General features: G+C 33.1%; 6 protein-coding genes, 2 long non-coding RNA genes and 1 pseudogene across 19 annotated transcripts in view; 6 read left to right on the top strand and 3 right to left on the bottom strand.

Annotated features, from left to right (window-relative positions):
- Positions 1–8,126: 8,126 nt before the first annotated feature.
- LOC131178481 (uncharacterized) lies at positions 8,127–9,413 on the top strand. Its single transcript, XR_009147419.1, has 3 exons — positions 8,127–8,213; positions 8,653–8,710; positions 9,272–9,413. It is a non-coding gene; the product is annotated as an uncharacterized LOC131178481 (long non-coding RNA).
- Positions 9,414–16,805: 7,392 nt separating this feature from the next.
- On the bottom strand, positions 16,806–21,096 carry LOC131178575 (uncharacterized). The gene is made up of 3 exons (XR_009147477.1): positions 20,701–21,096; positions 17,097–19,107; positions 16,806–17,012 (listed from the first exon to the last, which is right to left on the bottom strand). It is a non-coding gene; the product is annotated as an uncharacterized LOC131178575 (long non-coding RNA).
- A 3,367-nt stretch (positions 21,097–24,463) lies between these two features.
- LOC110655017 (protein REVEILLE 8) lies at positions 24,464–29,733 on the top strand. The gene is made up of 9 exons (XM_021811177.2): positions 24,464–24,802; positions 26,135–26,192; positions 26,266–26,389; positions 26,482–26,640; positions 26,749–26,874; positions 26,956–27,065; positions 28,101–28,160; positions 29,073–29,184; positions 29,271–29,733. Exons 1-8 carry the CDS (start codon positions 24,558–24,560, stop codon positions 29,154–29,156), a joined length of 966 nt encoding a protein of 321 aa, XP_021666869.2. The 5' UTR covers positions 24,464–24,557; the 3' UTR covers positions 29,157–29,184; positions 29,271–29,733.
- Positions 29,734–30,385: 652 nt separating this feature from the next.
- On the bottom strand, positions 30,386–59,199 carry LOC131178794 (dynamin-related protein 4C-like; annotated as a pseudogene).
- Positions 59,200–62,404: 3,205 nt separating this feature from the next.
- On the top strand, positions 62,405–63,929 carry LOC110655018 (mediator of RNA polymerase II transcription subunit 4). Its single transcript, XM_021811178.2, has one exon. It carries the CDS (start codon positions 62,482–62,484, stop codon positions 63,730–63,732), a length of 1,251 nt encoding a protein of 416 aa, XP_021666870.2. The 5' UTR covers positions 62,405–62,481; the 3' UTR covers positions 63,733–63,929.
- A 4,069-nt stretch (positions 63,930–67,998) lies between these two features.
- LOC110655019 (60S ribosomal protein L4) lies at positions 67,999–70,311 on the top strand. Its single transcript, XM_021811180.2, has 2 exons — positions 67,999–69,180; positions 69,990–70,311. The coding sequence occupies exons 1-2, from the start codon at positions 68,065–68,067 to the stop codon at positions 70,101–70,103; spliced, it is 1,230 nt and encodes a 409-aa protein (XP_021666872.1). The 5' UTR covers positions 67,999–68,064; the 3' UTR covers positions 70,104–70,311.
- Positions 70,312–73,103: 2,792 nt separating this feature from the next.
- On the top strand, positions 73,104–76,870 carry LOC110655021 (APETALA2-like protein 3). 8 transcript variants are annotated; one of them, XR_009147480.1, is made up of 12 exons: positions 73,108–73,712; positions 73,809–73,834; positions 73,961–73,991; positions 74,080–74,167; positions 74,252–74,397; positions 74,582–74,626; positions 74,744–74,847; positions 74,935–75,074; positions 75,183–75,299; positions 75,719–75,862; positions 75,958–76,048; positions 76,609–76,870. XR_009147480.1 is itself a non-coding variant. In XM_058143548.1 (11 exons), exons 1-11 carry the CDS (start codon positions 73,288–73,290, stop codon positions 75,970–75,972), a joined length of 1,281 nt encoding a protein of 426 aa, XP_057999531.1. In that variant the 5' UTR covers positions 73,108–73,287; the 3' UTR covers positions 75,973–76,172. The 8 variants fall into 8 exon arrangements, 5 of the variants coding, with proteins under 5 accessions (XP_057999533.1, XP_057999532.1, XP_057999531.1 ...); XR_009147479.1 differs by lacking the exon at positions 76,609–76,870 and adding an exon at positions 76,483–76,497; XM_058143548.1 differs by lacking the exon at positions 76,609–76,870 and having other exon boundaries at positions 75,958–76,172.
- Positions 76,871–79,314: 2,444 nt separating this feature from the next.
- On the bottom strand, positions 79,315–89,661 carry LOC110655022 (uncharacterized). Of its 4 annotated transcripts, none has more exons than XM_021811182.2 (16): positions 89,501–89,660; positions 89,065–89,391; positions 88,481–88,579; positions 85,165–85,292; positions 84,923–85,076; positions 84,693–84,802; positions 84,509–84,592; positions 84,382–84,430; positions 83,562–83,653; positions 82,815–82,953; positions 82,474–82,556; positions 81,124–82,379; positions 80,766–80,861; positions 79,996–80,694; positions 79,788–79,913; positions 79,315–79,618 (listed from the first exon to the last, which is right to left on the bottom strand). In XM_021811182.2, exons 3-14 carry the CDS (start codon positions 88,571–88,573, stop codon positions 80,144–80,146), a joined length of 2,835 nt encoding a protein of 944 aa, XP_021666874.2. In that variant the 5' UTR covers positions 88,574–88,579; positions 89,065–89,391; positions 89,501–89,660; the 3' UTR covers positions 79,315–79,618; positions 79,788–79,913; positions 79,996–80,143. The 4 variants fall into 4 exon arrangements, with proteins under 4 accessions (XP_021666874.2, XP_021666876.2, XP_021666877.2 ...); XM_021811184.2 differs by having other exon boundaries at positions 89,065–89,377; positions 89,501–89,656; XM_021811185.2 differs by lacking the exon at positions 89,065–89,391 and having other exon boundaries at positions 82,474–82,553; positions 89,501–89,661.
- Positions 89,662–139,153: 49,492 nt separating this feature from the next.
- LOC110655023 (probable LRR receptor-like serine/threonine-protein kinase At1g67720) overlaps positions 139,154–144,179 on the top strand; it is an 8,180-nt gene continuing 3,154 nt past the window's right edge. Inside the window, exons 1-9 of one of the 2 annotated variants that reach the window (XM_021811186.2) lie at positions 139,154–139,552; positions 140,507–141,038; positions 141,376–141,881; positions 142,083–142,215; positions 142,346–142,417; positions 142,519–142,587; positions 142,723–142,794; positions 143,098–143,166; positions 143,984–144,135. In XM_021811186.2, coding sequence (XP_021666878.2) covers positions 139,480–139,552; positions 140,507–141,038; positions 141,376–141,881; positions 142,083–142,215; positions 142,346–142,417; positions 142,519–142,587; positions 142,723–142,794; positions 143,098–143,166; positions 143,984–144,135 — 1,678 coding nt within the window. In that variant the 5' untranslated portion in view covers positions 139,154–139,479. The remainder of the gene's footprint in view (positions 139,553–140,506; positions 141,039–141,375; positions 141,882–142,082; positions 142,216–142,345; positions 142,418–142,518; positions 142,588–142,722; positions 142,795–143,097; positions 143,167–143,983; positions 144,136–144,179) is intronic. The other variant, XM_058143551.1, reaches the window with a different exon arrangement.

The following is a 144,179-nucleotide window of genomic DNA, read 5'->3' on the forward strand; positions in this document are numbered from 1 at the left end:
TAATTTTGATGCAATTTAGATTTTGATCTAAATATGCCGTGCCTATCTTCTAATCCGTTATTTGATTTATTTTTATTATACCATTGTAATAAAATGTTAATTTTTATTTGACATGTATTTTTTTATTATACCATTATAAATTTTAATAAAATTGAAAAATTCGTAAATTTTATACAATTGAATGAATGTAGAATTTCAGATGTGATTAGCCGCATAAGAATATTGTGAAGAAGCACTAAAGAGACAAGTTAACATTATGAGATTAATATTGTGAAGAAGCACTAATGGAACCAAGGGACAAGTTGTACTGTACAAGGTATTGTGAACTAATTTTTGTGTCAAGAAAACAATGATTGATATCGTTTTGATTGCTTGGCAATTGAGTGCTTTCTTTCTTCTTTCTTCTTCTTTTTTTTTTTTTTTAAACATTCAGACTAGACTAAAAGACTAAAAATCTAGCATATTTAAAATTTTAAATAAATTATTTTCTAATACAGTTATATGCACTTAGCTCTATACAACTTTAGGAAGAAAAATAAATTAGATTTATGATCAGTGAGTCACTTAAAAATATGCAAGGGAACGTTGATAGAATCGAGGTTGAACGTGGACTGACTGAGGTTGCTGATGAAGTCTGAAGTGAGGTGGAGTATACAAAAACTTTGTTGATCTATTGGTAGGCCAAATCAAACTTCTGAAGTCATATATAAACTAGTGATCTTAGTCATTTTGATGTTGAAGATTCACTAGCCATTATGAAGGTAATTTGAAAGTCACGTAGATCGATTCAAAATGCTGCAAGATATAGCATTATTTCTCTTTTTAACCATAAACACCTCACTAGGGAGGCTAGAGCGGAACTGACAAAAGAAAGCAAAATGATCCTCCTGAAATTGGTAAAATTTTATATGAAACTTAAAAGAAGCAAAAAGATGAAAGAAAATGAAGAAAGAGAGAGGAGGAAGAAGAGGAAGGATACCATTAAAAAAAAAAAGAGAGAGAGAGAGAAACATCGAAAGATCAATCGTTCCCAAAACTGTATATGTTTTGGGAGAGATTTTAAAGAGAGAAAAAGTGTAGAGAGATTTTAATACATTCATATGTATATCTATAGTTACTAAAATTTATTTATTATTCGTTATGTGCATTGTGAATCTATTATTATTATTATTATTATTATTATTATTATTAAGAGCTAGTTATTATCTATTATTATTTTTATTTGTCATTATTAAAGGTTAAAAATATTTTTTATTTTTACTTAAAAAGTCATTTGACATTTTAATTTTTAGTGATATCTCATTTAATACATGAAATTTATAAAAATATAATCATTTAATTCTTGTTATTAGTGACATACAAAAGTAACTTACACACGCTTTGATATTTCGTAATACTTTAATTAAATTATTAAAGAGTTTAATAATTACTCTTTCATAAGTTTAAAAAATAAATGCAATTAACGGCATGATTGCGAAGTGACCTTTTCAGGAATCAAATGTATTTAGCCTCTTTTTTAAAGTCTTGAGGGAGGTATAATTTAGATGATAATTGAAGATGTTCCCAGATTTCATCATCATATGAGCAAGTACATGTTATAATGTTCGCACGACCACATCTCAAACAACCCAAAAGGAAAAAAAATATATATATATATCTTGTCAAGGTATTTAGGGGGCAGCTTTTCAACCAACGCGGTGGTCGTAGACATATTTGAGCACTGGGCCACCACCGTACACGGCACTTTCATGGTGCAACATATTCACCTTGAATTAGAGGAAAATTTTACCTATCTATCATTACTAATCACTTCATTGGCAATCTTTCATTTGCTAATTGTGGTTAATAGAAGACAAAAACCAAGATTTCAGGATCACACTTACTTATTTAATAGAAGACAAAAACCAAGATTTCAGGATCATACTTATTTATTTTTTATGCAAGTCCTTGTCCAATTTTAATCTATGGTGGCAAACCCTGTTTAAACTTATAATTCCTACTGCAAGTTTTTCCTAACAGGTAGAAAATTAATCTGTAAGTCTCATAAAGATTTTGTAATTCTAATTTTATTAGAATTTGAAATCTTAATTTTTTAAGAGATATATTAGATGATAAGAACTTGGTATTTGGTGATGGAGACCTCATATCTTGTTATCAAGAATCAAACTATAAATTATTTTCCTGTTTACTTGTAAATTTTAACTCTATAATATTAAACTTTATTAACATAATTGTAAGGTATTAATATGATTTGTTTGAGATGAAACTTATTGTAATTTAATTTAATATATATTTCACTTATTACTTTTTTTTTATTATACTTTTAATTTTATCAAGCAATAATTTAATGTAAATTTAAAATGATACTAATAACTAATTATATTTTCATTTGGAAATTTTTTTTCTTTTGTACAAAATATTCATATTAAAATACAAACTCGCAATTTGTCTCAAAAATTTATTTGAAAATTTTATCAAGCAATAATTTAATGTAAATTTAAAATGATACTAATAACTAATTATATTTTCATTTGGAAATTTTTTTTCTTTTGTACAAAATATTCATATTAAAATACAAACTCGCAATTTGTCTCAAAAATTTATTTGAGACACTGATGTAGTGACGTGTCATATGGCGTCGCTAATAATGTTTTGAGATTTTTTTTTACACATTTTATGAGGTTTTTATTATGTCACTAATGTTGATTTTTCTTGTAGCGATCAGGCCTTACATTTCTTGTTGAAAACATTCTCTAAACTGTCAAACAGAAACAAGGACAGGCAGAGAGGTGGAAACTGCATCACTAATTTACTAGTAATTAACAGCATAAACAACAATAATGTAAAAGGCAATTTTTGTAAGAGAGAGAGAGAGAGAGAGAGAATAAAAAAAAAAGAAGCCCACCAAGTTACTGTTATCCATTGACAGTGCATGGAAATGCAATAAACAAGATGAAACTAGAAAAGTTCTAATTAAATGTTAGAAAAATAGCAATGGGGTTCAGCTGAATTAGATTTCCAGGTGCATGGGGCCATTTGTTTGGTGAGGCTGATGCTTATCCTTTCGCTCCTTTCTAGCTAGTGCTCTTCCTACTTCTTGAGCTCCTGTGGCTATCATTTTGAACAAGTTAAAGATTATCTTCATTTTGATTTGGCCTCTCTTTGGATGAATCCTAACTCTCTTCTTCTTCTGCAGTTCAGTAATGGCCATGGAATTGGAGAGAGAAAGGAAGAATCAAAGAAAGAAAGAAAGAAAGCAGCCAATGAAAGAACTTGGGATTTGTCTATAAAAGAATAAAGATGAAGAAGGAAGATAAGTGTGAATGCAGAAGATTGGCTGATAGAGGCATATATATAGTATGCATGTGGTTGGGGGACCATTTCACAAAGGCTTGGGTGTGTTTCATGGGTCACAACCTTTGACATTTAGGTGAACAGAGAAGTGCACGAAAATTTCTTGAAATTATGGTTCTCATTCGTGGAACTTCCAACAATTTTGATATATGTTCAGGTCATGATTAGTGACGATGCTTGAACGTAATACTTAGAGAAGCCAAAGAAAATTATTATTTATTAATTGACACATAAATTGGGTACTGTTATTGAAAATATAGAAGCTTGAGTACTTTGAAAGCATCTACGATTACTTCTGAGTGCTTTTATGAGGAGCACTATTGCTTTTGTATATTGTAATTTGAGGTAAGATAAACTTCGACCACTTACGGGCATTAAACCTAACCAATTCTCTAACCGGTTAGTAAGAGTGGATAACCAAAGTGACATTTCACTTTGGTAGCCAGATGAGAGAAGGATAAGGGATAGAATAAAAAGTATATCAGTTGGTTATCTGGAATGTTTGGCACCTATTTATACAATAAGAGAGCTAAAAACAAATATACATGTGTAACACCCCTATGTTCATTAGGTCAGTACATTCCACTGTTCCGGTGATCAGTGTTTGCCAGGACAATTGGGATGTGTAAAATCATATTTAAATCACTTAGACACGCCATGAATAAAAATTAATAACAATTACATGAAGGTAAAGTAGAAATCAAGAAAACAAAGCATAATGGGTTAATGGGTGACCGAAATGGGAAGTGATTGCGAGGCAGTCGCTGCCCTAATTTCGAGTGGGACCTTATAATACCTCAGACCTAAGAATTATTGCAAAACTAATGGTAATGTGAAAACCTCAGAAAAGAATAAAAAACTAATTCGAAAAATTGAACCAGAGTTCCGAAAGTAATTAAATGTTACTGAAAAAATGGATCAGACCGATAAGGGGCAAAATGGTCAATTCACCATTAGAGGTAACTTTTGACCTAAATGTCCATTAAAATGTAGGAAACTAAAATTATTAAAAAAATAAATTAGAAATGAAGAGATATAGAGAAAGAAAAGGAAATTCTAAATCTTAATAGATTTATGACATCATGGTGAAGTAAGCATGATATAATTAAAAGTTAAAGTCTAATTATGCTTTTTATGGATAATTATAAGTATAAAAGAAGAGAAAAATTAATTAAAAAGAAGTGTAGAGAAAAAAATAAAAAAAATGAAAAATGAATTGATAAAAAAATTCCAAAATATAATTGAAATATGACCTCATGAATGACATAATTAAACTTTTAAATTTTAATTAACTATTTTATGAGATAATTACAAATTATAAAAGAAAAACTTTGGGTCTTCTTCAACCTTGTGTGCCGTCCACTCTCTCACCTCTCTCTCTCTTTCATTTTTTTCTCTTTCACCATGAAAGCTTATTTCAAGCTTTCACAACCCTAAAAATTTCCATCAATTTCACAACTTCCTTAAGAAAAACTTATTCTTGAGGCTTGATTGGAAGATTGAAAGTAAAAAAAACAAAAAAAAAAAAAGGAAACTTGAAGGAATTGAGGAGATAGAAAAGCTTCACCTAAGGTTAGTGAAAAATTCCTCTATTTCTTTCTTTAAATGTGTAAATGGACATTTAAATTGAGTAGAACTTGTGGAAAATAAAACAAAATGATAAGTTAGGGAACTCCATGAAATTTGGCAGCCATGGTGGTTGAGGGAATGATGTGTTTTGGTTTAATAAATCATGTACACAAGTTCAATTGACTGTGTAGATATGAATTGTGCACTTTGATTTCATGAATGGAAGCAAGTGGTGAATTAGGGTTCTTGACCCTTAGGGTTTTAGGGAAAAATTTGGGGAATTTGAGTAATTGATACCAATTGACCAAATTGATGTCAAAGTGGTCAATTGATGTGTTTGGGAGTGCATGTGAATGCATGGGATGGACTTAGGGTTGAATGTGATGCTGCCCCCAATCTGGACGGCCTGACCATGGTCCACTCAAATGGCCATAATTGCAATTCTATTACTCTAATTGGTGTGATGCCAATTGGAGATGAAAATTAAGATCCAAAGCAACAATTTTCATGTAGAAACCTATTCCTAAAACTGAATTTAAGTTGATGAAAAATTAGGTTGAATTCGGATTGGTACCCTGCCCCTGTATAGAATTGACCATATGAACAGTACTTGTTTAAATGGTCATAACTTGGTGTAAAAAGGTCCAAATGATCTGATTTTTATATCAATGAAAAGCTTAGACATAGAATAACAACTTTCATGAAAAAACTAAACTCAAATTTTGACCATAATCAAATCAAATTTCCAACCAAAATTGGGTCACCAAATCTACCAGAACCTAAAATTTGCCCAGAAATATGGACTTTAGTCAATCCGGCCAGTTATGATTAGATGGCCATAACTTGAGTTACAAAACTCCAAATGGAGTGATTCAAAAAGAGAATTGAAGCTAAGACTGTGACACCTCTCACCCGTCTACAGTATAGCCGAGTAAGGTATGTCACACTCAGTGCCGGAGCACCCTAACTTATCTTACTTTATTTCTTTAAAAATTTTGAACTCATTATATTTTAAAATAATTCATATTCTATGGAGAAACTAACGGAGTTTTCCCTATTTTATTATAATTTGACGTGATTTACTATTCACGTGCTTGAAAATTTTTAATAATGTTTTAAGCAAATTAATACAAAATCTCATCATCATTATCACACATTCAATTCTTGCAATTTATTTGCATACATATCCATTCATACTCAAAATATGCATCAAAATTCTCAAATTTCATAGTTTACATGATTTACAAACTAATTGCATAAATTTACAATTTACATAACATACAAATTAATTACAATCCCATAATTTACATTTCAACATAATAACTAATTATAAATACATAAAATAACTTTTGTAAGCCCTATTTACATGCATTGCTGAGGAGGTGACAACTTAAACACTTCTGACACTTCTGCAGATCCAGACTCCAAAAATCTCAGTCTAATGTCTACTGGATTTTAACTTCAGTACCTGCGCAACGAAACAAATCCATCGCGCTAAGCATTGCTGCTTAATGGTGCGATAATATAACAAAGAAAATAATATATAAAATACATATGGAAATAAAACATAGTTCATTGTAATATTTATTTAAATTATAATTCTATTACTAATCCTTTGTATCATTTAATTCAACACTTTTTAGGTTATCTTTGATTATTTCATAATAACTAAGGCTCTCAGAGTCATTTCATAGTAGATAAATTTTTAACATCAGTCCATTTAATTTCAATTCTTTCTGCTAAATAACTAATCTAATTTGTTTTAGGTCTTCTTATTCATTTATTTAATTTTTAATATTTTTAACTTATTTCAATAAATTTCACTGCCCAAGTAACCTATGACAGGCTGACTAAACTGGATAACGGGTCGTTGGCATTGGATACCGCAGTGCCTTGGGCCGTCATACCATGTAACGCAAAATGTTAACCACGTATGCAATCAGTATGGCTAAAAAGCCATGATAACATATCAATATGGCTAAAAGCCATGATAATAAATAATCGGGCATAAAGCCATGAGTGTGGGCATAAAGCCTTACGCAGTACTGCTAAAATAATACCTTATTGGCATGCCAATCTATCCAATCTGATACACGTATCTAGGCAATATATGGGCACATAGTACCATTAAATGTTAATATATTGTATTTTATGACTTCATTATTTCATGACAAATTCCAATTATAATTTATAACATTTCAATTCTATTCCTAACAGAAGTATAAATTTTTAAAGTACATTTCTACATAAATGTAACACCCCAAAATTTTAAATTTTATGAGCATTTTTGGTATTTTAATTTTATTTAAATTTTAGGAATTTTTTTAGATTTTTCGGATTTTAAAAATCGGGTTCGATTTTCCGAAAATATAAACTTTGATGATTTTTAAAAATTAATTTAAAGACCACGTGGCAAAACTAAAAATATATTTGGAGTCTACGTATTTTTGAGTTTTAAAATTTTTGAATTTTGGACCTCGTTTTGGTCAGCGAGTAAAAATTTAGAATTTTGTATTTCGAATCGAACCGGTCGAATCGAACCGGACCGGATCGGATCGGTCGAATCGGACCGGTCTTCTTCTCTTTTTCTCCTCCCTCCCGCGCGACGACCCTCTCCCCTTCTCTCTCTCTTTTCTCTCTCCTCCCTCCTCCCCTGCGTCCCCACCTCGCCGGCGCCCCACCTCGGCCCTTCCCCACGGTCGGGCCTTGCTGGAGCCGAGCGGCCTTGGAAGGGCCAGCGCGCGATGCGCGTCGCGCCGTTCGGCTTCTCCGGCCAAATCCGGCCGATCCGGCCACCAATTGGACCGGGTCTTATTTCTAAAATCATCTACTCGGCGAGAGCTTTCCATAGACACCAAGAACGCCGAAATCCATCGAGCAGTTTGTCCGATTTTTGCTCGGGAAGATTTTAGCCCATTTCGATTTTTGGGCTAGATTTCTCGGCCGTGAATCCCACGAAAACCGAGGCTACCAGACGCTCCACTCGTCGAGAGCTTATAGCGACATAAATTTGAATTTTTCCGACAGTTTTTGGTGGGTCCCACGGAACTTCGCAGTGTTTTTCCGAACATTTAATGAGCTTAGAAAATTCTGAAAAATTTATGTACTAACTCCCGTGTTATGGGCTTCGTGTAGGTATCCTCGATTCACGGAAATTCGACGATTGGCCAAGAGTGCGCAAATTTGGGCGAACGGACTGTTCTGGAAAAGTCTCCGAATTGGGCCGAGGTTTTGGCTAGCCCCCATTGTCAGACGCTTCGAGCGCGTTCCCGAAGTCGGAATCGGCAAAGGTAAACCCGAACCTTGTTTTTACGTAATTTTCTAGTGCTTAAATAGGATTAAAAATTCCGTAAGATATTCGTGGTAGCTTGGAAAATTACGATTCTTTTTGCAATAGCTTAGTAATATTGCTAAGGACCATGAGGCAAAATTTTAGAATTTTAGAGTGATTTGGGCGATTTTGCAAAAATGGTCAATTATAGGGACTAAATTAAAATTTTACATATTGTGATGGATGATTGATTTGATGGGCGGGAGGGGCTGTGTGATGTGATTGAGTTGTGGATATATGGATTGTGAGTATAGAAGTGTGTTTTGAACCCTTTTGCGAGTTGGGTAGGTCCTAGGTATAGGGAGACTGCGGATTTTGTACGACTTAGGACGTAATTGGTCTTTTTCTTTGTTTGTATTGAGTCAGATTGTATTAAATAATTGTAATATAATTGTCAGGTGAGCCGGGACAGCCTTCTTCCTCCGCCCAGCCGCCACAGTGATTGTCGTCAAGTCTGTGAGTAAAATATTAATTTTAATTGTAATTTCGATATTATTATATGTTCAACATGCCCATGCATCACTTATATGCATATATTTATGTAGTTAAACTCTAGGCACGATTTATGATGCATTGATAAATGTTAAAGTGCCATGATGTTGTTGTGGTAATTTGGAGCAGTGTGCGTGCGTTGGCGTGCGTGTGATGTGGTGTGGACTATGGATGGGACGGGTAGTCACGGCTTGAGTTCTTGGGACTCGATCCTTCGAGGGGTAGTCACGGCTTGAGTTCTTCTGGGACCCTCGATTTGGCTTATTAGCGAAAGTCGAAGCAGTTCTTCACGCACCGAGTTGGATTTAAGAGAGTGTATAGGATCGGCTCACATGTTATGATTGATGCTACAAGGTGCGTGAGTGCTCCAAATTACCTTTTTGATGTTATGATGTGAAAATGATGTGGATGTTGCATTTCACTCTACAGGGTGCATTAGTTTTAGATAATTATAGAGATTATGGTTAAAATTGATATTTTACTCTCTGAGTCGAACGCTCACTCTTGTTCAATATTTTTTTTCAGGCTACAGGAGGATTTTATTTTGGTTAACCTGCTTTTCTCCTTCGCAGGTTGTTTATCAATATTTGTGTAATTTTATTTACTCCTAGAATTTCCGCATGTGTTAGAAGTATTTATTTGATTATGGTCTGTAATATTATTATCATGTTGGACCTGTAAACGTATAATGATATGCATGTTTGATGGATTGGATGAGGGAGCTGAGCTCCCATTTATTATTATATTGATGAGTATGTGGAGGGTGAGCTGAGCTCCCCAATTGACTATATATTGTGTTTACAGGTCGGGTGATTCGAAAACTCCCCGTTGGTAAGTCCATTTTATGGCCGGACTCTGTCCGTTTGTTTTCTTGAAATTGGGCCCAAATGGGCCTTAGAGTTGGGTAAATGAATAGTTAAGGCTTACTACGGGCCTCGGGGGCTTTAGGCTGGCCCAGGTCCTAGTGCCGGTCCGGCCCATAGGTTGGGTCGTGACAATAAATTTTGCCTTCATTATAATTCATATATTTATTCATTATATCATTTGTGTTTATCACAATTCACAACAATGGTTCTCATATACCATTGTACTCAAAGTACTTTTTCTTTCTACAATAATGAGAACTAATGTCTCATTCATACATTAATATGATCCATTTATTCATTACACTATTTATATAAATTATCATTCATATTTCAAGTAATCCATGAACATTTCATGAATTTCAAATTTAACTAAATTTTCCTTAAATCCTATAGTCACTCAACTTCAAGAATTTAAATTCATTAATCACGTTAGTACCATTAAAGGTTCATAAGTATCATTGAGTGTTATTAGGTTTTATTATTTCATTATAATTTATACATTCATTTGATCATTCATATAATCGCAATTCATATCGATCAAGTTTCATGTACTATTTGTACATCGAAATATTTTTCTCTCTCATAATAAGGACTAATGCCCCCTTCATACATCCATATGATTTTCTTATTCATTACAATAGTTATATTATTATTTCTTATATCTTTGGAATTACTATTCACACATTACTATTCACTTAAATTCTTAACTTTTTCATACATAATATGTACACAAATATTTGATACATATTTATACCACATTTTGGGTTCTAAGTTTGTTGGTATTGATTGCCAATTGCAATTTTAAGCTTCCTAAAAGTATTTTCAAAAATTCAGTTTTTGTGTCTTATGTTTACTATTCCATTGGTCTAAGGTAGTGTGAGAATTTGACAAACTTTTCTTCATCAAAGTTGTCCCTTTATGTGTCTTCTTTAATTTTCTTTTTGAATCACTCAATTTGGAGTTTTGTAGCTCAAGTTATAGCCATTTTATCATAACTGGCCGGATTGACCTATACCCAGAATTCTAGGCAGAATTGTTTCTGTTAGATTTGGTATCCTTATTTTGGTAGTCAATTCCATTAGGTTAAATCCAAAATTTGAGTTTGTATTCTACATGAAGGTTGTTCTAAATTGTCTAAACTTTCCATTGATATAAAATTCAAGTCAATTAGATATTTCTACACTGAGTTATGGCCAAATGAACAAACATTTTTCATTTGGTCAAATTTCTAGGGCAGTATGTGTGTTACCCGAATTAGCTCAATTTTTAAAGCAACTTAGGTTGGTTTTCTGGGCATGGTTTCTTCATAGAAAATGTGACTTAAGGTCTTAAATTTCATCTCCAATTGGCCTCACAACAATTGGAGCTGTCTAGCTCTACTTATGTTCATTTAAACACACTGGACTCATAGGTCCAGAATTCCCTACACAAAAACAACATTCCCAATACCACCTTCCCACACTACTATTATCCACAATTCACATTCCATGCACTGCAATTAGTCCATACTTGATCTCAACATCAACAATTTATCAACATATCATTAAATTCCTAATTTTTATATCAAACCCTAGCTCCAATTCAAGATTTACACAACATATATCACATTAGGCATACTAATCAATTTCTAATTGATGTCAGCACATCAAACACCATTTCTAAGCTATTCAAATCCATCAAAACCATCAAACCCTACATCCTATCATGGCTACCAAAATCTAGGTCTTTCTTTTCATGCGTAGATTTTAATTTTTCCCATGTAGTTTACTAATACTTAACCTTGATTTAAACATTAGAAAGGAAAAGTAGAGAGAAGCTAGCACTAACCTCTTTGGTGATTTTCTAAGCTTATTCACACCTCACTTTCTCTTCTTCTAATTGCTGCCCAAGTCTTGCTCTAGTGGTAAGGATTAATTTTAGTGAAGCTAGAAAGGGGTTTTATGGTGTGTGAGCAAGAAGAATCTAGTGAGAAGGAAGAGCACAAATGAAGGTGGTAGAGAGAGAGGTGAGATTCGGCTGAATGAAGAAGAAAATGGGCAGAATGTATTTTAATTTTCTCACAATTAATTGATATCTATCCCCTTTTTACTTCCTTGGCAATTTCCCATTGGTTAGAAATTTTAGTTTATTCATTTATGACCTCACACTTATGTCATAAATCTAATTTAATTTTTATTTCTTTTCTCATTTCTTTCCTACTCATTTTTAATTTAATTTTTATCAATATTTATTCATATTTTATGTTATATAATTTATTTACTTAATTGCACAAGTTGATCAAAAATCGTCTCTGAATGTGAAATGACTAAAATGCCCTTCATTTAGCTTAATGAGCTAAAATTGTTTGTACCGATTGATTTAATTCTTCTTGTGTTTTCTTAGCAATCTATTGTCATCGAAACCTCAACAATCCTTCCATGGAGTCCAAAAAATTATTTCACAAGGTTTCCCCACAGTTATAGGATTGACAACTGCCTTTACAGTCGCTTCCCGTTAGGTCACCCATCGCCGGGTCACTGGCTCATTTAACTTTGTTGTATTTCATTTCTAAAATTTTTCTTTAATTTTTCTCACGCTTATTTGAATTATTTATGACCCCTCACTCTAGTCTAAATATAATTTCGGACATTCTAGCTGTCCAGACAGATATTGGTCACCGAAACAATCGAATGCACGGACTAGCTAAAGTGAGGGTGTTACAAAGACAATAAGAAACAACTTTAATGAAGGAAAGTTGGCCAAATTTCCACAGTAGAAGGTTCAATGGAACAGTAGAAATAAGAGATCAAAAACTATAATTTTAGAATTTCACTTAGGAAGTTTAGAAATTTAATTGGCAATCAATGCCAATACAATTATAACGCAAAATATGATATGTGAGTGTAATTAGAATTAACATACCTATTAAGTATGAAAAAGTCAATATTTTGACATAAATAGTGAAATGAATAGTACCCTCAATATGCAAAATACAAAGAACTCTATTTTAAGAGAATTTAAAAAGTATAATCAAGTATGCATGAATTTACTTGTTGGATTAATTAGGGGACATGGTATTGAAATACTATAAATTATGTGTTTCAGTAGAAAAGAGACAGGAAATGAGGGAAAGAAAAACGTGAGTCAAAGCGAAGAGGGGACTCACTAGAGGTTTGTACACAACTAAATTGATTTAATTTTTTTTAATTTTGTAAATTGTTTTGAATAAATGGTAATAGTTTGTAATTATGATTTCCCCATTACAATTATGAATTGTGTGTTGCCAATATCTTATGGATTTGAAAATGAATCGAATGTGATTATTGAATTTGAAATGTAATTATGTGATTAGAAAATCTTGTAAATTATTTTTAAACCACAGTTAGCATGACAGTCCCGTTCGGAACTCCCCAATAGTAACGGCTATTCGGGGTTGGATAATTGACATTAATTATGTCTCCTATTAATAACGGTTAGTAGGATGACAATGTATGAGTACTCATTAGCTAGCTAGCCCTTCCCTCATTAATAACGGTTAGTGAGGTGATTTGCTTTGTCGTGGTGTACAACACGGCATTGATCGTGAAATTTTGTGTCATGGTCTAGACTGTGTGTTCTTGGCAACACTTTTATTTTATGAATTGTGAATCTTAAATGAAATGTGAATTTACATAAATGATTATTATTAATTTGAACTAAACGATTCTTGGTGATTCTGGAAATCTGAATCTACTTCATAAATTATAAAATTTTTGTTTGTTGTGAATTGTTGATTTATATTATAATTGATTTAAATTTAAAGTTAGTTGTATACCACTGAGTATTATTACTCAGCGATAGCATGTTTTGCTATCGCAGATAAGAAAAATGACAAGGCAGCAGAGTAAGCTGCTTGAAGTTAAAACTGAAGTATTAGTTGGACTTTTTTCCGAGTATATTAATTATACCCTATGTAAACTTTTCCTTTTGATGTAAATTAATTTTATGTATCCATATGTACACAATGAGCAGTTGTCTGAAAGTTGTACTGTCATTTTAATTAATGTAAACTTTTGAAATACAAACTTGTTTATTCTATATATGTAAATGCAATATTTAAAGTTCTTTTAGAATTCTATAAACTTGTGAGTTACTTGAACTTGTGAAATTATGGTGATTTGAGATTGAATTGGATTGTGAATATGGAGTTTGGGATTTAAATATATATTGGAAGTGTTTTTTACAGGTTTTTGAAAAACTATTTTCTCAAATTATAGCAGGCCCTCTATCGAATTTTCTGTAAAATTTGTGAAAAAACCCAAATTAAGTAATATTTACGTTAGAGCCTAAATTTCAATTAAAGGTTTTTTATAATACTTCAGCATTACCCACCATCCTAAAATAAATAAAAATTATTTTAAAATCTCTTATAGTATATTTAATGGGTTATCAATAGGTGAAGTTCGGTAATTCATTAAGTATACTACGGGATCATATTATGCCTTATGGAGGGGTAAAGTGTGATAACACATGTAAAAATACAATAGGTAGACTATCCTAATTGTAGAAATCTGCACGTGAGATCTAATCATATTATTTTAAGGCAATAATGACTTTGGCATTTCTAAATGAGAGAGACAAGTGGTGTCAAGGTGGATTTATAGAATGATTAATCTACTCGACCTATTTATCAGGGGGTAACAGACGAACCAGCCTTTTCATCCAGAATAACCATTAAAAAATAAATCGAAAAAGAGTATAAACTACTTCAAAAAGAGATAATATCTGTTAATTATATTCTATTAGGTCATACAACTGAAAATAATGAAATACAATCATCTTAATAAAGGAAATTTGGCATCAAATTAATTAATGTAATTAACTATAATTAATACAAAGTATCTCGTATTGAACGCATTTACATGATAAGGGTACGCATACAAACTAAATGAGATTAGTACTTAAGTCTTAATAAGGGTACTTAAATGGTAGTCAATAAAGTCATAATGGAGTAAAATTGTTATTCTTTATTAGAGGTCAAAATCGGGTATACAACTTCTCTTTCCTTTAGTAAACTCCTTTCATATAAGGACACGTGTTACTTATCTAAGAAATCGACTAAATTATATTGTGTCAATGAATCAAAATATTTATTAAATAAATTAATATGATATAATAAATAATATTTAATTATGATTTATATTTATTAATTAGATTTATAATTATTAATAAATATTTATTTTTAAATATAATTTAAATAACTTTTAATTAAAATATTTAAGTTGGGGATTGGGGGACAATGGCCCTCTAGTCCCCATACATAGCTCTGCCCTGACCACACGCTGGACTAACACTTGTGTGTTGCTGTTGGTGGTTTCTTATTTTTATTCTTTTAGAAGAAAAACAAAAGGATTAATCTGCAATAAATGAAATTACTTATCTTTGATTTAACTAGTGAAAGATACAAAATTGACAGTTTGTTGTAGGCTTTGACGGTAATGACTTTTCACATCCATTCACACCTCTTCAAATTTGATTATATTCTAATTCATTTGATTAAATTGGGATTACGAAGACAAATGATTATTCATATCTTACAGTTTAAACAGAGCTGCTTTTGTCTGATAGCTTCTGGAAATAGGTGTTCAATGAGGATGAAAGTATTCTGATGGCTTTCTGAGCAAAAATCAAAGCTTAGGTCTATAGACCCATACGAGCCAACAAGCTTACCACGCCAACCAAGGTTAAAGACTCAAATTTCTGTTTTCATTGGCATTTCAAATTTAATTGTCCCCCACGAAAATGACTGCCCAAACAAGAGCCGACAAGCTTTAACAGGTGTCATCTGGCAGTGAAGGGAACACCAAAGGTGGATGTAGAGTAGGACTAAACCAAACTTTGAGGAACATAATAATACATTTGAGGAACAAGTTTTTGCTGGGTTTCTATTGACTACAATATGAACGTTGATTTTGCACTCCCACCAACAAAAAGTCCTCAGACAAGAACATTGGCAAACAAGGTTTTTCATGCCAACCATCTGGTTAACATACAAAGAAATATGGAATAAGGCTAATTCTCACCACATCATGCCGCAATCTCCAGCTTCCAGCAGCATTTGCTTGTCAACTTCAGTGCTGTGGCTGCTCGCCGCTGTAGCTGCACCTGAAATGAGCTCAGTACATGTTGAACTCTCAAGAAAATGAAGTAAAATATAATGATTATGGATATAGGATCATGTGAAGGAGGAATGTCATGTGATAAAACAGTCAAGAGTAGAGGATTCTCATTCAGAAGGTCGGGCCTAATTTGCCAAAAATGTCCAACTTGTTCTCTTCGAAAGAAATCTTTCAGCAATAATGGCTTAGTTGAGAAAATCTCCCACGTAATATAAACATACAAATTTTGAAGGAACTGTGTTAGTTGAGTTGAGAGTGAGTGGTTAGTAGTTAGCTGAGCTGGGTATTGTAACCAATTATAGAGAATAGGGAGTGATTGTATAAAGCCTTTGCATTGTAATCGAAACATTTCATACATTTCATTTAATGATACAGAAATATCTTTCTTTTCTCTCGCTCTCTCTTTTCCTCTTTCCTTCTCTTCTTGAATCTCCTTCTTCTCTGCCTCTGTTCCTTCCTTCTGTCCCTCTTCGTTTCCTTTCTTCTTCAATTCTGGTGCGCTGGAACAATTCAGACTCTTGGCCTTCATAACACAATCATTCCATATACCTCAGAGCTCAGAACGAGGCACATTTATAGTATTCTGAAATATTTGATACTAGGAATAAATATAAACATCCAAAATAGCTACAAGAGAAGAAAAATACAGGAACCTTTCAGGGGTCACACTTTCGAACAAAAATTCTCTTTTCCACATCAACTGCTTTAACAACCCAACCCCCCAACCCTCTGTTTTCTACTACCACAGTCACTCTTCTCTGCAATGTAATTTGGTGGCCGTTTATCATTTCCCTCTTTCCATTAATAATTGGAAATAACATCGAGCCACAAATGAAAGTTTTACACCTCAATGAAGAACAAGAATATTTGGAACAGACAGGGAAAAGTCTTAAGGAAAAACTACAGTTAGTAGTTGCATTTACTTATAACTCACCTCCTATGCCCATTCCCTTATATACTTCATCATACTTTTACAGCCTTGGGTCTGCATTCTTGGATGGTAACAGAAATTAGTTGAACCAAAAGAAATGTGACTATTACAATGGCAACTACTAGAATAAACCTTGGACTGTTCCATAACATGGGTTTGACATCTCTCTCCTCTTGATGGGAGCAACCTCTTCAGATGGTGGGTAGTTCAAGCACCAAGGATTCCAACTCACATACTTGTTTGGAGAGAACTGAGACAAGAGGGTTTTCTTCCCCTGTTTCCTGAAGTTAGACCAGGCTCTATCCCAGTCTGTTTGAGGAAGATTTTCTTGACTGCTCCAATTTGCTTTCAAATTAGCAATAATACACTGCTGTAAATTACGAGAGAAAAAACAATAATGTTTACCTTAAACTTACCTTGATTAGAATCAATTTGAACAAATCTACAACCCCTTCTTCTTGGTTAGGGATTAAAAGCAGGCATCCAGCTTTCTATTAGGTCTCCCTAAACTACCTTGCTTAAAGTCTGACAAAGATAAAGTCCTCTCTTTATATGGGGTAGTTATGAAACCACCAACTCTTAAACTACCCCAATTAAAATCTATTCCAACATATATATATAACTTACTGTAATTTAAGTTTCGTAGCAATGAAACTGGCACCTAGCCTTGTAATTTTCTTTTTGGGGTTGGTTTATTGATGAGTTGGAAATGATGTGATCAGTTTGTCTTCAAACACAAGTGACAAGGTGCTAATTCTACGATTCATCATATAGTAGCAACCTTCACAAGGTCCAATTTTAAGGCTTTTGAAGTCGAGGGATCTTCCACTGGTCCGCATTATAGTAAACAACAAAAGCTCAAAGGATGGGATCCTCCCCTTACGGTGCTTCGAAAAGACCATCTAAGAGAGCAGCTTCTGGAGAGATTTTGCATGATCACCATGCGGATTGGTGGATGGATTTATTCGCCATATTGGAATAGCTACTTTATGAGGACTGAACTAAATATTGGGCATTTACCGGGTTCTCAATATGATGTAGAGAAGAATAAGGAAGCTTCAAGGAGGAATAAGCAAGAAGAAATTATGGCAGGAACAGCTGTAGAAGGTTAAAAGGGGCTGTTAGTCTATTAATTAGTTAAAGCTCAGCTAGAGTTAGTTCACTTTAAGATATAGTGATGTGATTCAGGATGTTAATCAGTTGTGAATATGATGAGACTCGCTCTCTTGTCTTTTCCAGATACTTCTCTCTCTGAATTCTCCTTCTTTTCTCATTATCCTTTATTTTCTCAAGAAACCAAAACTAGTTGCAGAATTTCATTGCAACACAATACTAAGAAGAAATCAGTCTTGGAAGTTTCTCTTACTGCTGCTCTACTGATAACTCAGAATAATTCAATACAAACCCACTTAATCTAAAACTTGAACCTTGTACATTACTTGCAATTGGATGTTAATCAATACAGAAATTTGATGAAACTCACCCTCTTATCTTCCCTTCTCTAGATACTTCTTCTCTCTCTGAATTATCCTTCGTTTCTCATTTTCCTTTATTTTTCTCAAGAAACAAACACTAGTTGCAGAATTTCACAGCAACAAAATACTAAGAAGTCAGTCTTGGAAATTGATTAATTCTCTTAATGCTGCTCAATTGATAATTGAGATAAATTCATTGCAAACCCACTTAATCTAAAAATTCAAAATTGTAAGGACCACATAGTTAAAAGTATTCAACTCCATGGACAAGGCTTCGACTTCTAGCTACCATTCTCCCATCACAGAATCACAAAATAGAAAAAAAAAGGAACCCCGCAAATTCTAAATAGCTGATGAAGTTGTGAAGAGGGTTAGTAATTGAAGGCCTAAAAATGACGTCGCCGTCTTGGTTGGGGTTCTGAGAATTCCCTCGGGAGCAGAAAGGTCTAAGAAGATAGTATTTATTAAAGGAAGAAATGAAAAATTGGTTAATCTTGACGTCTAGAGGGTATAAGCGAAGGGAGACGAGCTTGAAGATCCATTTGCATCCAAAGAAAGATTCCAGCGCAGAAAGGCCCACTTGTTTTGATCTCTCGCAGGAATACTCAGGGCTCCACAGCCAATGGATATCGGCAACTCTCTTTTCACAATTTTAGGCAGAGATGCATTAAAAGCCTTTAACAGGCCAAGATTACAACCTAGCAAACGGCCGAGGGCCCAAAAATTGAACACTAGCTACAAGTCCAACCCAGCTTACTCAATATCAGCCCATTACATAGACCCAAACCCATATTTTTTCTTAAAACTCTAACCCAACCTGATAGAGAACTCGAAATGTAGGACCCGTCTTCTTCAAGTACCAGCACTGCTGCCTTGAAATTGTCCTCACCAGGGCATGGAGCCTTTCTCCTTCCGGTGGCAACACAAACCACTTTAAGGTCAAAGGAACCACCTGCAACAAAAGCACACCAAGAACAACAAGGTAGCAAAGAGTTTAAGCGAAAACCAGAAGAGAACAAGCCACGGAGGTGAAGAACCATCCAGACTCGGATCAACACCCACAAATGGAAAAAGAATCAGAGACTTAGGAGAAGGGAGAGCCCAGAAACGGCCTCTCATTCTCTTACAGCCAAAGGGCGGCCGACTCATTCAGCCAGCACTTTCAAACAAGTAAACTAAACGACTGTTTGGCATTGCTGTTGCATTTGATGGTTGCTGTTTTAAAATTGCTGTTTATAAAATTACTATTTTTAAAAAAAAGTAATTTGCCTGTTTAATAATATAATAAAAAATTACTGTTAAACAAATAAGCTGTTTGATATGCGTATGGCTAAAATTACTTTTTAAAATGCTGGTACATGCAAAATGACCAAAATGGATAATAACTATAAGTATACTTTTTCAATTTTATTAACAATCAACCATTTATTTATTCCTATTATTTTTTATAATAATATTTAATTTATATAATAAAATGTATTTAATTTAATTTTTTTGGTAAAATATTAACAAACATCAATAAAATCATTCACTAATATTTACAAAATAATTATAAACTAATACTTTATATATTTGATTGTAATACAATTATTTTCTACATGAATATTTTTTTTAAAGATTCTACATGAATATTTTTAATAACTAAATAATTTTAAATTGATGAAGTATTAATAAACATCTATAACAATTATCAAATATATTTACAAGTTATAATAATTGGCGATTAACAAAATATTTCTCCATCAAGGGTTTTTTTTTTAACAACTGGCTTTTTTTTTTTTTTACAAGATCTACATATAATTAAATTGATCCAATAAAACAGCACAGAAATTATGCTTTTCACAAGTTACCCACAAGATGCATCATTTTTATTCATTCAAAAATTTGATATACTACTACAACAAAAGTTGTTAAATCTGAAAAGATAGATAATGGTGCTAATTAGAACAGCTAATAACCAGATTAATGATGCTATAAATGCAAAGACTTGCTAGAACTTCATTTCAACACAAATTCTCTTTGATGAAACAACTAATACATGGTTATAGTGGTTAAAACCTCTAGAACTTTGTGCATTCATCAATTTACAGTGGACAACAGCAATTTAGGGAAGGAGTAGTTTAGAATTATACTCCATAATGATTATTAAAAAACCACTCATGTTTCACTTTCTCCATCAGACTCTAGAAAGAATGAGACTCAAATCTTCAATAGTTACCACATTTCTCATAATGCAAGATGCCATAAGTTTAAAAAATTCATTCTAAAAAAGCCTAATAGAATCTAAATAATGAAAAGCATAACAATCACAAGAGAAACCATCTTGATGTCAAAAACAGAGCAAACCAAACTATTTAGGAGTCATTTTCAGTTGATTTGAACTAGGGCAAGTAGGAATTTATAAGGACAACTACAGTTTGTGAACAAGAAACAATAGAAAAACAATAGTAACTTAGTACTTGCGATTGCTACTAAAATTAGGAACTAAACATTAAAACATATTCTGCAGATCCTACTAAAAAGTATTATACCGTAAGAGACTCACCTGAGATGGAAGACTTGTAGTTATCGATTAGGTTTCTGCAAGAGAAGGAAAGATTAAAGCCTAGAGAATGAAGTTGCAAATAAAACCTCCCAAAATTTCAATTCTCAAAAACCCTAGAGCTTCTAAACGATTCAGTGTAGAAGAGAAATGGAAGCGATTAAAATGAACGGTGAAGACATGGTTTGCAGAAGAAGCAAAGTAAATCTGGATTCAATTCGGTTTAGGGTTAGTAAATGTGAGTAAATATAGAAACATCTAAACTGAAAATGGTTTTAAATTTCCAGTGTAGAAGAAGAAAATTTAATGTTAGATTCAATTCAGTTTATGAATTGAGAGAGTGGATGTGAGAGAGACGACGGAGAGGAGAAAGCGAAAGGGCATGTTCAGAAAAATGGAATGCTTTTATACGGGCATGATGGTAAATATAATAACATCTAAGGGTTATTTTTGTCTATAAAAAAATTAAAATCTGCTGCCCGCTTTTTTTCATACCTGCTTTTCTAGAAAAGCACCATATTTGCTGCTTTTCCAAAACCAGAGTTTAAAATGATTCCTATTATTTCCTTAAAAGGCACATCAAATAAAATTTATGTATAATTGTGTGAATATTTTTTAAAATTTTTTTATTATAAATAATTTTTTTAAATTAATAAAATAAAGAAAAATAATTAAAAAAAATTCCTTCGGTTGATGTTCCCCGCTCCTTTTGGCGTGGTCTCAAGGAAGTGGTCGAGCTCATTGTCCTTGGTAAGGGCGGGTTTTGCGTTTTATGCTTGTTTATTGTTTACAGTGATCCACATTCAGATGCAATGGCGAATAACTTTAGCTGCTAACAGTGGAGTTGATAACCATGAGTTAGTAGAGACAAACATGGTATAGTAATATTATTTAATTTCGATTCTGAATATTTGAATAAGACTAATATTATTAATTAAAATTTATTATTGATTTCTGTTCATATTTTATATGACACTTGATCGAAGGATTCATCCGGACCGGTTTTTGGATCAAAATTAGTGGTTTAGGAAATCGAAATTAGACAACAAGATCTCTTTATTTTACATTGAAGTTAATAGAAGTTAATAGAAGATAAAATTTTTAATTGCATAAAATAAGAAAATGATAGTTTAACTGTTTCACTATTAAAATTATTGTGGTTGTAATAAAAAGAAAAATAAACATTTCCAAATTCATAAATTTTTAGTTTTATTTATTGATTAATGCAATTTTAAAATTTTTTTATTTTTTCCATATTTTTCTATTAAGGCATGGATGTCAAAATATGTAATATAATTAACTATATTACCATTATTAAATAAAAGATAGGACTATTATATATTTAATTTATATAAAAATTAATTTAATAACCTTTTAATCAAATATTTATATTTAGATTCATATATTTATTATATATTTTTTAATTAATTTTATATAAATTTTGATATAAATATTTAATTTTATTAAATTTACTTTATATAAAATTAATTTAATATGAAATATATTTTTAAATAAAATTAATGTTTATCCATACAAAATAGGATAATTAATTAGATATTGAGAAAATAACAAATGATTATAATGATTAAATAGATTGATTAACAAAAAAAAAGAAGAAAATGAAAGGAGAAATAAGATAAGAATCACACATGATTATTCAATTTTATAAATATTTTTATAAAAATTATTAAATTTTAATTTTTTATAAAATTTATTGAAATTTAATTTAATTTCATAAAAGTTACTATAAATAAAAATTAAAAGTTTTTTTGTTATCTTGCTGATTTATTAATTATTTTATAAATAAAATTAAAATTTAAATAGATAATTTAATTTATAAAATAATTAATAAATTAATTTAAAAATTTTAATTTTTTATTATTATAATTTTTATAAAATTAAATTAAAATGTTATAAATTTTATAAAAAATTAGGGTTGAATAACTTTTACAAAACACATCACGTATGATAATTATATGAAGAAATGCATGCCTTTTCTTGGATTTTTTTTTTGTTAGAAAGATGATAAATATATGTACACTAGATTTAATGATAAGAATAGATCATTATCAAAATTATAATAATTTTAATAAAATTTTTATTCTTATATAAACTCAATATACATGCACTTTCATAAATAATGTGTGACATCAAAACATCAATTTATAAAGTCAATAAAATACTCATACATATTGTCCTCATACTATATATATATATTATTAAAGAGAAAAAATATATACACACTAAATTTAATAAAGAGGATAAATTATTATTAAAATTATAATAATTTTGATAAATTTTTTATTTTCACAAAAATTTAATATATAAATTTTTATAAATGATGTGAAACACCGAAGGGGCCTTTCTTATATTGACTTTATGCTCATGCAGTTTGTGCATATTGCTAGTAGCTCGAAGCCTGTGATTTGACACAACCTACCCAAACCTGTTCTGCTGTGCACAAATTTTCCTACGTCGACATCCGTGTTTCATCATGGTCGGTTAGCAGGCAGGCCTCATCCCTCTTTTTCCCAGTGGAGATCAGCGCACCACATGTCAATTGATCTCTCTAAATTTGGTAAAAGTTTTAGTCCTCTACTCGCCACGGGATACGATTGATCAACATTCAGCCGTTGGATCTAGAAGCGTTGAGGATTAATTGGTGGCCACTAATCTTCACACCATGTATTATTAGTGGAGTACAAGCACTCACACTAACCTTTTGCAAATCTTTCACGGGCCCCACTCTCATTTCCACTTGGCGATTTGCCGCTCCAATTTCTAAAAGATCGGTGCCGCTGTCAAACAAAGAAGATTATTTAATTTACTTAATTCATACGTATCCTCTCTATAAGAATAATTTTTTTTATAATTAATTTTTTTTATAATTAAATAAAAAATATTTTATTATATTTAAAAAAATCTTATTTTTTAAACTCTAATATTAAAGCAAATTTAATATTAACTTTTAAAATTAATATATATATATATTTTTAAAAATACTATTTTAAGTATTATTAAAAAATAATTTAAAATTTTATTACTTTTAACATTTTTATTTAATCAATTTTAATATTTATTAACTAAAATTATTTTGATAATAATATTAAATAATTCTAAATGACTATGAACTTAAATTAGGTCAAAATCATTTTAAGAAAGTTAATTATCATTTACTTCCTCTTTAAACCTTAAATCATATTAAATTAGAAACATAAGCATTCTAATTATTAATGAGACAAATATATATAATTAAGAAAAGATAACTCTTAAATAAAATTTTTTATTTATTTATTGATTTATAGATTTATGAAGTTTGGAGCAACATAAATTTATATATGTTTATTGTTTAAAAAAAGTATATATTAAAACATATTTTAATTTAAAATTAGTTTGAATCGATAAATTATAAATTTTAAAGAGAAAAAATGGATATTATTAAATAAATTCGGTGTTTATGTATTTTTTCTTTTAAAAATATAAGTCTTATTTTTTTTATAATTAAATAAAAATGATTTTATTATATTTAAAAAATATTATTTTTTAGTGGTTAATGCTCTATTGTTGCCAATAATTAACCGGAGAGATCATTTGTGGTTTGTTTTCAAACAAATGATTGGCTGCCGTCTCCGTCAAGGATGAGTTCAAGGACGATAAAATCGGCGTAGACGAGGAGTCGAAGTGGGCGATTAATTGAAAGGTACCAGATCACTTTGCAGTGGCCAACACACTTGCCCAGCCCGCCAGGAAAACCTGTACAATTTCCGTGCTCTTACGCACACTCACAAACGTCTCTCTCTCTCTTTCCCTCTACACAAATCCATGCTTTGCTTTGGAAATAGAGCAGTCGCAGGGGGGAAATGATTAATACCAAATCATCATCATCATCAGCGAAGCAGCCGCCGCCTCCTCCTCCTTCTTCTCCTCCTCCTGCTCAACCGCCGCAATCGATGGCCACCTTATCATCTGCTACGACCACGACATCAACGACACCGCCTACCTCCGATGGCTCTGGCAAGAAGGTGAGAAAGCCCTATACCATCACCAAGTCTCGAGAGAGCTGGACCGAAGAAGAGCACGACAAGTTCCTCGAAGCTCTTCAACTGTACGGTTCTCATACTTTAATTTCTCTTCTTCCTCTTACTCTTCAATTCGATTTTCCCTCATTTTCTTAAGAGTGAATTGAGCACTAGCGAAATAATTGTCCAGCAGTACGTCAGGTGCTTTAATGACTTGATTCATTTATCGAGCTTGTGCATAAGTGAATTTTATTTGCCGTAAGCTGTAAAATCTTGATGTGTTTGTCTGTTTGCATCATCATTTTCTTCTTCTTTCTCTATCTCCTTAGGTTTTATGTATGGGTAAAGCTGTGCGATAGCCGATGGATTAGAGCATATTTCGTAATTAATTTGATTTGACTTACACTTATTTTGACTTTAATTATAGACTAATTTTAATTCTCCGTTTTATGATTACTGCACTGCTGTTCATACTTTAGTTCAATAGATATTGAGTTGGAGTGAAAGAGCCAGAAAACTTATGAAGGGGGGCAAATATATATATATATATATATATATATATATATATCAAGAAAGAAAAATAAACATACTACATAATAGCACATTTATATGATTTTACATAATAAATCATTTTTTTCACATGCAACAAGAAATTATGAGGAGTAATCCTTTCAAAATTAAAGGGTTGGATGGTGAATTAAAAAAATATTTAATGATTTCTAGCTATGAGGTTTAAATGATAGCTAGACACCTGATGGCAGATACTTTATATTTAAGAGATCAGATAAAATTTTCAATGCACTATACAAAGAAATGGAGCTATTCAGAGGGGGGAAGAAAGAAAGAGGGGGGGGGGGAGGGGATGTGGGGGGTTGTGTGGGTGGGTGGGTGGGGGGGTCATGGCCTCCGTTAAGGGTCTGTTTTGATGAGGTGAGGAAGGGTAAGTAATGGAAGGGTAAGAAAGGGTAAAGAATGGAAAGAGTAAGGAGAGTTACAATAAAAAAGAAATGAATTAATGGAAAGTAAGGAGATGTAATGTATATAGTTTATATTTAGGAAGAGGTGAAGGAGGGGTAAATTTAAGGGGTATAGAAATAGAAATATTGATAACTATCCTCTCTCCCTCCTTATCACTCCTTACACACCAATTTGGGGTATAAAAAAAATTGAGATTTGAGGGGTAAGGAGTGTACTTATCCTTACCCTCCATTAACTCACATTTTCCTAAATAGAGGTAAAATAATTACTTATCCCTCTTTACCTTTATTTAGCCCTCCTTCACCCTCATTCAAACAGACCCTAACTCCACTGTTTGCATATTGAAAAAAATGAAGTTTAAATGCTTTATTCTACTTTTCAGAACAATTATATGATGGATTTGAATCCTGAATTTTGTAGCACCCTGTCTTTTCATATAGGTTTGATCGTGACTGGAAAAAGATAGAAGATTTTGTGGGTTCGAAGACAGTAATCCAGGTTTGAGTACACTGTTTTCTTCTTTGCTGGGTACCATTTTTGGAGGTCTTTTACTGATTATTTGCCTTTTTAGATTCGGAGTCATGCACAAAAATACTTTTTGAAGGTCCAAAAGAATGGGACAATTGCACATGTCCCGCCTCCTCGCCCTAAGCGCAAAGCTGCTCATCCTTATCCTCAAAAGGCATCAAAAAATGGTTGGTTTCTCTCATTAATTATGATGGCGCATTCAATTGTACCTTTACAGAATTGTGTTGTTGACAGCACATGTTGTCTCTTGATGTTGCAGTTTTAGTGCCGCTCGCGGCATCCATGGCTTACCCTTCTTCGATAAATACCTTTGCACCTGGGTATGCTCCATGGGATGATGCTTCCATGCTAATAAATACTACCTTAAGCAAAATCATGCCATCGCAAGATGAATTTAGCAGTCTTCACGGAGCTGAAGGCATGCATACTTCTTTTTGTGTTGATTTCTTGTTATTGTATTAGTAGACTGTCTTTACTAGAGGAAACTTTCCAGCACTTCTTATGCCATACAACGTTACTGATTCAGCTGATATTGGATCAAAGGGCATAGCAAGGATAAGTAACAATAACCTTAGTGGCCCGGGGACCATAAATAGAACACTGCCAAGTTCTGAGATACCAAGGCAAGGGAAACAGGCTCCTCTGCTTCATGGTAATCTTCTAGACTCATCTTATCTTCTCCATCAACCTTATGAAAAAGGGTTCCCTTTCATGTCCCACTGATGGCTTGCAGGTTTACCAGATTTTGCTGAAGTATATAATTTCATTGGGAGTGTTTTTGATCCAGACACCACAGATCATGTGAAAAAGCTCAAAGAAATGGACCCTATAAATTTTGAAACTGTAAGTTATTTGGAATTTGATGAAAATGGTTTTAATTGCCTATGTATTGTGTAAGATGCATTTATTGCATGATGCTGTGTGAAGATAGCTATTGGTAGAGTCAGATAAAGAAAAATGGTCAATGGCCTGGTATGGTGGAGGAAAGTGGCTAATCTTTTAAGTTGAAATCTAGAGAATTGTGCCATATATGTCCCACCATGATTGAAGATGAGTTATGTACCTCTTGCACAAGCATGGTATTTAATTGCACCTGGGACATGAAGTAGTGGCATCTTTTTGAACACTAGTAATATATTCACAGGGTATTTGCTTTTTAATTTACATATTACTGGCGATCAGATGTAACCAATCTCATGTATGCTTGAACTTAACTAAGAATTAGAAAAAAATACATATAAGAGTAGAATGACCTCATAAGCTGCTGTATGTACAATATTTTGATATATTTTATTTTAAAAATCAGACTTTATGGGGTTATTTTCTAACACCTTTTGTAAATTGACAGTCCATGGCATGCTAGGTGTTCTAGTTTCATCTCTTAAGAAGTGGCTTTCATTTGGGGGTGGCATGTTGGTTACATTTGGATATAGTTCATCATAAGTGAAGAACCATCTGCTTGGGTTGGGACCTACATATTAACTTATTCTGATGTGGAAATATTATGATTATCTGAAGCCTCATAATTCACCTCATGCATGGCTTGTGGTAGTCCTCCTTGCAAGTTTAATGAGCTCGTTTGGTTTTTGCAAATTGGCTAAAATTTTCAACCTGGCATTGCAGTCAACAAAGTATGATATTTAATACTTTTCATTTGATAATGGCATTAGTATTTAATAAAATCTTGTCCCTATTTCCAGAGTTGGAGATGCCATGATGGGATCAAGGGTTTTTTTTTTTTTTTGAAAGTTCTACTAGTACTGTAGACGTTTGGTGTCTTAATTAATTTGGTCAAACACTAAATTTGATGTGATTCTCTTTTTTTTTTTTTTTTGGTTCCAAATATACATATACATAATGCCATTTGGTGACTTGCAGGTTTTGTTATTGATGAGGAACCTCACTGTTAACTTGTCTAGCCCAGATTTTGAGCCAATTGTAAGTATTATTGCTCTTTTTTGTAGCTTGTAACTGCATAAAACTGGTTGTTGATAAGAATGTACCACAATTTGATATGTTAGAAAAAGAATTAAAAAACTTCCTTGGTACATTTACTTGTTTTACTTATCTTGGTTCATTGAATTTGAAAGAGTCCTACTTTTGATCTTTATACAACAATGATGTTCTCCATGCAATTGTACTACATAGTAGAATTTTACATAAAAATAATTCTTTACTTTATGCAGATAAGGAATTAACATATTTCATTTTTTTTTTTAATGTTAAATAAGTGCATGTTTAAATAGCTTGTATGAATTTAAAAAAAAATGTATTGCTTCATGAAGTGGCAATTTTGGTGTTGATAAGACTTTTTTTATCGATCATTTCTCCTTAAAGAGAGTTTGTATGTTAAGGGTTTTATGTGTTTCCATAGAAGTCTATTGCAATTTGCAAATGAAGTTCAGTAATTGAAAGAATTATATTGTAGAAAGGCTGAGAGGGGTAGTAAACAAACAAAAAAATCGAGAGCAGTTATTTTTACCAAGAGGGTGAAGATATATGTTCAAGCAGAGGATTCAAATGTGAAATCAGTTACTTGTTCTGTCCTAGACAAATATGTAAAAGAGATGGTATGCTGTTGTGGGAACTGAATATGAATGAGATTCCAAATTGTGAAAAGACTGTTTGGCTAACTATGATTTGTGAAGCATGTGAATCAAAATCATCGACTTCTGAATCCCTCTCTTCATAATCTTCTCTCATGTCACAAATGCACTTTGGTCTAGTTATAATTTAGAACGCAAAATGGCCCTTTTACAATATCTTTGAGATAGGATTCATTTTAGATATATTCTTTTAGTTAAATGATTAGCATTTGACATTGCTAGTTGATCTCCTTGGTTAATTCAGCGAAATGTCCTGTCTTCCTATGACATCAATACCAAAACAGTGGGAGTAACTGCCAAGAACCAAACCAATGATATATCATGTTGAAGTTTTGCTACTCACAAATTGCTGACTAGTGAGTGTTTTGTTCTCTTTTGTGTTTTGCCCAATGCCTTACCTAGATCCTAAGCTCCTAATAACTTCTTTCTTCACGGTAATCAGGTGGTGTGTAGCTAGAATATCTTGCTGCTTCAATGGAACAGTTAGCAGCTCCTAGCATTTCCTGCACTGCGTGCTCTGAAATTCAGTAGAGGCAACTCGTAGCAGCCACAGCCAAGAAGTATCTAATAGTGGAAGAAAGTTTTATATTGATTTCTAAGATCCGCAACTACATGGATGTTAATTTTTCCACCAACGCCAGTAGGAATGGCTGATCCTATTCTGTACATGATTAGGCCTTCAACCAAAAAGTGTGTATATCTTGCGAGGTTTGCTTGGTGTCTATTTAACCATTCGTTAATATAGTTTAATTTCCATATGATAGTGTAGTTTTTGCCAAGGTGGTGTAACTAGAAGAATTTGAACACATTAAAATAAGATTGCCTTCAGAATTGACAATGTTGGTACTTTTGTGTACCAGAACTCCCTATTTTTGTTGTCGATATAAGGTATTTAGCTTTTATTATTTGTTGAGCCAATAGGATTTCTTGTCCTTGATTTCACTCTCTCTGATTATTCATATGTATTGGATAGAAGTTAATTATTTTGACCTTATTATTATTGGTGCAAGAGAAGAGACCTTATTATTATGTCCGCGTTTTAACAAGCTCTCAGGTCTCAACAACTTGAAAACATTACATATCATATTTTTATAAAAAATTATAGTTGATTAATTTACTTTAAGTATCAGCTTGCTCTCCATCTCCCTGATGTTGGGAGTTTTTGGATGAAAGTTTTCTGCAAGATTCGTTTGCTTTGCTATTGAATTCCACTGTTTATTTTTCAAGTTAAAAATTAAAAATAAGTAGTTAAATTAAATAATCTCTTAATTTTTTAAATTTTTTGTTGTGTTTTTTTTAATTAATTTTGAAAACTATATAAATTATTTATTTTTTATAAATAAATATTAATAAAATTACTAGTTGTTTTGCTTCGTGCGAAGTAGCCAACTATATTTTAAATATATTTAATATGTATTTTTCTAATTTCATAAAATATTGAATTATTTCTAAATTTTATAATAAGATTATTTATTTAAATAATAAATATTTTAAATTAATTAGGAGTGGACGACGTAAATTGAAATTTTATTTTATAAAAATCTTGAAGGAGTAAAATTATTGCACAAAACACTTTCATTAAATGTTAATTTTGTGATTAATTTTAAATTATTAATATAAAAATTCCAAGTGCTAAAATTAATGCTAAATTTTTATTTAAATTATATAAATAAATGATAAATAAAGTGAAATAAAAAAATATTTTTTAAAATATCACTTGAAATGAGTAATGAACCGAGAACACACAAAAGAGGGATAAAGAGTGGCTCCATTCTAATAACTATCGGTAGCAATTTTGTCCATGATATTTCCTAAGACCTTCTTGGACTCTCCAAGCAACTTGATGCTCATGTTCAGCTTCTCACGTTTACCAGCGACTGGGTTGATTCCTCCAGCATTCTTTCTATTGAACCTCCATAATTACTAGTCAACTCGCTAATGATCTCCTTTTCCATCTCTTTGTTCACTAGATTTTGAACACTGAACTGCAAATGCAGAGCCATAGAATCAACCAATGCCAATCTCCTCAATACAACCTTCCAGTAAGCAGTCATTCTCATCTTCAGGTCAAAAGCTTGGTGCAAAACATTCTGATATGCTCTTAAATTCCTAGCTTCAACCTCTCTAATACTTTCAATCTCTGCCTTAGAATACCATTGTGTCAGGATTTTATCCCTGAATGTATCCTGTTGGCTCATGAGCTTGTTCCATTCACTCATGTAGTCAGGATTGCAGGTGTAATATGTCATCTTCTCCATTTGAACGATTTTTGTAACCCAACTGATAGATTGCTCTTTCATTTTTGATATAAGATTATGGCATGCTCGTCTGGTACATAACTGAAGCTGATGGTAATTCTCAGAGTGATGCATCAAAACAGACACTATCACACTTTCTATTTACAGAATACTCAGGAAGGCAGTGCGAGGAGGGAAATTTGGCAGTTCTATCCCTATTGATTCCTCCAGAAAACGAATCTGCTCCACAAGGAAGTTCCTTCTAGGGTCACGTTTAGGGCAATTACGAAGTTGATTAAAGTTTGAGCATTTCAACCAATCTAGCAGTACAATACATATGATGATCATCAAGGTACTCATCATACTCTCCTCTAATAAGGATTTTCCTAAGAGACTCCTCAGCTGATCGAACAATGCCCATGAAAGTTGTCATGGCTTCAGCAGGTGAGGAAAGGGTCTTAGGCATCCTATTCAGCTCCAAAATGCTTGCATTCAGCTTTTCATTAATCTTTCTCACTAGTTGCTTGAATTTGAGTCAATTTTTAAGCCGAAGCTGGAATACCCACCATAGATTTATCAATCCTGGAGAGAAGTGGATGATTTTTGAACAATTTAGCTTCTTCCTCTCGCGCATCCTCATAGGATTCATCACTATTGTGCACTGTGGAAGCACGTAAACCATAAAAAAATTAAGTAAATACATAAAATACTAATATTTACATGGTTCACCCTCTTAACATAGGGTAACATTCATGAGCATGTCCATCTTTCACTATCATTAATAAATATAATCATCAATTACAAGCTCAAAACTATACTACCCATCAACCAATTATGTCACATCTTACCCCTCTATCTAATGAATTACTGATTCCGTCTATCGATAACCCATTAAATACACTACAAGGGATTATAAAATAATTTTCTTACTTTTTGGAAGTGGTGAGCATTTTTAGTAGGAATTAAAAACATTTAATTGAAGTTGAAAAATTATGTGAAATTTTTTATAAATTTTATTTTTCCGCAAATTCTGGAAAAATTTCGGCACAGTACCAGCAGTAATTGAGAAAAACAAAAAATTTTACCTGTAGGAAAAACACTTCCAATAATATTACACTTCACCAAATCAACCACCAAAACTCATATCAACACAAATCTCATCCATCTCCACAATTCAAAATAAAATTTTTATCTCAAATATTTCAAAATAAGCTATGTACAATGCATTCAAAATAAGTAACTTACATTTACAGTTAAATGTACAAACATCAAAACCCAAAAGGTAATATGATTACATATTGACTGTACAACTGTTCAGTTACAATAATACATATGACTCCAAAATTATTTACATCAAATAATTACAAGGGTATAATTAAATACCCGAATAAAAGTCTCTGTATAGTCCCCAACAATTTAACAGCTCACTTTGCTGTTTTTTCCTTGCCTCTATCTACGACAGTAAAAGAAGCTATCGCTAAATATAAAAGTACTTAGTGGTACATAATAAAATATAAAATACGTAATGTAAAACATTTATTAACAATTCACAATTTCTTTTCACAAATTTCACCACTCATTATAACACAATTTTAGTCAAACAATTTAATAACTCAGTATTGCCAATCCATACACATCTTAAGCTATAACACAAATTTTCTAATCAATGCCGTGTTGAACACTACGACAAATCAATCTACCACCTCATTAATCGAAATCAATGAGGGAGGTGGCTAGCTAGCTAATGAGTACTCATCCGATCTCGACCTTAACTGGTAAGCTAGAGAGGGAGGAAAATAATTGATCTCAACCCCATAAATGGATGAGGAATAATGTGGTATTACATGCTAAGTGTGAACACAAAATCAATTCAAAATGATTTATTCAAATAATTTATGAGAAATCTAATCAATGTCCAAAGTCATATTTACAATCATAAAATGACAGCATAATTCATAATTAAAACAAAAATCAAATTTTCAAGAATAAAATACTTAAATGAGAATTATTGTGCACAAATCTGATGTGAATCGCCTTTAGGCCTTGACTCAGTTCCTTATCCCTTCTGGGTCTTTTTTAGCTGAAACACATAATTTACAGTGTTTCAGTATCTTATCTCACAATAAATTCAATAATTAAATTCATGTATACTCAATTATAGTCCTAATATGCGTAAATTAACGCTATTGAAAATTTTCATTTCAATGTTACTATTTGTAACACTCCTCACCCGACTACAGTGTAGCCGAGCAAGACGTGCTACATTCGGTGCCGAAGCACCCTATCTTATCTTACTTTATTCCTTTAATCATTTTCAAATTATTATCTTTTAATATCAATTATTTTTCAACGGAGAAACTAACGGAGTTTTCCCTATTTTATTAACGTTTGACGTGTTTTACTATTCACCTATTTGAAAATTTCAATAATATTTTAAAATAAAAATCTTATCATTTCATGCATCATCTATATATTTCAATTCCGTATTCAAATCTATGCAATTTTATTGATATCCATTTCTATACATTCCCATTCATGCTCAACTCATATATGAAAATTTTCAATCTTCATTAAGGTACATGATATACAATTTAATCACATATGAATTAACCGATTTATTAATTTAAATCACATATCTATTAATTACACTTTCATAATTTACATTACAATACTATAACTAATCATTTTATACAACATACAAATTATGACATATATAGGCCCTATCTATATGCATTGCTGAGAAGGTGACAACCTTGAATTCTTCAAACACTTCTGCAAATCAGAACTTCAAAATCTCTGTTTAATATTCACTGGGCTTTACCTTCAGTACCTGCGCGAGGAAACAAATCCATCGCACTAAGCATTGCTGCTTAGAGGTGCAATAATATAACAATAAAATAATATACAAAATACAGATAGTAATAAAACATGGTTCAGATAGTTTAGATCTAATTATGCTTCAATAAGGTTTTTAAAATTTAATATCCTTTTTTTTTTCTAATTTAGTCCTCTTTGGAGGTACTTAGTTCATAAGGTTACAGTAAGAATATACAATATACTAATATTTTAATAGCATTATTCTCAACTTAATATTATTATGAAAGGTACATTTGTAACATTTATTTAAATTATATTTATATTATTAATCTTTTTGTATCATTTAAATCAATATCTTCTAGATTATCTTTAATTATTTCATAATAATTAAAGTTCATAGTGCATTCAATAATAGATAACTTTTTTTTTTATCATCAGTCCAGTTTATTTCAATTCTTTCTAGCATTTTATTAATCGTTTTCTTTGATGATTTTGAGCCTCATTTTATTGTAATCATTCTTATTCTTTATCTTGATATTTAATTTCCTTACTTCCTTTAATAATCAATTCAATTACATTTATACTTTTCCATGCCTAAGTAACCTATACAAATTGACCGGACTGGATAAACGGGTAAACAGCACTGGGTACCAGGTACCTCGGGTCGTCACACCATCGGTCACAGTGTGTCTTCCGATGTGCAGACAGAATGGCTAATAAGCCATAAAAGCAATAAGGCATAAAGCCAAGTATAACATCATAATCAGTATAGCCATAGGCTATCATATCACAGAATGGCATAAAGCCATATGCAGTACTGCTATCAGAACCCTATTGGCATGCCAACCTATCCAAACCAATCACACTAGGCCTATTAGGGCATTTAACACTTTTAATTTATGTAATTCTTTGAAATTGAACTTTTATGGCTACTATTCATTTCATTAGTCAACTAAAATATTGACTTTTTCATAGACAATAGGTATATTGGTTCTAATATCACCAACATATCACATTTGCATTCTAAAGTTGTTGGCATTGGTTGCCAATTCCATTTCAAAGCTTAGGGTTGGTTATTTAAAATTTTCAGATTTCAAGTACTTGGTTTACTGTTCCATTGGTCAATTTTTCAGTAAGAATTTGGCAACATTGTCTTCATGAAAGTTGTTCCTTTATGTGTTTTCTTTAATTCCTTTTTTGAATAACTCCATTTAGAGTTTTCTAGCTCAAGATATGCCACTTTGAGCAAGGCTGGCCGGATTGATATCTACCCAGAAATTATGGAAAGAATACCATTTCTGCCAGATTTGATAATTCAATTTTATCCAATAATTTCATTTGGTTAAGTCTAGAATTAGAGTTTGTGTTCAACATAAAAGTTGTTCTAAATTTTCTAAGCTTTTCATTAACATAAATTTCAGGTCAATTGGACATTTCTACACTGAGTTATGACCAAATGAATCAACATTGTTCATTTGGTCATTTTGCCAAGGTAGAATGTATGTTGTCCAGATTTGGTCAATTTTTAGAGCATCCTAAGTTTATTTTCTGGATAAGTTTTCAAAATTATGTCATTATGTGTCTAATTTCATGTCCAATTGGCTTTGCACCAATTGAACCTACACAACCCAAGTTATTGCTGCCCAAACATGATGGACTCATATCCAGACCTACAGGACACATTGGACAGCATGCCTAACCTCCATTCCTTTAGCACCATTCACTCAATTTCCAACTCAAACATGACCAAATGGTCACTAATTGCCCATTACAACTTCTTTTCATTAATATATAAATAAAATCTCAAATTTGTGCCCAAACCCTAACTTTACCATTTCAATTCATGTATTAACTTACCTTTCATTATCCTAATCATAAAATTAGTGTTACGGGCAGCTATAAAGCCATTTTTTATTCAAAGGAATTCATCAAACCCTAACCCATCTATGGCTGCCGAAATCATGGGATGTATATATATACACATAATTTTCATTTCTTTTCTTACTAATTCAACTTAAATCATGTTCTTAAACAAGAAATTAAAAAGAAAGATGAAATATTAGGCACTAACCTCTTTGGAGAGAATTTCTCCCTTCAATTTCCTTCACTTTCTTTAGTTTTCTTGGCAGCCAAACACCTTCCCAAGTGGTGTAGACAAGTTTTAATGAAGGAGGTCTAGGGTTTTGTGGAGGGAAATCAATAAAAATTAAGAGAGATGAAGAAATTTTTTTCATGGAAGAGAGAGATGAGAGATTTTCAGCCATGAGAAGGAAATGAGGAAGATGGCTGTTTGGTTTTTGTTTTTATCTCCTTTTTATTTCATTTTTATCCCTTTATTTAATCTATCAAATTGTGATTGGGTGTTGCTTTTTAATTGTATCATGCTTAGGTCATAAATCTAATTTAATTTCAATTTCTTTTCTTTTCTACTCAATTTCAATTTAATTTATAGTAATATTTATTCATATTTTATGTCATAATAATTATTTACTTAACTGGACAAGTCGGTCAAAAATCATCTCCGAAGACGAAATGACCAAAATGCCTTTCATTTGGCTTATTGAGCTAAAATTGTCTGTACCGATCGAAAAAAATTTCTAAGCCTTTTCTTGGCATTATAATGCCATAGAAACCTCAATGACTCTTCTTTAGAGTCTCAAAAATTATTTCATAAATTTTCTCCTTGGTTTAGGGCTCCTAGCTGCGAGGATCGTAACTTCCCACTGGGTTACTCATCACTAGGGTACCGGCTCATTTAACTTCATTATAATTTATTTCTAAATTTTTTTTCTAGATTTTTCTTACCATTATTTGAGTTATTTATGACTTCTCACTCTAGTCTAGATATAGTTCGGACATTACGCTATCCGGATGACACGATGCTTGAGCAATGGGAATATATCTGAGAATGGCTGCAGTGAGGGTGTTAGACTATTCATGATACTATTCAAGTCAAAATATTGACTTTCTTATACTTAATAGGTATGGTAAATCCAATTATACCTACATACCACATTTTAGGTGCCTAATTTATTGGTTTTGATTGTTTCTTCAAATTTTAGGTCTCCTAGGCCCAATTGTAAATTTTCAGATTTTGTGTCCTATTTTGCACTATTCCATTGGTCAAGTTGTTGTTAGAATTTGTCAAAGTGTTCTTCATAAAACTTGTTCCTTACTGTCTTAACTTTAATTCTCTTTTTGAATCACTCCATTTGATATTTTGTAGCCCAAGTTATGGCCATTTGAACATGGCTGGCGGGATTGGTCTAACCCAGATTTCTAGGTACCTAATTTGGTTCTGGCAGTTTTGGACTATTAATTTTGGGTGGCAAAATGACTAGGTTATGGACAGAATTTGGGTTGGTATTCTTCATGAAAGTTGTAGTGCTATGTCATACCTTTTTAATGCCACAAAAATCAGGTCATTTGGACTTGTATAGCCCAAGTTATGGCCAAATGAACAAATACTATTCATTTGGTCATTTTGATAGAGTGGCAATGCACTATACCCGGGTTTGACCTAATTGTTCACTATGCTATGGTCATTTTCTGGGCATGGTTTCTAAATGAAAAATGTACCATTATGTGTCTGTTTTTATCTCCAATTGGCCTCACACCAATTGGGTTGGTAAATTTTTAATTTTGATCCCTGAAAAGGACTTAGGTCAAGCTGCCAGAATATGAACACTAACCAATCTGAATTGAAATCTCATTCTACCAATTCACACACACCACAAATGGTCCCAATTGACCATTTCTCAACTCAATTAAGGTCAATTGCATTAATTGAATAATTTCCCCAATTTCAAAATGCCAATAACTCTAATTACAAAATTTTAAAATTTAATGAAATCAAAGTATATATTCATTGTCTACACCTTTAATTCACCTAAATTAGCAATTTAATTCCATCAAATTCATTCAATTCAAACCCTCACATAAGTTGGCCAAAATTCCATATTAATCCCCCATGATAGTTTTCTTTTGATTTTTAAGTTGATTTCTAGGTGAATTGAGCTAAAACACAAGTAATTAAACCAAAATTTTCAATTTCAATTGCTTACCTTTACTTTGAACTTCAATTCTTCACTTCACTCCCTTTTTCCTTTTCTTTTCTTCTTCAAATTCCTCCTCAAGTGAAGTTAACAAGCTTTAATAGAACAATTTGGGGGCAAAGTAGGGTTAAGTGGGAGTTTACAAGCTTGAGTTCAAGCTTAAATGGAGGTTGAACATGGAGATGGCTAAGGGAGAAAGGGGCTGCCAAAATGAATGGGAGAGAAGATGGAATTTTCTTTTTTAATTTTATGTCTTTTATGATTAATTTTGTGGAATTGACTTAGTTAAATATGGTGGGAAAATAAAATTAATTTTGACATCATTAGGGATGTCATCACATGATGCAATAAAACTTTTTCTCTTTTTTTTTTGTTCTCTTTTATTCAATTCTCGATTCCGAAATTTTTGTTTCTCCGATTTTATTGGACAGTTAGGTTAGGAGTCAGCTCTGGGGTTAATTGACCAAATTGCCCCTCACTGGTTCAATATGGTTTGCAAGTTATTCGATATTTCTTTTGGATCCCTGACCTAATTATTTGACCTGATTATTAACTCTTTTTTCATGATTTTCTCTTTTCCACTATGTTCGCAATAGTCCTAAGGACCATGACGTCACATTTTCCAGTTCAAAATTCGAGTTAAGACTGATCTCGCAGTCACTTCCAGGGAAGGTCACCCATTGCTATGACTCCCGACTCATTTAACCTTTTATGTTCCATTTTTCTTAGTTATACTTAATTGTCTGGCGATCTCTACTTATTTTCATTCAAGACTTATCTAGATATCTTAGACATGATTCTACTTTCCTTAATTATCCAGACCGATACCGGTCATCGGAACAGTAAAATGTACCAGGCTTTGCAAATAAGGGTGTTACAACTCTCCCCCCCCTTAAAATAAATTTCGTCTCGAAATTTTACCTAGCATTAGTCTCTGAACAGCTGCGGGTGTTATCTCCTCATGCCCTCCTCACATTCCCAAGTAGCCTCTTAGCCTGAATGATGGTTCTACAGCACCTTTACTTATGGTATCTGCTTGTTCCATAGTTGCTTCACCTCATAAGCCAGAATCTCTATGGATTCTTCCTCATATGTGAAGTCTAGATTCACTTCAATTTCTTCCACTGGTAGTACATGAGATGGGTCTGATCTATATCTCCTTAACATGGACACATGGAAGACGTTATGTATCTTCTCTAACTCTAGAGGTAATGCTAATCGATATGCCAAGGGACTCACTCTCTCCAAAACCTCATATGGCCCAATGAAATGAGGACTCAGTTTCCCCTTTCCGCTAAATCTCATAATTTTCTTCCAAGGGGAAACCTTGAGGAATACTTTCTCACCCACCGCATATTCAATATCCCTTCTCTTTAGATCTATGTAGGACTTCTGATGATCTAATGCAGCCTTAAGTTGATCTCTGATCAATCTGATTTTTTCCTCAGTCTGCTGAACAATTTCAGGCCCAATCATCTTTCTTTTGCCCACTTCATCCCAACACAAGAGAGTTATGTACTTTCTTCCATATAGAGCTTCATATGGAGGCATTCCAATACTTGATTGGTAGCTGTTATTGTAAGCAAACTCAATCAGAGGTAAGTGTGTGTCCCAACTGCCCTCAAACTTAATCACACAAGGTCGTAGCATGTCCTCCAAGATATGAATTACCCTTTCAGACTAGCCATCTGTCTGTGGGTAGAATGCCGTGCTAAAGTTAAATCTAGTTCCTAAGGCTCTCTGAAGACGACCCCAGAATTTAGAAGTTAACCTAGGATCTCTGTCTGATACAATGGATACTGGCACTCCATGCAGTCTCACTATCTCATCTATGTATAATGTGGCCAATCTCTCTAAACTATAGTTCATCCGGACTGGCAGAAAATGAGCAGACTTAGTCAATCTGTCCACAATGACCCATACTGCATCATGGCTCTTCTGTGTCCTTGAAAGTCCCATCACAAAATCCATTGTTATTCTCTCCCATTTTCATTCCGGTACTGGTAGTGGATGTAACAAACCAGCTGGAACTTGATGCTTTGCCTTTACCTGCTGATAAGTTAGGCATTTGAAAACAAATTCTACTACATCTTTTTTCATACCCATCCATCAGTAATGCTTTTTCAGTCTTTTATACATTTTAGTACCACTATGGTGCATAGTAAAAGGAGACTCATGTGCTTCCTTCACAATGATCTATCTCAAATCTACGTCATTAGGAACGCACATTTTGCCTTGATGTAGCAATAGGTCATCATCTCTCACTGAAAACTCAGGTTTCTTGCCCTGTCGGACTTCTTCTAATAGCTTCTAATATTTCTGATCATTCTGAATAGCCATTTTGATCTGATCAATCAACATTGGCTGTACATGCCATTCAACTACTGTCTGCCCCTCATTATTAATCTCTAAGCTGGCATACAATGCTCTCAACTCATGTACCATAGACAAAGGAGAAACCTATAAACTTGCCATAGTCTTACGACTTAAGGCGTCAGCCACAATATTAGCTTTTCCTGGATGATAGTCTATCAGATAATCATAGTCCTTTATCAACTCTAACTATCTCCTCTTTCTTAAATTCAACTCTTTCTAAGTGCCCAGATACTTCAAACTCTTATGATCTATATAGATATAGCACTTCTCGCCATACAAATAATGTTTCCAGATCTTAAGAGCAAATACAATAGCTGCTAGCTTCAAGTCATGTGTCGGATAATTCCTCTCATGTGGTTTCAGCTGGCATGATGCATATGCAATGACATTTCGATCTTGCATAAGTACACAACCTAACTTATTGTGAGAAGCATCGCTATATACTGTGTATTCTTTACTCGGGGAAGGTAAAGTCAGGACTTGAGCCTCAGTCAAACATTTCTTCAATGCATCAAAACTTTGTTGGCATTTATCCGTCCACTGAAATTTTACATCTTTTCGTAGCAGCTTAGTCAATGGAGATGTCAACATAGAGAACCCTTTCACAAAATGACTGTAGTATCCGGCTAGATCCAGAAAACTGTGAATCTCTGTGACATTTCTGGGTGACTTCCAATTAAGGATAGCTTCTATTTTACTTGGATCTACCTTGATGCCTTTTGCCAATACTATATGCCCCAAGAAGAATATTTCCTTCAGCCAAAATTCACACTTTGACAATTTGGAGTATAGCTATTTCTCCCTTAAGGTCTGCAATACAATGCATAGATGTCTATCATGCTCCTCTACAGTCCTCGAGTAGACCAATATATCATCAATAAATACCACAACAAACTGGTCGAGGTATGATCTGAAGATAGTGTTCATCAGATCCATAAAAGCAGCTGGAGTATTTGTTAACCCGAATGGCATGACCAGGAACTCATAATGGCCATATCGAGTTCTAAAAGCAGTTTTAGGGATACTCTGCTCTTGTACTTTCAGCTGATAATAACTCGATCTCAGGTCAATTTTGGAGAATACAACTGCACCCCTAAACTTATCAAACAAGTCATTAATGCGGGGCAATGGATATCTATTCTTTATTGTCACCTTATTCAACTGCCGGTAGTCAATACATAAGCGGAGAGTGCCATCTTTCTTCTTAACAAATAGCACTGCACTCCCCAAGGTGACACATTAGGGCGGATAAAGCCCTTGTCCAGCAACTCTTGCAACTGTACTTTCAATTCTTTTAGTTCTGCTGGTGCTATTCTATATGGTGTTATGGAGATTGGGTCCACACCAAGCATGACATCAATCTCAAACTGCACCTCTCTCTCCTGAGGTAATCCTGGTAACTCATCAGAAAACACGTCTGGATAATCACATACAGTAGGGATGTCCCTTAATGCTGGACTCCCCACTCGGGTGTCCATCACATGTGCTAAGTATGGTTCACATCCTTTTCTGATCATCTTTATGGCCAGTGCAGCTGAAATGATGTTTGATGGCAATATCTGCCTCTCCCCGTATATTACCACATCATCATACTGAGGGAGATCAAAAGTGACTGTATTCAGTCTACAGTCAATCATAGCATGATGCCTGGCTAACCAATCCATGCCCAAGATGATGTCAAAATCTCTGAAGGGTATTTCAATCAGGTCGAACAGAAAAGTGTGTCCTTGGATTACCAAAGGACAATCCCTATATATTCTATTTACCTTGACCTCTTGGCCTAATGGACTAGTTACTAGCACATCATAGTCCATTCTTACACATGGAATAACAGTAGAACAAATCACACTAGCACTGATATATGAATGTGTGGAGCCAGGATCAAATAGCACATATACGTCTTGGTCAAGGATTGAGAAAATACTAGCTACTACATCTGATGTTTCAGCCTCCTCCCTTTGACGCATTGTGTACACTCTGGCTAGTGCGCCACTGGGTTTTAGCTGGTTAACAGCACTTTGACTTCCTAGGGTTTTACCCCTACCTTTGCCTCTACCTCTATCAGATGGTTGTGACCCTCTTGGAGTAGAGGCTTGGGCTGATCCCTCAGATGTGGCAGGAGGTCCAAATCGGTGTGGACTAGTACAATTCTTAGCAAAATGTCCGGTCCCTCCACAGTTAAAACATGCACCGGTGGCCTTGAAACACACCCCACCATGTGTTCTACCACAAGTCTCACACTGCCGGACTGATAAAGCTCCCTGAGGTTCCTGCTGAGTCTGCTGACCAGACCGAGGTGGTCGTTGGCTAGAGAATATGCCTTTGCCAGATCAGCGGGAGCCGGATCCCCCAAATTGTTTTCGCTTCCTAGAACTGCTCTCAATAGGTTGGCTAGTAGCTTTCTCAGTTTTCTCTTTCTCTTGGGCACTTTTATTCACTGACCCTTCCATTTCTATCCTCTCGCATTCCAAAGCTTGTGATATCAATTCGGAAAAATTCTGGTGTCGAAACCCCACTACTTGTATTCTCAATGAAGGCCTTAACCCAGCCTCAAACCTCTGGCATCTATCTCTGGGGGTGGAGACCAAGCTTCGAGCATAGTGGCTTAGTCTTGAAAAGTCCCGCTCATATTCTACTATGATCCTATCACCTTGTTTCAGATTCAAGAATTCTTGCAATGTCATGTCAACATAGGTATCGGGGACCCATTTCTGTCTGAACTCCCTCAAGAAATCTACCCATGTAAGAACAGGTGGCTCAACCAGGCTGTGGGGGATAGTCTTCCACCATTCATATGCATCCCCTTGCAAAAGTGAGACTGAATATTCAAATTTTAATTCCTCGGCATATTGCAGCTTTCTGAATACCCTGTCCATCCATTCTAACTACTGCTCTGCTTCCAGTGGATCCATAGTGCCCTTGAACTCATTAACCCCAAATTTCATTAATTTTTCATATTGCCAAGCTGGGGGTTGTGGTTGTGCCACTGGTGCTTGTATGTGAGCTTGTGGTGGTAAATTTCCTGCCATTTGTTGAAATAACGCAACCATCTGCTGTGCAAACTGAGCAGGGAACTGCGGTGCTTGAGGAGGAGCTGAAGTGGCTGACCCACTCACATTCTGGAGTGCTGGGGCTTCCCCTTGGGCCTCAGCCTCAACAAATTGTTCTACAGAATGATCTCCCTCTTTCATTCCATTTTCAGAAATTTCTACTTCCTGAGATAAAACACAAGGAGGTTGACTTCCATTAGTGCATATTCATGATGTAAATATGTCATATGTATCAATTTAGGACACTTGAGCAGTTGTACTTATCAAAAGATATATGCACATGCACAATCAAAATTCATTTCAAAACCATACTCTAATACCACTAAAACATGCCACACTTTACTTCTCTGTAAGGCATAACGTGACCCCGTAATATACCTAATGAATTACGACTTCGTCAACTAATAACCCATTAAATACACTACAAGGGATTTTAAAACAATTTTCTTACTTTTTGGAAGTGGTGAGCATTTTTGGCAGGAATTAAAAATAGTTAATTGGAGTTGAAAAGCTATGTGAAATTTTTGACAAATTTTATTTTTTTACAAATTTTGAAAAAATTTCGGCAGAGTGCTGGCAGTAATTGAGAAAAACAAAAAATTTTACCTGTAGGAAAAACACTTCCAATAACATTATACTTCACTAAATCAACCACCAAAACTCATATCAACACAAATCCCATCCATCTCCACAATTCAAAATAAAATTTTTATCTCAAATATTTCAAAATAAGCTATGCACAATACATTCAAAATAAGTAAGTTACATTTACAGTTAAATGTACAGACATCAAAATCCAAAAGGTAATATGATTACACATTTACTGTACAACTACTCAGTTACAATAATACATATGACTCTAAAATTATTTGCATCAAATAATTACAAGGGTATAATTAAATACCCGAATAAGAGTCTCTGTATAATCCCCAACAATTCAGCAGCTCACTCTGTTACTTTTTTCTTGCCTCTATCTGCGACAGCAAAAAAAGCTATCGCTGAGTATAAAAATACTCAGTGGTGCACAATAAAATGTAAAATGCGTAATGTAAAACATTTATTAACAATTCACAATTTCTTTTCACAAATTTTACCACTCATTATAACACAATTTTAGTCAAATAATTTAATAACACAGTGTTGCCAATCCATACACATCTTAAGCCATGACACAAAATTTCCAATCAATGCCGTGTTGAACACCACAACAAAGCAATCTACAACTTCACTAATCGAAATCAATGACGGAGGTGGCTAACTAGCTAAGGAGTATTCATCCGATCTCAACCTCAACTAATAAGCCACAGAGGGAGGAAAATAATCGATTTCAACCCCATAAAATGGAGGAGGAATAATGTGGTATTGTCATGCTAAGTGTGAACACAAAATCAATTCAAGACGATTTATTCAAATAATTTGTGAGAAATCTGATCAATGTCCAAAGTCATATTTGCAATCATAAAATGGCAACATAATTCATAATTAACACAAAAATCAAATTTTCAAGAATAAAATACTTAAACAAGAATTATTGTGCACAAACCTGATGTGAGTCGCTTCTAGGCCTTGACTCAGTTCCTTATACCTTCCGAGTCTTTTTCAGCTAAAACACATAATTTACAGTATTTCAGTATCTTATCTCATAATAAATCTAATAATTAAATTCATGTATACTCAATTCTAGTCCTAATATGAGTAAATTAATGCTCTTGAAAATTTTCATTTCGGGGTTACTATTTATGGTACTATTCAAATTAAAATGTTGACTTTCTTATGCTTAATAGGTATGGGAAATCCAATTACACCCACATACCACATTTTGGGTGCCTAATTTGTTGGTTTTGATTGTTTCTTCAAATTTTAGGTCTCTTATGCCCAATTGCAAATTTCAGATTTGGTGTCCTATTTTGCTCTATTCCATTGGTCAAGTTGTTGTTAGAATTTGACAAAGTAGTCTTCATAAAACTTGTTCCTTACTGTCTTAGCTTTAATTCCCTTTTTGAATCACTCCATTTGGTATTTTGTAGCCCAAGTTATGGCCATTTGAACATGGCTGGCCGGATTGGTCTAACCCAGATTTCCAGGCACCTAATTTGGTTCTAGCAATTTTTGACCATTAATTTTGGGTGACAAAATAACTGGGCTATGGACAGAATTTGGGCTGGTATTCTTCATAAAAGTTGTAGTGCTATGTCATACCTTTCCAATGCCACAAAAATAAGGTCATTTGGACTTGTATAGCCCAAGTTATGGCCAATTGTTCATTTGGTCATTTTGGTACAGTGGCAGTGCACTACACCCGGGTTTGACCTAATTATTCACTATGTTATGGTCATTTTTTGGGTATGGTTTCTGGATGAAAAATGTATCATTATGTGTCTATTTTTATCTCCAATTGGTCTCATACCAATTGGGTTGGTAAATTTTCAGTTTTGATCCCTGAAAGGGACCTAGGTCAAGCTGCTAGAATATGAACACTAACCAATTCGAATTGAAATCTCATTCTACCAATTCACACACACCACAAATGGCCCCAATTGACCATTTCTCAACTCAATTAAGGTCAATTGCATCAATTGACTAATTTCCCCAATTTTCAAAATGCCAAGAACCCTAATTACAAAATTTTAAAATCTAATGAAATCAAAGTATATATTCATTGTCTACACCTTTAATTCACCTAAATTAGCAATTTAGTTGCACCAAATTCATTCAATTGAAACCCTCACATAAGTTGGCCAAATTTCCATATTAATCCCCCATAATAGTTTTCTTTTGATTTTTAAGTTGATTTCTAGGTGAATTGAGCTAAAACACAAGTAATTAAACTAAAATTTTCAATTTTAATTGCTTACCTTTACTTTGAACTTCAAATCTTCACTTCACTCCCTTTTTCCTTTTCTTTTCTTCTTCAAATGCCTCCTCAAGTGAAGTTAACAAGCTTTAATTGAACAATTTGGGGGCAAAGTAGGGTTAAGTGGGAGTTTATAAGCTTGAGTTCAAGCTTTAATGGAGGTTGAACATGGAGATGGCTAAGGGAGAAAAGGGCTGCCGAAATGAATGGGAGAGAAGATGAAATTTTCTTTTTTAATTTTATGTCTTTTATGATTAATTTTGTGTAATTGACTTAGTCAAATATGGTGGAAAAATAAAATTAATTTTGACATCATTAGGGATGTCATCACATGATGCAATAAAACTTTTTCTCTTTTTTTTTCTCTCTTTTATTCAATTCTCGATTCCAAAATTTTCGTTTCTCCGATTTTATTGGACAATTAGGTCAGGAGTCAGCTCTAGGGGTGAATTGACTAAATTGCCCCTCCCTGATTCAATCCGATTTGCAAGTTATTCGATATTTCTTCTGGATTCCTGACCTAATTATTTGACCTTATCATCAACTCTTTTTCGTGATTTTCTTTTTTTCACTGTGTTCGCAATAGTCCTAAGGAACGCAGCGTTACATTTTTCAGTTCAAAATTAGAGTTAAGACTGACCTCGTAGTCACTTCCCAGGAAGGTCACCCATCACTATGACTCCCGGCTCATTTAACTTTTTATGTTCCACTTTTCTTAGTTATACTTAACTGTTTGGCGATCTCTACTTATTTACATTCAGGGCTTATCTAGATATCTTAGACATGGTTCTACTTCCCTTAATTGTTCGGACCGACACCGGTCACCGGAATAGTAAAATGTACCAGGCTATGCAAATAGGGGTGTTATAAATTATACCTAAGAGAACCCACACTATATAGCTGCTCATCCTAAATATAGTAGTTAATCTTTTCAGTCTCCTCTAGACATAACCTAAAATATTTACTATTACAATGGCTACACCACAAAGGGTGTTTTTAACTACATGGGTAAAACCCTCTCATCAATGGAAGAGAATTTCTTGTTAGTAGTATGCCCTAGAGCATATCATTTAGTATGTATCTTGTACATATTTTATTAATAAATGGCATTTCCACTTTTCCGTTTACATAATATATTTATGTGTAATAGAAAAGGTCCATTGATATTTTATTAGAAATATTATTCTTAAGTTGTTAAGAATATGAGTGACAATATTTCTAGCACAAAGTATCATAAATAGGTTCACAATCGAGGATACTTCATAATAAGGACATGACTTATCCAGAAAGATTGTATTCATGTTTGTTCCCAAGTTATTTATATGAGATATAAATAAGATGGAATGGTGAGTCTCATGCCATATAACAAACATGATAGGTACTTATAAATGATAAGTAGGCCGAACCAGTGACACTTATGACAAGCACATGGAGTTTACTCTTGTCAATGTTTTGTCATAAATCATATCAATGCATATAATCTTTAGACCTGAGATAGCACAGTTATCTTGTATATAGGTAGTTTGAGTTTGATACTGCTTTCATACTTGTACTATGTATGGGTATATGGGCATGTGTTGGCTCCTACTAGTTATATATGGAGGTAGGTGTTGATCAAGATGGAATCTGTTCCTCTAAGTAAATAGAGATAAAATCCTATGTTCATTTAATTGTTCTTGATGTTTCAAGTTCCTGGCCAGGACAGATAGATTTATTCAGAAAAGAGTTTCTGATGAGAAAATCTTTTTAATCAAGAACTGGAATTAAAAGAGAACATAATATTCATAGCAAATGGAGTTTGACATAAACCATGACTCCAGCTTGAGTTGGGATTTTGTAACAGAGAGATTCTAGTGCATGGTAACATATGATTATAGGTTCATTTAAGGTAAACCTTATTACTAATTGGGTGGCCATGGCATGCTATGCTAGGTGTTAACCATGGTCTATGAGGTTCATAAAATGATTTAGAGAAATCATTTATGGTAAGAAAGAGTTCTGATGATATTAAGAGTTGATATCATGTCTCATTGCCAATTAGTGATGAGCCTAGTAAGTCACACACATACACAAGTTATCACCTATTTAAATATGATTTAATTAATTAATTAAAGAGTTTAATTGATTAATTAAATAGGTTTGATTTGCAATTAGATTGCAAAGTCCCTAGCATGACTTGAAACCAAATCTAGATTATTGAATGTGTAGTATAAATTAAATTTATATTTAAAGTGTTTAAATATGAATTTAATTGATGAGAAATTAATTAATAGAGATTAATTAATTAATTTATATTTGATATAAATTAATTAGAAGAAGAAAATAATTATTTTGGGTTAAGAACACAAAATTAAGACACAGGGGCATTTTGGTCATTTCACAGTGTGACACGTGGCACCATGAGATGGTGACACATGGGATTACACATAAGCTTGCCAAATGTTTTTTTAATCATGTAAGATGATTAAAATCAAGATTAAATATAGGTTTGACACTTGGCACAATGTGATTGGGTCACTTAAACCTAGAGCTAATCAAAGGGTGACATGTGGCAAGGGTTTAATGTGTTAACCTAGCTATTTAAGTGTGGTTATGAAAAGAAAAAATAACCAGCAGCCTCTCCTCTCATTTGTCACGCCACTTTGAGCCTCTCCAGCTATTTCTCTTCATCTCTCATCAATTCAAAGAGATTAGTCATCAATCTCTTGAATTAAGAACACTAGAAATTATTTCTAGTGTCCTGTTTACATCTCTAATCTCTTAAAAGGCAGAACTTGAATTTCTAATTAATAGAAAAAGCTTTAGAGGCTGTTCAAGGGCTGCCATAGGTGTTCTTGGTGTGGACAAGCTAGAGGGACAACATTTGGTGTCCTGAAGACGAATCTCAAAGGCGCAGACACGCTGCAGTGCATCAAGAGGTTAGTGTAATCGTTCTTGATTTAATCTAGGGTTCTAAAATTAATCTGATTAATTTTAAAATCTTAAATGGCAAATACAGATCCAAAAACATATTAAAAGAGTTTTAATATGTTGTTTATCATTGAAATCAAATAGATAAAAATAAATCTTGCATGATGCTTGTGACCCTAGGTGAAAATTTTTGAATTCAATGATATAAACTTGTGTTTTTCACGCTTCCGTTCCTTCAATTGGTATCAGAGCCACTATATTTGCCATTTAGATTGTTGATTATATGATTTAATTGTGTGTTTGATCATGAGATCAAAAGTTCATTGCTGGTTGCAAAGCAAGTTGGCCGCATACTTGAAAAAATACCATCAATGGTGCGCATGGTTTGGCTTCCATGGGTGGTTTAAGGTTTGGCTTTTAATTCTGCAATTGTTGTATGATCTAAGGCCTATTCTTTGACTAATTAAAGTGTTTAATTAGTAGTTTTTATCACACAATTAAATTATGATTCAAATCAGAATTTTAAAATTGTTTGAATGTGATTCAAATCTGAATTTTAAAAGTTGTTTGAATGTGATTCAAATCTGAATTTTTAAAGTTGTTTGAATCATATTTAAATCTGATTTTTTAAAATTGATTGAATAAAATTCAGATCTGATTTTTTAAAAAATGTTTGAATGTGATTCAAATCTGATTTTTTAAGAAATGTTTGAATGTGATTCAAATCTGAATTTTTGAAGTTGTTTGAATGTGATTCAAATCTGAATTTTTAAATTTGTTTGAATGAGATTCAAATCTGAATTTTTAAATTTATTTGAATCATATTCAAATCTGGATTTTTAAGTTGAATATGAGATATTCAATTTAATTTAAGTATGTATGTTTTATTTAATTGTTAAATAGTGATATGCATGATGGATGATCATGGACTATAAAAGACCAATGTGATTGGATTTATTTCTTTTATGTTTCTTTGGGATTGTAAATTAATTAATTTATTTTAATTTTTTTTTTGGCATTTATTATTAAGTTTGTAATAATTTTTGGGTTGTAATTTCATTTATTTAAGTTCTTGTAAATTCGCCTTGGTATGCCAAGGATTACTATGTAATATTGGATTGCAAGAAGTTCAAGGAGGTCAAGAGCATTGGTGGAACCAGTGGGAGGAATTCAAGATCAAGTGTTGATTATGTACTCCTTCAGCAACTCTTGTAAAATGAATGAATGAAATGCACCTAGGAATGCCCTGATTCAATTCTTGGTGGCTCAGAATTGAATCCCTTAGAAAGTCCATGATCATACCATATTTACTGCTTATCCATGAATGCATGAGATGTATGAGAATGTATGCAATTATATGATATATGCATGCTAAATGGATAATGTGCAAAGTGAGACCTTAATAGTAAATAGAATGACCATAAAATCTTCCAAACAAATGATTAAGTTGGAAATGCTATAATTAAAGTAATTATAACATAGGCCCTCCATTGGGGCAATTATTTTAAGAAATTTTAAATAGTTGCATAAGATGCAATTTATTTAAGAGATTTTCTTAAGAATAATTGTTAAGCATGAGATGTTGTAAATATGTAAATGGTTTAGTGGCCAATATTGGATGTACCTGAGGACATTAAAATTATTTGCATAATTACTGGCTCAATGGGATCAACTTAACTAATGCAAGATAAGTCAATAATGGATGTACCTGAGATTTTGAGCATTAGGGGCTAGGTAAAGGATTGAACCTCACATGAGATGTGATGGGCAAAGAGTTGCTCACTTATAGTTCATTGTAATTCCAATAATGGATGTACCTGAGGATGATAAATAGAATTATAAGAATTCAATCACCCACTAGAAATCCATCCAACTAGGATTTCCGCTTACTTTGGAAGTGTAGGAGTCGCTAAGTTAGTGGGAGGACCAATTTGATTAAAAGACCATAATCATTTTGGTTAATTACATGATACATTTACTAATTAATCTGGTTATTTCTGCAATTAATTTTCTGATAATAATGAGCACAGAACAACCACCACCATCCAATATCCTTGCAAGCATACTTGATCGCAATAGGTTGACAGGACCTAATCTCTCTGATTGGCTAAGAAATTTGAAACTTGTCTTGTACCTTGAACATATAGGATATGTTCTAGATTCAAATGTTCCTGGTCCCTTACCTCCAGAGGCCACACAAGAGGAACATGAAACTTTGGACAAGTGGAAGGAGCATGATATGAGAGCTAAGTGTTACATGCTTGCTTCCATGAGTAATGAGTTACAGAAGCAACATGAGAACATGCAGAGTGCGAGTGAGATCCTCCTTCACCTACAAGAGTTGTATGGTGAGCACAGCAGGAATGCTAGGTATGAGATAACTAGACAGTTATTCCGTATGAGGATGTCTGAGGGACAGAATGTTAGGGATCATGTCCACAAGATGATTCGGCTGATTGAGCAGTTGGAACATCTTGACTTCAACATGGATTTCCAACTACAAACGGATTTGATCCTTCAGTCCCTTCCTGAGTCTTTTGGGAATTTTGTGATAAATTTCCATATGACTCAACAGGAATGCACCTTAGCTGGTTTACTCAACATGCTGGTTATTGCCCAAAAGAATATGCCAGGCAATAAAGGAAAAGAGGTAGCTTTGATTGCATCTTCTTCTGCTGGAAAGTCCAACAAGAAGAAGGGCAATAAGAAAAAGAAACCTCAGATTCCTGGTCCTTCTAAGAAAATAGCTAAACAGAAAAGGAAGACTAAAGCTGATGAAGGCAAAGGAAAGTATTTCCACTGCCAACAGGAAAGTGTTTCCATTGCCAATAGGAAAGTGTTTCCATTGCCAGTAAGAAAGTGTTTCCACTGGCCAGAGTATAGCAATCTAAATGAATGCAATGCCGTGGTGAAAACCAACTCGAGTTTAAAATATATTTGGCACTTAAGGTTATGTCAAGTTGCAGAAGATAGGATTACAAAATTGGAGAAAATGGGGATTCTATCCTTATTGGACTCTGAGCCTACTCCAACTTGTGAATCTTGCCTTCAGGGCAAAACGACTAGATCACCCTTTGTTGGACAAGGGCTAAGAGCTGAAAATATTTTGGAATTAATACATAGTGATGTATGTGGTCCGTTTAAAGAAATGGCTAGAGGGGGCTTTCATTATTTTATTACCTTTACTGATGATAAATCAAGGTTTGGGTATTTGTATTTGATGAAATACAAACATGAATCTTTTGAAAAGTTCAAAGAATTTAAATCTGAAGTAGAAAATCAAACAGGAAAGAGTATTAAAGCTCTTCGATCAGATCGTGGAGGTGAATATTTGAGCACTGAATTTGATGAATACTTGAGAGAGCATGGCATTGTTTCTCAGCTGACTCCTCCAGGAACGCCACAACTGAATGGTGTATCTGAAAGGAGAAATCGTACCCTATTGGATATGGTATGTAGTATGATGAGCTATACTGATATGCCAATCTTCTTTTGGGGATTTGCATTAGAATCAGCTTTGTATATTCTGAATAGGATTCCATCAAAATCAGTTTCTTCCACACCTTATGAGATATGGCATGGAAGAAAACCAAGTCTTAAGTATGTTAAGATTTGGGGTTGTCCAGCTTATATCAAAAAAGCTGAACACTGATAAATTAGAGACCAGATCAGAAAAAGGTCGATTTGTTGGATATCCAAAAGATAGTTTTGGATATTATTTTTATTTGCCTACTTCACAAAAGGTTGTGATAAGTAGAGATGCCACATTTCTTGAACAACAGTTTGTTCAAGAAGGAGGCAAAGGAAGGCAAATAGAGTTAGAATTGGAGAATTCGACCAACCAATGCATCGATGGATATAGATCCATCTAGTCAACCTATACCCGTTGATGAAACATCTACAGCTGTTCCTCGTAGAACAACCAGGTTATCTCACCCACCAGTGAGATATGGTTTTTTTCATGAAGAAGAACAAGAGTTGTCTACTCATGAAGAAGTAGATCATGGAGATGATCCACTTACCTATGAAGAAGCTATATCAGATATAGACTCTTCAAAATGGATTGATGCTATGAAATCCGAGATTGATTCCATGTATAAGAATCAAGTTTGGGATCTTGTTGACCCACCAGAAGGTATTGTACCTATAGGGAACAAATGGGTTTTCAAGAAGAAAATTGGTTCTGATGGAAAGGTAGAGACCTATAAGGCAAGGCTAGTAGCGAAAGGGTTTCGCCAAAGGCAAGGAATAGACTATGAGGAGACTTTCTCGCCTGTTACCATGCTTAAATCAATTAGGATTTTATTAGCAATAGCTGCATACTATGATTATGAGATTTGGCAGATGGATGTCAAAACAGCCTTTCTCAATGGATACATTGAAGAAAACATTTTCATGGAACAACCTAGGGGATTTGAATCCCAAGATGGTTCCAAGGTATGCAAGCTAAAGCGATCCATTTATGGGTTGAAACAAGCTTCGAGGAGTTGGAACATCCGTTTTGATGAAGCCATTAAATCCTTTGGTTTTATCAAAAATGAGGATGAGCCATGTGTATATAAGAAGGTTCGTGACAGAGCTATCACTTTCCTTGTCTTATATGTGGATGACATACTGTTGATGGGTAATGACACAGGTATGTTGACTACTATAAAGGTATGATTTTCAAATACATTCTCCATGAAAGACTTAGGGGAGGCAACCTATATTCTTGGGATTCGCATCTATAGAGATAGAGCGAAATGAATAATTGGTTTATCCCAAAGTCTATACTTGGAAAAGGTGTTAAAGAGGTTTAACATGCTTGATTCCAAGAGAGGATTGTTACCAGTGAGACATGGTATCCATCTTTCTAAAGAGATGTCTCCAAAGACACCTGAAGAAAGAGATAAGATGGCTAGGATTCCATATGCCTCGGCTATTGGAAGTTTAATGTATGCAATGTTGTGTACTAGGCCGGATATCGCATATGCTGTTGGTTTGACTAGCAGGTATCAATCCAATCCAGGTTTGGAACACTGGATAACTGTCAAGAATATTCTTAAGTACTTGAGAAGAACTAAGGATTTATTCTTGATTTATGGAGGTGGAGACTTGCAATTGGATGGTTATACTGATTCTGATTTTCAATCAGATATCGATGATAGAAAGTATACCTCTGGATATGTGTTCATTTGTAATGGAGGTGCAGTCAGTTGGAAGAGTTCCAAACAGAGCACGACTGCAAATTCCACTCATCGAGGTGAGTATATTCTTTGCATCGAATCTTTGCAAAAGAAGCTGTTTGGATAAAGAAGTTCGTGACAGAACTTACAGTAGTTCCTTCCATTGAGTCAGTAGTTCCATTACACTGTGATAACAATGGAGTAGTCATACAGGTTAAGGAACTAAGGTCTCACCCAAAATCCAAACACATAGAAAGGCACTACCACATTATCAGAGATATAGTTGGGCAAGGCGATTTAGCCATGCAGAAAATAGCATCAGCTGAAAATCCAGCTGATCCATTCACTAAGCCTATGTCACAGACTCAATTAGACCGACATCTTGAGAAGATAGGTCTAAGATATTGTAATGAATGGCTCTAGTGCTAGTGGTAGATTGTTAGTAGTATGCCCTAGAGCATATCATTTAGTATGTATCTTGTACATATTTTATTAATAAATGGCATTTCCACTTTTCCGTTTACATAATATATTTATGTGTAATAGAAAAGGTCCATTGATATTTTGTTAGAAATATTATTCTTAAGTTGTTAAGAATATGAGTGACAATATTTCTAGTACAAAGTATCATAAATAGGTTCACAATCGAGGATACTTCATAATAAGGACATGACTTATCCAGAAAGATTGTATTTATGTTTGTTCCCAAGTTATTTATATGAGATATAAACAAGATGGAATGGTGAGTCTCATGCTATATAACAAACATGATAGGTACTTATAAATGATAAGTAGGCCGAACCAGTGACACTTATGACAAGCACATGGAGTTTACTCTTGTCAATGTTTTGTCATAAATCATATAAGTGCATATAATCTTTAGACCTGAGATAGCACAGTTAGTTTGATACTGCTTTCATACTTGTACTATGTATGGGTATATGGGCATGTGTTGGCTCCTACTAGTTATATATGGAGGTAGGTGTTGATCAAGATGGAATCTGTTCCTCTAAGTAAATAGAGATAAAATCCTATGTTCATTTAATTGTTCTTAATGTTTCAAGTTCCTGGCCAGGACAGATAGATTTATTCAGAAAAGAGTTTCTGATGAGAAAATCTTTTTAATCAAGAACTAGAATTAAAAGAGAACATAATATTCATAGCAAATGGAGTTTGACATAAACCATGACTCCAGCTTGAGTTGGGATTTTGTAACAGAGAGATTCTAGTGCATGGTAACATATGATTATAGGTTCATTTAAGGTAAACCTTATTACTAATTGGGTGGCCATGACATGCTATGCTAGGTGTTAACCATGGTCTATGAGGTTCATAAAATGATTTAGAGAAATCATTTATGGTAAGAAAGAGTTCTAATGATATTAAGAGTTGATATCATGTCTCATTGCCAATTAGTGATGAGCCTAGTAAGTCACACACATACACAAGTTATCACCTATTTAAATATGATTTAATTAATTAATTAAAGAGTTTAATTGATTAATTAAATAGGTTTGGTTTGCAATTAGATTGCAAAGTCCCTAGCATGACTTGAAACCAAATCTAGATTATTGAATGTGTAGTATAAATTAAATTTATATTTAAAGTGTTTAAATATGAATTTAATTGATGAGAAATTAATTAATAGAGATTAATTAATTAATTTATATTTGATATAAATTAATTAGAAGAAGAAAATAATTATTTTGGGTTAAGAACTCAAAATTAAGACACAGGGGCATTTTGGTCATTTCACAGTGTGACACGTGGCACCATGAGATGGTGACACATGGGATTACACATAAGCTTGCCAAATGTTTTTTTTTAATCATGTAAGATGATTAAAATCAAGATTAAATATAGGTTTGACACTTGGCACAATGTGATTAGGTCACTTAAACCTAGAGCTAATCAAATGGTGACATGTGGCAAGGGTTTAATGTGTTAACCTAGCTATTTAAGTGTGGTTATGAAAAGAAAAAATAACCAGCAGCCTCTCCTCTCATTTGTCACGCCACTTTGAGCCTCTCCAGCTATTTCTCTTCATCTCTCATCAATTCAAAGAGATTAGCCATCAATCTCTTGAATTAAGAACACTAGAAATTGTTTCTAGTGTCCTGTTTACATCTCTAATCTCTTAAAAGGCAGAACTTGAATTTCTAATTAATAGAAAAAGCTTTAGAGGCTGTTCAAGGGCTGCCATAGGTGTTCTTGGTGTAGACAAGCTAGAGGGACAACATTTGGTGTCCTGAAGACGAATCTCAAAGGCGCAGACACGCTGCAGTGCATCAAGAGGTTAGTGTAATCGTTCTTGATTTAATCTAGGGTTCTAAAATTAATCTGATTAATTTTAAAATCTTAAATGGCAAATACAGATCCAAAAACATATTAAAAGAGTTTTAATATGTTGTTTATCATTGAAATCAATAGATAAAAATAAATCTTGCATGATGCATGTGACCCTAGGTGAAAATTTTTGAATTCAATGATATAAACTTGTGTTTTTCATATCTTAGACATGGTTCTACTTCCCTTAATTGTTCGGACCGACACCGGTCACCGGAATAGTAAAATGTACCAGGCTATGCAAATAGGGGTGTTATAAATTATACCTAAGAGAACCCACACTATATAACTGCTCATCCTAAATATAGTAGTTAATCTTTTCAGTCTCCTCTAGACATAACCTAAAATATTTACTATTACAACGGCTACACCACAAAGGGTGTTTTTAACTACATGGGTAAGACCCTCTCATCAATGGAAGAGAATTTCTTTCTCTTGAAATCTATGTACTTTCTCCACCTTAAGCCGAAGCCTCTCTCCACGACTATGGGCAAGTGCCCCTCATCAATGGGCAAAGCCAAATTCTTAGTAATTGGCAAAGTCTCTCTTTACAATGGGCAATAACCCCTCTTAATGGGCAAAACCACTTTTCATGGGTGAAGCCACTCTCTATGGGGTGAAGCCAAATAACCTTTTCACCATTCTCCTATTTATATTGTTAATTTCCTTAATTCTAATCTGATTAGGAGTGCCACTCAATTTAAAAATAACACTAAAATAAGAGTTTTACTCTATATAAGAAGTATTTCTCCATCTTATTAAGAAATATTTCTTTCACTCAAATTAGGAAAGAGTCTTCCAAATCAACTAGTATTTTGGGTCATAAATCTAATAATATTTTTTTAGATTGTATACCTCAATTATTGCATACCCCAAATTTTTTAGTGTCATCAAATCTTCAAATCTCCATGCTTGAGCTTGAACCGTTCAAATCTCCATTCTTTAATCTTTATCTTGGGTGTAACTTGCTTTTTTCTTTAGAAAATCTTCGTGTTATTAACTTTATTGATTTTGCATCAAAAGCTCCACTTTAATTTCAACTCTCCATTATTTCCATTATTGCATGTGCAACTTTCTACATATCGCAGCAGCTCCACTTTCAATCAAACTCACTAAGATCATCCCTATGCTCTTATACCAACTGTTGTGCACCGCGGAAGTATGTAAACTATAAGAAAATAAAACAAATTCACAAAATACTAATATTTATGTGGTTCACTCTCTCAACATAGGGTCACATCCATGGATATGTCATCTTCCACTATCATCAATAAATATAATCATCAATTATAAGCTCAAAACTATACTACCCATCAACTAATTACACTCAAAAGAACCCACACTACATAATTGCTCATAGTAAATATATTAGTTAGTCCTTTCTGTCTACTCTAGATATAATTCAATATATTTACTATTACAACTGTTACACCATAAGAGTGTCTTCAACTATATGGGTAAGAGTCCTCTCATCAATGGATAAGAATTTCTTTCTCCTGAATCTATGTCCTTTCTCTACCTTAAGCTAAAGCCCCTATCCAATACAATAGGCAAGTGCCCCTCATCAATGGGCAGAACCAAACCTTAACAATTGGCAAAGCCCCCCTCTTCATGGGCAAAGCCACTCTCTATGGGCAAAGTCACTCTCTATGAGTAAAGTCAAATAATCTTTCCACCATTCTCCTGTGTTACTTCCCTTAATCCTAATCTGACGAGGAATTCCACTCAATTTAGAATAATACTAAAATAAGAGTTTTGATCTATATTTCTCCCACTCATAAATCTAACAATCACCAATTTGATTCCTTACACAGACGTAACCCAAGCCTGTATTCACATCATCTGCAGTAACCTTCTCAAGCAGCCCTTCAGGTGCCTTATCAAACTTGGTTACCACAGCAAGAGCTCTCTCACTAGTCTTGTCCCCTTGTTGCGACTTCCTTATGGATTCACAAGTGGGAAAATCCACAGTTGCAGATAAAACATTAAGAATAATATTCTCTTTAGGCCTTATATACTCCGTGATAGTACCTGCAATCTGCTCATAAATATCCTTAGGCTGACTATGAACAGGAACTCTAGTGATTCCAAGGAGATTAATCATTGTAAGATTAGGAGCACCTTTCTTTTTCACAACCAGAGTCAATGAAGTGTTTGATATGCCCTTCCCATCGCCTGCAATCTCATTAGTGGCAAGATTAATAGCATTTGCAATGCGGGCTTCATCAGTGTGCATGTACTGTTTTGCCATTGTACTCCAAGAAAAGCTCTAGTGTGGGACTTGGCTGGTGTTGCAACCTCATTACAAGGGGCACTCTGGTGCAAATGCCCTGGCCAGGAGGAAGGCTGATACCAGCTAGTGATTCAAGAATGCTGGATTTGTCGGAAGACTGATCACCGACAACAACAATAGTGGGGAGCTGTATACTTTCTTTCATGACCTTGAGGTGCCTAAGCTTGTCAACTGCATCAAGAAGTGGATGAATATGATCGTTGTAAGACGACACGATGGGTTGCATCTCATGTTTTACAAGTTCTTGGACATTTGAGAAATAAGCCATTTTCTGGGAAAGAGACGAAGAGAAATAGAGAAATTAGGTGCCTAGGTGGGGAAGGGGGAAAGTGGATTATGGACTGCGAGAAAAAAGAACGGAAAAAACAAAAGGATAGGAAAAAAATTTAATTTTCTAATGGATGTAAGAATTAAATATATTTATTTATTATTAATTTTATATTTAAAATTATTAATATTATATAAAAAATGTGTAATATCACATAAAAATAATGCAATTTCACATACAAAATATAGTTTTTTTTCAATGCAAAACTAACACTCTCTTCGTGTCATTTCAAATTTTTTAAAGATTTTTATAGAAAAATTAAATAAATTATTAAATAGTCTCATTTTCATAAAAAAAATAAAAATTAACTAAAATACCTTTAAATTATAAAAAATTGATAAAAATAAATAAATGCATTAGAAATAATACAATGATAAATAAAGTGAGATAAAAAAATTTCTAAAACATCACTTAAAATAGAACAAAGAAAATAATAAATAATCATATTTAATACACTTTAACAAATATAGTATTACACTATTAGAAAAACTAAAAAAATTTAAGTCTTTTAGAAATGATCAATTAAAGCAGAGTGGTGTATTATATTAACAAATTATAAAATAACAATAATATTTATATAACGATTTTATTATAGTTATTAATTGTAATGGGTTTCTCATAGGTCCACTATCATCAACCGATTATTTATAATTTTTTTATTTTTGAATTAAATTGTAATTATTTTTATTTTTATAAAATAATTAGTATAATAATAATAATAATAATAATAATAATAATTTTTTATTATCAAATCAAACTTTCTCGATTAATTTAATTTAAATAAATTTTATTTTATTTTAATAGTAATTTTTAATTAACTTATGACATAATTATTTAAGAAAAACATTTTTGAATTCTTTTTATACATAAATTAATGGTAGCATAATTGCTTTATTTAAAATATAGTAAAATTATTTTATTTATAAAAATAATTTAAAATTTACTGACACTATTGATCAAATAAATTAAAGACACTAAATTACTGTATAATCTGATAAGATCATAAATCTTGACTATTTTAATATTTAATTCATTGATCAACTTATTATATATATTTCATTTTTTTTGAATTGGTTTCAGCTAATATTTTCTAATTATTATTATTTGTAGTTACATTTTTTATATAATTTTATTTTTTTTATGTATCTTTAATATTTTTATATTTTTTTATTATAAAAAATAGTTATTTAACTAAAATATAAAATTAATAAAAGAAATTGCATTAACTATATTAGAGAGTGTAGACTATATATTTGGATGATCTTACACAGAGAATATAAGTTGACTTTATATTAATTGATTACAATATAATATTAATATTTTTTATTTATTTATTTTAGTTTAATTAACAATTTATGTCAATTAAATATTTTTTTATAAATAAAAAATTTATTTATTTTAATGCGATTGTTCTTAATGAAGTGAAAAAAGTAAAATAAAAATTAATAATAATAAAATTAAGCTACAAAATAAACTTATTATGAGATGTAATGGTATATTTTTAGATTATGATTTAATTGGTCATTAATGAGTGAGTGATTGAATAATAATAATAATAATAATAATAATAATAATAATAATAATAATATATTATTATTATTATTATTATTATTATTATGTTTAAAAATATTTCATGAAACAATTTTGATTTTCCCTACAAAGTAAATATAAGTCTTGATTTTTTTATTATTATATTTTTAAATTAAAATTAGAGAACATGATAATAGATGATAATTAATACTTTTCTATTATTTAAATTTGAAATATCAAATTAATTAAAAAATTAAATTATATAATAATTACAACTCATTAATTTATCACAAAGACTATCGTCAATAAATTTAATTAAAAATTACCACTTAATATAAATATGATAAAAAAAATTCATGTGAATATAACATGCGATAAATTTTATATTGATAAAATATAGTTTTGTTTAAGAAGAATTTTTAAGCTTCTTAAAATTTTGTATAATGAGAATTTCTATTTTTTATTAGAATTTTATTAATTAAATTTTACTAAAATATATTGACAAATTTAATTCTATTAATCAATTAAAATAAAATAAAATTAGTCTTTCAATATTGTAATAATACTAAATTACAATGAGTGTTTTTGACAATACACATGCATCAAATATTTTATGTTACGTAATTGTTTTATTTATATAAAACAAATATAAAAAATTAAATAAATTAAAATATTAATTTTAATATTATTAATTATTCTCATAAAAAAGAACAAAAATTAGTTTAAAATTTTATGTAATCTTGTTGAAGTATCATTATTTTAATACTCCATTCTTATTTATCTATTAAAGTAAATCTATTAGTATAGTTAGACATGTTTCTTTTTTATATCAATTGACATATTAAACTAAAATAAGAAAATAAGAAAATTCAAAAATTAATATTAAAAAATGTAAAATATGCATTATTTAGCATGTTTAAAACCATAAAATACTAAAAATTTTGCATTAAAAAAATTCAAAAATTAATATGAATGCAACCATTTATAGTGGGGTTAGGATTAGTATTGTGTTACTCACTAAATATTATTAATATTTAATTAACCTTCAAAAGATTTTTTTTTTTTATCTTTTATATTACGTTTAGAATTGGTGATATGAACTAAAAGCAACACAACTAAATAAATATTTTATAATAACTTTGCATAATTTATCTTGAGAATTTCAATTTTATAATTATAAGTTTTTATGAAAATAAAAATAAAAATTTAATTATGTATTTTTTTATTAGTTCTTAAATTCATCATTTATTCGTAATTTTATACAAATTATATTATGTTTAAATTATATATATATATATATATATATATCTTTTTAATTCCTTAATATTTTGATTTCACATAATAAATGTAATAAAATATTTAAAAATATATATCGAAATAAAAATAAAGAAAATAATTTTAATTTAATAAGGGTAATTTTATTATTTTAATTATCTTTAATGGTAAATTATTTTAATTAGATGGAAGAATGTGTGAGAGATTAAATTATTTCATTTTCAAAATTTATGGAGAAAATTATAGTATGGATAAAATTCAGGTACGAAATCTCACGCAACACCATTTAGTCCTGTGCAAACGACATGCCGTCTTAGGGCAAACTACATACAGGCGGGTGGCTGATCAGTGACATCGCCAATACCATTCTCACTTGGATTTAGGGTTTATCCTAATTTCAGAGAGGAAAAAAATAAAATGCTTCAACACCAACTGGTACAGTCTCCGGCGAGGCTAGGCCTCACAAACCCAAACTCACCTTCTCTTCAAAACCCTACCCCTCCCAAATTTCCTTCCTCATCTTCTCAACAGCAACTTCCACCTCCCCACCACCATCAGCAGCAGCAGCAGCAGCAGCATCCCCCAAATCCCTCCGCCACGTCCTCTGCTCTCCTCCCTCTTCTCCCTCCTCTCCGTAGAGCCCAGTCTCTTCTTCTCCAGATGGCCTCCTTAGCTTCCAAGTTTTTCGAAGTCTCCCCCAATCGATCCCTTTGGCTATCCACCATTCGTGGATCGCTACCTACATTCCTCGCCTCTCAGATCCAATCAATGCCTCCACCTCCACTCGAATCCAATCCTTCCTCCGCTAAAGAAATTCTTCCTCTTTTCACTTCCCTCCAGACCCAACTTTTTGAAGCCGTTGCTGAGCTCCAAGAAATCCTTGACCTCCAAGATGCCAAGCAAAGAATTGCTGGCGATATCAAATCCAATGATTCTGCGCTTCTCAACTTCGCCAATAAGCTCAAAGAAGCCGAAAGAGTCCTTGATATCCTCGTCGATGATTACTCTGATTATCGCCGTCCTAAACGGGCAAAAACAAAATCATTAGAGGACGATGGTGTGAGCAATACCACTGTTGCCTCTCAGCTCGAGTTATCGGATATTTTATCTTATGCTCACCGGATAAGTTATACCACTTTTGCGCCGCCTGATTTTGGTGCTGGGCAGGCTCCCCTTCGTGGGGCACTTCCTCCTGCTCCACAAGAAGAGCAAATGCGAGCTTCTCAGTTGTACGCTTTTGCTGACCTCGATGTGGGATTGCCTAAAAAGGTCGAAACTAAGGGGAAAACCATTGAGGCAATCATTGAGCCTCCCCCACCGCCACAACCAGAGGAGACCAATCCGCTTGCCAGTTATGCTGCCATTCAGAGCCTGCTTCCTCCCAATATCACAGTTCCATCTGGGTGGAAACCTGGGATGCCGGTGGTTTTGCCTACAGATTTACCCCCGCCGCCACCAGGATGGAAGCCTGGGGACCCATTACCTCCATTTGAGTCTCTTCCTGTGCCTAGGATGGTGGAGCAACAATTGCAGCCAGGTGCTCCTCAGGGATTGCATAAGCCACCTGAGACAATACAGGTTCGACATGTACAGCTTGATATTCTTGATCAGGGTGATGATAGTAGTGATTATAGTAGTGACGAGGGAAGCTCAGATGATGAAGATTGAGAGGGTGATTGTACGGATTAATTGATAGTATGAAGTGCTCTAGATAAGTATGCTTGCTCCTTACAAAATAGTGAAAGTTTGCAGTTGCATTTGATGTGCCCTTGTACTTTGATGTATAAGTGAGGTGGAATTGTTATTAAGTATTTTCCCCTTTTTTTCCTACACTACAAATGACAAATAACATAATTTGTTTACCATTTATTTTTTTTGTGTCCTTGTATATTTCATGTGTTAGATACACTAAAATTGTTTGTATTAATTTTTTTTTTTCTTTCTTGATATTTCTCATAAAAAGTACTTTCTTAGGATTGTAAGATAGTTAATATATAAGGGCATATAATTATATTTGGCAAGAGATTTGTTGCTGATATAGTTGATGATTTTTATTTCTACCATAGATCGCTAAATAAATGTATAAAGGATGAGAATCAGTTAAACTATCGGAAGTTCTTGGTTTTCATAGGAAACCATGATTATGAAATTTCAGCGCATGGGCTGGACAAGAAACTGGAATTCTCTGTTTCTATGTCATGCCACTCACATGCCTTAGTAGTGATTCAGGGGAATTTGGCTGTGGTTTACCTACAAGTAAATGGATTTTTATGATTTGTTTTACTAGGTCTGTGTTAAAAGTTGATGCTTGGTTAACTATTTCCATGCACATAAAACTTCTTGAATCTTATCATCCTTTATGTCTATAAACTCTATGGAGTTGTACAGCATACTCCACAGTGTTGTATTGGTTCTTTGCTTCTAACAAATATTGTTACGGGGTATGTGAAAAAATATTTGGCTTTGATATCAGGTGAATGAGTGTGATTAGGTTACCCTTTTGTTCCAAAATGGCCAAAGCAATGGCGCATATATGTTTGAAACTTTCTTTGAATGATGTATCTGCAGTGTGAGGTTTGTCCATCCCCTCGAATAATGAAGTTTAATTAGTGATAAAGACATCATGGTGGCGTTCAAGAAAACACAAGTTTGATAACTTTAGAAATTTGGAATTATGGTTTAGATTTCACATAGGATATATTTTGGACATTATTGAGCACTTGTTAGTCCTTGTAGAGTCTGCAGTCTCATATGTAAGTTTTTTTCAAGCAAATTAGCTGCTAATCCAGTGCTTTACAACTCTAGGATTATTCAGTATGTTAGTGGCAGTGTTGTTAAGGGCGCCCCAATTCCAAGAGGTGAGCACCTCTCGCACTGAGGCTCGAGGCCTCTTTCAAAGTAACATTTTTTTTTTTTAATTTATTAGGGTTTCTCTCCTCCTCCTCTCCTCTTGTCTTCTCTTCCTCTTGTCTTCTCTTCTATTTCTCCTTAAACCCTTATAAAGTGGAATTAATAAATCTCTCTTTAAATTTTATTTCTTTTCTATACCCTTATTATTTATGCTTTCTATTTCTCTTATATTACATATAGTGCAAATAATATGTTTTTTTTTTCTTTTCAATATGCTTTTTTACTTATTAAACTAGTTAAAAGTATAATATTTTTATGTTAAAAGTGTGTGTGTGTGTGTGCGTGCGCGCGCTATGGCGCCTCACTTCAAAAAGGCCCTCTCCTCTCGCCTAAGGTCATAGAGTACCCTGTTACCTCTTGCCTTAATGACATTGGTTAGTGGTATTTATGTCTTCCTCAAATGTGATGAATTATAATTGTTTTAGATCATATATTTTGAGGTACATTTAAAAGACCTACTTAGTCTAACAGTCTATAAAAGAGGGTCTTCATTCTTATCTAGAAAACCAAAATTTCCCATTGATTATGAGTACATGTGCTTATAGGTTTAGAGTTATTTACATATCCCCGCGCCACCATGCTTGTAATGCTTCATTAATAAGTTTTTTAGCGAATAGAACAATTAGGCATCTTGATTTTTTTCTAGTGAATAAAATTCTTATAATTGTGCTTCTTGAGTGGTTTGATGTGATACTTGCTCCTAGAATCTATGGCTATAGATGGATCATAATAGTGTGGTATTAGTAGTTATACTTTGTGTTCAAATTATCTGGTAAAATATTTTAAATGTTTTCCAAATAGAAATAAAATATTAGTCCATTAATTTAATCACTGGTTCCTTGGAAAGTAAATAAATAAGAGTAGAAGTTTCAGGTCAATAAGGAGAAATAACGAACTTTGATTAAGTTGCCATACGAGGAATTTTGTAAGACTGAATTCCTATTATTCTGTCTGCCTTCTTTTACTTATAAGTAATAATCTGGGTTGCGGAGTACTGATATTGGTATATTTTTGTCGCGCATGTGATCAATTAGAGCTTGAACTGAAATTTGACCATAAATGATCTTCTGTGTCACTTGGTATTATGCCCTCCTGATTCTGATATTCTGTTTATTGTTGTCCCATGAAGTTGTTATTCACAGAGAATTACCAGGAAGATGATATTGTGTCAAATTTATATCAGGTTTTACTTGTAATGTTGTTATGCAGTTGGGTTCATAATCATAATTGATATCCTTTAGCGTGGCTGAGATTTGGGAATGAAGTGAGGCCCAAGAACTCGAGTCAGTTTTTCTGGTTATTTTTTAGGCCTAGCTTTCAATATTTAGTTCCTTTGCTAATTTGTGTTGCCCATCTTGCATCAATCTCTTTGTACTCTGCAGAAAAGCTTATGCACTGGATAAAGTGTTAGTTGTGTGTGAATTAGGACATAAAAACATGACTTTACAACTGAACATAAACCTTGCTGCAATACTTGCAACTTGTTGAATCACTTTTTCAAACAGATTCATTAAATATCCAAAGAATTTCATTTTTCTCTTCCTGTTTTTCAAGCCTGTGCAAAAGTTGAAAGCCAAACAAACCAAACCAAACCAAAATGGTTAGGTTAACTGAACCAATGGTTTCGTTTTGGTGCCTTGTATGAAATTCAGAAATTTTATATTTTAAACATTTGATTTACTTTTCCATTTGTATCGTTAATTAGAGGATTAATTATATGTCTTTATTTATTTATTTTTAATTAGCTTCGACCGAATTCAATATCTGAATACATTATCATTATTAGCATTCCAATGCAGTGTAATAGAAATGACATAGAACATTATGTGAAAGGATACTTCACCTGAAGAGATTTTTCAAAAACACAAAGGAACTAATGGATTAAAATATTTAAAGATTTTATATTTCATTATTTAACTCTCAAATCAGGATTAAGAAAAATGAATCCTAAAAGTTAATGAATATAAATATTATAACTTTAATTAACTTTCATTTTCATGTTAAAATAAGTCACAAACAGGATTAATTACATTCTGACCAACTTCTTGCGATGAGTTAGAGATTACTAAATGTAAAATTATTTTTGAATTGTTGTAGTAAAAATATCATTATTATGCATATCTCATTAAGTCGATCCTTATAATCATGTTTATCTCATTGATCATATATATATATCTTATCTATATATATATATATATATATATATATATATATATATAAATATATCGTGTAACTTGATTAACTCACATGAAAATTGATGAGTGATATGTTAAAAAAATTATTGAGAGATTTGTGAAATATGGGCTACTTATCATTTTAATTTAAGCCTATTGTTATATTGAATTATTTTATTATCAATGTTTACATGATTGTTTTGAATTATTTTATTGCATTTTTTTATAGTATAAAATTTTTATAAACTAATAATTATGAACAAACAATACAAAAAATGTTATGTTGTAAATAATATATTATTAACTTATCATGTATCCATTTCCATTAAAAAAAAAATTATCATGTATCCATATTATATTTAATTTATTCAACTATATACTAAAACAAACAAATATATATATAACAGTTTTCTAATGGTCGAATCTTGAGAATTTATTGTATTTTATCCACTTATAAACAACACCATTTTTATCAATTATCACCATCTAAAACACATGTAAAAAATATTTAAAATTCTTAGAATTTAAATATAATTTATATGGTTATTTTCACATTATTATTTCTGTAAATAATAATTTTATTAAAAATTTTCATAAGAAAATTATAAAATTTTTATCATTAAAAATTAAATATTACTAAGCTTTATCGTAAAATTACATCAATCCAAGAACCCAAACTACTTATCCATAAATAATGAAATTGATTTGCTATTATTTATAGTGGAATTTTGGGGTTCAACTAATGGCTGGTGTTTGGTCACACGTACAAGTATTTCTTATACCTGTGACCAAACACCAGCCACCAGCTATTGGTCGAACCCTAAAATGCTACTATAAATAGTCGCAAAGCATTTTTCCAATTTTCTGTTACCTAAACCCTACAGTGTTTTCACTGCCCCTTCACACACAGAGCACTATGGCCGCTGCTGCCGCCGCTCGTCCTCTGGTCACCGTGCAGTCTCTTCCATCTCTGAATGATATGGCCACCGACTCTGCCGCCACACTGGCTCTTCCCGACGTGATGAAGGCCTCTATCCGGCCTGATATCGTTAATTTTGTCCACTCCAATATTTCCAAGAACAGCCGCCAGCCCTACGCTGTTTCCAAGCGCGCCGGTCACCAGACCTCTGCCGAGTCTTGGGGTACCGGGCGTGCCGTTTCCCGTATCCCTCGCGTCCCTGGTGGTGGTACTCATCGTGCTGGCCAGGGTGCTTTCGGTAACATGTGTCGTGGCGGGCGCATGTTCGCTCCGACTAAGATCTGGCGTCGCTGGCACCGTAGGATCAATGTGAATCAGAAGAGATATGCTGTGGTATCTGCTATTGCTGCCTCTGCTATTCCTTCTCTGGTTATCGCTAGGGGTCATAGGGTGGAATCTGTACCTGAAATGCCCTTGGTCATTAGCGATTCTGCAGAGAGCATCGAAAAAACTTCAGCTGCAATCAAGGTGTTAAAGGAGATCGGTGCTTATCCCGACGCCGAGAAGGCCAAGGACAGTCACGCTATCCGTCCAGGAAAGGGTAAAATGAGGAACCGCCGGTACATTTCTCGCAAAGGCCCACTGATTGTGTACGGAACTGAAGGAGCTAAGCTGGTTAAAGCGTTCAGGAACATTCCAGGAGTGGAGGTGGCCAATGTGGACCGTCTCAATCTGCTGAAGCTAGCTCCTGGTGGCCATCTAGGTCGTTTTGTTATCTGGACAAAGTCTGCTTTCGAGAAGCTAGACTCTATCTATGGGTCATTTGAGAAGTCATCGGCGACGAAGAAGGGCTATGTGCTGCCTAGGGCTAAGATGGTGAATGCTGACCTTGCTAGAATCATCAACTCTGATGAGGTGCAGTCTGTAGTGAAGCCGATCATGAAGGAGGTGAAGAGGGCTCCATTGAAGAAGAACCCTCTCAAGAACTTAAACGTTATGCTTAAGCTAAACCCTTATGCTAAGACTGCTAGGCGGATGTCGCTTTTAGCTGAAGCCCAGCGCGTCAAGGCTAAGAAGGAGAAGCTGGACAAGAAGAGGAAGACTGTTACAAAGGTATATCAATTCTTTTCTATTGTATTCTTTTATAGCTTTTTCGCATTTTCAATTGATATACTATGCGTTCGCTGTGTATTATGTTAATGTTATTTTTTTTATCTTTGACTGATTATGAAATCAGTAATGTGATCTCTAATTTGGGATGGCAAAATTTTTTTTATCTTACGTTCTCATGAAATTTTGATCTGTCCGCGCTATGGTATATTGTTGGTTATGTTTATGCTTTTTGTGCTTTTTTATTATTAAATTGGGTTATATGATCTTCTGTTCGGAAATTATGAAATGTTTTGTCCGGCATTCTCTTGGAATTTTGTTATGAGTTGTTGCAATTTTTAGCATTGGTCTACTAGTGTCTGCATTTGCAATTTTTACGGTTATATGCCTTTTGATGACAGAGATCAATAATATGATCTTTTGTGCGGAAATTGTAGATTGTTTTGTCTTACATCATTTGAAATTTTGTTCTGCGCTGTTTCAGTTTTTAGGATTGGTCTGGTGTCTGTGTTGTTGCAGTTTTTAGCGTTGTTCTTGCTTGTCTCTGTACTGTTGAAATTTTAAAGATTGGTTAGGTGTGGACGTGATATGATGTTAAGATTATGTTTCCATGATGATGCTATTTGATTTGGGGGTTTTGCTATTTGCATTTCCAAAATTTGTGTTGTGTTTCTTGATGTGTTTGGTTTAATTTCATTTCTATTTATCTTGTATTTGTGTTGAATATTTTTCAGTATTTATGTCCTAATACTAGGTATTATAGTGGTTTAATTAGTAATTAATTGTCTTCATTTCCCCTATGACTCTACCAGGAGGAGGCTGCTGCAATCAAGTCTGCAGGCAAAGCATGGTACCACACAATGATTTCAGATAGTGACTACACCGAGTTTGAGAACTTCTCTAAATGGCTCAATGTTACCCAGTAATCTAGTTTTCAGCATTTTAAATTTTTTTGGACAATATTTTGTTCTCCGTTTTGTTTTATTAACTAGATTTTGTTATCTGTTTTGTTTTGTCAACTTTTTTGTGCGATTGGACATGGATGAGTATGTTTTACGATTGGATATTTTTATTGCTTGGTTACTTGGAAGAAATGTTATAGTACCCTTCTCTGATCGAAAGAAATTTCTAGTATCGGAATAGTATTTTTACCCTAGTATTGTAGTATTGTTGTATGCTTTGGAGTTGAAGGTGCACATTTTTAGAATAATGTATGGGTTTGTCTGGACGCATGCTTTCTACTGGAAGGAAAGCATTGATGTATGTGAATGAAGGTGTGAAAGAATTAACTAGTGGTCTTAGAAATTTGTATAAGAAATGATATTGTTCATTCTCTGTAATTTTGGTGAAGATCTAGACAATGATTTCAATTCAAGGATTTTGAATTACTTTCAGGGGTGATTATTTTATGTAGCTGATAAAAGTGAAATGTGTTTAATGAGAAGTTATAATGAGGTCCATCTGGGTTGTTTTGACTAGTATCCAAAATGGTGATAGTGGGAATTGGTGGAGTAGCTGGCCTTTCTTTGATTTTCGATGGAATTTCATGGTTCGTGCTGATGTGGTAGAAAAAATTCATTATTTCATGAGAAGACTGGGTACACGAGTATATTGGTTCATCTCTACAAATGAAGTTGGCTTTCCATAACAGTTGTAAAGATATTCTGCTGTCTGTAATCAGTTTAAGATAAAAGCTTAGTTGAGTTGAGTTGAGTTTTGGTTCTATGGCTGGAAATGTAATGTGTTTTAATGAAACTCTAGGTTTCAACTTGCAAAATTTCCATGCATTATACAAAATGAATATTCTCCTAGATCAGGCGTGACAGATCTATACCACTCAGAAATTCAAAAGTGAATGCTGCAAGGTTTGCTGCGTTGAGTCGTCGACATGTTCACGGTTAGCCTACCTTCTCGTTAGATGGTTTTTGTCCCCTTATGGTTGCTTTTCCAATTTTGTTTATTTTTTTTAGTCCTATTAAGATTGAAGTATTTTTCTATGTAATAGTTTAAGGCCTTGTGGACATTTATTTGGGCTTGGCCTTCTAGGCCCCAGGATTGGCTGGATTGTTGCTGCAACAAAATGGAATTGGATCGATCCTCAAATTGAAACCATTTTATCTGGGAGCCCATCTCGATTCCTTGCCGGACAAGAGAAATCTCTTTTTCTTTTTAATTTATCAATCGTTAAGACATTCCAGTTCCTTCTTTATAAACAGTTTAATTCGTAAGTTGAAGTGTTTTTCAGCAAGAAACTGCAATTGTATTGTCTAATCTTTAGTTCTTTATTTAGAATAACTGGACAAATAGTGGATCGCGTACATCTAAAATTCAAATTTCTAGAAAACGAAAACAAGTATTAATTGGACTCATAACTCCCAGCTCCTCGGCTCCTTCTTTTCCAGGCTTCCATCTAATAAATACTCTCTTTTCCTTACCAAACTCCCATAATTTTCAAGTTCCAACTTTTGGCTGTTATTTATTTATTTTTTTTAATGGGTGTAAATATGTGACTCTAAATTTTTTAAATAAAAATTAAGTTGATCTGAGTTTAAATATGTACCTATTTATAAGACAATTCATTAAATATAATTTATATTTATGTAATACAATTTTTCATTTGAATTTATCATTAAAATTATAATTCTCATTACTAATTAAATGAATTTTAATGAATATTTACACTCATTAAAAAAATTATTATTTAATTTATTTTAATAGATAAATTGTACTTATCATCCCTAATTTAGATAGTTATTTTATTTTAATCATTTAATTTTAATTTATTAAAATAAAATCTTTTAATTTTAGTCTTGTTTAAAAAAAAAGTCACTTTAAAATGTAATAACTGAAAATTGACAAGTCTATTTTATTTCTTTTTTTTTAATTAATACTAAATCAATATTTAATCAAAATAAATTTGTAGTTTATTGTTTATTATTATTTTTTATATAAAAATTAAAATGTTGTTAGAATATCATATATTAATAAAATATTATTTTAAAATTAAATTTTATTATTATATCATTATTAATATTCTAAATGTTACAAATTGAATTTTAATTAATAATAAATATTATATAGGTAATTAATAAATTTAATTAAAATAAAATAATTTTATTAATAGTAATTATTAATAAGAAAGAGTAAAAGGAAAAACAAAATGCTAATTTTATTTATTTTTTAAATGAAATACTGTAATAATAGGGTATTTTTTATAAAATAAAATTAAAATTAAAATATTTATTTTAATAAATTAAAATAAAACAACTAAAATAAAATAGTATTGATGTAATTTACTTAAAAAACACAATTTTTATATTATATTTCATTATGATAAAAAAAAATATTGTTTTTGTACGCATGATGAAAATGAGCATGTGGGAAAAAAATTGAGACACTGGCAAGTAAAGAAATTAGAGTCTGCTTTTCATCGTTGTCAGAGTTATAATTAAAAAATATAAAATTTCAAATATGTTATATGGTATTAGTATTAATTTTAATATATTTTATAAAATAATTTTAAAATATATTTGAAATGATATTTATAATAATACCTCTATGAAAAATACTTGTTATTTTAGAATTTCAATGCAAACCCAAATATATGAGAGGTTAATGGAGGTTGGCCTTTGCCAAAAATGCTTTGAGATTTTTTTTTTTTTTTTTTTCTTTTGGTTGTAGGCCTAACGACGTGTACGGATATTGTCCTTAAAACAGCACATGCTAATTGCAAATTTAATATTGGGAAGGAAAATAAACGAAATATAAAATATAAATTTTATATTATATTAATATAAAATAATAGAAAATTTTAAGCTATAATATGCATGTTTTAAAAATAATTATTCATATTTAAAAGAAAAGAAAGTAAAAGAAAAGGAAAGAGAATTAAAAAAATGTATTATTGTTAACGCACGCGCCATCGTAAATAATAAATAAGAGGAAGATGATGATGATGAATAAGGAGGCAGCGGAAGGGGAGGAGAAGTGGGTGCTTTTAGCAGAGCTAGTTTCAACTTGATACTCTTATTCATCAAATTTCAACATTATCATTTCGTCAAACACATGAAGGCCAATAGCTGCTTCTGATTCATTCCCATCACTTCCACTATGTTGGATCTTAACCTCTCCGTCTCTTCTCTCCACAACCACAACCTTCTACAACTTTCTTCCACCCATATGGAAGCTTCTGCTAGCTTCAGTTCCTCTTCCAACGCCGCCGACAACCACTACTCCTGCTCCAACGCCCAACCTTTCGCCTACGCTTTCAGCATTTTAACTAACGAACCTGTCAAATCCATTCACGATGACGATAACGCTGCCGACCCTACCATCCAGCTTTTTCCCCCGCTCGACGGCCACTCTTCCGATTCCATGACTCCGCAGTTGATGGATCTCAGGTCCAGGGAGATGGTGCCTCAGGTGCAGCAGAGGCCACAGGTCAAGAAGAGTAGGCGTGGGCCCAGGTCTAGAAGCTCGCAATATCGGGGAGTCACGTTTTACCGGAGAACTGGCAGATGGGAATCTCATATTTGGTTAGTTAGTTGGTTCATGATTCAACTAATATTCTTTCTCTTTCTCTTTTTGTATGGGTTGGGTTCTCAAGTGTTCTGGTTTGTTTTTCTATGCAGGGATTGTGGGAAACAGGTGTACTTGGGTAGGTAGATAAGAGTCAGTTTAATCCTTCCCTTTCTTTATTTTCCTCCCATTTTTGGATTTAACTATGATCTTGCTTGTTCATTGGAGCATTATTTTGTTAATGTGGGTGTTTTGATTCTTGTAGGGGGATTTGATACTGCACATGCTGCAGCTAGGTAATCAGGCCAATCAAATCCGATGGAAAGTGGTTTACTAAACATGATGTGGGCTTTTTTTTGTTTTGACTCAGTTGTCCATCTTCAGGGCATATGATCGAGCAGCGATCAAGTTCCGTGGGATTGATGCTGATATCAACTTTAATGTGAGTGACTATGAAGAGGATATTAAACAGGTGGGGATTCATGCAGATGTCGCTGAATTTTTATTCAGTCTTTCTGCTTTTTTTTCTACTCACGAGTGATTGGATGTTCTGCAGATGAGCAATTTTACAAAAGAAGAATTTGTGCATATCCTGCGTCGCCAAAGCACTGGATTCTCAAGAGGAAGCTCAAAATATAGAGGAGTAACTCTACATAAATGTGGGCGATGGGAAGCTCGTATGGGCCAGTTTCTTGGCAAGAAGTGAGAAACTCCTTCACTTGTTTCACATATATCCAGCTGGGTGTTCTTCTTTTCCCCCCTTCTAGTTTCCAAAGGCTACTGTGATTGTTTAGTGTTAATGTTGGTATGAAATTGAAATAGGCGGGATCGTAGTCTACTGGGGAACCTGGATTCTTATGGGGTTGCTTTCGTTGCTTGCTTGCAGGTATATATATCTTGGCCTATTCGACAGTGAGATTGAAGCTGCAAGGTCTTAGTGATCATAAATTGGATCATTCCTTTTCTTTAAACGAGATGTGTTTAATTTGTGACTCTCAACCAATTCTCTTTCAGTGCAATTGAGATGTTGCTTGTCTTTGGTTACCAGGGCTTATGACAAGGCTGCCATAAAGTGCAATGCAAGAGAAGCAGTTACCAACTTTGAACCTAGCACATATGAAGGCGAAGTAATGATGGAGGCCAATAATGGAGGTACTAACTATTGTTTAAAACTCGCTTACTTTTTGACCTCGACCGGTGCTTTATATATCAATTTACAGTAACATACTTCTTATACAGATGGCAACCAAAATCTCGACCTAAACTTGGGAATTGCTCCCCCTGATTTATCTGATGGTCAAAAGATAAACAGAGACACGGATGGTTTCCATATTCAGAATTGCTGGGATGGCAGGTCTATTGGCAAGGGACCAATGGTGGTAATCTTGATATTAATTTCTGATCTCAAATAGCTGTGTTTGTGCATTCTCCATTGAAAATTTTGGCTGAGGTCTTGGGATTGGCTCACTTTTATTATTCTCTTGCAGATTCTAAACTCTGCTTCTGCAAAATTAAAGGATGAACCGCCACATGACCCTGCAATGGCATCTCATCACCCTCCTTTATGGGGTGGCTTAGATTCCAATATCTTTCCCCTATATAAGGTAATTTCCCTTGATCTAGTTTCATTTTAAGTGACATCTTTAGTTTTTCTTTGCAATATAGATTATTTCAATGTTAAATTATTTTCTGTATTCTCTAGTTGGGAGACATGCACAAACATTTACATGAAGATGTAGCATCATGCCAATCAACTTGCAAAATGAGCGTCTTATTTATAGCTATGACTCAGTGTCTTAACCTCATAAGACATGCTCATTGACCATTGGTTTTTATTTGCCTATTATTGAATAGAAGAAATTTTCTGCCGTTCTATAACACCACTGAAAGCTTTTCTAGTTCGCCTATTTGAAGCTCTAAAGATCAAGCGTTGAATTTGTTTCCCCCACTTAATGACAAAGTTAATTGATAAGGTGTAGTCTTTGTCAATTAAAAGAAAATTCATTACCTGTGGTGATTACAGGAAAGAGCAATGGAGAAGTGGGTGGAAGTAGATTCACTGCCAAATTGGATGTGGCAAACCCAAGGGGCAAATCCACTGTCTCTCTTCTCCACTGCAGCATCATCAGGATTCGCATCTTCAACAATTACTGCACCTGCAGCAACTGTTAGTCAACTTCACTTTCCAAATTCAACAATTCTCTACCACCAAATTTCTCCTTCTGTCGCCAACCCCAGCAACGTCTCTCATTTCTATTGTAGGAGCTGAAAGATTAACATAGCCACAGTCCAAAAACCTTTTCTTCGGTATAGAAAAGAGATGGGTGGGCAGAGAATGAAAAAGCCAAGAATGGTAATCAAATTCATATTTTCAATAGCAATATTCCGCATTTATCTTTGTTGTAAAGCTCATTAAACTGGATAATTTTGGCCTTGTTGGTTGGAGTAAATCATGAAAATTTTTTTTGCTTATGTAACCGTCCTGCCATGCTATGCCTGTGCTTTTATTTGTTTGTAGCCCTATTGGCATCCATCTTATGCTTTGCATGTTAGACCAAAGTTTAGAAAGTCAAGCTGCATGTGAATTCTTTCTGAGTTAACCAGACAGAAAAAAAGTGAAAATTAATTTCTCCAAGGCTTCAGGAGAATGCTTTTGTTCTTAACATTGGAGTACAAGTTGTTTTGAAAACTGTAGATAAACCAATGCTAATTTGTATCCCAGCATGTTCATGTTTACTATTTATTCTAGCAATTAGCATCAGTTTGGGTAATTTTTTTTTTCCTCAGGAGATCGTATGGGTGATCCTTCTTTGATTCCCGAATTATTTATGAACACATGAACTGTATATTATACTATTAATTGAAATGAACTGCTCGATTAATTATCCTGCTCTTTCCTTTCTCTGATTCTAGGGTTTTGATTCTCATCTTATTTCCCGATAGAAAATCAATTAGAAATCAAGAGATTTTTTTGGGTTCACTCATAGTATAATGGCGACACGACTCCTTCAACAATGAATTAAATAAATTTCATCAGCAGAAAGCAAGAGTCAGAACCTTATAAAACTAAGCATGTTCCTTCAACCCATGAAAGGTTTTTTTTTCTTCCCCAAGTGTAAAAGTGTAAGAGATGAATGTTTATTAGAACGACAAGGCTTCCAAGTCCAAACATCTACATCTTCAATCTGAAATTGATCTACTTCTTGAGCTGCCCAATCCAGCAAGCAATTATTTATTTATTTATTTGTCAGTAGATACATCAAGCAATTAAAAATCAGAGTTATTTTAGGATGACATAGGAATCTCTCCAAGCAAAGTGAAGTTGTAACAAAGAATAGGACAAATAAAAAACAAATGAAATTGAGTGTCATAGAATCTCTAAATTTCAAACCGCGTGTACAAGAGAGGATGGCAGCGTCGCAGGGCCCTTTCTTATCCTTAGTTTGAAGTAATTTCCGCATTGATAGGCTTTTGCTTGAGGGTAGTACAGTGGACAACTCCTAAAAGTATAGCAGAAAAAAGGGTCACTCTCTGTATTATGAGCAGCATGAAAAGTCTGCTGTACTTCGCATATATGAACAGTGTAAAAATAATTAAAGATAATAAAGGACTTCATTTTTCCAGGCTTTTCAACAACACTATTTCTGTACTGCTATGACTATCATGTCATCTTCCTCTTCACTTCCTATGCTCTAAGGCTCCCCTTTTGTTTGTTGGGTTTTCCCATGGAAAAGAAAAATCTTTTGTTTGTTGGGCTCTATTTTTCTCCTTCTGGGACACCTCCCCATCTGGTGAATTTTCATGGAAACATAGCTGTGCCCATGTTTTTGAAGGTTGCCATTTGTGGGCAGAACTATAAAAGCTGCATTAAGAGTTTTTCACATTGGGTTTTAACCTATCTTCTTGCAATGTCTCATTTGCTGGTCCTCTTGATTTTTCAACTTACTCCATTTTGTCTGGGCACTGTTTATGGCCTGGCTCCTCCCTTAGGATGCACTTCTTCCCCCCAGTTCCCGCACAAACTCTCTCAATCACCCGCAAGGCCACGGCCAGAGAGCTGAAGGAGACCCATTTTCTTGGTTTTGTTCGAAAATGCCAATTATCAAGGAAAGGAAAAGCAAATTAATTGATTAAATAGCATCATTAATGACATTTCCACAAAGTACATCAATTGTACTGAAATCAATAGAAGAAAATAAAATCATTGTTAGGCAATCATTTCCCTCCTTTGGATATATGATTTGGATATCTTTGTTTCCTCACACCATTAACAAACATGAACCCTTCAGGATTACAACAATTACCAATATAATAATAATAATAATAATAATAAAATCTTAATTTTTTTTCTTAAAAAATATCAGGCAAGTCCATCAAGGGCACACACACACATGGCTACGCTAGTCTAATGGATAACCTTTCAAGGTCTCAATCATACAAGTAAATATAGCCTTCAGCCTTTGGCTGATAGCTAAAGCTTATAGCTAGTCTTTGCTTTCACCTCAGTATGCACCATATATATATACATATAAACTTGCCTTTTATCAAGTGGTTTGAAGGGTATAACTATAATGGGTAGGCATAGGTCTGGTCGTCCCTTCAGAGATGGGTCAGTGTCTAATGTCTTCATGCTATCTCCTTTCTAAGCCAAACAAAGAAGTCTTTTTTTCATTAATAGGTACAAGTAGAAGTAGAAGCTAGAATTTAATGTTACTGTGTTAGAAAAGCAAGGAAGGACCATTTTTGCACGCTTCAATTTGTGGTATTATCAGTTTTTAACTTTATTTTGTACTGTCTGTATTCTGATTTCTGAAACAGAAGACTATTGTGCACGAGACATTATTACTCATTAGACATTTCCCTCTTGCTTTACTTGAACAACTTCAGCAGTAACTATGAAAATTCTAGACGCTTGGCACTTTTTGTTAAGCACTTTACAGAACATAAAATTTCAGTCACATAGATTGCTCTTTTGTTGCAGGTGCGCAAGTACCTTAACCTACTTGTAATCAGAAGCCTTCAAGTATATTATCGACAATCCTTTCCACGATGTGCCTTTTAATATGAAATTTAATCGGATTCATATTATCAACAACTAAAAAAAATATATAGTGACAGGGTATCTCTCTTTTTAGTGAGAGGGTATCCCTTCCTCTCAAAAGTCTCAAGCATTTGGCATCCAATAAAGGATAGGGGAATGTCCCCCCCTTAGGCTGGCTGTATAGTTTTGGTTTGGGGGTATCTTGTCGGTTTGCGAGTTTTCTGTGCGTCATCGAGAGGGCTCGGTGCATATCAGTCTTAGCATCTATGGCAGTAGTGGTGGTACCACACTGGCTCTTAGCGCTGGGTTTACTTGAGTTGTTGCTTAGCTCGCTTAGTTTCTTATTTCTCCAAGGGGAAGTTGTTTTGTGGAAGCTTAGACGGCTCGAAAGGAAACGTTGAGATTTGGAGTCGTAACGCATACGAATCTAGGGATTCAATTATTCCTCCCTTATGGGCTTTAAGGGCCTTATGACTCTGCTCTTTAATGAAATACTTCACTTTTCTTGTTATAAAAAATTTTAAAATATATTATCAAAGTGCATGAAAACAGAGTAGGAAGAATCAGCAAAAACAACATAAAAAAGCTTAAGCATTGAATCAAAGCAAGTCCTAATAGATGGGCTAGATGTTCATGTCTCAAGAAACCCATTCATGCAATCTTTCTTTTCTACAAACACCAATAGGTTCCTATATCTGGGTGAAATTTTGGCATTTAACAAGGGTTTGACGTAGCCAATTTGTCCAGCATTGAACTCTAGATCTCTAATTTTCTATTCTCCGTTCAACCGGTGGCTAAGACAGATTTCAATCCAACATATGCAGTCCTGTAGGTTACTGCCAGACACCCTTTGCCTATAACAAAATTCTCGCTCCAGCTTACCTGCAAACACAATTGACGGTTAATTTGTGTGACCTGCATAAACTTTTAGAGATATAAATGGGTAATGATTTTCTGCTTCAACTACGAAAAAACTTGGCAAGAAAATGAAAACATGCAAGTACAGTACAGAAGTAGCCAGATTTTCATCCACCATTCCAATGGAACCTACCATGGAAGGGTGAGAGGAACAACCGTGTCAATCCTTTGAGCCTGCCACTCGGTGTGAGAGAAACAACCATGTAATCCTTTGACCTGCCACTCTACGCTAACCAATCCCTTGGACCCACCTTCAACTCTGCAGCCAAAATAAGATTCATTTATCACCTCCAAATCAAGAAAAAACTTCCTGGACCTACGAGGCAAAGAATGCAGCTTACCTGGTGTTTGCAAACAAACCAATGTGCACAAAAGTCAAGAGACTCAACCTCATTCAAATCAAGGGCAGCAGCTCACACCCAAGTCTTCCAGCCACATTCTTTGGTCTATTCAAGGATCAAGGAGGAATAATTCCAATTTCAACAAATATTACAATGCAAATCCTCCGTTGTATAGATTGCTAGAACCAGACATCTGATACTTCAAATCCTCATGACTCTGAATAACTTTGTTGAATCCCAGCTTTCCATTCATTAACAATTCAGACATACCTAGATTACCAACACTCTTGATTTCGTCCCAACCACCCCAACAGCCATGGGACACGTGCAAATTCCCAACCTGTTGAGCTGTCAATTGTGCAAATGGAGATGGATTGTTGGGTGGGGATTGCCCCAGAAGCATTGATGAAATATTGTAAGCATCATCTGGGGGAGAGAATCTATTCCTGAAGTGATCCAGGAACCAAGGGTTCTGTTTAACAGATATAGGTTGCTGCATCACCATCGGAAGCTCAGTATCATGATTAAAAGTACCTAGAGGTGGTGATAAAGGTGGCCTCATGTCAAAGCCTGGATCATTCAGCCACAATGCCTGTATCCCGTTACCAGCTTCCATTATTGCAGGATCCATGAATTCAACATCAATGGAGATGCCAGCATTCCTAGATAATGGTGCAGAATTTTGTAGCAAATGGTTTGCTGTAGAATGATATAAGGTTACAATTTGTCAAGGAAAATGCATAAACCATCATAAGCCATATACTACATACCATCATAGTTCACTGCCCCATTAGTAGGAAACCCTGGTGGTACTGCTCTGCTTGGAAGTGAAAATCCTGGCGGTGTAGACATTGGAGCTTTAGCAACTGCAACAATGCATTACAGCAAGTAAGTTTCAAAGATTAATAGAATTAAAAAAGAATTGGGATCTGAGGAAATCCTATAAATTTTTTATTCCCTTTTCCCCTCTTGCTAAGAAAAACTAGAATGTTCCCAAAACTAACTGAAATCCAGACAAAAACCTCACCACAATAACAAAATCACAATATGTCCACCAATGTGAAAAAGAAAACCATGTCATAAGAAAGAGAAATGACAGAACAAATGTCAAATTCAAAAATAGCTCACAAGAAAATTTAGAAGCCGAAAAAGGATGGCCCCTGAGAAAACTATTGGAATCCTCAGAACTACCATTTGAAGAAATATCATAACGTCTGTCCATGCAAAAGTCTTTGTTCTCATAAGAATGACGTAAAGTAGAACAATTGATAGCATCAGGAACTGAATGCCTCAAATTAGACTCTTGGTTAAAGAAATCATCCTGTCTGGCAAATGAGAACCTTGACTGATTGCTATCTTGTATTTTTCTTAAACTTGGTATTCTCAGGGAACTATACTGTCCATCAGTTTCAGCCAGCAACTTAACTAAACTCTGAGGTGATGTCAATGTATTTTCCCATGCATCAAAATCCATAGATAGAATACTGGAGATAATGTTGTTTTCCCCTCTATCTGGAGCAACTTCATTGTTAGCACTACCTTCAGTATCATCACATCCTTCCAAGTACTTCCCTAATCCCTTGTCAGTCAAGACATTAGAATAATTAGAAGTCCCATCCATTTGCAGGCCACTACTAGGTTGGTTGTCAAAGAATCCACTGGTTAGCACTGGCTGGGCAGGTCGCAATGGAAAGGCATCAGCTTCACATTTAATGGGTACAGTGCTTGGATAGGCATCAAAAGAACTCTGATGACTAATCTCACCCTGCTTCCAAGAATGATGATTTGGCTCTTTAAAATTCTGTTCTGAAGAAAGTAGACAAAACATGGATGGTAGATTATGGATGTCTCTAGAACCTTCAAGCTGCTGATCACCTAATAAATCCTTGACAATTGAGTTTTCCCTTAGTGCTGGTAAGGCAGAAGATTTCATAAGTAGGTTCACATCTTGTTGTGAGCCTTCACTTGTGTGCAGGTTATGATTATAAATTAAACTTTCTGAAATGACAGGATTAGAGTTCTCATTCTTAAGATGGCTATCAATTCTAATTGACGATAATGCAGAGCATAATCCCTGAAAGTCTCCATGTTCATGAAAATTTTCATCTTCATGCAGAGTACATGATGGTTTGGCTGCTCCTAAAGAGCTTGCACCAGCAGGTGGTATAGCAATATTGCTAGATGTCACAAGGATAGGATGCAGTTCACAACTTTCTTCAGGTATCATTGTTCTTTTAGCATCACTGGATATTTTGGTGCTCACAACTTCAGGGGCAAAAACTTGTGTTCCACTTGATGTTTCAGGCTTATGACTCAGAGTTCCATCTGAATCTGAACCTGACAAATTTGTAACTAATGGTACACCAGAAGAGACACACATGACCCTAACAAGAAAATTAAGACACATGAGAAAAAATTTAGGATGCCAAATACCACAAAAGATGCAATTCTCATGCTATAAAACACCAAATCTTATACCATGAGGCCGCCCCAGGAAATGCATTAGATGTTTCAGTACCACTATCAGCACAAGATCCACTATCAAAGTTTCCAATATTCTGCTGGAAATATATAACATGGTCTATCAAGTTGTGAGCAACTGCGTAAATCAACTCCCAGAATTTGAACATGTAACATTAATTAAAAGTTCACCAGATTTTGAAATGCTTTTGACTTCATATTTATTAACAAATTAAACATCCTCATCACTATTTTCACCTCACCAAAATCAGGTTATATCATATAATGATTATCTGCAACTCAACCACCAAAGATAACCATATTTTCTGACAGAAAAAACAAATCAAATGGAATCTTACACAAAAAGAACTTTTGGAGTTGAGTTTGGCTGTTGATGTTATGTTTCTATCGGTATACTCATCTGCTGGGGGTGGTAAAACATTTCCAGAACGACGATGCATATTATTTGTAGCGCCGATAATTTGTTGAACTTTACTCCTTTAACATCATAATGAGATCATTTTCATTAGATATAGCTTAAATAGCAAGTAAGCACCAATGTAGCAGAAGTAAAATAATTTAAGTGAGTTCAAGCAAGGTAGATTATGTGAACAGGACAATAAATAAAAGGCCAAATAAGAAGTTAAAAAAAAAAAAGTCTGAAATATAATGAAGAGTTAAATAACTAGTATGTGGCAGATGTATTGCAACACATTTAACATTATTCCTAAACTATGCTGATGCTATTGTCATAGCTTTCAAGGAAAGGGAAATTATTCTTTATTTTGGGATGATCTCTATTATTATTATTATCATTATCATTATTATTATTATTTTGGTGGTGGTATAGAAGAAGGGAGGAAAAAGAGAGGGCATAATCACACAATCATTATGAATACAGCTTTTCTTTAATACCAATAGACAGGCATGTCAGTAGTCAGTACCGCAAAATCATTTTATCTTTTGATTGCAAAAATCATGGACAATGCAAAGTGTTGTTACCTCATACCATTGTCATTTATCCTGTTATGGCCCATAGATGCCCCGTATGCAGTTTAATAAATGACCAACAATTTGAACAAGATAATAGCATCAAATTACCATACCTTGTAAATGCAGAAACTAAATCATCTTTCGTAAAACTATCTTCCTGAGTGCCAAATTCATGCAAATACAAACAATCTGGAATGCTGCAAGGCTGGACCAACAGAAGCACTAATCATACCAATATCTAGGATAGCTCAGTTCTTGCTTCGCTTGCTTTGCAAACTTACAAAGAATAATTGTGAATATATTAAGGTTCTGTTTTGTTTGCAGAAAATATTTTACACACTTTCCGATCCGATGTTTGGAGGCCATAGGAAAATTGGTCAATGGGACAACAGGAAAATTAAGTCATTTTACAATAACCTATTTTTAAAATGTAAAGTCCAGACTGCCACAAGACTCATAAAAGTGGAAGAAATCTAGAAGTGGACAATGTACATTACATATACAAGACCACCAACCAACAGCAATAATCTCAAGTAGCCAATTAGACATAGCCCATTGGCCATGAGTCCCACAAACACTACAAATTACCTTTCTTATGTAATTTTGCCTATTCAACTACAAAAGGAACATCTTCATGGTTGTCTTCATTAAATAAAACTATTTCTCATGTAATCCAACTGCCAAAATGTAATTTTCCACATTATTTTCAATGTTAAAACCAGTGGAAACTTATTAATTTTCTCAACAACTAATTTTCATATAAAAGTTATTTTCCATGAAACATTAGAAGCCTTACTCTTTCTTTATTTTCTAATTGCCTAAAAAATATTTCATCTTGTTCTTTCTTCAGCATTTCTAATCTTTCGTAGAACTCTCATTATGATTATTTTGCGCATTAGGAGAGAAAAAGGGGGGGAGCACGTGCATACATACCGTGTTTTTAAGCCATGCATGGCAGTACTTGGTGGTTCCAAAACATGCCCTGCAAATAATACTAGTTATCAGTAATCAAATAGCATTGAAACAAAGCAAATTTAGAAGAAGAAGAATATGTGCTTACCTTAAGGTTCTACCTTCTAAGACAAAACTGTGTACTGACTGAATACATCGAACAGCTTCCTCCTCTTTTGAATATGTTATATACCTAAACATCACAAAAGGAAACCACTTTAGTGTAACACCAGAGAGAGAGAGAGAGAGAGAGAGAGAAGAAAATTTGACAAACAAAAGACCCAGATGCTTACACACAACAACTGTTGTTTGAAGAATGTTGAATAACCCCAGTTGCTGTTTTAGAAATAGACACCTTCAGAACCTTTCCATATTGGCCAAAGTACTCTCTTTGCTGAAGAACCTGGCAGCAATGAATAAAAGAATAAAAATTCTTCTCAGATAGTTGGAAATAGATATTAGGGGGAAAAAAATAAAGTAAAAGCTCGAACTGCAACAGGATAAGTAAAGTAGTATTACTCACAGCTTCATCTGCAAGGTTGAGTGGTAATCCAATTATGTACACTAGATTCCGTTGAATAACTCTAACATTGCTAAGATGCATCCTTCCATCAGATACTTTTGGCTTCGCCTTCTGTGATTTTAGTTTTCGCTCAGAATTTATTTCAGCCACCAGTCTGCTCAACAAAGAATGTACTGTCAATTTGTTACCCTCCCTCAACAATGCATTACAGAATTTCACATTAGTGCAAGAAAAGATAATACCTTTCACAGTTTGCCGCCATCTCCACAATTCTCTCCTTGTCATAGGATGTGCGGCATGCCGGACAACGACCCTCAGTATTATCCTTTTGAGCCAATTCCATGATGTGATTCCAGCACCAAACACAAATCTGTAAAAATAAAGGAAAAGATGAAGATACAATCGCAATTAACAGGAATTTTGAACTCAACTCAACTAAGCCTTTATCCCAACAATTTGGGATCGGCTATATGGATTATCTTTCTCCGCTCTAAACGATTTTAGGTTAAATCCTCAGAAATGTGTAATGATTCTAAGTCATGTTGTACTACTCTCCTGCAAGTCAATTTAAGTCTACCCCTTTTTTTCTTTCTATCCTCTAACCTAATATGCTCTACTTGTCTAACTAGAACCTCCGTATGTCTACACTTCACATGACCAAACCACCTCAATCTCCTTTCTCTCAACTTATCCTCAATTAGCACCGCTCCTACCTTTTCTCTAATACTCTCATTACGGACTTTATCTAGTCTTGTATGGCCACTCATCCACCTTAACATTCTCATCTCTGCAACTCTTATTTTAGACGCATACGACTACTTCAATGCCCAACACTCACTACCATATAACATAGCCGGTCGTATGGCTGTACAGTAAAATTTTCCTTTCAACTTATTAGGAATCTTGCGATCACATAAAACTCTCGTATCACGTATCCACTTCAACCATTCGGCTTTAATCCTATGACTAACATCCTCCTCACATCTCCCATCTACTTAAAGAACTGAACCAAGATATTTAAAGTGATTACTTTGAGACAGTACCACTCCATCCAAACTAACTCCTTCCCTATTAGTTTGGCCTTCACTGAAATTGCAATACATGTATTCTGTCTTCGTTCTACTTAACTTAAAACCCTTTAACTCTAAAGTACTTCTCCAAAGCTCTACCTTTCTATTGACTCCTTCTCGCGTCTCATCTATCAGAACAATATCATCCGCAAACATCATTTACCAAGGAATACTCTCTTGTATGTGTTTCATCAATTCATCTAAAACTAATGTAAAAAGGTAAGGGTTTATAGCTGATCCTTGGTGTAATCCAATTGAGATCGGAAAATCTCTTGTGTCCCTTTCCACTGTGCGCACAATAATAATTGCTCCTTCATACATATCTTTCAACACTTATATGTACCTAATAGATACACTCTTTTGTTCTAACACACTATCATAAGTCTTCTTCAAATCAATAAAAACCATGTGTAGATCTTTCTTTACATCTCTATATTTCTCCATCAAGCTTCTAATGAGAAAGATCACTTCCATAGTTGAACGACCGGACATGAAGCCAAATTGATTGAGAGAGATAGAAGTATCCTAACGTAGTCGATGCTCTACAACTTCATAGTATGGCCCATGAGTTTAATTCTCCTATAGTTTGAGCAACTCTGTATGTCTCCCTTATTTTTAAAAATAGGTACTAAAATACTACTCCTCCTCCTCCATCTCCCAAATACTTCCACACTTCAATTGGTGTTCCATCAGGTCCACAGGCTTTATCCACTTTCATTCTCTTAAGTGCTTCCTTTACTTCTAAAGATCTAATCCTTCTAATATAATTCACATTCTTTTCTATTATTCTATAGTCTATATTCACACTATTACCATTTTGACTATTATTAAAGAGATCATTAACATAATTTCTTCATCTTTCTTTAATGTCCTCATCTTTCACCAACACTTTTCCTTCTTTATCCTTAATGCACTTAACTTGATTGAGATCTTGACATTTCCTCTCTCCTCCTTGCTAATCTATAAATATCTTTCTCCATTTCTTTAGTTCTAAGTTTCTCATATAACTTTTCAAAGGCCTGTGCTCTTACTTGACTAACTGCCTTTTTTGCCTCTTTCTTTGTTATCTTATACTGTTCATATGCTTCATTATTATTACATTTAGGTAATTTCTTATACCATTCCCTTTTTCTCTTCACTGCCTTTTGTACTTGCTCATTCTACCACCATCTCTCTTTTGAGGGTGGTCCATCTCCTTTAGAATCTCCAAGTACTTTTCTAACTACTTCTCTAATCTTTGATGTCATCTGTATCCACATATCATTGGCCTCCATATCCAGCTTCCATGCTTCAGACTCGAGAAGCTCATTTTTGAACTTCACTTGCTTTACTCCTTTGAACTCCCTTTACTTTGTTCGAGCTACAGTATTTTTTCTGATCTTACTTGAATTGTTCCTAAACTTGACATCCAGGACCACTAACCGATGTTGACTTGTTAAAGCCTCTCCTGGAATAACCTTGCAATCCTTGCATAAAACTCTATTTGTCTTCCTAGTTAAAAGGAAGTCGATTTGCCTTCTATGTTGCCCATTTTTGAAAGTCACTAAATGTGACTCTCTTTTTATAAAGTAGGTATTTACTAGTATTAGATCGTATGTCATAGCAAAATCCAGTATGTTTTTTCCCTCCTCATTTTGACTGCCAAAACCAAACTCCATGAACATTCTCATAACCTTGCCTATCACTTCCTACGTATCCATTTAAATCTCCACCAATAAAAACATTCTCTCAATTAGATATTTTTGCATTAAATCATCCATATCTTCTCAAAATCTTTGTTTACTCTCACTATCTAGTCCTATTTGTGGGGCATAAGCACTAACTACATTTATTGTTTCTCCTTCTAGTACTAACTTTACTAGTATAATTCTATCTCATACTCTTTTCACAGCTATTACAGCGTCTTTCAATGTCCTGTCTATGATATGCCCACTCCGTTCTTGTTTTTCTCCTTTCTGAAAAACCATAGTTTATACCTTGAATTAACCACTTTCTTGCTTTTCTCTCCTACCCATTTAGTCTCCTGAATGCAAGCAATATTCACCATTCTCCTTTCCAAGGTATCCACAAGCTCCATTAATTTTCCTGTAAGTGATCCAACATTTCAAATACCAACCCTGATCCTCCTCCTACCTGTTCCTTCTTAATTGGTCTCCTTCTATAATATCTTCTATTGTTTTCTATATATATCTTGTATTCTGTTCCACTGTTTGTTCTACTATCTATCCTATGGACTAACTTCTTTACCCACAACAGTCCATGATGTGGGAACACTTGCTCACTTAACACCACACTCGGGCGCCTGCATGGCATGGTGCATCGCTTTCGGTGAACGCCCTACACTCTTGCATATTTTTCACTACACCACACCCGGGCAACAGGAATTTTCAACATCAAAAAAAATAAGAGTTAATAAAATAAATTACAAATGCAAAGAGCGGATGTTATCGTAATGCCAAAACATTTTCATTGGATTAAGAGCTCAAACCTCATAACCGCATTTGCATGGTTTCAATTGCTGATCTGTCAAATCCATCTCCTCAGTACACAATGGGCATAACTTGTCTCCCTTGTCACTCATGGTTGCCTAAATATTCAACAATAACAAAAGTATCACATATGATCGACCATATTTCATTATTATTTTATTCTTTGAGATGTGACATTGTTTTTTAATCTTCACACACAGAGACATGCTAATACAGTTATGCAAGGAAGTTAGTAAAAGTACAATCTTTTCAGTAAAATTAAACATGTTAATTAAAACAGAACTTGAAGTTTCTGATGAAACAAAATATGCGAGAGGCCTATATCTATCATTTAAAAAACTCTAAACATGGAACACAAGCTTCTCAAAACCTACATCCCACTGTCCTAGCTGGAATTTACCAGATAACCTAATAATCACCATATATTCACTGTCTTCACAATCCTGAGGCCTGAACACACTATGCACTTGATTCCCACATCTTTTACAACACTCCCTTGACTCATTTATATGCATGAAGAAATTCATTAAATTCTACACTCTCTTTCAGTCAAGACTAAGATAGCCCACAACAAGCTACTTGCCTCAGCTCAATTATCTCCAGCTTTTGCTTTTTTTTTTTTTTTCAACTAGAGATCTTTTGAAAAAAATACCCAACTGGAAAACAAGTCGTACAATCTTCAATCTTCCCCCTTTTTCTCAGGAACCAATCTTTCAAGTCATTCAGAAAGCTGTAAACACTTAAAAGCCAAAAATCCTCGATCTAGTATCCGTGAAAAAAAAAACAAAAAAGTGAAACAAATCAACAAAAAATCAGAAAACAAATCTGTATCTGAAACCACCACCAGGATCCGAAATCCGTTCGCATTTTCCAGTTTGATTAGCTGAAAATGGAACCTAGAAACAAGACGCTAAACGGGATCGATTTTCAAAATTACAGCTTTTAGCTCGCGATTAATTAAAAAAAAAAAGATACGATTTTTATAATGGGGATTGAAGCTGAGAGGAAGAAGAACTTACAGTGAGAAATGAAAAGGCAGAGGAATCTGAAGGCGTGAGAGAGAGAGAAAGAGAGAAGGCGACCTTTGGATAAGTGATGAGAAAGGCAAAGAGTGGAGAAACGAAGACCTTTAATGATGGATTGATTGTTGTTGAATATTCTCTATTGCGTTCCTGATCTCCTGCCTAACCTGTCACTCACTTAACCAACGTGCGTTGTAATGCAAGCCCACACCTAACCAACCTATACTAATACTAGGCTCTAGGGTTCCCAAGCCCATACCCAACGAACCAACATTAGCTCTAATTCTCCCAAGCCCAATAATTTTTTTTTTTTTTTCATTTGCCTTTATAGAAAGCAATAGACCTTAAAACAATTGTTTTCAGAACATGTTGCATTGACAACAGGAATTGAAGAGCCAATGTCACTTATGGTATTTTGTTGGCATACAATGCACTTTAGCTTATGCAAGATTATACGAAACCGAAGTCCCCTTGTTTCTGCTAAGTCCAGGCTTGGAGGAATGTTTATATTATGATGCAAGAATGCAGTTGTCTTAAGGAAATGCTCCTCATATCAGCTTTAGAATGAGATTGCAATTGAAATCTTCTAACAAGGTATTTTTAGTTGTAATCTCATGCAAGATTGTTGAATTTTAGGTAAAAAAGAAAATTAAAATAGTATCTAATTTATTAGTAACCTTAAGTCACTTTTATATTTGTAAAATTTAAAAATTCTTATTAGATTCAGTTCATTATAAATTTAATACATAAATATATGAAATTCATATATTTAATAAAGGCTGTTAAAATTATCAAAAAATTATATATATATATATATATATATATATATGTATATATATATATATTTAATAAATAAATTTTATTATATATCTTATATATTGAATTCATAATAAATAAAATGTTTGAAATTAAAATCTTCATTATTAAATAATTTTATTCCCTTAGTAATAGTGTTGAGGTAAGCAAAGCATCTAGAAGCTTTTCAACTAGTATTGGGGTGTTTAATTATCAGAGAATATTGTTAGGTGGATTAATGTGTTTTTTTTTTTTTTTAAGTTGTTTGATTAGTGGAAGATGGCATTAATTTAAATGCTCTACTTTTTGCATATTAAGATATTGTGAATAGTTGTTTAAAATTTGTTATTTAGTGATGGTTGGATTGTTCCATGTATTGTTGCTTTTGTTTCCTTCTATCTACCAGAAATTTCCCTTTGAAATTGCCAAGAAACACAACATTTTTATGAAATTGTAATGCTCACACATTGCAATTTCCATGATTTTGATTTGTTAATTGCAGTTTATTTTTTGCAGTTTATTTTAAGGAAAATAATTTATATATAGAAAATATTTTTTATAAAAATTATGTTTTTAATAAAATACTTTTTATTATTTGATTATAATATTAATTTAATGAAATTAATGGTGTATATTTATATTATATATTTATAAGTGTTTTCACATTTTAATAAAAATTGTTAAAGTTTAAAAGTAGGAAGTTATTTTTTTTCAAAATAACTTAATTTTCATTTTATTAAGAAAATATTTTTTATTTTATTATTTATAAAAAAACTTTTTTTTTCACAAAATAAGCGAAGTGTAATAAAATTTATCTTGTCCATTTTGATACTGAGTGTCCTATAATTAACTTAATTTTAACTGACTCTCTTTATATTTTACATATGAAAAAAGCTTGAGGGATCAAGTGGATCCGCATTAAATGTGGAATAATATGGATAATAAAGTCATTTTATATATAAAAATTAAATCATTTTACTAAAATATCCTTTAGACTATTTTTATGGGATAATGTAGAGATTTGAAATTTAAATTTTAAATTGTGTATGTTATATTTATTGTAGTTACAAATTTCAATACAAATTAAAAGTTTCATTTATTTTATCTCTCATATTTTCTTTAATCAACATTTTTTTTTTAACTAGGTTTACGCATTTAGAGAAAAAAAGTTATTTATGTAAATTAAAAAAAAATTAAAAATAAAAATAATATATTTATTTATTTTTATTTTTATGTGTAAATTAATATTAAAAAAGTACAATATATATTACTTTATTATAATTAAACAAGGTAATCAATCTGAATTTAAATTGATTAAATTAACTCAATTAAACTAAAAATATAAATCGATTAAATAATTAATTAATATTATAATTTCAAATGAATTCAATTGACTTAATTGAAAAAAAAATTCTTATAAATAAATTATATATTTTTACTCAATTGAATCAATTAAATTATTAATTCACTAAAATATATGATCAATCTAAATGTCACATATTTAATTGATTCAGTTGACTGAAATATATATTCAATTGAATTATTTAAATGATAATTGTTATAATTGATCCAAATATATATGAATAATATTACATAATGTGACATATTGCATACTCAATTGATTCAATTAACTAAAAGATATATTCAATTTAATTATTTAACTAATAATCGTTACAATTGATCCAATTACCTCAAAATATATATGGTCAATTGATATAATATAATATGTTACATAATCAATTAATTCAATTTACTCAATTAATGGCTCAATTGACAAAAATATGTGATCAATGTAACATATCACACACTTAATTGATTCAATTAACTAAAATATATGATTCATGTGATATGTCACATGCTCAGTTGATTCAATTAATTAAAATGTATATTTCATTAAATCATTTAAATGATAATTGTCACAATTAATCTAAAACATATATGATAAATATGACATTGTACATAATCAGTCGATTGAATTTATTCAATTAAATGTTCAATTGATTAAAGCATATGATCAATTTGATATGTCATACACTCAAAATGATTCAATTGATTTAAATATATATTCAATTAAATTAATTAAATGATAATTGTTATAATTAACTCAAATATATATGATCAATGTGATATTACACATAATCAATTGATTCAATTAACTTAATTAAAAACTCAATTGATTAAAATAAATGATTGAAGTGACATGTTATATACTCAAATTGATTCAATTGATTTAAATATATATTCAATTGAATCAGTTAAATGGTAATTTTAGTAATTAACTCAAATATATATGATCAATGTCACTTGTCACATACTCAAATTGATTCAATTGATTCAAATATATATTCAATTGAATCAGTTAAATGGTAATTTTTGTAATTAACTCAAATATATATGATCAATGTCACATGTCACATACTTAAATTAATTCAATTGATTCAAATATATATTCAATTAAATTATAATTTTTGCAATTGACTCAAATGTACATAATTAGTGTGACATTACACATAATCAATTTAATTTAATTGACTCCATTAAAAACTCAATTGACTAAAATATATTATTAATGTGACATGTAACATACTCAAATTAATTAAGTTGACTCCAATATATACATTCAATTGAATAAACTGAATTATAATTTCTCAATTGACTTAAATATATATGTTTAATGTGAAATTATACGTAATCAATTGATTCAATTGACTTAATTAAAAACTTAATTTACTAAAATATATAATCAATATAAGATGTCAAATACTCAAATTGATTCAGTTGACTCAAATATATATTAAATTGAATCAATTAAATTATAATTTTTACAACTGATATAATCAACGTGACATGTCACATACTTAATTTATTTAATTGATTAAAACATATGTTGAATTGAATTCATATAGATTCATCCTATTTACTCAAACCAAACAAGCATATTAATTTATCTGTCACTGTCTAATTTAATTTCGTATCTTAGATCAAATTTAAAGTAATTTTAAATTGAATGATAATTAATTAATTTAATTTAATTTAAAATCATTTTTGCTTAAAAATCAAAAAATTAAATTTAATTAAAATTAAAAATGAGATGAATAATTTGATTTAATTAAAATTAATCATAACATTAACCGGCTTTTTTTTTTAAACTAAACTAGCCAGATTAAAGGGCAAAAAAGTTGGCATGTTGTACCTTACATATTTTATGTAATACACATGATTTTTGTCAATCGGTACAAAGTTGAGGAAAAAAATAAAAAGCTTCCAAATGATAAATATTGGCTAAGAGAAAATTATTTCATCACAAATATTGGCTAAAGGAAAAGTACATGTGAATTGTACTATTTAAAGCTTTAATAAAGCAAAATTAAAATAAATTTTCAAAATTAAAATTTAAATATTAAGTACATGTTATTAAAATTCAAATAATTATATATGTTTTCTTCAATGTGTGTAGAGAAAATAAGTGTAGAGAATAAGTTTTTTTTTTCCTTGAAAATGAAAGCATAATTTTTTACTATTTGCTAAAAAAGATGATGTTGTTGGAGGGAAAATATTAAAAGAGGAAAGAGTAAAGGATGGAGGGAAATTTTACCTCAAAAAATATAAAAGGTAAACAAAATATTTTATGTTACTGAAACCTTTGATCCACATTAATTGTGGATCCACTTATCCCTCAATCATAATCCTTTATATATTTCACCATTAAATTAAACTTTAATAATTCATTTAATAGTAATTATTAACCACGTAACATTTATACTTTATATATATTTCACCAATAGAAACTTCCTTTGATATGTTTCTAATGTATATGAACATAAAAAGACTCCATAAATAAATGTTCCACTATAATTATTAGGTTTGTGCATGGTTCTTAGGGAATCAAACCAAACCAAACTGAAAAATATATCAAACCAATAGAAATCGTACTAAACCAAATTTATTTTGGAACTTTGATTCGATTTTGGTTCTTTACTAATAACTGAACCAAAATCATACCAAAACCGTACCGAACCAGAACTAAACCGAGAACTAAATTTATACATATGTTTTCTATGTTTTTTAAAATGTATTATATACTTTCAATATAATTATATATATTTATATATGTATATATAATATATAATTATAAACTAAATACAACCTAATATTATATTTTATTTTTTTATATTTTCTTAATAATTTTAGTTATAAATATATTAAATTACTTCATAATTCTTAATTATAAATAAATATATATATATATATATATTAATTCTTAATTATATTTGTATCTTATAATTAAATATTATATAATTAATAAGTAATTAAAATGTGATATAGTTATACTATTATATTATATAATATATTTAATATTAAATTATATGTGCACTTTAGAGTAAAGATTATATAATTTATGTATAGTTAAAAGATATATTATATGATATATTATGTATTAATAATCCAATTCAAAACTTAAATACTAATTCAAGTATGACTTTTTAAGAAAATAATTGCATAATATTGTTTTAAAAACCAAGAACCGAACCAGAATCGGAACTGAATAACAGAGAATCATACCGAAATTTTGATTCAGTTCCGATTCCTAGGCAAACTCCAAACCGAATCGGAACTGAACACCCTTAATAATTATTAACATATGCTTTTAAGTGTACATATGCTTTTAAGTGTGGCTAACTGATAATCTGTTCAAAATTGAGTTAAATAGTCGTCGCTTAATTAAAGGGTCAAAATTTGGTCAAAGAGTCAATACAGCCAAGTAATCGAGGATGATGGCTCAGCCTAATCTAAACTAAGCATACACGTAGGTAAAACAATTCGAGTGATAATTGGACTAAATATCTGCCAATTAACTCGAGGAATAACCAACTGAATGTTAGCATAATAATTCAATAAGAGAGGTAAATTTACAAGCAAGAATCTTGGGATCACAACCGAGTGTGCCGAGATTTTCGAAACTAACTTCAACGACTCTCTAATTTTCAGTCTATAAATATTAGAACAATGCATAAATTAAGTATGCTTATTATGTTAAATTTTCTATTGAACTCTTCATCATTTTTCTAAGTACACTCTCAATCAAACTGTAATGCTTGCCATTTTTCGATGTCCGAATATCTGTCCTTAAAGGAATATTCTGGTAAAAAGTAAAATTTCACTGACAATGGAGTGGAGTTAAGATGTGAAAGTATGTTTATATATATGTGTTGTATTCAAAATGTATTTAATAATGAAAAATATTTTAAATTGTTGTTTTAGGCAGAAGGAATTTCGACAGTCGAAAATCACACTTTCGATAATGAAAGTCCTTTTTATGGTTTAGATGCCCATTTGGATAGAACGGACTGTGTCAACTGAAAGTATGGATTTCAACAAGCGAAATTCTCTCAATAAATATGGTATAAAAAGGGTCCAAAACTTATTTTGCTGCTAAAAACACTTAGAGTTTTTTTTTCTTCATTTTCTCTCTCAACTTTGAAGCATACAAGAAGCTTTTTGGAGAGATTTCATTGAGTTTTTGAAGATTTGGAGGTGAATTTCTCTATTTAAAAGTGGGAAAGAGTATATTCAAGTTTTAAAGTTGTGAAGAAAAGAGGTAACCCTTATTTCTTCTTGATCTAATGAGTAGATCTAATAAAGTTAATGAAGAATTAGATTTCTATGACTTTAATGTGGAAACCCAATATTTTATCTATTTATTTATTTTAATTAGCTAATGATAATTTAATATATTCATCTAAAAAATATATATTTTATTGGATGGCTTGCTTATTTATTTTTATAGATATATTATTTTTGAAATTAAATATATATATATATATATATATATATATATATATATATATATATATATATATATATATATATAATCTGAACAATCCAGTTTAATAATAACTCTTATCCCATTTTACACCTAATGGAACTCTTGAAATATATATACCTTAATAATTTTTTTCTGCTAAACTTTGCCCTCAAAGCCTGTTTATCACCTTATTTTTCTACCAAATACTCTCAACATGTATTTTCATTATCTTTCATTATTGTTATATGTGTGTGTGTGTGTGTGTATATATATTAAAGTTATTTTGTTTTATTATTATCTGATATTTTTCTTTTATATTTTGGGTGTGTAGAAAATTCGAATATTCAATCTGTCAGTTGAAATTGTCTCTCTTCCATTGAAAATAACCATTGTCTTGGAGGTTCCAGGTGAGTGGTAATTATAGTATATGACACCGTTTTAGTCCCTTTTAAAATTTCTTAGCATTAAAATTAATGTTATTAAATGAAATTTTAAATCAATATTTTAACAATTATTTTACATATGATTTTCTAAAGTTTTATTTTATTATTGAATTTTATTCCGATTTTGATTAAATAATTGATTTTATCAATTATCTCTGCATTATAGCCATTAAGATTCCTGGAACAGGCATATAATGTCTTTTATATTGGTTGGTATCTAATTGTGGAATTTACAGATGTGTTACGTGGAATTGATTTGAGATTGATTTGATCTTGTTGACTCTCTGAAATTATTGAAATAAACTGTTTAAATTACACTGTCAGTTATTTTTCATTATCTGAAATCGTTGAGTTGATTTTGATTGATTTTCCAAGATTTTGATTGATTTTTGGAAATTGATTTTCTGTTTTGAATTGGTACCTGTACCCAGTATCTGTATTTACTATCTAGCCCTGCCGTGTGGACTATCACGGTATTAGGTTGCATTGTTGAGTCATGTATCAATGCAATTTATGGTTTGCATTAGTATCATATGCATTAATATCTGTGAAGGAGAAGGAATGTATCTAACATCTGGTAGCGCGCTTACCATCTGGCCTTTGGTAATGTGGGAGTATCATCACCCTAGTATACTGTACCATAAAATTTTAATTGAATGAATTGCTTATATATATATGTTTTATGAAATTATTTTTATTAATGATTTGATAGCATGAGCATGATTTTATTGAATAGAAAATTTATTATGAAATTAATCAAGCGTCTGCCTGTTCCTATTCCGTTGTGTGTTATAATTATCATTCACTGAGCATTAGCTTAAACCACATTTTCTCTGTCTGTTATATATTTCAGATCAGTAGAATTCTGCAGTTGATCTAAATATTCAGTCCATTTTCTGAAGAGGGACAATCTTTGATTTGTTCTCATGGTATGCCCGAATTCATGTTTCCTCGGGCTAATAATTAGTTTAGTTTATTGAACAATTTAAGTTTTTATTTAAAATCTGTAAAGACTCTGCAGTTTACTTATGAGATATTTATGATATTTATTTAGTATTTTATTTATTTGGATTTTGTCTATTTTTTTGGGATTAGTAAGTGACGATATATTTATTCAAGATACTCTGATAAAGCTTGCATGATTTAAGAATACTTAAATTATGCGCTGGTCACGGCTCAGAATTTTGGGTCGTGATAAAGTTGGTATTAGAGCCTGGTTGAGGTCTAGTAAACTTGTGGAGCATAGGATCCTTAACGTCTTTTTAGTTTATCATTGCTTTAGATATCTACGTCCTTCGTACTTTTTCACCTGTCTTAATTTGGCTCATATTTTTTGATTTAATGCTTGTTTATTAAAATGAATAGGTGCCTGGGTCTATTAGATGTAAGAGAAGAACTAGGGCCAAGGGTCTAAATGGTACAAACCTTGATCCAATAGGAGAGGTACTACCCCAAATTATTAATCAGATATCTGAACAGATGCCTATGGCTAAGACTAGGGAACAACCATTCCAATTAGCTACTGCAGCTCAAGCACCTAGAGCTGGTCAGGTTACTATGGAAGATCTGGCAGAGGGATTGTATGCAGTAAATCGTGTTGTTAATACTATAACTGAGTACCTTACAACTTAACCACAACAACCAGTGGTTAGCCCTATTTCAAGACTAGCTCAAGATAGGGCTCGATTTCTTGACTCCACAGACTTTCTCAACCTAAAACCAAAGGAGTTTACTGGAGAGGATGCATTAGCTAATCCCTTAGATTTTCTAGGTGACATGGAGGTGTTATGACACTATGGGTTGCAGTAGTACTAGGATGGTGATGTTGGCTGGAAATGGGCGACCTGAAGGTTTTATCCTCTGGCCTGAGTTTCACTCTCTCTTTTTAGAGCGATTTCTCCCTCCTAGTGTTCAAGAGGCTAACGCTTTGGAGTTTGAAACCTTGAAGCAAGGCAACATGACAGTTACAGAGCATGAGATGAAGTTTACCAAATTATCCCGCTTTGGTAAACACTTGATTCCAAATGAGGAGAAGAAGGCTCGCAGGTTTGAAAGGGGCTTACGAGACAAGCTAATTGATCGTGTAGCTCCTTTACGACTGCCTAAATATGAGAAGGTGGTTGATTAGGCTAGACAGATGGAGATGTATGATGATGAACATTGGGCTCATAAGCAGCGCAAGCAGTTTAAAAAAGATGGTCAGGGTAATCAGTTTAACAGAGGATAGAGTCATTAGGGTTCTTATCAGGGTAATAAGCAGGGTTCTCAGTCTACAGTTGATAATAGGGCACATCAATCTGGAGTTCGTCAGGGACATGAGCAGAGGACTCATGCAGGGAATGCTCGGTATAGTCACAATAGCACTAGGCCTGTTTGCACTCCTTGTCAGCATCGTGGTAAGCTACACAAGGGCATTTGTCATTGGGTCACTGGAGCATGCTTTGGTTGTGGACAGCTGGGACACCGTAGACAGGACCGTCCTACTAGTGGGATAAATTAGGGTGCTGGTCAAGCAGCACATTCTACTCCCTCTTAGGTTCAGCCAATTTCACAGTATAGTGGTAGAAGTTAAGGTTTTGGTGGTCGTAGTTAGGGTGGTAGAGGTTTTGGTGGTAGAGGATCTGCTCAAACTCAGGGACAAACATCTAGTGGTAGAGGTCAAGCTAGGGTTTTTGCTTTAACTCAACAGGATGCTCAGGCATCTAATGCAGTAGCGACAGGTACACTTCCTATTTGCTCATTAATGCTCGAGTACTGTTTGATCCTGGTTCCAGTCATTCCTTTGTTTCTCCATACTTTTCAATGAGATTTAGTACACCACCTACTTTGTTAGAGTATCATTGATCAGTATCAACACCTATGGGGAATGTAATAGACACTAATATGGTGCATGGGGAATGTATAGTTCACATGGGAGATAGGGAATTAACTACAGATCTTGTTTCTTTGGATATGTTTGAGTTTGATGTGATTTTAGGCATGGACTGGTTAGCCACTTATCACTTTTCATTGGATTGCCATAATAAAGTTGTATTCTTTAAAATTCCTGGGAAGGCAGAATTTCAATTTAAGAGAGATCACAGTACAGCCACTAGTAATCTTATCTCAACAGTGAGTGCTAGCCGATTATTGTGAAAGAGGTGTAAGGGGTATTTGACTTATGTTAGAAATGTTCAGGTAGAAAGTGCTGGTTTGGAGAATGTTGCAATGGTTAAGGAGTTCCCTAATGTGATTTTAGAAGATTTATCAGGTTTACCCTCGGAGCGAGAGGTAGAGTTTGGTATAGACTTAGTTCCTAGAACTTAACCCATATTTATGCCATCTTATCATATGGCACCTGTAGAACTTAAGGAGTTGAAGGAGCAGTTACAGGACCTACTAAATAAGGGGTTTATTCACCCTAGTGTTTCTCTATGGGGTGCTCATGTGTTATTTGTGCAGAAGAATGATGGGTCTTTGAGAATGTGCATTGATTATAGGCAATTGAATAAGATGACTGTGTGTAATAAGTATCCTCTTCCACACATAGATGACCTGTTTGACCAACTTCAAGGTGCAAAGTGTTTTTCCAAGATTGATCTTCGATCTAGTTATCATCAATTGAGGGTCAAGAAAGAAGACATACTCAATACGGCCTTTAGGACTAGGTATGGATACTATGAATTTCTTGTAATATCTTTTGGTCTTACCAATGCTCCAGCCACTTTTATGGATCTCGTGAATAGAGTTTTCAAGCCTTTATTATATCAATTTGTTATAGTGTTCATCGATGACATTCTAGTGTACTCAAAGAGTAAAGAGGAGCATAAGCAGCATTTGAGAATTGTACTTCAGACCTTACGGGAACATAAGCTATATGCCAATTTCTCAAAATATGAGTTCTGGTTAGATAGTGTGGCTTTCCTAGGCCATACAATATCTAAGGATGGGGTGTGTGTTGATAAGAAGAAAGTTGAGGTAGTGCTTCATTGGCTTAGACCTAAAACTGTGTCAGAGATTCATAGTTTCTTGGGTTTAGCAGGGAATTATAGACGGTTTGTTCAAGACTTCTCTCGTATTGCAGTACCTTTAACTAAGTTGATACAAAAGAATGTAAAATTTCAATGGTCCATGGCTTGTGAAAAAAGTTTTCAAGAGCTTAAGAATCGTTTAACTACAACACAGGTGTTAGCCCTTCTATCTGGATCAAGGGGTTATGCAGTGTACTGTGATGCTTCTAGGAATTAGTTTAGGATGTGTTTTGATGCAACATGGACGGGTTATTGCATATGCTTCTTGTCAGTTGAAAAGGCACAAGCAGAATTATCTAGCTCGTGATTTGGAAATGGCTGCAGTAATTTTTGTTTTGAAAATCTGGAGGCACTATCTGTATGGTGAGACTTGTGAAATATTCACTAACTACAAAAGTCTCAAATATATCTTTGACCAACATGATCTTAATCTTAGATAAAGGAGATGGATAGAATTGCTGAAGGATTATAATTGCACCATACAGTATCACCCTGGAAATGCTAATGTGGTGGCTGATGCTCTAAGCAAGAAGTCTTCTGGTAATTTAGCCCATATATCTACCAAGAGGAGGCCTCTGATTGGTGAATTTCATGAGTTGCTAGATCAGGGAGTAGAGTTTGAAATCGTATTTGGATCATTCGTGGCACAGTTTCGAGTTAAGCCTATCTTGATTGATTGAATTAAGGCTGCTCAGAAGAGTGATTCTCAGTTGTGTGAGATTATAGATAGTATTCATCAAGGTTAAGCTCAAGGGTTCATGTTAAGTGATGATGGAGTTCTTCGTTATGGCACTAGACTTTGTGTCCCTAATATTAATGAGTTAAGAAGAGAAATCATGGAGGAGGCACACCATTCTGCTTACACAGTACACCCAGGTTCAACTAAGATGTACCATGATTTAAGGGAGCATTATTAGTGGGGTGGCATGAAGAGGGATGTTGCAGACTTTGTTGCTAAATGTTTGACTTGTCAACAGGTTAAAGCAGAACATCGGAGACCATCTGGGTTACTTCAGCCATTGCTTATTTTCGAGTGGAAGTGGGAGCATATTACTATGGACTTTATTGTGGGTTTACCTAGTACATGAGGTGGTTACAATGCAATTTGGGTGATAGTGCATAGATTAACAAAATCTGTTCATTTCCTTCCTATGAAGACTACATATGACTTTACTAAACTTGCACAGTTGTATATAGACAAGATTGTTAGTCTTCATGGTGTTCCAGTTTCCATTGTCTTTGATCATGATACTCAATTTACTTCTCAAAATTCCAAGAAGCTTTGGGAACACAAGTAGACTTTAGTACTGCTTTTCACCCTCAGACAGATGGAAAGTCAAAAAGGATCATACAGACGTTGGAGGACATGCTTCGTGCATATGTTATGGATTTTGGTGGCTGTTGGGATCATCATTTACCTTTAATGGAGTTTGCTTATAATAATAGTTATCAACAAGTATAGAGATGGCTCCATATGAGGCATTATATGGTCGAAGGTGTAGGCCACCAATTTGTTGGGATGAAGTTAGAGAAAGAAGGCTTACTAGATCATAGTTGATACAGTTAACTTCAGAGAAGGTACAATTGATTCGTAATAGACTTTTGACTGCTCAGAGTCAACAGAGAAGTTATGATGACCCTAAACGTAAAGATGTAGAGTTTATGGTTGGTGATCATGTATTTCTGAGAGTTTCTCCTATGAAAGAAATCATGAGGTTTGGGAAAAAAGAGAAGCTTAGCCCTCGTTTTGTTGGTCCATTTAAAATTTTGGAGAGAATTAGAGCAGTTGCTTACCGTTTAACCCTTCCACCTGGTTTTACACATGTACATCCAGTTTTTCATATTTCTATGCTTAGGAAGTATATACCAGATCCATCTCATGTTTTGCAACCTCAGACCATATAATTTAAGGATGATATATCATATGAGGAGCAACCAATAAAGATTTAGATCGACAAATTAGGAAACTTCAGTCTAAAGAAGTGGCTTTGGTCAAAGTCTTGTGGCATAATCACTCAAGTAGTGAGGCCACACGAGAGGCAGAATCTGAAATGCGAGCCAAATATCCTCACTTATTTGATTCTTCAGGTTAAAATTTTGTTTGTTTAAATTCGGGGATCAAATTTCTTTTAAGGGGGGAAGTATGTGGAAACCCAATATTTTATCTATTTATTTATTTTAATTAGCTAACAATAATTTAATATATTTATTCAAAAAAATATATATTTTATTGGATGGCCTGCTTATTTATTTTTATAGATATATTATTTTTGAAATTAAATATATATTTGTAATTAAATATATATTTGTAATTTTAATAATTCAGTTCAATAATAACTCTTATCCCATTTTACACCTAATGTAACTCTTCAAATATATGCACCCTAATAATCTCTTTCTGCTAAACTTTGCTCTCAAAACCTGTTTATCATCTCCTTTTTTTACCAAATACTCTCAACAGGTATTTTCATTATCTTTCATTATTGTTATTGATTGCATCAAATTATATAGACATTTAAGGTTAACATGCATTGCATTTGGTTAGCATTTAGTATCCTTTTATGTTTATTTTTATGTTTCTTTATTATTATTTTAGAAAATATATTAATCCAACTCAATTCATTGATTTTTATATTTTATCAGGTGTTTTTATGTGGTTCTAGAATCAAAGATGAGTTTGGAAGAGATTTGGATGTCAAAACATGAAGAATACAATGCCAAAAACATTATACGAGCCGTGTAACTTCCTGGACCCCGTGCAACCTTCTGGACGAAGAAAACTTGAAAAAGAAGTGTGGCAGAAAGTTACACAGGGCAGGGGCGTGTAACACTACACGAGGCATGTAAAGTACCCTGTCAGCAATTCTGATACGACTTTTTTTCATTCCGACCCGAACCGGATGGACTCCTAATACTTCTAGGACTCTTAAATTAGGGTTTTTACACCAGATATAAATATAACAAGTCAGGAATTGAGGAAGGGAAGAGAATTTACATCCAAGAACAAAATTTACATTCAAGAGGAGCCAATTTACATTCAAGGATGCACATCAACTTCAAGGGAGGCAAGGAAGAAAACAAGATCTGCAAGATTTCTCTAAGGGATTTTAAGCTGAAGTTCCAAAAGTCCAAGGCTGCAACTCTCTTTCTGGGTTCTTTCACTCTATTTTCTTCTCATGTCTTCTCTTTATCTTTTTATAAACTTGATTGTAAAACTCACCATGGGTGAGTAGATTCTCTATTCTAGGGTTAGGGTGTAGCACTCTCAATTTCATTATGGATCTAGTTTTATTTTATTTAATACATTGGATATTTTATTCTTTCATTCAATCTCTTGTGATCTTAATGCATGCTATGTGTTGGTACCCACTTAGTATTAATTACAGATATTAATTAAATGACTGAAAGATGAAGATTGATATTAGAAAATCGGGATTTTGAACCTAGGAAATCTGACCTAGAGATAGGTTGATGACATTTATGGAGTTCTAAAATTAATCAAGGATCTTAAAGGGTTTTAATTAATTTAATCACTATGAAAGTAGGGTTTAGGTTAATTAAAATACACCTTGAGTGCCTTGAGAGAGGACTTAAGATAACTTAGGATTAATTTTCATCAAAGTAATAATCTCCCATTTATTGAATGAATAAGATTGATTCTATAATTGATTGAAGTGTGAACCCCTAGCTTTAGAATGCCTTTATCCATTAGTATTTTATTTTAGTTAATTATTTAGATTTTATTTCTTTCAATTTAGATATAATTATTATTTCTCTACAATTCGATCGTCTGGATAATTAAAATCACTATAGTTTGGTACTCAACACAATCCTCGTGGGAACGATACTCTACTCATCACTTTATTACTTGTTAGCAATCCGTGCATTTGCGGTGGTTGAAAAATCAGCAAATAAGTTTTTGGCGCCGTTGCCGGGGACCGATGCTTGATATTGAATGATTAGTGATTTGATTACTCTAGACATTCTTATTTCTTTTATATTTTATTTATTGTCTAATTTTATTTTTACTTGTTTTTCTTGTGAGGTACATTGAGATGTTTCATCAACAATTCTTCACAAGTTTTATTCAACAACAATGAACTATTTTACAATGCTTGGAGAAGATTCAATGAATTGGTAGAGCAATTTGACAATTATAGTCTTTCAAATTATGAACTCACTCTTAAGTTCTACAATGGTCTGGGTGAAGTGACAAGGAATTGGGTAGATTATGAAGCTTGGGCTACCGGTGATCACATTTTTCAAAGAAACCATGAGGATACCATTCACTTATTGAATGACATGGCATATTTTGATTACCATTGGCATTGGGATCTTTCACTGCAGGGTTGGAGTCATCAATATCCCCCACACATTCATCAACCTAATATTTCACACCAACCATTCGAGCTACAATTAGAGAGGAGAGTGGGACTTGAAGAGGTGATAGCTCCATTCAAAAATTTTGACAAACTAATGGTGAACAATGAGCTATCACTTTATGAAGAGGGATTATATGAATAAAGTTGGGAGAATGAAGAAGCTTTATGAGAATTTGAACCTAGAGAAGAAGTTGAGCTTCAAGAACAAAATTCCTTTGAAGATAACTTACTGGTAGAATTCCTACAAGAACAGGAGTTACTTAAAGAACAAGTGGAACCTAGAGCTGAAGGAAATAACTCCTTTATAGTTGGGGGATCATTGGAAGAGTGTTTTCATGAAGACAAATCAGAGATAAAGGTGGTGGATGAAGAAATTGATGAGACTATTAATTTAAGTTCATTAATGATGCTTACACATACACCACCAGAAAACTCTTTTCTATCATGGACACCTCCTACATCATCATATGTCCTTCATAAGCTAAAGTAATCCTCTTCCCGAGCAGATAACTTTAAACCATGTGTTGTTCATGCTATATGCAATCTTATTCCAAATCTTGCCAATCTTTAGGGTATCAAAATCAAGACCCATATGTAGTGTTACATGACAACTACTATGGGCGAAAACCACTTTTTGATCAGTAATTCTAAAAGGGGTCAAGCTAATGACCTTAAATTAGGGCTTCTTGGGAGGCAACCCAAGTTTTAAATTTAATCTTTGCATTTTTTTTTATTTCTTTTGTTTATCACCCTTCCAAACTTAATTTCGATATTTGTTCACTTTGTAGGTTCAAGAAGCACTTGAGAGGAGCAATGGAGGTCAAACTCACAAATCTTCAAGGGAAGACACGCTTTAAGGGGGAGTATTCTATATCCATTAGCTTTTCCTTGTTATTACATTTATGATGTTGCTCTTGACCTGTTTATGATATCTTGAAAACATTGAGGACAATGTCAAATTTGAGTTTGGGGTGCATTTCATGCATTGCATTCATATATTACATTTCATCACCTTATTATGTCTATATTATATTTGTGATATATTGCATTTCATCACCTTATTATGTCTATATTATATTTGTGTGTCAAAAATTCAAAAAATTTTTGAAAATTTTTGCAAATTTTGAAAATTATGGACTTTTTCAAAAAGCTTTTAATTTAGAATTATAATTAAAACCTTGATGAGCTAATGATTGGACTCTATGGGAAAGAGGAATGAATGTATTTGGATAGGCAAAAAGGCTTCAATATATTGTTTGTGAAAAGCTAAATCACCTAAATGGAGTTAAACTAGTTAAACCCTTTCATAGTCATTAATCTGTCACATTGAACTTGCAAAATTAGGAGAAAACTTTTGAAATACAAGCAAACCTAAAAATACCTCAGTAGCTCTAGAACATGTGTCTTGGACCTATCAAGGTGAAATCCTAGTATATGCTTAGTGAAGAGATGATTAAGGCATTCTTTGATATAACCTCACTAAGCCTTAGCCACCATTAATTAAAATATATATCCCTTATAGTCAATTTGGAACCTATATCTATCCCTTAGAATTTATTGCTTACCCATATTATTTACGTAGCCCCTAGCCTAAACACCTATTCTACCCTTTTGAGGAGGCTAAATGCATAAGTAAAAAGTATATTAAGTGCAATAAAAAAAATGTGGCGAGAGGATGTAGAACTCAAGAAAGAGTGCAAGTGTGCAATTGAAATCAAAGAAAAATTTGTGTTTCCAACCCAGCAAAAGTAATGAGTTTGGGGGAGAGGACAAAAGGGACATAAATAAAAAAAAAAAAGGAAAGAAGAAGAAAAAAAAAAAAAAAAGAAGAAGTCCTAAGATAAGTATCATGGAAGCATGCTTGGCACTATAAAAAACCAAAAGGCCTTCCTCTCCATATAAAATCAGTAGAATAAACTTAGTGTACTTGATATTTTATGCATACATGCTATCCTCATATTTGCATTCCCTAAAAACCTTTCATTGGCAACCAAGTCATTATCCCTTTAGCCCCATTACAACCCTTTTAAAGACCTTTTGATCTTTTGAAAAATGTATGCTATATTAGTGGAGATAGAAAATTAAGATATGCCTATAGAGTTGGAATTGAATCACTTCACTACAATTACCCACAATAAAGGCAAATTTAGGGGAGTAAGTGTTTCTCAAATCTATCCTAATAAAATAGGTTATTTGTGACTTATTTATGGCCTTGTATAGAGGAATAATTAGTTGAAACACCATGAAGGGGGTGAAGTTCTAGCGGGTAACTGCTGAGGTCCCTATGCCTTGAAAGTGGGAATTTGGTATGAAAGTTGAAGAGTGTCTAATTATGTGCAAGTTAAGTTTTTTGTTATATTTCTAGGTACCCTAATGAGTTTTTATAAAGTTTTTATTTTGCTTAAGGACAAACAAATGTTTGAGTTTGAGGGTATTTGATTGCATCAAATTATATAGACATTTAAGGTTAACATGCATTGTATTTTGTTAGCATTTAGTATCATTTTATGTTGATTTTTATGTTTCTTCATTATTATTTTAGAAAATAAGTTAATCCAACTCAATTCATTGATTTTTATATTTTATCAGGTATTTTTATGTGGTTCTAGAATCAAAGACGAGTTTGGAAGAGATTTGGAGGTTAAAACGTGAAGAATACAGTGCCAAAAACATTACACGGGCCGTGTAACTTGCCTGGTGTAACTTCCTAGACCCTGTGCAACCTTCTGGACAAAGAAAACTTGAAAAACAAGAGTGGCAGAAAGTTACATGGGGCAGGGGGGTGTAACACTACACTGACCATGTAAAATACCCTGTCAGCAATTCTGATGCGACTTTTCTTCGTTCTGACCCGATCCGGATGGATTCCTAATACTTCTAGGACTCTAAAATTAGGATTTTTATACTAGATGTAAATATAACAAGTCAGGAATTGAGGAAGGGGAGAGAATTTACATCCAAGAACAGAATTTATATTCAAGGGGAGCCGATTTACATTCAAGGATGCACATCAACTTCAAGGGAGGCAAGGGAGAAAACAAGATCTACAAGATTTCTCTAAGGGATTTTCAGCTGAAGTTCCAAAAGTCCAAGGCTACAACTCTCTTTCTGGGTTATTTCACTTTATTTTCTTCTCATGTCTTCTCTTTATCTTTTATAAACTTGATTGTAAAACTCACCATGGGTGAGTAGGTTCTTTATTCTAAGGTTAGGGTGTAGCACTCTCAATTTCATTATGGATCTGGTTTTATTTTATTTAATACATTGGGTATTTTATTCTTTCATTCAATCTCTTGTGATCATAATGCATGCTATGTGTTGGTACCCACTTAGTATTGATTACAGATATTAATTGAAGGACTGAAAGGTGAAGATTAATATTAGAAAATTGAGATTTTGAATCTAGAAAATCTGACCTAATGATAGGCTGATGACCTTTATGGAGTTCCAAAATTAATCAAGGATCTTAAAGGGTTTTAATTAATTTAATCACTACGAAAATAGGGTTTAGGTTAATTAAAATATACCTTGAGTGCCTTGAGAGAGGACTTCAGATAACTTAGGATAATTTCCATCAAAGTAATAATCTCCCATTTATTGAATGGATAAGATTGATTCTATAATTGATTGAAGTGTGAACCCCTAGCTTTAGAATGCCTTTATCCATTAGTATTTTATTTTAGTTAATTATTTAGATTTTATTTATTTCATTTAGATATAATTATTATTTCTCTACAATTCATTCGTCTAGATAATTAAAATCATTATAGTTTGGTACTCAACACAGTCCTCGTGGGAACGATACTCTGCTCATCACTTTATTATTTATTAGCGATCCGTACACTTGCGATGATTGAAAAACTAACAAACAGTTATATGTGTGTGTGTGTGTGTATATATATATTATTTTGTTTTATTATTATCTAATATTTTTCTTTTATATTTTGGATATGTAGAAGATTCGAATATTCAATTTGTCACTTGAAATTATCTCTCTTCCATTGAAAATAACCATTGTCTTTGAGATTTCAAGTGAGTGGTAATTATAGTACATGGCACCGTTTTAGTCCCTTTTAAAATTTTTTAGCATTAAAATTATTATTAAATGAAATTTTAAATCAATATTTTAACAATTATTTTACATGTGATTTTCTAGAGTTTTATTTTATTATTGAATTTTATTCCGATTTTGATTAAATAATTAATTTTATCAATTATCTCGGCATTAGAGCCATTAGGATTCCGGAAACAGGCCTTTAATATCTTTTATATTGATTGATATCTAATTGTGAAATTTATAGATGTGTTACGTGGAATTGATTTGATCTTGTTGACTCTTTGAAATTATTCAAATAAACTGTTTGAATTACACTGTCAGCTATTGTTCATTATCTGAAATCTTTGGGTTGATTTTGATTGATTTTTGGAAATTGATATTCTGTTGAATTGGTACTTGTACCCAATATCTGTATCTGCTATCTGACCCCGCTGTGTGGACTATCAGTGTATTGGGTTGCATTGTTGAGTCATGCATCATTGCAATTTATAGTTTGCATTAGTATCATATGCATTGATATCTGTGAAGGAGGAGGAAGGTATCTAATATCTGATAGCGCGCTTACTATCTGGCCTTCGGTGATGTGGGATATCATCATCCTGGTGTACTGTACCATAAAATTTTAATTGAATGAATTTCTTATATATATATATTTTATGAAATTATTTTTATTAATGATTTGATAGTTGTTAGTAGTATGCCCTATAACATATCATTTTGTATGTATCTTGTATATAATTTTATTAATAAAAAGACATTTTCACTTTTTTGTTTACATAAACTATTTATGTGTAATTAAAAAGGTCCATTGTATTTTGTTAGAAATTCTATTATTAAGTTGTTAAGAATATGAGTGACAGTATTTTTAGCACAAAGTATTATAAATCGGTTCACAATCGAGGATACTTCACAAAGGACATGACTTATCCAGAAAGATTATAATCATGTTTGTTCCCAAAGTATTAATATGAGATATTAATAAGTTGGAATAATAAGTCTCATGCCATATAACAAACATGATAGGCATTTATACACAATAAGTAGGCTGAACCAGTGACGCATATGACAAGCACATGGAGTTTACTTTTGTCAATGCATTGTCATATATCATATCAGTGCATATAATCTTTAGACCTGAGTTTGAATTTGATACTACTTTCATACTTGTACTGTATATGGGTATATGGGCATGTGTTGGCTCCTACTAGCTATATATGGAGATAGGTGTTGATCAAGATGGAATCTGTTACCCTAAGTAAATGGAGATAAAATCCTATGTTCATTTAATTGTTCTTGATGTTTCAAGTTCCTGGCTAGGACAAACAGATTTAGTCAGAAAAGAGTTTCTGACAAGAAAATATAATTAATCAAGAACTAGAATTAAAAGAGAACATAATGTTCATAGCAAATGGGGTTTGACATGAACCATGACTCTAACTCGAATTGGGATTTTGTAACGAAGAGATTCTAGTGCATGGTAACATATGATTAAAGGTTCATTTAAGGTATTCCTTATTACTGATTGGGTGGCCATGACATACTATGCTAGGTATCAACCATGGTCTATGAGATGCCTAAAATGATTTAGAGAAATCATTTACAGTAAGAAAAAGTTCTAATGATATTAAGAGTTAATATCATTTCTCATTGCCAATAAGTAATGAGCTTAGTAAGTCACACATCTACACAAGCTAATCACCATTTAAAATGTGATTTAATTGATTAATTAAAGAGTTTAATTAATTAATTAAAGAGATTTGGTTTGCAATAAGATTGCAAAGTCCCTAGTATGACTTGAAATCAAATATTGGTTATTGGATGTATAGTATAAATTAAATTTATATTTAATTTGATTAAATATGAATTTAATTATGAGGAATTAATTAATTAATTTATATTTGATATAAATTGATTTAAAGAGGATAAATTATAATTTTGGGTTGAGAACTCAAATTAAAAAGTAAGGGTAAATTGGTCTTTTCACATGTGACATGTGACACCATGAGATGGTGACACCATGAGATGGTGACACATGGCACCATAAGATGGTGACACATGACACCATAGTTCATCTACAGCTTGGGTTTTAGATACTGATGCTAGTTCTCACGTTACTTTTGATGTAGGAACTAGCAAATGGTAGCAGCTTACAGTCACGAGATATTAGACTTCGAGTTGACAATGGCTCAACTGTTGAAGCTTTAGACATAGGATCTAAATCTTTATATATGAATGGACATGTTTTATATTTAAATAATATTTTGTATATACCTAACGCTTTTAAGAACATCATTTCTATATCTAGTTTGATTAGAAGTGGTTATGAATTTCAGTTCACAAATGATATTTGCAATATTTATTTTAGAAATAAATATGTTAGTTCAGGTTATATGCATGATGGACTTTATTATTTAGATAATAATGTTAAATACAAATCTAAAGCAAGCAATCTAAATGAATGTAATGCCATGATGAAAATCAACTCAAGTTCAAAATATATTTGGCACTTAAGATTAGGTCGTGTTGTAAAAGATAGAATTGCAAAGCTGGAGAAAATGAGGATTTTATCCTCATTGGGTTCTGAACCTACTCTAACTTGTAAATTCTGCTTGAAGGCAAAATGACTAGATCACCTTTTGTTGGACAAAGGTTAAGAGCTGAAAATATTTTGGAATTGATACATAGTGATGTATGTGGTCCTTTTAAGGAAATTGCTAGAGACAGTTTTCATTACTTTATTACCTTTACTGATGATAAATCAAGGTTTGGATATTTATATTTGATGAAATACAAACATGAATCCTTTGAAAAGTTCAAAAAATTTAAATGTGAAGTAGAAAATCAAACAGGAAAAAGTATTAAAACTCTTTGATCAGATCGTGGAGGTGAATACTTAAGTACTGAATTTGATGAATACTTGAAAGAGCATGGCATTGTCTCCTAACTGACTCCTCCAGTAACACCACAACTGAATAGTATATCTGAAAGGAGAAATCGTACTATATTAGATATGGTACACAGTATCATGAGCTATACTGATATGCCAGTCTCCTTTTGGGGATTTGCATTAGAATCAGCTTTGCATATTCTGAATAGGATTCTATCAAAATCAGTCTCTTCCATACCTTATGAGATATGGCATGGAAGAAAACCAGTCTTAAGCATGTTAAGATTTGGGGTTGTCTAGCTTATATTAAAAAGCTGAACACTGATAAATTAAAAACCAAATCAGAAAAATGTTGATTTGTTGGATATCTAAAAGAAAGTTTTGGATATTATTTTTATTTGCCTACATAACAAAAGGTTGTGGTAAGCAGAGATGCCATATTTTTTGAACAACAGTTTATTCAAGAAGGTGGCAAAAGAAGGCAAATAGAGTTAGAATTGGAGAATTCTGATCAACCAATAGATCAAATGGATATAGATCCATCTAGTTAACCTACACCTATTGATGAAACATCTATAGTACACCAATTGATGAAACATCTACACCTATTGATGAAACATCTACAGTAATTCCTCGTAGATCGACCAGGATATCTCACCCACCAGAGAGATATGGTTTTCTTCATGAAGATGAACAAGAGTTGTTTACTCATGAAGAAATAGATCATGGAGATGATCCTTTTACCTATGAAGAAGTTATATCAGATATAAATTCTTCAAAATGGATTGAAGCTATAAAATCCGAAATTGATTCCATGCATAAGAACCAAGTTTGGGACCTTATTGATCCACCTGAAGGTATTGTACCTATAGGGAATAAATGAGTTTTCAAGAAGAAATTAGTTGTGATGGAAAGGTAGAGACCTATAAAGCAAGGCTAGTTGCAAAAGGGTTTCTCCAAAGGCAAGAAATCGACTATGAGGAAACTTTTTATCCTGTTGCCATGCTTAAATCAATTAGGATTTTATTAGCAATAGCTACATACTATGATTATGAGATTTGGAAAATGGATATCAAAACAGCTTTTCTCAATGGAAACATTGATGAAAACATTTTCATGGACCAACCTAGGGGTTTTGAATCCCAAGATAGTTCCAAGGTATACAAGCTAAAACGAACTATTTATGGGTTAAAATAAGCTTCGAGGAGTTGAAACATCCGTTTTGATGAAGTTATTAAATCATTTGGTTTTATTAAAAATATGGATGAGCCATGTGTATATAAGAAGGTTAGTGAGAGTGCTGTCACTTTCCTTGTTTTATATGTAGATGATATTTTATTAATAAGCAATGACATAGGTATGTTGACAACTATCAAGGTATGGTTGTCAAATACATTCTTCATGAAAGACTTAGGGGAGGCAACCTATATTCTTGGAATTCGCTTCTATAGATATAGAGCGAAAAGAATAATTAATTTATCCCAAAGTCTATATTTGGAAAAGGCATTAAAGAGGTTTAACATGCTTGATTCCAAGAGAGGATTGTTACCTATAAGACATGGTATCCACCTTTCTAAAGAGATGTCTCCAAAGACACCAGAAGAAAGAAATAAAATGGCTAAGATTCCATATACTTCAGCTATTGGAAGTTTAATATATGCAATATTGTATACTAGACCGGATATCGCATATACTGTTAGTTTGACTAGCAAGTTTCAATCCAATCCAGGTTTAGAACATTGAATAGCTGTCAAGAATATCATTAAGGACTTGAGAAGAACTAAGAATTTATTCTTGATTTATAGAGGTGGCGACCTACAACTGGATGGTTACATTGATTCTAATTTTCAATCAGATATTGATGATAGAAAGTCTACATTTGGATTTGTGTTCATTTATAATAGAGGTGCAGTTAGTTAAAAGAGTTTGAAACAGAGTACGACCGCTGATTCCATTACAGAGGCTGAATATATTGCTTTATCAGATGCTGTAAAAGAGGTTGTTTGGATAAAGAAGTTTGTGACAGAACTTGTAGTAGTTCCTTCCATTAAGTCAGCAGTTTCTTTATACAGTGACAACAATAGAGCGGTCATATAGGCTAAGGAATCCCGGACTCACCAGAAATCCAAACACATAGAAAGGCATTATCATTTTATCAGAGAGATAGTTGGGCGAGGCGATATAGCAATGCAGAAGATAGCATCAGCTAAAAATCCAGCTGATCCATTCACGAAGCCTATGTCACAAGCTCAGTTAGACCAACATCTTGATAAGATGGGTCTGAGATACTGTAATGAATGGCTCTAGTGCTAGTGGAAGATTGTTAGTAGTATGCCCTAGAGCATATCATTTTGTATGTATCTTGTATATAATTTTATTAATAAAAAGGCATTTTCATTTTTCTATTTACATAAACTATTTATGTGTAATTGAAAAGGTCCATTGATATTTTGTTAGAAATTCTATTCTTAAGTTGTTAAGAATATGAGTGACAGTATTTATAGCACAAAGTATCATAAACCGGTTTACGATCGAGGATACTTCACAAAGTACATGACTTATCCAGAAAGATTGTAATCATGTTTATTCCCAAAGTATTAATATGAGATATTAATAAGTTAGAATGGTGAGTCTCATGCCACATAATAAACATGATAGGCACTTATACATGATAAGTAGGCCAAACCAGAGTTGCATATGACAAGCATATTGAGTTTACTCTTGGTAATGCATTGTCATATATCATATCAGTGCATATAATCTTTAGACCTGAGATAACACAGTTATCTTGTATATAGGTGGTTTGAGTTTGATACTGCTTTCATACTTGTACTGTGTATAGGTATATGGGCATATGTTGGCTCCTACTAGCTATATATGGAGATAGGTGTTGATCAAGATGGAATCCGTTATCCTAAGTAAATGGGGATAAAATCCCATGCTCATTTAATTGTTCTTGATATTTCAAGTTCCTAGACAGGATAGATAGATTTAGTCAAAAAAGAGTTTCTGACAAGAAAATCTAATTAATCAAGAACTAGAATTAAAAGAGAACATAATGTTCATAGCAAGTGGGGTTTGACATTAATTATGACTCCAGCTCCAATTGGGATTTTGTAACGGAGAGATTCTAGTGCATAGTAACATATGATTAAAGGTTCATTTAAGATATTTCTTATTACTGATTGGGTGGCCATGGCATACTATGCTAGGTGTCAACCATGGTCTATGAGATGCCTGTAATGATTTAGAGAAATTATTTACGGTAAGAAAGAGTTCTAATAATATTAAGAGTTAATATCATTTCTCATTGCCAATAAGTAATGAGTCTAGTAAGTCACACATCTACACAAGCTAATCACCATTTAAAATGTGATTTAATTGATTAATTAAAGAGTTTAATTAATTAATTAAATATGTTTGGTTTGCAATAAGATTACAAAGTCCCTAGCATGACTTAAAACCAAATATATGTTATTGGATGTATAGTATAAATTAAATTTATATTTAATTTGATTAAATATGAATTTAATTATGAGAAATTAATTAATGAAGATTAATTAATTAATTAATTAATATTTAATATAAATTGATTTAAAGAGGAGAAATTATAATTTTGAGTTGATAACTCAAATTAAAAAGTAAGGGCAAATTGGTCTTTTCACATGGTGACATGTGGCACAATGAGATGGTGACACATGGCACCATATGATCTTGCCACTTGTCTTCCTATGATGGAAGACCACATGTTATGATTTAAATGGAGCTTGACACTTGGTTTCATAGGATTAAATCAAACAATAACACGATGGGATCTTGTGATGACATGTGACAAGGGAATTAATGAGGGTTTGACCTAAGTATATAAAGAAAAGTAATAAAGAAAAAATCACCCTTCTCTCTCTTCTCTCAAGTTGGACGACAATATGGTGTCTCCCTCTCTTCTTCAATTTCTCAATTGATTCAAATGAAAAACTTTGATTTCCTCTTGAATTAAAATTATTAGAAAGCTTTTTGAACTCCCAATACATTCATACAACCTTCACAAAGTATAAACCCCATCTCAAAATTAGTTAACAAGGCTTCAGAAGCCAATCTAGGGGCTGTCATTGCTACTTTGGTGTGCGCTTATGGTGGACAAACTAGAGGGATAACATTTAGAGTCCTAAGAACATTATAAGAGTCGGAATTGCATTAATTGTGTATCAAGAGGTTAGTACCTAAAAATCTCTCTTTTAGTTAGGGTTTAATTGAATTAAATATTAATTCACAATCTTTAATGACAAATGAAATTTTAATGCATGATAAAATGTGTTTTGGTATGCCATTGGGCATTGGAAATTGATTAAGATTATAAGCCACTTGGTATGGTGCATGTAACCCTAAAAATAATTTTTGAAATTCAAGGTTCTAATGCCCTTTAATCCACGCTTCCACTCTTTTAATAGCATGAGCATGATTTTATTGAATAGAAAATTTATTGTAAAATTAATCAAGCGTCTGCCTGTTTCTATTCCGTTGTGTGCTATAATTATCATTCACTGAGCATTAGCTCAAATCACTTTTTCTCTATCTATTATCTGTTTCATATCAGTAGAAGCCCTCCATTGAGGTAATTATTTTAAAAAATTTTAAATACTTGCATAAGATGCAATTAATTTAAGAGATATTCTTAAGAATAATTGTTAAGTATGAGATGTTGTGAATATGTAAATAGTTTGGTGGCCAATATTCGATGTACCTGAGGACATTAAAATTATTTGCATAATTACTGGCTCAATGGGATCAACTTAACTAATGCAAGATAAGTCAATAATGGATAAACCTGAGATTTTGAGCATTAGGGGCTATATAAAGTGTAACACCCCTGATTTTTTATATATTATTATTGGGCTTCGTGTAGGTATCCTCAATTCGCGGAAATTCGACAGTTGTCCGGGTCTGCAAATTTCGGGCCAGACAGACCCGTTACCGGAAAAGTCTCCGAATTGGACCGAGGTTTTGGCTAGCCCCCCATTGTCAGACGTCCCGAGCGCTGCTCAAGTCGAATCGGCAAAGGTAAACCCGAACCTTGCTTTTTCGTAATTTTCTAGTGCTTAAATAGGATTAAAAATCCATAAAATATTCGTGGTAGCTTAGAAAATTATGATTTTTTTTTTTTTGCAATAGCTTAGTAATATTTCTAAGGACAGCGGGGCAGAGTTTTATTATTTTTAGATCTTATTTGAGCAGTTTTTGCAAAAATGATCAATTATAAGGACTAAATTGAAATTTTACATATTGTGATGAATGATTGATTTGATGGGCCCAGGAGGGGCTGTGTGATGTGATTGAGTTGTGGATATATGGATTATGGATATAGAAGTGTGTTTTGAGCCCTTTGCAGTTGGGTAGGTCCTAGGTATAGGGAGACTCACGATTTTCTGCACGACTTAGGACGTATTTGGTCTTTTCTTTGTTTGTATTGAGTCAAATTTATTAAATGATTGTAATAAAATTGTCAGTGAGCCGACAACCTTCTTCCTCCGCCTACCGCCATTGATCACCGTCAAGTCTGTGAGTAAAATATTATTTTTAATTGTAATTTAGATATTATTATATGTTCAAGCATGCCCATGCATCACTTATATGCAAATATTTATGTAGTTAAACTCTAGGCACGATTTATGTTGCATTCATAATCATTAGCGTGCCATGGATGTTATTGTGGTAATTTGGAGCAGCAGCGTGCGTTGGCGTGCGTGTGATGTGGTGTGGACTATGGATAGGACGGGTAGACACGCTTGAGATCTTCATTGACCCGGTCCTTCGGGTAGACACGGCTTGAGTTCTTCACGGGACCCCGATTTGGTTATTAAGTGGAAGTCCGAGCCGAGTTCTTCACTGCACCAAAGTTGGATTTAAGAGAGTCAGATAGGGATCACTCCATATATTATGATTGATGTTACAGGTGCGTAAGTGCTTCAAATTACCTTTTGTTGTTATGATGTGAAAATATGGTTGTTGTTGCATTTCACTCCACAAAGTTGCATTAGTTCTAGATAGTTATAGAGATTATGGTTAAAATTGATATTTTACTCTGAGTCGAACGCTCACTCCTGTTCAATATTTTTCTCAAAGCACAGGAGGATTTTATTGTGGTTAACCTGCTTTTCTCCTTCGCAGGTTGTTTATCAATAGTTTTGTAATTTTATTTACTCCTAGAATTTCCGCATGTGTTAGAAATATTTAAATGATTCGGGTCTGTAATATAAATTGTTATGTGGACTCAGAAATTATATGCATGTTTGATGGATTGGATGAGGGAGCTGAGCTCCCATTTATTTTTATGCCGATATGAGTATGTGGAGGGTGAGCTAAGCTCCCCAATTGATGATATATTTTGTTTACAGGTCGGGTGAGTTAAAAAACTCCCCGTTGAAAGGTCCACTTTATGGCCGTACTCCGTCCGGTTGAGTTATTGATATTGGGCACAAATGGGCCTTAGAGTTGGGTTAATGAACAGTTAGGCTTACTACGGGCCTCGGGGCTTTAGGTCGCCTGTGTCCTAGTGCCGGTCCGCCCATAGGTTGGGTCGTGACAAATGTGGTATCGAGCTTAGGCTCCATTCATAGGGAAAATTATCTAAGTGTTGGGAAGAATCTACTAGGAGTCACATGCGAGTATAGGATTCTGCTTCCTTTTCTGTAATTCTTTGTTTCTAGATTCTACGTTATACCTCTGAAATATTAGATTACCTCAGTGAGTATCTTGATTTTCGTGGAGTACACAGAAATGTGAAATAGAGTTAGTAGACATGTGAGGTCTATCATGAGGATACGTACTCCAAGAAATGTTATATTTTTGTCAGTATGGGTTTAAATGGTGTGCCCATTTCGTGTAAGGCACGAGTACATAAAAGTGAGTCTTAAAAGTACAATTGCCCTAGATAAGGATGAGGATACCACTCACCGGCAACATCGAGATGACCCAAATGTAATAAGTTTGTGATAATAGAAGATTCAGAGAGATAAGAAATTAGGAGACCTAGTCCGCCAGACGTATCGTAGTAACTATACAATGTTCTCGATGTCCGCTCCGTAAGTCGCAGACATGCATCGACATGAGATTATTGTGTAGAGCTGCGTGCATCCCCGTGGTGCTCCATAATGAGGGTGTTTGAGATGGCTTCTGTTTTGGTACAGTTATGCCAGAACAGAGTTCTATATTTGCAGAGGAGTTGGGAACTCCTGGTTAAGAGTCTAGAGTTAGAATATTGAGAGGTCACAGTGGGGTGATAACTAGAGTCAAGGATCTCCATTACTCTAGCATGAGCTAGAGTTACAATAAGAATTGCCATCGGACTGCAGGTTTCGGATTAGTTGCAAAGTAAAGGTGACACCTATAGAGTGAGATTATCTAGTATTCAGTATGGAATTTTGGATGGTTTTTGCAGTATGACAAACATTTGGTTAGAACTTAGTGAGAATAGTATACCTTGTGTGTATCAGTATGAAATAAAGTACAACCCTACTACCTAGGGAAAGTCGGAACTATGAATTGATGATTCACAGAGCTATAATATGATAGGAGAGTCATTAATTTGACATGGTTTTGGGCAAGGTGGTAAATGTAGTATCTTTGTTGCACAAGTTAGGTATAGTCCTATCTTTCGTAAGGGATCAAAGTTATTACTAATAATGGTGACCAACAAAATAGTACCCGGATGGGACTGTAGAGTGTGGTAGAGAGAAGTTGGCTCGGGTATCTCATGAGGATGCAAGTTATATTATACGAATCATATATTATCTTATCACGATGGATGTATATCATTTGTTTTGTATTACTTGTTTGGGTGCCCGTAACATTAAGTTTTGGCTAGTTGAGTAAACATGGAAAATAATAATAATAATAATAATAATAATAATAATAATAATAATAATAATAATAATAATAAAATTACTGCAAAATTAATTCTCGAGGTAGTAAGGGTATTATGTAAGCTAAAGGATAAGAATAGAGATCATACAATAAAAGTATGACTGTAATTTGCTGAGTTCCTTTCTAATTTCAAATTATTCAAAACAATAGTATAATCTAATTATAATAGTGTTAAGAGTAATAAATTAGCGAAGATAAATCACAGAAGGCCAATGGATAAAGAAAGTGCAAAATGAAAGTTTGGACAATTGATTGCAGATGCAATATAATCTAAATGCTAGTGGAAGTACTAGCTAGAGTGGTTAAAGGACCAAATCTGAGTAGCACAGACATATGATAACGCGATAGAGACTCTGAAAGATATAGTTATCAAGTACGGCTATTATGTTAGGAAGAAGAATGGAACCAGGGATAGAATAGTCAAGTTCTATTTTGGGTAAGACAAAGGAAATAAATGAAAGGACAACCTAAAGAGCGCATAATAAAAGGAACAAAGTTAAGATATAGGATAGGCTAAGTGTTATTCTTGGCAAGGAGAATGACAAGGATGGAAAACCCAAAATGGGACCACATTAGTGAGAAAAGTGATGGAGGTATGGAATACAATAATAATGAGTAAATGTTAGAAGGTGTGTGATGGTATTGCGGACTACCTAAATAGGTAGAGAAAGAGAAGTTAGTAAGCAGTAAGTTGAATAAAAGTCAGTCTAAGGGATCAAATAGGTATGATGAGAGGAAAAGAATGATAGATAATGACACATAGGTTTTAGGTTAGACTTTTGAGATAGTGAGAAGGTAGTTAGAGGTTCTATGAATGTCGTGCAAACATTTTTAGTGTGATCAATGTAATCACTTTGCAAAGGATTTAATAACGACAGAGCAACAAAGAGGGGTAGAATAAAAGTGACAAGTATGGATGGTAATAAATCACTAGAAAGTTTAAGGATCAAATTAATGACCATAGATAAGGGTGGAATTAGTGTTTGAAGAATCTATTAGCGAGAGAAATCTTTCAGGATTCAACAAGGGTTAAGGGCACAATATAAACGATGATAGATATGAATCATAGGTCGAGTATAAGTAAAGTTAATAAATTATAAAATATTATGTCAAGAAGGAAAATGGTACGATAAAGGGTTCATGCAGATGATACCTTATAGGTAGAGCATAATTGTGCTAGGAGATGATGAAATTTGGAGAGAAAGACCAAGAAACTTAGGTGAAACGTTATAATATGACAATCGGGTGTAGTTGAATATAAGAGGATATTTTCTTTCTTTTCAAGTTTAGCTTGTGCTTTTGGTTTTAGAAGGTTATATAAGGAACAGAAACTGAGTCAAGGAGACCTAGTTATTGAGAGTTTGGTAGGCACAAATTCATACATAATTTCCTGATATGAGAATGACAGTAAGTGCATACCTAGTATTAAGTATGAAAGGACGAACAGAGTAATGACATGAGTTAAATTGAGTTAGCTACTAAGGCTTGCAACTGTTTTAAACTATGAGCTGGAGGAAGTACTATTTATGGATGAGATTCAATAGATGAAATTGTTGCTGATGGGTAATTTGAGGTTGAAGTTTAGAAAGCTATGGGCAGTATATATGATTATATTAAGGAGAATGAACATGTGAAGTATCTTGTTTGGAATTAAGGCATGACACATATTTCCTACAGCCGTGTTAGTTCAGATGGAACTTATAGTTTATGGGGCTCATATTCATCCAGGATAAGCAATTTCCTACTAAGGCTGATAGGGAATGATAATATTCTGATAGTTAAGTTGGAAAAAAGGGGGTACCAAAAAAAAAATTCTCTATGGGTAATTATAAGTGTTACATAAGGTGAAGAATGTGCTGGTAGGAGTAAATCATAGGGTTAGAATTCTCGAAGTAATGAAACTAGTAATCAAGATAAGACTAAGAAATAAAAAGAAAGTTAAAGTTGATGATGGGATAGACATCTTTGAAGGAAAAGGTGTAAGGATGAGATAGGACTAAAATTAAGGAATAAGTACAGCAGGTTGAAAAGATACCAACAATACCAAAAATAGGAAAAGGGAAGTGGATAAGATGCAAAGGACAGTAAGAGAGCTCGATAGAGTCAGTTATAATGATTACGATAAGGAGTATCTAACCACCGCTCGTGTTAACACTACCTATGAGCGGTGAAGGATACACCGTGTACTGTGACGCCTTCAGAGTTGGCTTAGGGTGTGTTTTGATGCGGAATGGAAAAGTAGTGGCTTATGCTTCAAGGCAGCTGAAGAGGCATGAGCAGAATTATCCCACCCATGATTTGAAAATGGCGGCTGTAGTCTTTGCACTAAAAATCTGGAGACACTACCTGTATGGTGAAGTGTGCGAGATATACACCGACCATAAGAGTTTGAAGTACATCTTCCAACAGAGGGATTTAAACTTGAGACAGAGGAGATGGATGGAGCTTCTGGAAGACTATGATTGCACCATCCAGTACCACCCTGGGAAGGCCAATGTAGTAGCAGATGCTTTAAGCGTAAAATCTTCCGCGCACATTTCAGCAGAGAAGAGACTGTTGATTCAGGAAGTACATGAGTTGATGGATCAAGGTTTAATCCTAAATCTTTCAGATGAGGGGGTCTTGTTGGCTCATTTTTCAGTGAGGCCAGACTTGCGAGATAGAGTTAAGAGTTTCCCAACACAGAGACAAACAATTAATGAAGATCATAGAAAGAGTACAGCAAGATGAAGGTGGTGAGTTTGGATTTGCCAATGATGGTGCCCTAGTGCAAGGTTCTAGGATATGTGTGCCCGATGTGGACAATCTCAGAGATGAAATCATGCGAGAGGCACACTATACACTGTACAATGTCCACCCAGGTTCCACCAAGATGTACCATAATGTGAAAGATAGCTACTGGTGGAATGGCATGAAGAGAGACATAGCAGACTTTGTGTCCAAGTGCTTGACTTGTCAGAAGGTGAAGTTTGAACATCAGAGACCGTCAGGGAAGCTGCAAGAGCTCCCTATCCCAGAATGGAAGTGGGAAATGATCACTATGGATTTTGTGACTGGGTTGCCTCGCATCACGCGAGGGTATGATTCGATATGGGTAATTGTAGACCGCTTAACCAAATCACTTCTTGCCCGTGAAGACTACATATTCTCGCTGCACAAGACGCCCGACTCTACATTCGAGAAATCGCCGATTGCATGGAGTTCCAGCTTCCATAATATCCGGCAGAGGGCCCCGATTTCTCGGTTTTGGAGAAAGTTGCAGGAGGCACTTGGCACACAGCTGAACTTCAAGACGGCTTTCCACCCTCGCATGCAGACGGACAAATTGAAGGACAATCCAAACACTGGAAGACATGCTTCGCATGAGTGTTTTGGATTTTGGAGGTCGATGGGATGATCAACTAGTTTTGGTGGAGTTTGCCTACAACAACAGTTACCATTCCAGCATAGGAGTAGCACCCTATGAGGCACTATATGGAAGAAAGTGTAGGTCTCCTCTGTGTTGGACAGAAATGGGAGAAGCGAGGGTGCATGATGTAGACCTAGTGTAGTACACTTCAAAGATAGTTCCTTTAATCAGGGAACGATTGAAAACAGCTTTCAGTAGGCAGAAGAGTTATGCAGACCCCAGACGGAGGGATGTGGAGTTTGCAGTGGGCGACTATGTATTCCTGAAGATTTCTCCAATGAAGGGAGTCATGAGATTTAGAAAGAAGGGCAAATTGGCACCTCGGTATATTGGACCTTTTGAGGTTGCTGATAGAGTTGGAGCAGTTGCCTACTGGTTGGAGCTACCACCCAACCTTTCTCACGTTCATCCCGTGTTTCACATCTCTATGCTCAGGAAATACATTCCCGATCCTTCTCATGTACTACAGTCGGATGTAATAGAACTAAAGGAGAACTTGACATTTGAGGAGCAACCTGTAGCCATAGTGGACTACCAAGTGAGACAGCTAAGATCAAAACAGATCCCTATGGTTAAGGTTTTGTGGAGGAGCCAATCAGTGGAAGAGTGCACCTGGGAGTCAGAACGGGACATGCGTAGCAAGTACCCTTATCTGTTCAATGTGTAATCATGTACTTTATTCTGCCTTGTGTAAAATTCGAGGACGAATTTTCTGTAAGGGGGGAAGAATGTAACACCCCTGATTTTTTATATATTATTATTGGGCTTGGTGTAGGTATCCTCAATTCGCGGAAATTCGACAGTTGTCCGGGTCTGCAAATTTCGGCCGCATGCACTGCACATCGAAAAGTCTCCGAATTGGACCGAGGTTTTGGCTAGCCCCCCATTGTCAGACGTCCCGAGCGCGTTCCCGAAGTCGGAATCGGCAAAGGTAAACCCGAACCTTGCTTTTTCGTAATTTTCTAGTGCTTAAATAGGATTAAAAATCCATAAAATATTCGTGGTAGCTTAGAAAATTATGATTTTTTTTTTTTTGCAATAGCTTAGTAATATTTCTAAGGACAGCGGGGCAGAGTTTTATTATTTTTAGATCTTATTTGAGCAGTTTTTGCAAAAATGATCAATTATAAGGACTAAATTGAAATTTTACATATTGTGATGAATGATTGATTTGATGGGCCCAGGAGGGGCTGTGTGATGTGATTGAGTTGTGGATATATGGATTATGGATATAGAAGTATGTTTTGAGCCCTTTTGCAGGTTGGGTAGGTCCTAGGTATAGGGGAGACTCTGCCGGATTTTCGGCACGACTTAGGACGTATTTGGTCTTTTCTTTGTTTGTATTGAGTCAAATTTATTAAATGATTGTAATAAAAATTGTCAGGTGAGCCGGGACAACCTTCTTCCTCCGCCCAGCCGCCTCAGTGATCACCGTCAAGTCTGTGAGTAAAATATTAATTTTAATTGTAATTTCGATATTATTATATGTTCAAGCATGCCCATGCATCACTTATATGCAAATATTTATGTAGTTAAACTCTAGGCACGATTTATGTTGCATTCATAACTGTTAGCGTGCCATGGATGTTATTGTGGTAATTTGGAGCAGTGTGCGTGCGTTGGCGTGCGTGTGATGTGGTGTGGACTATGGATAGGACGGGTAGACACGGCTTGAGATCTTCGCTGGGACCCGGTCCTTCGGGGTAGACACGGCTTGAGTTCTTCGCTGGGACCCCGATTTGGTTATTAAGTGGAAGTCCGAAATGAGTTCTTCACGCACCAGGTTGGATTTAAGAGAGCTGTATAGGGGATCAGCTCCCATATATTATGATTGATGTTACAGGGTGCGTAAGTGCTTCAAATTACCTTTTTGTTGTTATGATGTGAAAATATGGTTGTTGTTGCATTTCACTCCACAGGTTGCATTAGTTCTAGATAGTTATAGAGATTATGGTTAAAATTGATATTTTACTCTCTGAGTCGAACGCTCACTCCTGTTCAATAATTTTCTCAAAGCAGGAGGATTTTATTGTGGTTAACCTGCTTTTCTCCTTCGCAGGTTGTTTATCAATAGTTTTGTAATTTTATTTACTCCTAGAATTTCCGCATGTGTTAGAAATATTTAAATGATTCGGGTCTGTAATATAAATTGTTATGTGGACCTGTAAAATTATATGCATGTTTGATGGATTGGATGAGGGAGCTGAGCTCCCATTTATTTTTATGCCGATATGAGTATGTGGAGGGTGAGCTGAGCTCCCCAATTGATGATATATTTTGTTTACAGGTCGGGTGAGTCAAAAACTCCCCGTTGAAAGGTCCACTTTATGGCCGGACTCTGTCCGGTTGGTTTCTTGAAATTGGGCCCAAATGGGCCTTAGAGTTGGGTTAATGAACAGTTAGGCTTACTACGGGCCTCGGGGGCTTTAGGCTGGCCCAGGTCCTAGTGCCGGTCCGGCCCATAGGTTGGGTCGTGACATAAAGGATTGAACCTCACATAAGATGTGATGGACAAGCAGTTGCTCACTTATAGTTTATTGTAATTCTAATAATGGATGTACCTGAGGATGATCAATAGAATTATAAGAATTCAATCACCCACTAGAAATCCATCCAACTAGGATTTCTATTTTTTACTTTGGAAGTGTAGGATTCGCTAAGTTAGTGGGAGGACCAATTTGATTAAAAGACCATAATCATTTTGGTTAATTATATGATACATTTACTAATTAATCTGGTTATTTTCTGCAGTTAATTTTCTGATAATAATGAGCACAGAACAACCACCACCATCCAATATTCTTGCAAGCATACTTGATCACAATAGGTTAACAGGACCTAATTTGTCTGATTGGCTAAGAAATTTGAAACTTGTCCCGAACCTTTAACATATAGGATATGTTCTAGACTCAAATGTTCCTAGTCTCTTACCTCCAGAGGCCCCTTAAGAGGAACATGAAACTTTGGACAAGTGGAAGGAGCATGATATGAGAGCTAAGTGTTACATGCTTGCTTCCATGAGTAATGAGTTACAGAAGTAGTATGAGAACATGCAGAGTGCGAGTGAGATCCTTCTTCACCTATAAGAGTTGTATGGTGAGCACAGCAGGAATGCTAGGTATGAGATATCTAGACAGCTATTCCGCATGAGGATGTTTGAGGGACAGAATATTGGGGATCATGTCCATAAGATGATTCGGCTGATTGAGCAGCTGGAACATCTTGACTTTAAAATGGATTTCCAATTGCAGACAGATTTGATCCTTCAGTCCCTTCCTGAGTCTTTTGGAAAATTTGTAATAAATTTCCATATGACTAAACAGGAATGCACCTTGGCTGGTTTACTCAACATGCTGGTTATTACCCAAAAGAATATGCCGGGCAATAAAGGAAAAGAGGTAGCTTTGATTGCATCTTCTTCTACTGGAAAGTCCAACAAGAAGAAGGGCAATTAGAAAAAGAAACCTCAAGTTCCAGGATCTTCCAAGAAGATAGCTAAACAGAAAGACAAATAACAAAGCTGACAATGGCAAGGGAAAGTGTTTCCACTGCCAGAAGGATGGGCACTAGAAAAGGAACTGCCCAGAGTATAGCAATCTAAAAGAATGCAATGCCATAATGAAAAATAACTCAAGTTCAAAATATATTTGGCATTTAAGGTTAGGTTATATTGCAGAAGATAGGATTGCAAAATTGGATAAAATGGAGATTTTATCCTCATTGGGCTCTGAGCCTATTCCAACTTGTGAATCCTGACTTCAGGGCAAAATGGTTAGATCACCCTTTGTTGGACAAGGGCTAAGAGCTAAAAATATTTTTGGAACTAATACATAGTGATGTATGTAATCTATTTACGGAAATGGTTAGAGGCGATTTTCATTACTTTATTACCTTTACTGATGATAAATCAAGGTTTGAGTATTTGTATTTGATGAAATACAAACATGAATCCTTTGAAAAGTTCAAAGAATTTAAATCTGAAGTAGAAAATCAAACAGGAAAGAGTATTAAAGCTCTTCGATTAGATCGTGGAGGTGAATATTTGAGTACTGAATTTAATGAATACTTGAGAGAGCACGGCATTGTTTCCTAGCTGACTCCTCCAGGAGCACCAGAGCTGAATGATGTATCTGAAAGGAAAAATCGTACCCTATTGGATATGGTATGTAGTATGATGAGCTATATTGATATGCCAATCTCCTTTTGGGGATTTGCATTAGAATCAGCTTTGCATGTTCTGAATAGGATTCCATCAAAATCAGTATCTTTCACACCTTATGGGATATGGCATGGAAGAAAATCAAGTCTTAAGCATGTTAAGATTTGGGGTTGTCCAGCTTATATCAAAAAGCTAAACACTGATAAATTGGAAACCAGATCAGAAAATGGTCGATTTGCTGGATATCCAAAAGATAGTTTTGGATACTATTTTTATTTGCTTACATCACAAAAGGTTATGATAATTAGAGATGTCACATTTCTTGAACAACAGTTTGTTCAAGAAGGAGGCAAAGAAAGACAAATAGAGTTAGAATTGGAGAATTCTGACCAACCAACAGATCAGATGGATATAGATCCATCTAGTCAAGCTACACCTATTAATGAAACATCTACAGCTGTTCCTCGTAGAACAACCAGGGTATCTCACCCACCAGTGAGATATGGTTTTCTTCATAAAGAAGAACAAGAGTTGTCTACTCATGAAGAAGTAGATCATGGAGATGATCCACTTACCTATGAAGAAGCTATATCAGATATAGACTCTTCAAAATGGATTGATGCTATGAAATCCGAGATTGATTCCATGTATAAAAATCAAGTTTGGGATTTTGTTGACCCACCTGAAGGTATTGTACCTATAGGGAACAAATGAGTTTTTAAGAAGAAAATTGGTTCTAATGGAAAGGTAGAGACCTATAAAGCAAGGCTAGTAGCGAAAGGGTTTTGCCAAAGGCAAGGAATCGACTATGAGGAGATTTTCTTGCCTGTTGTCATGCTTAAATCAATTAGGATTATATTATCAATAGTTATATACTATGATTATGAGATTTGGCAGATGGATGTCAAAATAACTTTTCTCAATGAATACATTGAAGAAAACATTTTCATGGAAAAATCTAGGGGTTTCGAATCCCAATATGGTTCCAAAGTGCGCAAGTTAAAGCGATCCATTTATGGGTTAAAACAAGCTTCGAGGAGTTGGAACATCTGTTTTAATGAAGCTTTTATAAAAAATGAGGATGAGCCATGTGTATATAAGAAGGTTAGTGACAGTGCTATCACTTTTCTTGTCTTATATGTGGATGACATACTGTTGATGGGTAATGACACAGGTATGTTGACAACTGTAAAGGTATGGTTGTCAAATACATTCTCTATGAAAGGCTTAGGAGAGACAACCTATATTCTTAGGATTTGCATCTATAGAGATAGAGCGAAAAGAATAATTGGTTTATCCCAAAGTCTATACTTGGAAAAGGTGTTGAAGAGGTTTAACATACTTGATTCCAAGAGAGGATTGTTACCAGTGAGACATGGTATCCACCTTTCTAAAGAGATGTCTCCAAAGACACCTGAAGAAAGAGATAAAATGACCAGGATTCCATATGCTTCGGCTATTGGAAGTTTGATGTATGCAATGTTGTGTACTAGGCCGGATATCGCATATGTTGTTAGTTTGACTAGCAGGTATCAATCCAATCCAGGTTTGGAACACTGGATAGCTGTCAAGAATATCCTTAAGTACTTGAAAATAACTAAGGATTTATTCTTGATATATGAAGGCGGAGACTTGCAATTGGATGGTTATATTGATTCTAATTTTCAGTTAGATATCGATGATAGAAAGTCTACCTCTGGATATGTGTTCATTTGTAATAGAGGTGCAGTCAGTTGGAAGAGTTCCAAACAGAGCACGACTGCAGGTTCCACTACCAAAGCCAAGTATATTGCTGCATTAGATGCTGTAAAAGAAGTTGTTTGGATATAAGGAACCCCGGTCTCACTAGAAATCTAAACACATAGAAAGGCGCTACCACATTATCAGAAAAATAGTTGGACAAAGCAACATAGCTATGCAAAAAATAGCATCAGCTGAAAATCCAGCTGATCCATTCACTAAGCCTTTGTTACAAGCACAGTTAGACCGACATCTTGAGAAGATGGGTCTAAGGTATTGTAATGAATGGCTCTAGTGCTAGTGGGAGATTGTTAGTAGTATGCCCTAGAGCATATCATTTAGTATGTATCTTGTATATATTTTATTAATAAAAGGCATTTTTACTTTTCCGTTTACATAATATATTTATGTGTAATAGAAAAGGTCCATTGATATTTTGTTAGAAATTCTATTCTTAAGTTGTTAAGAATACGATTGACAGTATTTCTAGCACAAAGTATCATAAATAGGTTCACAATCGATGATACTTTACAATAAGGACATGACTTATCCAGAAAGATTATAATCATGTTTGTTCCCAAGTTATTTATATGAGATGTAAATAAGATGGAATGGTGAGTTTCATGCCATATAACAAACATGATAGGCACTTATACATGATAAGTAGGTCGAACCAGTGATACTTATGACAAGTACATGGAGTTTACTCTTGTCAATGTATTGTTATAAATCATATCAGTGCATACAATCTTTAGACCTGAGATAACACAGTTATTTTGTATATAGGTGGTTTGAGTTTGATACTGCTTTCATATTTGTACTGTGTATGGGTATATGGGCATGTGTTGGCTCCTACTAATTATATATGGAGGTAGGTGTTGATCAAGATGGAATCTGTTCCTCTAAGTAAATAGGGATAAAATCCTATGTTCATTTAATTGTTATTGATGTTTCAAGTTCCTGGCCAGGACAGATAGATTTATTTAGAAAAGAGTTTCTAATAAGAAAATCTTTTTGTTGACCCCGTGTAGCTCAAAATGAGCATTGATTTTGATGATAACAAAACTCAAAGAGAATCTATCTAACCTAACCTTTAAGTGATGTGTAGATTCTTTGTCTTATGCATAAAGAACCTTTGAAGTTGCATCTAAGAAGAAAAGATACTCAAAGGCACTCCAAGACAAATCCAAAATGAGAAAAAGACTATGGAAGCCAAGACTCAAAGAAAAGGTATGAAGAGTATAGTGTTAGAGTCTTAGGCCTTTTTGTGAAAAAGAATAGATGAGAATTTAGTCATATGGAGCTCAAAAATAAAAATTTATTTTCTGATTACTTTTTCTCATCATGACCTTGAACACAACCATTGAAACATTTTTCAAAGGTCTAAATCATTTTACATTGCAAGTTGAGACATGCAGCTGTTGACTTAGTTTCCTAACTGGTTTGCTAAAATTTTCGGTTTACTAATATGTTTGCTAAAAACATTAGTTTGCTAACCAGTTTGCTGACTGCTCCTAAAATTTTATTAGTTTGCTAACTGTCCAGAGCTGCTCAACTTCGCACAAAAGGACAAAATAACGGCCATTTTGTCTTGGGCAGTGTGTATAACGTTCCAAAAGGGTTTCAAACGGTCTAAAATAATTTGGGACTATATATACACCTTCTCTACTTCATTTACAATTTAATGAAAGCCTACATTTGAACTCCAACATTGATTTTTCATTTATTGCTTTCATTCAAGAGCATTTAAGATTTTGAGCTTCCATTGGCAAATCAACTCATCTCTTCTTTATAGTTTGATTTGTATTGAGTAAGAGTGAGTGTTGAAATATTGAATTGCATTCAAGAGAGGTTGTACAAGCACCTATTGAAGCTTGGAAGTGTAAGTGCTTGTGATAGCACTTGTGGAGGTTTCAAGCTACCTTGGTGTAAAAGCTTGGTGTTGAGAAATTGTAAAGGGCTTTTGGTCTCTTGCCTTCAAAAGAGCAAATAGTGGAGAAAAGACTCAAAGAGGGTTCTTTGAGAGAGTGGATGTAGGCTAGCTAAGCCGAACCACTATAAAATCCTTGTGTTTGATTTCTCTAACCTTTACCTCTTTACTTTTATGCAATTTAAATTTCTTTTCTCATATACATGATAGTGAATGTTGGTTAAATAGATTGAGTTGATAAATTTGTGGACATATTGAGAGACTTGAGAAAATTAGTTGATAAATGCTTTATTAGAGATTGCCATATACATTGATTGAGAATTGAATTGCAACATAGAAACACATTGTTGAAGCACATATTACTTTCTCGTTATATAGAAGAAGAACAAAGCCACAATTTTTCATTAGGCTATAAGCAAGGGCCGAAAAATTGTTAAAGTCCAATTCACCCCCCTCTTGGACTATTTTGGGACAACACTTTTTAATCAATAACTGGAATTAAAAGAGAACATAATATTCATAGCAAATGGGGTTTGACATAAACCATGACTCTAGCTCGAATTGTAATTTTGTAACAGAGAGATTCTAGTGCATGGTAACATATGATTATAAGTTCATTTAAGGTAAACCTTATTACTAATTGTGTGGCCATGGCATGCTATGCTAGGTGTTAACCATGGTCTATGAGGTGCATAAAATGATTTAGAGAAATCATTTATGGTAAGAAAGAGTTCTGATGATATTAAGAGTTGATATCATGTCTCATTGCCAATTAGTGATGAGCCTAGTAAGTCACACACATACACAAGTAATCACCAAATTAAATATGACTTAATTAATTAATTAATTAGTTTAATTGATTAATTAAATAGGTTTAGTTTGCAATTAGATTGCAAAGTTTCTAGCATGGCTTGAAACCAAATCTAGGTTATTGGATGTATAGTTTAAGTTAAATTTATATTTAAAGTGTTTAAATATGAATTTAATTAATGAGAAATTAATTAATAGAGAGTAATTAATTAATTTATATTTGATATAAATTGATTAAAATAAGAGAAATAATTATTTTGGATTGAGAACTCAAAATTAAGACACAGGGGTATTTTAGTCATTTCACAGGGTGACATGTGGCACCATAAGATGGTGACATATGGCACTACACATAAGCTTGCCAAATATCTTTTAATAATGTAAGATGATTAAAATTAAGATTAAATATAGGTTTGACACTTGGCACAATGTGATTGGGTCAATTAAACCTAGAGCCAATCAAAAGGTGACATGTGACAAGGGTTTTAAGTAGTGTCCTAGCTATATAAGTGTAAGGATGAAAGAATAAAAATACAAGCTGCCATTCATCTCTTTGTGCTGCCACCCTTGGCTGCTCTCCTTTCTCTTATTCTTCATCTCTCATCAATTCAAAGATATTAGCAAACAATCTCTTGAATTAAAAATACTATAAATTGTTTCTAGTGTCCTGTTTACATCTGTAATCTCTTAAAAGGCAAAACTTGATTTTCTAATTCATATAAAAAGCTTTATAAGCTATTCAAGGGCTGTCATAGGTGATCTTAGTATGGACAAGCTAGAGGGACAACATCTGGTATCCTAGACGCATCCCAAAGGTGTCAAATACACTGCAGCGCATCAATAGCTTAGTGTACTTATTCTTGATCTAATCTAGGGTTCTAATGAATTAATCTGATTAATTCTAAAATCTTAAATGGCAAATCTATATTCAAAATATATTAAAAGAGTTTTAATATGCTGTTTATCATTGAAATCAAATAGATAAAAATGAATCTTGCATGATGCATGGGACCCTAGGTGAAAAAATTTTGAATTCAATGATAAAAACTTATGTTTTTCATACTTCCGCTCCTTCATGTTTCTCACAGGTTTCGGTAGCCTTAAACTGATTTGATCCCTAGCGCTAGTAATGACCCCTAGTTTGGGTTATTACAAAGTTAGTATCAGAGCTATAGGTTAGATGAGTAGACCTAAATACTAGTAAGAGTATAGAAAGAGGTGAAAGAAAGTATGTCGACCAACACAGTTTAGGAAAATACATGTCCAATAGAATTGAGTCCCAGTATGTTATGTGATGAATGTTATGTGCATGTTATATTTGATTATGTGTTGTGTGTTCATGTGAATACACATGAACTTTTTATGTACTCAACACTTCTTATTTGCTTTCTGAAATGTGAGGTTCAAGACGGTTCGCTAAGTTGATAGATGCTCCACCCAAGAATGAGAGTATTAAAGCATTACCCGCCAACCTTATTATTAGAGAGAGAGCAAGCAGAGGTGAAAGGGAGAATCTTCAAGAAGTCCTAGAAATGATAACTAGACTAATCATATTAGATAATAGGTTCACTTTTATCTATTATTTTTTAAAAGATGTTTCATCTATAATTATTTGTCATTTTGAAAAAATAAATGTATATTAATTTTTTAATAATTTACCCTTGTATAATTTCGTAAACTATCTTTACCCTTGTATAATTTCCTAAACTATCTTAACACCTCTCTCTTTTTTCTCAATTAAGATAAAAGATAATTTAATTAAATTAAAAATATTTTATTATAATTTAAATGATTTAATTACTTCTTTAATTATTATAAAAAAATTTTAAATGATAAACAACAGTGGACAGAAAGAGAGAGTATAACATAAAGTGCATGTGAAATTTGACTTGTGATGTGAATCGTTAATGCTAATTAAAACGATTGAAGAAATAAAAATTTCACGTTGTTATTATTTAAGGAGAAAGAGCAGTCACAATCACATGGTGGAATTGGTGAAAATCCTAATTTTGAAATGTGATTTGCATACAATATTAGCATCTTCCATTATATATTTGTTTCTTTTTGTGCCAACACACAACCACCATAGTGCTTGTCAGATATTCCAATTACTTAAACATGAAGAAAACTCCATTTATATATGTAAATTAAAAAAAAAAAAAAAAAGACTTGACTTAAATTAATCTCTACCCAAATGATTAAATTTGAGAATTCCTATCTGTAACATTTGATTCCGAATGGTGAAGAATAAAGAAAAAGTGAATACAAATAAAAGAAAAAGGTAAAAAAAAATAAAGGGTAGGAGTCATCTTTTTGGAAAGTTAGAACAAAGCCATCTTTGATAAAAGATAGTGCTTAAATATTCCCATAAAGAAGGCACATCTTGTTTAAAGTTTTATAAAGTAAATTGAACCTAAAAGAATTTTATTTATTTTTTATGCCATTCATAAAAAGTCTCTTTTTTTTTTTCTGCTTAATATCCTCTCCATGTTTATTATTATTATTATTATTATTATACTACAACCATTAAAACAATACTCCAAAAGGCAAACATTAGATAATTGAATAACGAGTAATGAAGTCCAAACTCAAACCAAATAATTACAAGGTATTCAAACATTTGGATAAGTATTATTTGCCCAAACATATCTCCAAATGCTCAAATCACACAAAACAAGGATTATGAGATTATCGCTATAATAAGAGTCTTAACATTATATACATGAATCTAATTAATCATATTAATTTACAATCGAGTTCTTATTATTGCCTTGTGATTATAGGAGTAGTGATTAATTAACTCACTAGATATTATCTCTTATCTTACAAATCTAATACCTACATCCATCATTCAATATTCACATAAGAGGAAAACAATATCAATAATAATAATAATAATAATAATAATAATAATAATAATAATAAATTATTATTATTATTATTATTATTATTATTATTATTATTATTATTATTATAGCGATATAGCAAACATCCATTTTTTGTTGTTTTTTATCTTTCATTTTAGTGAAATTCAATAATAATTTTATAAATCCATTTATTTCATTTGAGAATTTGCTTGAAGACTTAAAATAAAATAAAGTAATATGGGATAATGAGACGAGCAAAGTTTAGAGCTTTTCATCTCAAAGAAGAAAAAAGTTGATATCTTTTAAAAAATACAGCCAGAAAGCTAAAGATAATATGCTGAATCGAGGGTAGGAAATGGTAAAAGAGAGATATATACGTGTAATTTAATTTTTAATTTATAGAGTTAAAGATTTTTTATATATATATATATATTTATACAATGTATAAGATTTATTATATAAACACATACATTCAGGTAATTGCTGACTGAACGGTGCACCTAGCACACTTATACATACACACTCCAAGTTAATCAACTGATATGGGACAAGTTCAAGATCAAAAGTCGCACATAATCAGCATGATAGCTTATTGACCCACTCACACACGAATAAAATTTTCTTTTGATCACTTCTTTAGGTACCTATCTCAAGTTTAAATTCCATTAATTATTATTAGAATTAATTACAGCTAGACAAATCATCTCGAATTTAAATTTTATTACTCGATATGTAAATCCAATCATAAATTTTTAATAGTTTGTATCCTGCCATTAAACTTTTTGTTAAGAGAAAAATACATTTAATTAAATAAAATTGAATTGTAAAAAAAAAAATCATATAATAAATTCAAATTAATTTAAAATTAAAATATAATTATTATTTATTATGGTTTCCCTAATACAATCACATTTTTCCACCTTGATTGCATGTATTCCTAGCTCACCTTGCGCGCCACTTGTCCTGTTCATCGTGCCTTAAAAAATGGACAAATAGTCCTTCAATTTTGATTTACTTCGCTTCTTTTAAACGAACACTAACTCAATTGATTTGAGTTGTGATTAAAACTTTCTTCGTCTCTGTTTGATTTGTGATTTTAACTCGCTTGATTTGAGATCCCATTAAAACTCTCACTTTGTCTCCCTTTTATGATTTGTGGTTGTAATTTTAAATCACAGGTTATGGCAAATCTAGAATTTTTTTTTCTGGTGTTAATGGATTTTCTATTAGCAAAAGAGCAAGTTTTTAATAAACTCGGACATATGTACCCCAATAATTACCATATAACATATTAGTTAAAATTAAGATAAATTTTAATAATTATCCTTTAACTTATATGGTTATAATACTACAGTTTTTTAACTTTAAAATGTAGCATAAAATCTCATAAACTTTCAAATATTATATAGTAAAATTCTTCTGACTTTCAATTATTGATTTTTCAGTTAGAAACTGATGTGAATAGCTCCCGCATAGCGCTTAGTCAATATTTCTCTCTCATCTCTTATGCAAAGTGTAAAATTATTTTCTTTACGCATAAAAATTTATTCTATCTATAGAAAGAATAATGATTCAATTTACACATGGCTTGAGAGAGAATGAGAAATACTGACTAAGTTTCATGTTGAAACTATTCAGACCAGCGTCTAACTAAAAATATTGGTAATTGAAGGTTAGAGGGATTTTACTGTACAAAATTTGAAAGTTAATGGGATTTTATGTTATATTTTTAAGTTGAGAGATTGTAATATTACAACTAAATAAGTTTAAGGACAATTGTCAAAATTTATCCCCCTAAAATCATAATATGTTTCATTGAAAAAGAATGTTCAATACTAAAATTCATGAAGAGTCAATATAAATAAATATATAAACATATAAAGTTAATTCTAAAAAGAAAAAAAAAAAAGTCAATTAACCCTTTTTTATTGTGCTACATTCAACACTGATAGCAGGTTATGTTTATTTTATTTTTGCTGGTTTACGATAATTTATGCCATTCCACTATTATTTTTGCATTTTGTGATCATCCAATAAATTTAATTCAATTACAAAGAGTGTGAGTTTTTTTTTTTTTATTAACTAAGGTTAATTTCATTAGAAATTTATTAAATTATTTACTCTAAATATATTATACATTAAAAAGTATGCTTTTAAAATTACTCAAGGAGAATACTTATTATTATACAAAAGCTAATCCAATAATACAATTTTCAATAAGGATAAAGAGAGGGAGTGGCGAAAGTACTTATTATTTTACTAATTCAGTCTTTCATTATCGGCTAGGAATGAATTTAAATAGAATAATGATTATATTAACATAATTAAATTTAAGAGATATAATTTTTCAAATTAAAAAGTAAAAGAAATTAATTCAGTTTTTTTTTTTACCAAATCTCAAAGGCATAAAATATCTTTTTCCCAATGATGACATATTGAGTTGAAATGGGAATTGGGTTTTTCTTTTTTTTAATTTTTAATTAAAATTAAAATTTATATTTTTATAATTTTAAAAATAATTTCAATATTATTAAATTATAACTAATGGATAAAAATTAAAGTTCTAAATAAACCACATATTATTTATTATTAATAAAAAATATATAAAAATAAATAAGAATATAAAATTTTAGAGAACATTAGAATATTAGTCAAGCAACTAATTATTTGGTATACAATTCCAACCAAAGTAGATCTAAAAATCAAAATTTTAATGCAAATTGGAACATGAAGTTCAAAAGCCAATTGGGTCAATGGTCTATTGTGGAATCTCGCAAATTAATGCAGACTTTTTACCTATTTCCTTTTAAGAAAAAAAAAAAAAAAACCACTTCAATTGTGGGCTACACATGGTCAACAATTTTAGTCGGTGCATTTGTTTTATTAATTAAATTAAATTAAATTATATTAACCATTAAGTGTATATAATTAATTTAGTCATTGGAAATACAGTAACGATTTTTTTTAGTAATTTTTAATTCATTAAATATAAATTGTACCATTTAATACAGTACAATTTATTATCAAATTGTAATTTCATATATAAAAAAATATATTAAATAAATTTTAGTTTGTATTACATTTATATCTACTAAAAAATTTGATTATTTTAAGGTATTGTTAAACTCGAGTTTATATTAGAATAAATTTAATAATTCCATAACAAAATGTATATGTATATAAAATTAATTAAAAAATATATAAAAGCATGTATATAAAATTAATTAAAAAATATATATATATAAAAGTATATAATATAAATATTTAATTTAATAATTATTAAACTTATTTTTATATGAACTCAAATTTATATTATATACATTCGTTATTTTATTATATAGCTTTAATTAAATATTATTATTATTATTTTTTTCTAATTGCAATAAATATATATATATATATATATATATATATATATATATATATATATATATATATATATATATATAATATGATATGATAAAGTTATACTTCTCTATACTTGATTATCTCTACTTTATTTATACTCTAATTTTATATCTAATTTATAAAAATTATTGAGTACATATAATATAACTCAAATTTATATAAAAATAAAATAAATAATTATTAAATTAAATATTTATATTAAAAAATATATAAAATTAATTAAAAAATATATAAAAATTATTCATGTCAATATATAAATGTTTAAATTTAATGATTATTAAATTTACTCTTCCATGAGCTACCAAGTTACACTTAAAACAATTGGGTACAATTCTTGTATTCAACATTTAAAATTCTAATTTTTAATTAATAAACAGGCTTTTGAATTAATTTTTCAAAATTTAGTAATCAATTGAAAATACAACAATTAAAAGCTGAAATTTTTAATTATGAATTTTTAATTTTTCAATGGAAGTTGTTGATCACCGATAATTAAACGCAATGATTGAATTAAACACACTCACAATCATTCAATTTCACTTTTAAACTCCCATATTCAAATTAAATTCCTTTTCCAAATAATAAGAATATATTCCTTTATTATCACTATTGTTTGAGTGTTTGACAAAATTAAATATGATTAATAAAAAGGGATTTATTCTTATTAATTGAATTTATTTTATGAGAAATTAATATTTTCCATCTGTTGGGATTTTTATTTTTTATTTTTAAATAATGGTGCATAATAAGATACTTTAATTAATTAATCAATTAAATGACAATGATAAGGGGAACATGGTGGACTAAGATGACAAAGCTGAAGATGTTGTACAGTGGTGCGGTGTGACAATGGTAAAGCAGTGGTAGGTGGGACCCTTCGTCAAAGAGTCCAACCATCATCCGCCGATCGGAGAATCTCGTCCTGTCCCTTCACTCACTTGGGAACGTCTATAAGGGTCAAGTATACCCTAAAGCTACTCTCTCTGGGTCCCACATACACCTGATATTACTTCACACAATTTTCCATTCCCAAAGAATCCAACATACGTACGGGTATGAACAAAGCACTAACACAAAAGAAGACTCCTTCCTTCCTCATCAGCTCTCTCTCTCTCTCTCACTCTCTCTAAATCACTGAATCAAAACAGAGTAACCAACACTTGCTATCAGTCGTAAAAATCATTTCTTTTTCAAATTTTATTTGCTGGGTCTTCCGCTTTGTATTGTAATATCCATGTTTTCTTTTTTGGGTGAAGCTAACTCCTTTCCTTTCATTTCCTTTCCTTCTGTTTATTTGCCGCCATTCTTTATGCTCTCACTCATCTAATCACTTTCTTTATTCACACTTTAGAGATGGAGACTAAGATTCTATTCTTCTCTTTCTTTCTTCTTCTCCTTGCCTTCTCTGCCTTTGCTCAGATGCCAGGTAACCTCTTTCCCACTCCCTCTGTATATCTAAATAGAATGTTTGTTATAATATTTGTATGTATCTGTGTACGTGGTTTCTGACCACACATTTGCTCTTCATTCATATCGGTTTCTTGCTTGTCTAGTGGGTGAGGTTCAAAGATACCCTTTTTTAGTGTCTTGTGTGATTCGTTATGGTTCAAGGCATTTTGTGGATTTTTGCTGTCGCCCAGGTGGAAAAATGAATTAAAAAGATTTTTTTTTCTTTTATTTGTAATCGTGCAGTGTTCTTTGTTCTTCCCCTCTTTTAATGCTTGGTGAGATTTTTTTAATTGTTCATATCTGAACTGGGTTTAAGAATTAGAGGTTGCAGAACTTTCCTCATCTTTTGATGTGAAAGATAAAACATGAAAGTGAAAGGAATGTTATTTGGTCATTTTTCTTTTGCGTTGTTGGCATACCATATGAGAAACAACAATAAATTGATTAGACTTAGAAATTTATACGGTTACTATTTTGATATAATATTTCTCTTCTCTGTGAGAATTGATTAAGAGAATGAATATGGGCTGCTCAATTTTGAGGGACCTAAAGCCTGAATTTTCAGTTTTGTATTCAGAAACTTGTAATTGAATTTTACGGCTTGTATGGACAAATACAGAAGTTCAGTTTAGATTTTGGTAGATGGCTTGATGCTTGCTTAAACAGAATTTTGCAATGAATGAAGTCAGCATACTCAAGCATGTGCGTGTTGACCGGGGATGGGAAGTGGGTATTAATCCTCTCCCCTCTCGCCAGCGCCCCCGCCGCCCCCCCCCCACCCACAACAAAAAAAAAAAAAAGATGCCATGCATGACTAAAACATTTCATTTTCAAATCCAGATTCTTGCCAAAATTTTCACACAAGATTTGATAATCAATCCTGCTTCCACTATGAATAAATTACATGAACGTGTCTGAACTTTTGAAACAGGTTTTGTGAGTTTGGACTGTGGGGGCAAACAAAATTTCACTGATGAACTTGGACTTGTGTGGACTTCTGATGATAATCTTATTTATGGAGAAACAGCAATCATATCAGTTGCAAATGAGACAAGGAAGCAATATATGACACTGAGACATTTCCCAGCAGATTCCAGGAAGTACTGTTACACTCTAGGTGTCATAAGTAGGTCAAGGTATCTTTTAAGGGCAACATTCTTGTATGGTAATTTTGACAACAACAATGTCTATCCCAAATTTGATATCTCTTTTGGGGCAACTCATTGGTCCACAATTGTCATTTCTGATGCTAATACCATAGAGTCTATAGAGCTGATATTTCTGGCTTCAAGCCCCACCATCAGTGTATGCTTATCAAATGCCACAACGGGGCAGCCATTCATATCTACCCTTGAGCTCCGGCAATTCAATGGTTCAGTTTATTATACAGATTATGAGAACCAGTTTTATCTCAGTGTTTCTGCAAGGATCAATTTTGGTGCAGATAGTGAAGATCCAGTTAGGTATGTGCAAAATATCTTGTTGAGAATGCAGTTCGGTCTAATATTTTAGGTGTATATTTATCTGAATTCTTGTTCAAATGATAGGCTATTGATTTAAATTAGAAACAGGGGAAACAAGGACAGGAAAGATTGATTTAATAAAAATAATTTGATACCCAAAAATACCCCCGACCCTTGTGATTAAAAAGGGTCTGCTAGGAAATACAAGATTATATTTCACTGAGGGTATCTATATGAATCCTTCTCATTCTAATACAAACTTGCTATTAAGAGAAGTAAAATAAAACTAAACTTGCTATTAAGAGAAGTAAAATAAAACTATGTTCTGTTATTTTAGGTATCCTGATGACCCATTTGATAGAATATGGGAATCTGACTCTGTGAAAAAAGCAAATTACCTTGTTGATGTTGCTGCTGGTACTCAGAAAGTTTCAACTGACATGCCAATAGATGTTAGCAGTCATGAAAGGCCTCCTGAGAAAGTGATGCAGACTGCTGTAGTTGGTACAAATGGATCATTAACCTATCGGTTGAACTTAGATGGTTTTCCTGGTTTTGGGTGGGCTGTCACGTACTTTGCAGAAATTGAAGATTTGAAGCCTACTGAGTCCAGGAAATTCAGGCTTGTACTACCTGGCTACCCTGAAATGAGCAAAGCTATTGTTAATATCCAAGAAAATGCTCAAGGAAAATATCGTCTCTATCAACCAGGATATACCAACATATCTCTCCCCTTTGTATTGTCTTTTAGATTTGGAAAGACTTCTGATTCTACCAAGGGACCACTCTTGAATGCTATGGAGATAAATAAGTATCTAGAGAAACATGATGGTTCCCTTGATGGTAAGTAGAAATATTCTTTCTTGAGTGCACATGTGCCATTTCAGCTGTGAACTGTAGCATAAAGTTTGGTTGTGAACTGTGCTTTGAGGCGTCAGTTCAGCATTTTGCCTATGAAGTATGGAGCATATTATTGTCCGTATCATTTCATACATTATTTGAACTCTTTGAATTTAATCATATCTGATGTTAAATTTGCTGTAGGGGAAGTTATTGCTAGTGTCATTTCACCCTATGCATCAGCAGATTGGGCACAGGAAGGTGGTGACCCCTGTCTACCAGTACCATGGTCATGGTTACAGTGTAATTCAGATGCACAACCAAGGATAGTCAAAATGTAAAAATTTATCCCTTTTAGGTTTATATTTGATGCATCTACTGATGCATTTCTGCTTTAGAAAGTCTGATACCATGTCCGGGTGAATTATACTTAACACTTAGTCTCAATAACTTCTGTTCTTTGGCAGCTCCTTGTCTGGTAAGAATTTGACTGGGAATATTCCTTCAAACATGCCAAAGTTGAATGGCTTAGTTGAACTGTGAGTTCAGACTTCTTTCTGCTCAATTTTGGCATACATTTTAATGTTTTTGAGTACTTGTCTCACTGTATCAGTGTTTTCCACTTGTCTTATGTTCACAGATGGCTTGATAGGAATTCACTAACTGGTCCAATACCTGATTTTAGTGGATGTAGAGACTTGGAGATCATGTAAATTTAGATGACTTTTTCTCTTATTATGGAATTTAATGTTGGTTTCTATTCCCCCCCACCCCGCCACCAAAAATAAAAAAAAGTTGGTTTTTATCAAGATATAAAACTAACCAAGATCCTTGTCTGGTATAGCCATCTCGAGAACAATCAGTTGACGGGTGAGCTTCCTTCCTCGTTACTGAACCTACCCAATTTAATGGAACTGTAAGTAACCAAAACTTAGATATCAGCAATTATCATTGATTGGCAAAATGAAGTATTTTGCAAAATCTGCTAATGGGGATTCAAAATGTATTTTTAATCTTGACATATTAATACAAAATTATTAGGAGTGATGATACAAAAAGTTACTATTGATTAATGGCTGTATATGTTGTATTCTTTTATATATAAATTTTCTCATATATTTTAATTATGAATGGACTATTTCCCTGTTGCTTTTGAGTGCAAGATCTTATATACTTATCTAAATGATTTGTATATGCTTGACACTTTGGATGATTGCAGGTATGTGCAAAATAATTTGTTATCTGGAACAGTACCATCAAGTCTTCTCAATAAGAACATAGTTTTCAAGTGAGTTTCATTTTTAATAAGTAGACATAAATGCTTCACCATGTTAATAATTTTAAGGTAATCATCTACATATTTACAAATATAGACCTTCATCATTGTATTTGGGTGACTGCTGTTTCTATAAATTTTAGTTGAGATATTTCCACTGTTCTGTTATTTATTATAAAATTCATTAAAGCGGCTGTTGTGAGAACATGAACATTTTTTTCCATTATACATGTAGCAATAGAATGATTGTGTGAGGCAAAAGCATCTAGTGACTCTTCTGTCAAAAAAGGCCAAAATAAACCATCTTTCTCTTCAATCTGTATGTGGACATTTTTTAAGACTATGATGAGTTATATGAATATATGCTATTTTAAAGAAGCTCTGTATAAGATGTACTCCTTTCTTAACTGTAATGGTTGTAAAAGGCTTTAAATCATTATTCAGTGGATGTGGATGTAAAAGTATGTGGCAATGAAGCATTTAACACCAACTACCCATGGTTTAATCATCATTATGGTCTATTTAATTGAGTTTCAGTTGCAATGCCTTGAGTCAACATAGGGTACTAGGTGGGTTTAATGAAATTTATCACAGTTCATTGGTGCAAAGCCACATTTGGACTGAACCTCAAATGGACATATGAGGAATTAAAGCTGGCTCCTAATGATTACTTATGTTCCATAATTTAGTTTGATATGCACCAGATGTGGAACTCTGTACACGCTAATCTTCATGCAATAACATTTCCAATAGTATTATTAGTGTACCACAGCTTCCGTGTAGGGCTAAAGAGAAAAGTGTTTACATTTACTTTCTTGGTTAACTGCAGCTACTCTGGAAATCTTAATCTTCATGAAGGAGGCCGAAGAGGAAAACACGTTGATATTATTATTGGTTCATCAGTTGGAACTGCTGTTCTGCTGATAGCTACAATAGCATCTTGTTTATTTATACGAAGAGGAAAGAGAAGTCCTGATCAAGGTGTGCATGCTTGACATTCAATTATTTTTGAAGTTCATGTCTAT

Source organism: Hevea brasiliensis, chromosome 3 (assembly GCF_030052815.1).
Source record: "Hevea brasiliensis isolate MT/VB/25A 57/8 chromosome 3, ASM3005281v1, whole genome shotgun sequence".
In the NCBI taxonomy this organism is placed as follows: domain Eukaryota; kingdom Viridiplantae; phylum Streptophyta; class Magnoliopsida; order Malpighiales; family Euphorbiaceae; genus Hevea; species Hevea brasiliensis.

What these genes read in the sequence shown, in the direction of transcription:
- LOC110655018 (XM_021811178.2), top strand. Translation starts at nt 62,482, where the DNA reads ATGCTTCAACACCAACTGGTACAGTCTCCGGCGAGGCTAGGCCTCACA.
- LOC110655017 (XM_021811177.2), top strand. Translation starts at nt 24,558, where the DNA reads ATGATTAATACCAAATCATCATCATCATCAGCGAAGCAGCCGCCGCCT. An exon ending in ACCCTATAAATTTTGAAACT is followed by an intron (nt 27,066 to 28,100) that starts GTAAGTTATTTG and finishes GGTGACTTGCAG; the next exon opens with GTTTTGTTATTGATGAGGAA. An exon ending in GCCCAGATTTTGAGCCAATT is followed by an intron (nt 28,161 to 29,072) that starts GTAAGTATTATT and finishes TGGTTAATTCAG; the next exon opens with CGAAATGTCCTGTCTTCCTA.
- LOC110655021 (XM_058143546.1), top strand. Translation starts at nt 73,288, where the DNA reads ATGTTGGATCTTAACCTCTCCGTCTCTTCTCTCCACAACCACAACCTT. An exon ending in AGATGGGAATCTCATATTTG is followed by an intron (nt 73,713 to 73,808) that starts GTTAGTTAGTTG and finishes TTTTCTATGCAG; the next exon opens with GGATTGTGGGAAACAGGTGT. An exon ending in ATATCTTTCCCCTATATAAG is followed by an intron (nt 75,300 to 75,718) that starts GTAATTTCCCTT and finishes TGGTGATTACAG; the next exon opens with GAAAGAGCAATGGAGAAGTG.
- LOC110655019 (XM_021811180.2), top strand. Translation starts at nt 68,065, where the DNA reads ATGGCCGCTGCTGCCGCCGCTCGTCCTCTGGTCACCGTGCAGTCTCTT. An exon ending in AGAGGAAGACTGTTACAAAG is followed by an intron (nt 69,181 to 69,989) that starts GTATATCAATTC and finishes TGACTCTACCAG; the next exon opens with GAGGAGGCTGCTGCAATCAA.
- LOC110655022 (XM_021811181.2), bottom strand. Translation starts at nt 88,573, where the DNA reads ATGAGTGACAAGGGAGACAAGTTATGCCCATTGTGTACTGAGGAGATG. An exon ending in TTTCCTGGGGCGGCCTCATG is followed by an intron (nt 82,380 to 82,473) that starts GTATAAGATTTG and finishes TTTTCTTGTTAG; the next exon opens with GGTCATGTGTGTCTCTTCTG. An exon ending in TGGGGCAGTGAACTATGATG is followed by an intron (nt 80,695 to 80,765) that starts GTATGTAGTATA and finishes ATCATTCTACAG; the next exon opens with CAAACCATTTGCTACAAAAT.